At 36.9% G+C, this 109,946-nt stretch overlaps 1 protein-coding gene across 1 annotated transcript; it reads right to left on the minus strand.

Annotated features, from left to right (window-relative positions):
* Window positions 1-440: 440 nt before the first annotated feature.
* Window positions 441-109,504, minus strand: LOC132561986 (diacylglycerol kinase delta-like). Its single transcript, XM_060226713.1, has 34 exons — window positions 109,355-109,504; window positions 103,775-103,792; window positions 83,892-83,936; window positions 83,642-83,704; window positions 82,231-82,311; window positions 44,740-44,850; window positions 30,134-30,266; window positions 28,022-28,128; window positions 27,527-27,652; window positions 19,606-19,785; window positions 19,256-19,338; window positions 18,787-18,895; window positions 17,899-18,038; window positions 17,266-17,323; window positions 16,818-16,912; window positions 16,480-16,534; window positions 16,037-16,117; window positions 14,661-14,756; window positions 14,255-14,342; window positions 13,515-13,721; window positions 12,847-13,035; window positions 10,935-11,055; window positions 10,559-10,669; window positions 10,217-10,375; window positions 9,118-9,163; window positions 8,777-8,890; window positions 8,109-8,243; window positions 7,510-7,649; window positions 6,591-6,702; window positions 1,977-2,072; window positions 1,708-1,857; window positions 1,431-1,545; window positions 704-843; window positions 441-539 (listed from the first exon to the last, which is right to left on the minus strand). The coding sequence occupies exons 1-34, from the start codon at window positions 109,502-109,504 to the stop codon at window positions 441-443; spliced, it is 3,753 nt and encodes a 1,250-aa protein (XP_060082696.1).
* Between the last annotated feature and the right edge of the window lie 442 nt (window positions 109,505-109,946).

Here is a 109,946-nt window from a genome sequence, read left to right on the forward strand (position 1 = left end):
TGTTGTTTAGGTCCTTAGATGCTGCTGTCATGAGGTGTCCTTCACACAGGTAAACTGTCTGTTGTTTAGGTCCGTGGGAACTACTGTCAAGAGGTGTCTTTCACACAGGTAAACTGTCTGTTGTTAAGGTTCGAGGGAACTGCTGTCACGAGGTGTCCTTCACACAGATGAACTGTCTGTTGTTTAGGTTCGAGGGAACTGCTGTCACGAGTTGTTTTTCACACAAGTAAACTGTCTGTTGTTTAGGTTCGAGGGAACTGCTGTCACAAGTTGTCTTTCACACAGGTAAACTGTCTGTTGTTAAGGTACGAGGGAACTGCTGTCACGAGTTGTCTTTCACACAGGTAAACTGTCTGTTGTTTAGGTTCGAGGGAACTGCTGTCACGAGTTGTCTTTCACACAAGTAAACTGTCTGTTGTTTAGGTTCGAGGGAACTGCTGTCACGAGTTGTCTTTCACACAGCTAAACTGTCTGTTGTTTAGGTCCTTGATTCCTTGCTGTATTCGCTTTACATGACCAACCTTAGATACACCAAGGTCCTGCAGAACAAAACAATATACATAAAATCACACAAGGAATTAGCCATTGGCCATAAGCTCTGATTAACTCCATAAACTTTTCTATTGGAAAGTATTGGGAAAAAAAGCAATTGAAATTTTCCTTCAGTACTGGTTTATTATGAATGAAAAGACTGTTGAAATACCTGTATATCACCCTTGTCCAGAGAAAGAAGCTCTGTTCCTCGTATTTCATGGCTTATAAAAGATTCCTTGTACTCAGCCAGAGACAGGTTCTCCAACCACATGGCCACTTCCTCTAACGTCCATGATTGTACATGGAAAGCTGGAACATCATAATTTATAGTGCAAAAACATGTATAAAGGGTGGACTTATACACAAGGCATGCGTAAAAACACCAGACAATGGCACCATTCCTCGATTCAAATATTCTATTGAAACAGAGAGACTTTTTATTCAGTGCACAGTGAAAAGGTAAAGATTCCACATCATATAGTAAATAGATTATACACCATAGTGGTGTAAATCCATGTAAGTATTTCTTTTGTTTATATTTTGCTGTAGTTTCACTAAATTTGAGTTTGAATTAAGATTCTATTAACATGTTGGTATTTTCTTTCTTGCTTTTCACTTCCAGTGTAAATTACAGAATATTTCTGGTAAATCTCCAGTCAGTTCAAATAAGCAGATAGTGTAAACATGTGATTTTTTCAATAGAAACAACATTCATTGCTTGTCTTTATCATGACCTGTACAGAATATTCATATATGTACGAGAGAATGAATTCTTTACTTTCATTTTTATCATGACATTTGACCTTAAGTTTACAGTATAGATTATTTATAGCATTCACTGCTTTTTTTCCTTTGTCATGACCTTTCATCTTATATCTACCTTATGCAATACTTACGTAAGGGGAAGCCTTTGCTGTCCTTGTCCTTGTCACGACCTTTGCCCTTTAGTTTACTGTAAACCTGTTTCAGTTTTCCTGGCTTTCTTTTCGGTTCTACTGTATGCACTGGAATCTGATAGTAAGCAAACAGAACCATGAAAATCACACTGTCCCTCTAAACTCAAAGTTTATATGTGGACAGGTTATGAATGATATAGATAAATATTATAATGTTACAAAAATTGTGAACATTTCTTACCAACAAAAGGCAAGGTAGAAGAGAATGATTGGTTACCTCTAGGATGGAGGTGCTGCTAACCTCCTCCTGCGAAACTGCTCGGGATACTGATGTCATGATTCCACACATACTTGTCATCTTCTGAAGCTCCGTCTCCAGCTGGGCCAACGCCACACTTAGCCGATCCATCAACTCAGGCTGTAGTCTCTGTCAATAACCCATATCAAAGTTTCAGTGATACTTGTATAGAATTCGTCCATCAACCTGAAGAACGAATTTAAATTATTGTGAAATTCTGTCTTAAAATAGAAAGTCAGAATACTTACCATTACAGGAGCCTTATCAGTAAGGAATGTATTGGCCTCGTTGTAAAGGTTCTGAACACTTCGGACAAAATCTATCACCTGACTCCGTAACGTTGGCTACAAAATAAAAAGAAATATCAACTTCTGTGATCATTTCCTCTACATTTTCTATTCTACATTCTGTATCATTTTCCAAAATTTCATGGTTTTCCTTGGTTCATGTCTCTCTATAATTTTACATGTGATTTGTGTAAAGCTCCCTTCTTGTTAAGATGATTATTGAACTGTCATCATTGTTTTAAAAAGCAAATTGTAATATATAGGAGACAAAAATACATGACAAGAGGCCCATTGGACCTGTATCACTCATCTTGTTTTGGTTGACTGAAATTGCTTTATCAGAACTAAAGAAAAGGAATTCTAAATATCAAATTACACATCACACACTATATAAAGTATTTTCACATAGGGCACCAACCCACTGTCCCTTGGAGATCGGCCAAACCATTCATACTTCAGACTAAATTAACACAGAATCCTGCCGTTCCTACAGGATAAGGATTTCCAACAATTTATTTTATTTCACCTCCTTGGCCCTGTCCCTCCAACCTGAGACAGCCGAGACCCCCTGTTTAAACAAAACTGAATCCCATTCATCCAAATATGAGCTGAATCAAATCATTCATTTTGGAGGAGTAGGAGTTTTAAAATTTGCTCTTTATTCCCTATTCAAGGATCTACTATTTATATGAAACTGATTCCCTTTCATTCAAGAATGTTTCCTATCTAATTTGGCAAAAATCCAAAAAATTTTAAGGTTTTCAAGAACTTGCAAAATTTTCCTTTTGGGCCCCATACCTCAGGCCCCTTTGGTCAGTGACCCACCACTGAAACTTTTCCCACAATAATGTTTCTGATAAATTTTGATCAAGAGCTACTCTGATATTCATGAAAAGTAGCAATTTGTACAAAAATTTTGACGCACAAAAGTTGGATGCCACTGTATGCTGTAAGCTCACTTGGCTTTTTGGGTCAAATGAGCTAAAAATTAATTCAACCATGCTAAAAAAGACTGCGATAAAAACTCTAAAAATTAAAATGAAAATAAAAATAAAAATACCAAAACAAAACAAACATGAAATATCTATACATGTATATACTAGGGATGTCAATGGATATCATCAACGAATATTCCTTTGGTACGGAGATGTTCAAATTGGAAATGATATTTGAATATTCATATTAGAAATTTTCATATATAACAAAGAGAACTACTGTACCAGATGTGGATTTGATGTTCACGTTACTTTCGTATATATGCTAATTGTGAAACAATGTATGTTATGAAGTATGTCAACAATTATTCTTTTGAAAATGTGATGTTTATACTTTACTAACAAAGCCTTTTTCTGAGTGTTAAAACATGTGTGGATATATCTGTGTGTTCTTATCTTATCATTTGCTATGACATCGTTTCATACAATTTTCACGTTTGTTATTTTACCATTTTTAAATCTGAGTTCAAAAGACAAATAAGTCCAGAAATTGATCTTATTTCTTACAACAATTTCAGTTACACTATTTACACACTTTGTTCATCATATTGAAAACTCCAGTGATTTCAGATACTGTTCTATACAATAATGGTAAAATGATACCATTACAGTGATGTATAGTCACTGCCCTGTAAATGTTTTGTACCGTGTAGAATCTACATGAAAATAAATATTCAAATATTTGAAAACTGAATCAGATCAATAACCAAATAGCAAATTGACATCCTTAGTATGATACTAAAAATAACCATGCTTCATCTGACGCACAAATCTTCACAATATAAACTTTAATCATTTATGTATACTAAATAATGATTGTTTCAATACATTGCTGGAAGTGTCTATAAATGTAAGCATTTCAGTTTTTTTAACTGTTTCAGTGTCTGATGGATGGGTAGAATACATGCTGGACACCATCTTGAGTTTGTCTCAATGTAATATTGTATATGGGATAAGGGCTATATCAAAACACGCCACATTGTGTGGGGTAGGAGCTGTATCAAAATACACCTTACAGGATAGGAACTCAAACACAACTCATAAGATAAGGCTGTGTCAAAAACACTATGTGGGGTTGGGTTTGTATCAAAACACTGCATGTGGAGCGCCGCCTGTTTCATAATACTCATTGTGGGGTAGAGGCTGTATCAAAAGTGTGAATTAGTAAGATAGTGGCTGTGTCAACCAGAAACACAGTGTGTGGGATAGAGGCTGCATCAGGTCATCAAAACACATCTCATGGGAGGAGGATGTATCTAATCAGTGTGTGGGATAGAGGCTGCATCAGACCATCAAAACACGTCTCATGGGAGGAGGATGTATCTAATCAGTGTGTGGGATAGAGGCTGCATCAGACCATCAAAACACATCTCATGGGAGGAGGATGTATCTAATCAGTGTGTGGGATAGAGGCTGCATCAGGTCATCAAAACATGTCTCATGGGAGGAGGATGTATCTAATCAGTGTGTGGGATAGAGGCTGCATCAGACCATCAAAACATGTCTCATGGGAAGAGGATGTATCTAATCGGTGCGTGGGATAGAGGCTGCATCAGACCATCAAAACATGTCTCATGGGGGGAGGATGTATCTAATCAGTGTGTGTGATAGAGGCTGCATCAGACCATCAAAACACATCTCATGGGAGGAGGATGTATCTAATCAGTGTGTGGGATAGAGGCTGCATCAGGTCATCAAAACATGTCTCATGGGAGGAGGATGTATCTAATCAGTGTGTGGGATAGAGGCTGCATCAGACCATCAAAACATGTCTCATGGGAAGAGGATGTATCTAATCGGTGCGTGGGATAGAGGCTGCATCAGACCATCAAAACATGTCTCATGGGGGGAGGATGTATCTAATCAGTGTGTGTGATAGAGGCTGCATCAGACCATCAAAACACATCTCATGGGAGGAGGATGTATCTAATCAGTGTGTGGGATAGAGGCTGCATCAGATCATCAAAACACATCTCATGGGAAGAGGATGTATCTAATCAATGTGTGGGATACAGGCTGCATCAGACCATCAAAACACATCTCATGGGAGGAGGATGTATCTAATCAGTGTGTGGGATAGAGGCTGCATCAGATCATCAAAACACATCTCATGGGAAGAGGATGTATCTAATCAATGTGTGGGATACAGGCTGCATCAGACCATCAAAACACATCTCATGGGAGGAGGATGTATCTAATCAGTGTGTGGGATAGAGGCTGCATCCAAACACACCTCGAGGGGCGGGGACTGTATTCAAACAATCTATACATGTGACATGTGCTGTAGTGAAGTCTCTATCAAAGCATACTAATCAACTCCAATCTGTGATGTCAGCCATGGATTCTGATATTTTTGTAATGACCTTCAGTAATTTGACCTTGATGTAGGACCTCATCTTATGGAATATTAAATTGTGTGACTTTGACATATAACATAAACTTCTGTGACAGTGGCATGTGAATCATCAATATATTTCATGTGAAAAAAAAGATATATAGACATGGCTAACCATGATGGTAAAATCTCTGAATAGATGACCTTGATAATAACAGCCCTGAGTGGGTGAGCTTGTTAATAACAGCCCTGAGTGGGTGAGCTTGTTAATAACAGCCCTGAGTGGATGACCTTGATAATAACAGCCCTGGGTGAGTGAGCTTGTTAATAACAGCCCTGAGTGGATGACCTTGATAATAACAGCCCTGAGTGGGTGAGCTTGTTAATAACAGCCCTGAGTGGGTGACCTTGTTAATAACAATCCTGAATGGGTGAGCTTGTTAATAACAGCCCTGAGTGGGTGACCTTGTTAATAACAATCCTGAATGGGTGAGCTTGTTAATAACAGCCCTGAGTGGATGACCTTGATAATAACAGCCCTGAGTGGGTGACCTTGTTAATAACAATCCTGAATGGGTGTTCTTGAAATTATAAACAGCAACTACCAACAACAGCATCACAAAACCACACAAATACGCAAGCCAAGAACAATAGGATTATAAACCTGGTATGAGTCGGAATCCGTAGTGTCCAGCTAACAAATAAGAAACAGAAAAAGTGAGAAATTTTCTTCTCCATATAATGCTAATTTTCTGTCTTTAATTGTTCTTGTAAGTTTACATTTTGTAGATGGCTTAATTAAACTGACATAATATAGAAATTTGATTAACAATAAAACAGTGGCTACATCGTATGTAGCATAAGAAAACTGTTAACCTGTAAATGTTCAGGGATGAAATAACTTCTTGATGCACCTCTATTAGTGGAGGACAATATTTCAGTTCAAGTGAAGACTCCTGGTTTGGTATTTATAAAATTATTTTTTTATAATCATTTTAGCCTCAAATTTATTGCAGCTTCAAACTCTGAAAGTGGGGTTTTGTTTCGAAGCTTGTACAGAGTTTCAATCCCTGTTGGAAATCACCAGATACTTCTGATTTAGTTTAAAATGTACACAAAATCAGGGGGAAAACACAAGAAGTTTAATAAATATTTACATATATTTTTGGGAGGAGAAAAGGTGTGCGTGTGTGTTGAGATTTCCCACCAAAACCTGATGACATGAAACAAACTTGTACTACTTACCTCAGCCAATCTACCTGAGGGGTACAGCCTGTCCATGTATTCTGAGGCCTGGGTTGCCAAGGGGAATAACTCCTGCTCAATGGTACTGTAGTTTAAAGCTGCCACTTTCACACTGTCCAGGATAAGAATGCATGATGGGAAATAAATTCATTATTCTACGCCAGAAAGAAAGATTGAACAGCCAGCTTTGTTGTTTTTAATTCACAAGTGAGTCAATTTCAGATTGATAGAAACACATGATATTCATATGATCATTTTCCCTACTAATCAAATATTTTTGTCAGAACATCTTAATCTATGCTTTGCAAAACCTTTCTTAAATGGATAAATTTCATTAAAGAAACAAATACCAAATTTTCTAGTCCTTCATTACAGCAACAAACTGACCCCGAAATCTGCAGCTTCTTGCTTATGTAAAGATTATGACACGTGTATCATGTCCCTGAGTCTCTTAATCTTTTAAAGATGTATTTCACTACTGTGAATTTTGAAGTGGGTCAAGGCAATTCATCTGAACAAACTTTGTTCTCAGCTTGTTTACAGCCAAATACCCTGAGGGACATACAGGTGAAAGATCACTATTAAGCATTCTTGATGGCCTTCTTAATAATTTCTTTCCAACTTTGATCCTCAGGTTTCAAAATTAAAATTTCTTCTGAACATAATGTGAAAGTTTGCAAAGAGCAATAGTGCTGACAGAGAGTACTTAGAGAAAGGCAATTGACTATAGACAAATAGTGATTTGATAAACCCAGCAATTGATAATGGGCCAAAAACCCCTCTTTGGAACCTTGCCTTCATATAAAACATCAGCCTTATCAGGCCTCGACTTCATCAGTTTCTGTATAAATACAGAAGATTAAGTCAAACCTCCTGTAAGACCCCTGAAGTTTAGGACAAGATCAAGATAAGTCCTCACCATTTAATGAGAGCAGAGGCAACATCTACAAAGTTCTGAAGAACCACACACTCCTCTTCAGACAGTGCAACAGGCTGGACACTGGTCATTCTTTCCGTCTTCTGTTTTTCCGACCATGACTTCAGGATGCTCTCAAAGGCCTGCAAATTACAATGACCTTCATTCCAACATTTTGTAGTTGTGTTGTTTTCTATAGAGATTTAAAGTTGCATTCAAAAAATGCTGTCTGGTTCAGCCTGTTTAACACTTGTTACAGATGAAGATAGTTGAACAAACATCAAGTTACAACTGTGAAAAGTGAGCCAGAGTACATTTTGTGAAGTATTCTTATCCTGTTATGTCACTCGCCTAAAATCTTGTCAAATGACATGTACTGACAGGCTAAATGATTCCTGTCTGCCATGGTGTACTGCCTGTCTAACTGATTCATGTCTGCCATGGTGTACTGTCTGGCTAAATGATGCCTGCTATGGTATACTGTCTGGCCAACTGATTCATGTCTGCCATGGTGTACTGTCTGGCTAAATGATTCTAGTCTGCTATATTGAATTGACAGGCTAAATGATGCCTGCCATGGTGTGGTGATGAGCAATACATACCCGATCTCTTGTCAACATCTGAGCACGATTTTTATGAACAATACGAATGTAGCCTGGCGGCTGCATCCATGCCTCCCCATCCACCTGTACTGGGACTGCCTCGTCCCCCATGATTGTGATCTTCACCTTCCGACACTACACATTAAACACAAATACTTAGTAGTGATCTGCACATCTTGGTGTATAATTTTTATACTGCAAAATAGTAAATTTTCATGGAGCCCAATTTTTGTGGTTTTATGAACATTTGATTTCATGGATAAATATTATTTAATATATCTTCTTATACTAACTTTAAAAGTTATGAATTTGTGGATTAAGTGTACCCCTGGAAAATTAACGACTCTACAGTAAACCTATCATTTTCTTATACAGTGGAACCCACATATATGACATTGTATTTTCCAGATTTAGAAAAAAATAACATTGAAGACATCATAATAACCAATATCTCACGATGGACAATACCACAGTAATTTTTTTCTCTTAATGTATACGAGCAAAATTCAGTACATGGAATATCATAATATGTGCTATCATAATAAGTGGGGTTCACTGTATATATATATATCAATATCTACAGGTATCGAAAACCTAACAAATATTAATAACAAAGCAAATTACAGTATTTTGTATGTACTAGTGTGGTTTATATGTCCTCTTTTTACCTGTGCTATGCGATGTTGCTGGATGTCCAGAACCCGAGACATAGCTATCTGTACAGAACCAAACACTGCTACCACTTCTAGTATCTTATCATCAAAACTAGGGGCTTGGAATGTCTGTAACAAAATATCATAATTTCAATTAACTTCCAATTATACTAAATCTATTATCAGTGGAAGAACTATCAGTCTTGTCATTGTCTTGTATTATCTGGATATCATCTGTTAGTATCCTGTGATGTAAAAACTGAACATTATTTATTTCAAACTGAGAGCAAAGCATTCTTTTTACCAGCTTCAACTAAAAATTTTTCAGAATTTCACTCTACAGCAACCTTACTTACATCATCTTCTTTAGTGCCTCCCCAGAAATTGGATCCTCCGCCATAGCTGTCAAAACATAAATAATCAACATTACCTTTCGTTATATTTTACCAGTGTGTTTGTAAGTTGAGCTTATCACCCTTATAATATCCACGGTCATTTTGAGACAAGAGTCCCTTTGTACTACCTCATACCTAGCTCACCAACCATCACAGGGTAGGCCCATTATATGTCATTCAGAACGATTTGGGTAACACTACCATGACAGTACTGACCTGTCCCTTTCTCAGCTTCCTGAGAAATACAACCATTTACTACCAGCTCAGCCACACAGTCAATATTATCAGGATTCACCATATCTAAACTGGCTAACAATCAAATCTAGTTCTATTTTTCTTCAGGCTTAAAATATGACTTCACATTTTTTTCCCACAAACACCTTAGTTTTTGCTATTCATGAAATATCTCGACGGACACAGACTTACATCGTTTTATACAATGTACTTGTGTATCGCACAACTTTATATACACCTTGATGTTCAACCGAGGAAAGCAATATCAAATATGAATTTACAGGGTAGGTAGCTTTAAGTGTCATGAAAAAGAATTTGATGATAGTAAGACTGAAGTGATATGTTTTAAGCCCGTGAGGGTCAGCAAGTATCAATATATGCTTATCATGAAAACTGTCATCCTATATTAATAATTCTTTCCAGTGGGAAATTATGCTCAAAAATGAAATTTTCCTACAAAACTATACTAAACTTTACCTCCTTCACAGAGGGAGGGGAACCTTTAGGTCATGAAATTCACCTTTTCAGTAAAGCACTTAAGACCCTTCCATCCATGAAGACCATTTGATTCTACCAAATCTGGGTGTTAAGGAGAAGATTTTCCCACTCATCAGCCCCGGAGGTCAACCAGGACCAATATGGGGATATCATCAAATTGTCGTCCTTTTACTGATAATTCTAAATATTTCCAATGTAAATTATACAAAATATGCTAAAAAATGTACTTTTCCTATATAAAGCTTTTAGTCCCACCCCTAAGGTTCCTTGGGGGTAAAGTTTCCAGTATGTGAAATTTCTAGGTGATCAGAAAAGTAACAACTTTTACCTTGGAATGTTGAGGATGACGATGCCCTGTAATGAAGGAAGTGGAATCCGCTGACCATCACATTCTAACTGGACACGCTGGTCAAGGTTCTTAAATGTCCGATGCAGGATTTCTTTACCACCTAACACTCCGTACCACATCATGTTTTTTGTTCGACTCCTGCGTATAAAGTTAAGATTTGGTGTCAAATTTTTTTATCTTACATGTAGGATTTAAGGCCAATATCAAGATTTGATGATACATGATGCAATATCAAGACTACCGGGTACTTCAAGTTGTCTAATCTTAAATAAAATTAACAAGTGAATAAAAAAACCATAAATATAAAAACTTCTGACAAACCTGCACTTCTCTGGATGGACTTCTCGTTTGTTTTGGAAGTCAAGTGTAATCTTGGCGTCCAGGCCTATACCAAAATAGTTGTTCATGACACACCTCTCCATGTACTCTTCTCTGTAAGGTGCAATATAAGGCAGTCAAAAATAAATACAACCACAGTTTCATCAACTGTTTACTGGATAAAATTGATCTCAGTTGAATGATGACATGAAAGTTTTATCTATATACAGTAAAACTAAAATGAAACAAAAGCACTCTGTTCCAACAAATTGTTTTGAAATATTTGACCAGCAGTGTAAACATCTGAGAATGTCAGTAAGTGCTGACTACTCCTGCCTTAAAGCAAATTAATATTAAAGATACAAGAGAATATACTTACGGAGGAATATCCTCCTCCATAAGAGGGGAGGCTGCAGCACACAAGGCATCAGCATTGGCCAGCAGTACCTTACTGATGAAACTGCCACCTGCTAACTTCCCAGCAATACTACTACTTAAACCTGTAGATAGAGTGCAGTGTTAGGTTTATGTTAACTTGCTAACTTCCCAGCAATACTACTACTTAAACCTGTAGATAGAGTAAAGTGCAGTGTTAGGTTTAAGTTAACTTGCTAACTTCCCAGCAATACTACTACTTAAACCTGTAGATATACAGTGTAGTACAGTGTTAGGTTTATGTTAACTTGCTAACTTCCCAGCAATACTACTACTTAAACCTGTAGATATACAGTGTAGTACAGTGTTAGGTTTATGTTAACTTGCTAACTTCCCAGCAATACTACTACTTAAACCTGTAGATAGAGTAAAGTGCAGTGTTAGGTTTAAGTTAACTTGCTAACTTCCCAGCAATACTACTACTTAAACCTGTAGATATACAGTGTAGTACAGTGTTAGGTTTATGTTAACTTGCTAACTTCCCAGCAATACTACTACTTAAACCTGTAGATATACAGTGTAGTACAGTGTTAGGTATGTTAAGTAACTTCCCAGCAATACTACTACTTAAACCTGTAGATAGAGTAAAGTGCAGTGTTAGGTTTAACTTGCAATACTACTACTTAAACCTGTAGATATACTTGCTAACTTCCCAGCAATACTACTAGATATACTTAAACCTGTAGATACTACTTAAAGTAGATTTAGAATGTAGTGCAGTGTTAGGTTTATGATAACTTGCTAACTTCCCAGCAATACTACTACTTAAACCTGTAGATTTAGAATGTAGTGCAGTGTTAGGTTTATGATAACTTGCTAACTTCCCAGCAATACTACTACTTAAACCTGTAGATATACAGTGTAGTACAGTGTTAGGTTTATGATAACTTGCTAACTTCCCAGCAATACTACTACTTAAACCTGTAGATATACAGGTTTATGATAACTTGCTAACTTCCCAGCAATACTACTACTTAAACCTGTAGATAGAGTAAAGTGCAGTGTTAGGTTTATGATAACTTGCTAACTTCCCAGCAATACTACTACTTAAACCTGTAGATATACAGTGTAGTACAGTGTTAGGTTTAAGTTAACTTGCTAACTTCCCAGCAATACTTAAACATGTAAGTATACAGTGTAGTGCAGTGTTAGGTTTATGATAACTTGCTAACTTCCCAGCAATACTACTACTTAAACCTTAGATATACCTGCTAACTTCCCAGCAATACTACTACTTAAACATGTAAGTATACAGTGTAGTGCAGTGTTAGGTTTATGATAACTTGCTAACTTCCCAGCAATACTACTACTTAAACCTGTAGATTTAGAGTGTAGTGCAGTGTTAGGTTTATGATAACTTGCTAACTTCCCAGCAATACTACTACTTAAACCTGTAAATTTAGAGTGTAGTGCAGTGTTAGGTTTATGTTAACTTGCTAACTTCCCAGCAATACTACTACTTAAACCTGTAGATAAAGTGCAGTGTTAGGTTTATGTTAACTTGCTAACTTCCCAGCAATACTACTACTTAAACCTGTAGATAAAGTGCAGTGTTAGGTTTATGTTAACTTGCTAACTTCCCAGCAATACTTAAACATGTAAGTATACAGCGTAGTACAAACCTTAAAAGAGAGCAAAAGGTAAAAATTTCACCAAAGTGCTTGAAAAGGAAAAATGTGCAAGATTCCTTACTCATAAAAAAATTTGTTCATCAGTTAGGATTTATTGTCAATTTTAGTTTTTATTTAACAGACCTGATTTATTGTCAATTCTAGTTTTTATTTGACAGACTTACATGATTCTATTTCTCATTTGACACTACTCTGTTCCTACATACATTAAAAGATTCCACTTACTAGGGAGTACACTATAATCACAGAAGGGGAAGCCCATCAATGGGACTGGAATGCTCTCTTTGTTGGGACTTTTCTCACGGGTCTGGCCAGATAAATTAGACCCAAGACTTGATGTTCTATTAAACATACTCATGCTGCTAATTCTGCGGGACGTTGTAGGCTCCTCAATCTTTGGAGATCTCTGACCATCTGGAAAGTAATATTCTAAATGTTTAGATAAATGATAAACAATAAAACAATACTGGAAACTAAATTATTTGTTGTGGATATCATTATTTCCTATCTTAATCTCCTACACTGTTTCAAGGTAATACCCTTTCATGAATCTTAATCAATGATTATTTTTTAATGAAGTTAAGAAGTTGGCAGTGATGAGTTTTTGTGAAATATTTCCTGCCTTATTGGTTTATGGTATTAGTTTTCATAATCAAGGAGCAGTTATTGAACTTATCACATCTAAAAACTATTTTTGGAAAAATTTCTTGTAGATTCTTATACTAAAATTAATGAAAATATTTCTCATAACTTTATGTCTACTAAATTCAGCCCAATCTCTTAATTTTTCTAAAGTTAAACTGATTCTTCTTCAATGAGATATCTTGTCTACTTTTTACTTACTTTCCTTGGAAGATGATTTAAAAGGTTTTAACTTCTTCTTTAAAACTTACCATGGTTACGAGGATTGAGAAGAGGGGAGACAGGGGCGACCTCTGAGGTAAAGATGGAAAATGTTGGAGCTGAGTGTGAAGTCTCGGTATCTGTCACCAAACCTCGACCCCCAGACTCCACATTCAGATGTTCTGTGCTACCTATTGACCGTGACTCATGGATCAAACCAAGTTGTTGTTCTGTCTGTGCATTTTGCTCATCTACAGCTGAAAACATAAAAAGAGAGATCCATTCAGTACTTCTTAAGAAAAAGGGATAGCAATCTTTACTTGGCGATTCCAAGATGGCTGACTGTCAGCCATTTTGTTTTTCTAATCAATCCACAAACTGGAAAAGGCACAAGTAAGGATCAAGGGGAACAAACACATGAAATTTGAGAAACATCACTGCTGTAGTCCTCAAGAAGTATCTATAACAAACTTTCTAAATCAAAATCCAAGATGGCCACCTGACCAAAAATCAAATGGAAGCAACAAGGGACCAAGGGGCCCCTATACTTGAGAAAAATTTAGTTATTAATTCTCTAGAAATAGTGAAAAAATCATAGATTGCCGCCTGTCAGACATTTTTTCCCCGATCTGTCCCAAAAATCAAATGGTCACGACTAGGGACACAGGCAAATCTGATGATGGTGAACTAAAAAAGGCAGCAATAACAAGTACCTTTAATATCAACACCCATTTTGTCTTCTCACACAATGTTAACTGAATACAAACCTCCCAGTAAGTATTGCTCTCACCTCTCTCTGTGTGTTCTATTATCTGTCGTATTGCCTTTTTTAGGCTATTTGCCCGGGACATCAAGGCATCTCTGGGTTTGAAAATTGCCTGAAAAAATAAATCAATGTTCATGAAGATAATGGCATGAAAAGTAGAACTGAATTCATACCAGTAAACAAAACATGGTGAAAATGAAGCAGAAGTTTGGAAAATTTCCTTAGTAATTAATCAGTAAACTTAACAAATACAGGAAAATTTTACTCTGACTTCTTAAAGACACAAAACAGCTCTCAAAAGTTTGTCTAGCATTAAATGGGAACTACCTTAACATACTGATGTGAAAGTCCATGAAATTAACTCTATCCTATTAACACAATATATCGAAAATGAGGGACACATCTCCCAAACAAGTCCTCATCTACTTACAGTTTTTGTTTTAGGAGGCACGCTAATTTCTCCAGGAACTACATCGTTATCCGGAGTTACCATCACTGGATCTGACTCCTCGTGGTGACTCTGTACCTAAAACAGGCAAATCACACCTCTGTAAATCATCAGTCCTGTGGGGAAACTATTAAATCATAGGGAAGTTCTATAAGGAAAATTAGTGAATCTCAAATGTGGTATGTTGGGATACAGGCAAATACTAAGTCCTGTTGGGAAAGTGGTATATCATAGTGAAGTTCTAGGTATATCATAGGCAAGTTCTTTTGGAAAATAGGCAAATCACAATTCACATGGCAGATCACAAATCCCATTGTAATAAAGTACTTTTTGGTATCCATTAAATGACAAATACATTGTACCGAGAAAACATTACAAGACAAAAAATATGTTTCATGGGTTATCATAATGTTATATGTGATTGAGTTCCCCTAGATGTTTGTGGGAGTGCAAGACATCTTACCCAATATGCTGATATAAATGTAAGTTGACTTACCTGAGATTCTGTTAAGAGGGTTAGACAACTTAACTGAGATGTTGCTGAGAGGATTAATCAACTCACCTGAGATGTTCCTGAGAGGGTAAGACAACTCACCTGAGATGTTGCTGAGAGGGTAAGACAACTCACCTGAGATGTTGCTGAGAGGTTAAGACAACTCACCTGAGATGTTGCTGAGAGGTTAAGACAACATCACCTGAGATGTTGCTGAGAGGGTAAGACAACTCAACTGAGATATTGCTGAGAGGGTAAGACAACTCACCTGAGATATTGCTGAGAGGGTAAGACAACTCATCTGAGATGTTGCTGAGAGGTTAAGACAACATCACCTGAGATGTTGCTGAGAGGGTAAGACAACTCAACTGAGATGTTGCTGAGAGGGTAAGACAACTCACCTGAGATATTGCTGAGAGGGTAAGACAACTCACCTGAGATGTTGTTGAGAGGGTAAGACAACTCACCTGAGATGTTGCTGAGAGGTTAAGACAACTCATCTGAGATGTTGCTGAGAGGTTAAGACAACATCACCTGAGATGTTGCTGAGAGGGTAAGACAACTCAACTGAGATGTTGCTGAGAGGGTAAGACAACTCACCTGAGATATTGCTGAGAGGGTAAGACAACTCACCTGAGATGTTGTTGAGAGGGTAAGACAACTCACCTGAGATGTTGCTGAGAGGTTAAGACAACATCACCTGAGATGTTGCTGAGAGGGTAAGACAACTCACCTGAGATGTTGCTGAGAGGGTAAGACAACTCACCTGAGATGTTGCTGAGAGGGTAAGACAACTCACCTGAGATGTTGTTGAGAGGGTAAGACAACTCACCTGAGATGTTGCTGAGAGGTTAAGACAACTCACCTGAGATGTTGCAGTGGATGCTTGAGCTTCCTCTTTTAGAGTGACGAGCAGACTATCTAATTTCTCATTCAGTACATTACACTGAAAAAATATTAACAAAACATATTCTGTAATTTCGACCAGTTACATTTTTGTATCATATATAATAATAATAATTAGTTTTTCATCAATGTCTTCTTTCCCAAAATGTTAATTTAGTACACATGGTATGTGTTCATACTGTATCATCAACAGTCAATCCAACATATTCTGTCCTTTAGTCATAACAAGGACAAAAAAATTGTAGAATATTTCACATAGATTTCTCATGAATCCTTCTTTATTATGGTTAAGATTTCATCCAGGTTGAGATATAAAATTATTTTTTGCAAAGTCTAACTGTACAGAGTGGAATAAATCCTATTTGTCTAAGTAGAACCCAAATTTCGACACAAACAACATACCTCATAGGACTCTCCAACTTTGGCAACAAAATCTTTAACAGTTTCACATAACACTCTAAAATATAAACAAAATTCATGAAAATAACATGAGACAACTTTTGTTAGTATTTCTCTCATATTAATTATATTAACACTCAATATGTATTTTAAAACATCTCATTTCCATTACAAAAAAATAATTGTATTATGTATTTTTATCTTTATGCATTTTAATTTCCTTAGCAAACATGAATAAGATATTATGATTTCTCACTGCAAATGTTAAATGCTGAACTTCTGAAATGAAATAGAAAACAAACAAATTTTCTTTCCACAGAATTTTATAAAGGACATCTTACTTTGCTGAAGAAATAACAATAGAATGATCTTCGGAATGTAGAATCTTGGAAAGATGATTGGCGACAGAGTCTTCATATACTGATATAGGGTCAAACTGCAACCAGAAAAGGGAGGTAAGTATGAATGTGATGTAAAATGGAACAGGTGCATTACCTTAGGTTTTAAAGATTAAATAACATTCTGTATTTTTGAGAGAAAGAAACCCCCCCCAAAAAAAACAAAACAAAAAAACCCCAAAATGCAAAAAACCATTGTTTTGCAAATTAGTTCTCTTTTGAATGTTAATATCTTGCACACTTCCTTACAACAAATAACATTACTGCATGTATTTTTCACAATGACAAGACTTGAAAAAGTTAAACTACAAAAAAAAATTATATTGCTGATTAAATTTGAATCAACAAACAAAGGATATTTTTTGGGTGCTATTTCTACATTAATTCATACCTGTTGAGACAGTTTTCTAGGGGGAGGCATTGTACCCTCGTAGGTCCATATACTCCACCTGTAAATGTCAGAAATCTTAAACTTTTGTTTTCCATTAAATTATTTACTGATTTATCTGCAGGTAAATGTCAACACAAAGTTATTACAATTCTGAAGAAGAAATCCACTTGTGATCTACCATTCAAAATGGAAATTGTCTTTACAATAACTGCAGTAAGAGAACTGATGATTTTTATCAAATGACTACATTCATTATATATCACTGTGAAAATGAATATTCAAGTATCATTTTCCGATTCTAATACAGCCCTACTGAATGAATATTAAATATAAAGTACATATGAATGAACTACAACACTAGACGGGCTAGGCAGATGGTGGGCTAAAAATGACAGACTTAAGTACTTGTGTGATGAAACCACATCATTATAGTTTTAAGTAATTAGATAAACTGCAGAAAGACATCACAATTACCATTAGTACTTGTATACAGTAAGCTGAAGCAATTCAGGATTGACTGCAAATTAAAACTCCAGGGCAATGACCCTCTATACAGAAAGTGGCTATCACTTTTCTTGTAAGCCAGGTTCAATACAAATTAACAAATTCCAGTTCACACATTCAATAACTTACCTATCCAGCATCTTAATTTGAGAATGTTCCAGTTTTTCCAATATCACAGTCAGTTGTGTATCTGCTTCAAATGTTGCTCCCCACCCGAGGACACGTGCTAAGTCATTTCCTGTACCAAACGGTAGCACCCCAACTTGACACTACAACACAGAATTACACCAGTACTTGTTTAATAAACAGCACACAGGGTGACAGTGAAAATGAAATTTAAGTTCTGTCAATATATTTAAGACACATAACAGAAAAAACATTTGTAAAGATCTGCGACGTGTGAGGATTGACGCTTCCTCGCCGTGGTGATTTGTGTTTCTCAGGAGGCTGACAAACGGACGTCCCTTCGCTGTGGTGGTTGTGTCATTTGGCATGACCTTTAACCCTAATTGCTCTAGAGGGCCTGTAACGGCCTCCTGTATATTGTTCAATGAGTTAGCTTGTAGCCACTACGAGAAACCCTATCTCAATATGACATGGCTATTCATGGAGTGATGTACCCAGCAAACCAAACAATTCTGATCTTAAACAAGAGGCCCATGGGCCTTAACGGTCATCTGACATTAGATACAAGATATTTGACCCATGTGACCTTTAAAGTGGGTAAAGGTCATTCATTTGAACAAACTTGATAGAGCTCCATGCCAGTATACTCTGTGCCAAGTATTAGCCCCCTAGACCTTCTAGTATTTGAGAAGAAGTTGTTTGAATGAAAAGTTTACGCACGGCGGACGACGACGGACGAAGCACGATGGCTATAGGTCATCTTGACCCTTTGGGTCAGATGACCTAAAAACTCATCCCGACACACATGCCCCTAAATGGATATCTGTTTTACAATGGTTCCTTTTTCCTGGCTTGTTATGTTGCTATGTTAACAATGACATTAAAACTTACCTGTCTATGTAGATCTAATTTATCTATCTCAGACAGTACCCAGCCCACACTTCCATCACCTCCACACACCAAGATTCGGAACTGGTCAAATTTTTGGAATAGTCTTAACCTAGAATTAAACGAGGATCAAGAAGAAATGATGGAGAGTCACAATAAAACAAACCTATTGTATAATGTATGGAGGCCATGAAGGAACGTGCTTGAAATAAAATGATTTCTCTATATTTATCATAAATTTACCAAGTGGATACATTCCATATTTACAGTGTGCTCAACGTAAACTTTGAACTGAACACTGATATGATACTGGTATTGATTAAGCTTAGTCAAAACCTGTTTCCATTGTTGGAAAATATATATATAAATAAAAGTTTATGTGGTTCAGACATAGATACATGTAAATCAATAATCTTTGTCACAATCCTTATGTGGTGAAAGTCCTCAAATTAGAGATAAAAAAAGTAGTTACCCTGGGTGAGGTCCTCCATTCATGAGATCAAACACCTGAGCAGGATTTAATAGCTGCTTAAACCGTCGTAAAAATTTAACTCCCTGAAACATAGATTATAAAGGAATCACTATTGTACTATAAAATTTTTAACTTTTATCCGTGTGTTATACAAACAATTTACAGCAGTGTTAACTGTAATTCTTACCATTTTTTCAATAGTTTACTACCTTATCAAAGGGAGATAAAATCAGCACAAAATATCTGGTAGCATATAGCCTTAACCAATCTCCTTCGAGAAATCATTCCTGATAACAGGTTTCAATCAATTTTATCAACAAGAATTTTAGGTCAATTGAAAAGTACTATACCTGATTGTCGCCTGATTTCGTGTTGACAAAGACGAGGAGAGGTGAAGTTCCCGCAGGACGTGTTGCCTCCCAGTAACCATCAGAATCTATGTTATTGATGGCAATTGGAGGTAGAATAGACACTTTACATTGACCTAAAGGACACTGGGACTGGAAGTACTCCTTACAGCCTGTATGAACCTGTAATATGATGACATATATATAATAGACACTAAGACAGGAAGTACTCCTTACAGCCTGTATGAACCTGTAATATGTTGACATATATATAACAGACACTGAGACAGGAAGTACTCCTTACAGCCTGTATGAACCTGTAATATGATGATATATATATAATAGACACTAAGACAGGAAGTACTCCTTACAGCCTGTATGAACCTGTAATATGATGATATATATATAATAGACACTAAGACAGGAAGTACTCCTTACAGCCTGTATGAACCTGTAATATGTTGACATATATATAACAGACACTGAGACAGGAAGTACTCCTTACAGCCTGTATGAACCTGTAATATGATGATATATATATAACAGACACTGAGACAGGAAATAGTTCTTAAAGCCTACACCTGTAACATTATCTTGTTTAAATCTCTTGCGGAAGGGAAAAATATTCTCTCAACTACATTCTTGACATCATCTATAGTTATCATATTGTTGAAAATAAAATGAAAATCAAATAGAAAAAGTGAAACAGATAAATTCTCCCTGAAAACTTCTTTATTGGGTACAAAATTTTAACAAAGGGCAAAATTATGGCGTTGCAGGCCCCCAATTTAGTATACTGTACATTCTCTCACTATTAACAATGTATACACTAAGTTTCATTATCCTAGTTTAAATGCAAGCAACGTTTCGCTCATGTCACAAAATTTTAACAAAGGTCAATAACTCTGTCACTGAGGAGTTCCGGGCTCTTAATTTGATACACTTTCATACAACCAATGTTAACACAAAGTTTCATGGTCCTTGTTTAACTTTGGGCAAAGTCGTACTCTGGATATGAAAGGATGGATGGAAGGATGGACAAACAAGGCAGCAACTATATGCTTCCTTGAAAATTATCGGAGAGCATAAAAATGTATACAGATAAGATTTCTAATGAAATTGTTACATTTTTTTGTGAAATGTTGTCATTTCAGTCTTGGATATCATTTATCAAAGTTTGAATACATGTAAAGAACAACTATAGGAACTCAATCTTAAACATCACAATCAAGATTTTATTCCATTATCATTCAAGTTTCCTTCTCTTCTCTAGAAAGCACTTGACTAATCTCAATGACTGTTTCTAAGATCAGGTTTTAATGTCAGAACTTTGGCAACTAATGCTAACAACATTTAAATTGTACAATCCTGTAATCACCATGGAATCAGAATTATAAGTAAACCAGCTCTATACATCTGACATAGATTTTTCCTATTAACATCATATAGTGTTTGACAGATTATATCAGGAAGATAAAAGACTGTTTTGTGTAATACAATGTGATTCCCAGACCTTTCTCTGATGGCTAAAATAATCATATGGTTTTTTGTTTTTTATTTAACCTTTCCCTGCTTTGTCAAAATAACAGACAGATTAAGTTTTTCGTGACTTATTAAACAAACTTTCATAAAGCAGTCTTTGGATTATGCATATGTTTTTTCTTTAACTGATGTATTAATAGTTTAACCATCATCTCTTCCCTTTGATAATATCTGACATAAACAGCTTAACAGACATTTTTTCCTAGTGGCTGTTTTGTTTTGTGGTTGAGTGGCATTTGAAATGCCAGTTTATATCAAGAGATAGGTTTGTCTGATAAATTAATTTCACATCTGTTATATTTAAATATGAAAAAAATAAAACAAAAGTTTACATAAAATGTCAATCATACATATTTTATTACATGTCGTGAGCTCTTTATTGTTACAACATAGTGAACTAAAAAACCCTGTGTAAAACTGAGTAGACATAGAACTAATATGGATGTCCACTGTGTGTGCTCTTTATTGTTATAACATAGTGAACTAAAAAACCCTGTGTAAAACTGAGTAGACATTGAACTAATATGGATGTCCTCTGTGTGTGCTCTTTATTGTTATAACATAGTGAACTAAAAAACCCTGTGTAAAACTGAGTAGACATAGAACTAATATGGATGTCCTCTGTGTGTGCTCTTTATTGTTATAACATAGTGAACTAAAAAACCCTGTGTAAAACTGAGTAGACATAGAACTAATATGGACGTCCACTGTGCGTGCTCTTTATTGTTATAACATAGTGAACTAAAAAACCCTGTGTAAAAATGAGTAGACATTGAACTATGTGTGTGATACACTATAGAATATCACAATCTGTATTGTCTGTTATGTCAGAGAGCTATGTGTGTGATACATGGTTAAATATAACAATCTGTATTGTATGTTATGTCAGAGAGCTATGTGTGTGATACATAGTTAAATATAACAATCTGTATTGTATGTTATGTCAGAGAGCTATGTGTGTGATACATGGTTAAATATAACAATCTGTATTGTATGTTATGTCAGAGAGCTATGTGTGTGATACATGGTTAAATATAACAATATAAATAATCTGTATTGTATGTTATGACAATCTGTATTGTATGTTATGTCAGAGTGCTATGTGTGTGATACATGGTTAAATATAACAATCTGTATTGTATGTTATGTCAGAGTGCTATGTGTGTGATACATGATAAAATATAACAATCTGTATTGTATGTTATGTCAGAGTGCTATGTGTGTGATACATGGTTAAATATAATGTCAGAGAGCTATGTGTGTGATATGTTAAATATATGTGTTATGTCAGAGAGCTATGTGTGTGATACATGGTTAAATATAATCTGTATTGTATGTTATGTCAGAGAGCTATGTGTGTGTTACATAGTTAAATATAACAATCTGTATTGTATGTTATGTCAGAGAGCTATGTGTGTGATACATGGTTAAATATAACAATCTGTATTGTATGTTATGTCAGAGAGCTATGTGTGTGATACATGGTTAAATATAACAATCTGTATTGTATGTTATGTCAGAGTGCTATGTGTGTGATACATGATAAAATATAACAATCTGTACTGTATGTTATGTCAGAGAGCTGTGTGTGTGATACATGGTTAAATATAACAATCTGTATTGTGTGTTATGTCAGAGAGCTATGTGTGTGATACATAGTTAAATATAACAATCTGTATTGTATGTTATGTCAGAGAGCTATGTGTGTGATACATGGTTAAATATAATGCTCTTTGTATTGTCTGTTATGTCAGAGAGCTATGTGTGTGATACATAGTTAAATATAACAATCTGTATTGTCTGTTATGTCAGAGAGCTATGTGTGTGATACATGATAAAATATAACAATCTGTATTGTATGTTATGTCAGAGTGCTATGTGTGTGATACATGGTTAAATATAATGCTCTATGTAATATGTGTTATGTCAGAGAGCTATGTGTGTAATACATGGTTAAATATAACAATCTGTATTGTATGTTATGTCCGAGTGCTATGTGTGTGATACATGGTTAAATATCACAATCTGTATTGTATGTTATGTCAGAGAGCTATGTGTGTGATACATGGTTAAATATAATGCTCTATGTAATATGTGTTATGTCAGAGAGCTATGTGTGTGATACACTAGAGAATACCACAATCTGTATTGTATGTTATGTCAGAGAGCTATGTGTGTGATACATGATAAAATATAACAATCTGTATTGTATGTTATGTCCGAGTGCTATGTGTGTGATACATGGTTAAATATAATGCTCTATGTAATATGTGTTATGTCAGAGAGCTATGTGTGTGATACACTAGAGAATATCACAATCTGTATTGTATGTTATGTCAGAGAGCTATGTGTGTGATACATGGTTAAATATAATGCTCTATGTAATATGTGTTATGTCTGAGAGCTATGTATGTGATACACTATAGAATATCACAATCTGTATATGAATTATGGTACTTTTAGCATATCAGTATTTTCATTCTTGATTTTTTAAAAGGCACTAATCTCAAGTTGATTTTGAAAATTATCGTAACCATTCTAATACAGTTCAATATCATCATCAGACCATTTATTGGGAATTCTTTCTATTGTGACCACTAATCTAAGCCCAAAATTGTTCATAAACAATACTCCATTGAGAAATCATTTCTGTTTAGAGACCAAATATCCAAAAACATCATAACGTGAAAATTCAAAAGCTGATCAATAGTCTTTTCATCATTCTTCATTTTTCTGTTGAAACCTAACTGTAGAAAGTTCTTTGTATATTTCCTAACTTAGCAGATGTTTCCTTATTTATTGATTTTCAGCCTTAGAAATAACTTGTAATTGATATGTATTTTCAGCATGTCTTCATTCCGAGACAAGGGATCCCAGAGTCTTATTGATCACTTACAAAATGTTTCTTTGTAATTACACTTAATCAAGTTATATTCAAATTCTTGAATTCAATTCAATTTATTGTGCTGTTGCATTCACTTCAAATAGAATTTTATCCAATTAAGCATTTTATCAATCAATACAAACCACATAAACAAATGCTTTGAAAATCTGAAATCCATTCCATATTTTCCAGATAAATTCCATCTTTGCATGTGGTTTTATAATGTATTTGCAGTAGTGAACTTGTGTTCGTTATAAAACACTGTTTTCAAATGAAAAGTAATATCTCAAATATAACAATTATAAAGATAAGGTACAGACTGGGAGTTTCTGTATAATCATTAATTTTGGTAGAGGTTTTATTTTCACAGATTTCACTGGTACTCTGAATCCATTCATCCATAAAGTGCTAAAATTAGTATAAGTAGATTTATTGAACTTTACTTAGTGTTTTTCTTCATTATCAACGGAGAAAACTGAGGAGGGACAAGTTTGGCAGGTATGGTGTATCCATACAGGAATTGTTACAAGGAGGTTTGAGTGATTGGGATAGACTTACCATGACTTTACATGGTTACTAGTAAGTTTGAGTGATTGGGACAGACTTACCATGACTTTACATGGTTACCAGGAGGTTTGAGTGAATTACCATGACTTTACATGGTTACCAGGAGGTTTGAGTGAATTACCATGACTTTACATGGTTACCAGTAAGTTTGGGCGATTGGGATAGACCTACCATGACTTTACATGGTTACTAGTAAGTTTGGGCGATTGGGATAGACTTACCATGACTTTACATGGTTACCAGTAAGTTTAAGTGATTGGGATAGACCTACCATGACTTTACATGGTTACTAGTAAGTTTGGGCGATTGGGATAGACTTACCATGACTTTACATGGTTACCAGTAAGTTTGGGCGATTGGGATAGACTTACCATGACATTACATGGTTACCAGGAGGTTTGAGTGATTGGGATAGACTTACCATGGCTTTACATGGTTACTAGTAAGTTTGAGTGATTGGGATAGACTTACCATGACTTTACATGGTTACTAATAAGTTTGAGTGATTGGGATAGACTTATCATGACTTTACATGGTTACTAGTAAGTTTGAGTGATTGGGATAGACTTACCATGACTTTACATGGTTACTAATAAGTTTGAGTGATTGGGATAGACTTACCATGACATTACATGGTTACCAGGAGGTTTGAGTGAATTAAAATGACTTTACATGGTTACTAATAAGTTTGAGTGATTGGGATAGACTTACCATGACTTTACATGGTTACTAATAAGTTTGAGTGATTGGGATAGACTTACCATGACTTTACATGGTTACTAATAAGTTTGAGTGATTGGGATAGACTTATCATGACTTTACATGGTTACTAGTAAGTTTGAGTGATTGGGATGGACTTACCATGACTTTACATGGTTACTAATAAGTTTGAGTGATTGGGATAGACTTACCATGACTTTACATGGTTACTAGTAAGTTTGAGTGATTGGGATAGACTTACCATGACTTTACATGGTTACTAATAAGTTTGAGTGATTGGGATAGACTTACCATGACTTTACATGGTTACTAATAAGTTTGAGTGATTGGGATAGACTTACCATGACTTTACATGGTTACCAGGAGGTTTGAGTGATTGGGATAGACTTACCATGACTTTACATGGTTACTAGTAAGTTTGAGTGATTGGGATAGACTTACCATGACTTTACATGGTTACCAGGAGGTTTGAGTGAATTACCATGACTTTACATGGTTACCAGGAGGTTTGAGTGAATTACCATGACTTTACATGGTTACTAATAAGTTTGAGTGATTGGGATAGACTTACCATGACTTTACATGGTTACTAGTAAGTTTGAGTGATTGGGATAGACTTACCATGACTTTACATGGTTACCAGGAGGTTTGAGTGATTGGGATAGACTTACCATGACTTTACATGGTTACTAGTAAGTTTGAGTGATTGGGACAGACTTACCATGACTTTACATGGTTACTAGTAAGTTTGAGTGACTGGGATAGACTTACCATGGCTTTACATGGTTACCAGGAGGTTTGAGTGAATTACCATGACTTTACATGGTTACCAGGAGGTTTGAGTGAATTACCATGACTTTACATGGTTACCAGGAGGTTTGAGTGATTGGGATAGACTTACCATGACTTTACATGGTTACCAGGAGGTTTGAGTGATTGGGATAGACTTACCATGACTTTACATGGTTACCAGGAGGTTTGAGTGAATTACCATGACTTTACATGGTTACCAGGAGGTTTGAGTGAATTACCATGACTTTACATGGTTACTAGTAAGTTTGGGTGATTGGGATAGACTTACCATGGCTTTACATGGTTACTAGTAAGTTTGAGTGACTGGGATAGACTTACCATGGCTTTACATGGTTACTAGTAAGTTTGAGTGACTGGGATAGACTTACCATGGCTTTACATGGTTACTAGTAAGTTTGAGTGACTGGGATAGACTTACCATGGCTTTACATGGTTACTAGTAAGTTTGAGTGACTGGGATAGACTTACCATGGCTTTACATGGTTACCAGGAGGTTTGAGTGAATTACCATGACTTTACATGGTTTCTAGTAAGTTTGAGTGATTGGGATAGACCTACCATGACTTTACATGGTTACCAGGAGGTTTGAGTGAATTACCATGACTTTACATGGTTACTAGTAAGTTTGAGTGATTGGGATGGACTTACCATGACTTTACATGGTTACCAGGAGGTTTGAGTGAATTACCATGACTTTACATGGTTACCAGGAGGTTTGAGTGATTGGGATAGACTTACCATGACTTTACATGGTTACCAGGAGGTTTGAGTGAATTACCATGACTTTACATGGTTACCAGGAGGTTTGAGTGAATTACCATGACTTTACATGGTTTCTAGTAAGTTTGAGTGATTGGGATAGACCTACCATGACTTTACATAGTTACCAGGAGGTTTGAGTGATTGGGATAGACTTACCATGACTTTACATGGTTACTAGTAAGTTTGAGTGATTGGGATAGACTTACCATGACTTTACATGGTTACTAGTAAGTTTGGGTGATTGGGATAGACTTACCATGACTTTACATGGTTACCAGGAGGTTTGAGTGATCGGGATAGACTTACCATGACTTTACATGGTTACTAGTAAGTTTAAGTGATTGGGATAGACCTACCATGACTTTACATGGTTACCAGGAGGTTTGAGTGATTGGGATAGACTTACCATGGCTTTACATGGTTACTAGTAAGTTTGAGTGATTGGGATGGACTTACCGTGGCTTTACATGGTTACCAGGAGGTTTGAGTGAATTACCATGACTTTACATGGTTACCAGGAGGTTTGAGTGAATTACCATGACTTTACATGGTTACTAGTAAGTTTGAGTGATTGGGATAGACTTACCATGACATTACATGGTTACTAAGAGGTTTGAGTGATTGGGACAAACTTACCATGGCTTTACACCAAAGACATCGCCAGTCTTGAACCTTGAGCACACTTCCACATGTTTTATCACATACATTACATTTAGCACTAACAGGCAGGTTTCCTTCTAACCATTGATGTGGCATAGCAATCTGTAATCATAAGTATAAACTCATTAATCAAAACACATTTCACTTACAAAGTCAGTATTGTGAAGTCATTGTTAGCTTAAGTGTCCCCTGATTTTGGTCTTTCTATAAGATTATAAAATTAAAATTGGGAATATTTTAGTATTGTATAAAATCAACCACCAACTGTTACATAGCTGTATTTTATGATAGTCATGAAACAAAATATCCAGTAAATAGTTTTTCAAGACGTCATCTTTTTAAAGAAAATAGCTGTGAATGACAGAGAGTTAAATGCTTAACAATCTATGGTGTTACACATAAGAATAAGTCTTTGACCCTTGACCCTTATTTGGCATGACATGGAATTTGCCTTTGACCTCTGACCCTTACCCCATCCTCATCCTCAATGATGTCCTTCCCAATAGCTGCCAAGGTTGCCCACTTGCAGTTGGCTGCAGCCTTCACGGCACAGCGCTTATGAGCTTTGAACTTACACACTGTAACAAAGAAAACAAACATCATCTTTCATTGAAGTCACTTCTTGTCAGTTACAGCATTCTTCTGTGTCATATATGTTACTTACAGATGCTTTTATTCTGAATTATGATAGGTTAACTTTTTTTTTGGTTTAGAAAAATATTTATTTCCTCAGCAATTAATTTAAAGGAGGCTGCCAGGGTTGAGGAGCTCTGGGATCAGTCCCCAAACAGCTGAACACCATCACGCAGAGGCCTCTCTTTCAACATACTGACACGTTTAGCTATATTATAATAAAATAAATATTCTGGTAAACCGAGTATAAATAGACAGATAAACAAATAAAACTTCTTAAAGAACAAAGCAGGGTAAACAAACAGGACAAAAATACAAACAGGACAGACAAATGGACAGACAAACGGACAGACAAATGGACAGACAAATGGATATGTTAACTTTTAGCCGGCATACAGTATTTTCTGTTGATCATGGTCTTTTTACAAAGAGCACGAAGAGGTATAGCCACTAAGTAAATTGATCAAGGCTTATACTGCTTTTTAATCTTTTTTTACCTTCATACTAACCAAGCTACAGTGTTACACCTAATATTTATTTACAAATCAAGCAAACATGAATTTCAGTACAGTGTAAATTGTTTTCACTTTTGTTTATTTCTGTAAAAAGATAAAAATAAATATAATAACTCTATTTGTAGATATTATGTTCACTCCCTACCTACTTATTTTTATTTTTACATTTAAGTGTTCGTCTGTTAATGTTGTCACGCTTACAAAACTTTACCAAAGCTGTCTCTTGCTCATCTTTGAAAATAATTTTTTTATATTTGAACAGTTAAATCAGCAAGGTTGTAGCTGTTGACATGAATTACTCTCCCATTGACTACAAACAGTAAATTTGATGCTTACTCAGTAACTAGCATCAGTTCAACCTCCACATACACACCAAACTTAGGGACTATTTGATGTGAAGGGATCATGTCACATGGTGATGTTGCTTACGTAATTTATATAAAGCTGCCCTAGAATACATGGCAACCTTCCATTTTTGTAACATGTTTCTTTAAAGACAGAGTTGTGTCCTGAAGATATGACGTCAACATTACATCACTACAACCTAAATGATTAATTTATCAGGATTGTCAACTGTTCATATACATCAACTTGACATTTCTTTAAATCATGCAATATTGAAATATCAAATATATTGAATTCTAGGCCTAGTGCACCTCCCCATCTAGATCTTAATATTTCTCTTTAATCAATTTTGATTTCCCTTTCAGGTTTCAAAATTAAGGCCCTCAGCATCACTGACAAGTCGTAGAGAGACAAAATGAACAGCTGTGTGATGTAGTTAAATTCTAAACTCTATCTAACTCTTAAGTCGGTATTGAAATAAGCCATTCACGTCTTTCATGTAATCCTCTTAAAGTTTAACAGATATATCATAAACATCTGATAATAATGGAGAAAATCTATCATATAAAATGGAAACAGATAGAAGATACTACAATTGAACTTTAACACATTCAAGAAAACAGCATTTTATCAGGACCAATATGAAATCTAACTAGGTTAAATTCTCTGCCTATATCTTGTTTTCATCAAGTCACAAATTTTATGATGCCACGAGTTATATATTACAATTGAAACATTGGGAACCTTTAGTCGTTATGTGTTACTATACATATGATTATAACATGCTATATGTAATTGGTATTAAAACATAACAAGCCTTACTGATATTTCATTTTTATGAAAATGAGGACTTGATGAAGGCTTATGACAAGACCACATTTATTTTCTTTATGTCTTTCACAATTTTATTTTAATAACAAAAAGTTTTTCTGCAGCACAAATATAAAGTATCATGTATCTAACGTAATCTTTGTTGATCTTAAATTTATTCAAAACATGTATTTTTCTCAGTTAAAAATTCTGTTTCAAATATCATTTTCCAAATTTTTTTACCTGTGAAAAAGGAAATAAATAAATTTCAATGACACACCTTCGCATGAAAGCCCATGGGAGGTAACTCCAGACAGTGCCTCACGGCAAACATTACAGTAAGTTGGTCTAGCATGTGAACAGGCATACCAGTTGTGCTGGCCAGACATCATCTCTCGTTGGCTGGCATTGCCCTGAAACAATGAACATATAAAGGCTTTTCAATAAAAGGTGTTTTCTAAAATTATCTGTAAAAAAATAATATTTAGTATGATACCAAACATCATAACCAGCTACCTCCAAACAGCCAGTACTGACCAGCTACCTCAAACAGTCAGTACTGACCAGCTACATCCAAACACTCTGTACTGACAAACTACCATCTAACTGTTAGTACTGACAAACTAACTCCCAACAGTCAGTACTGACCAGCTACCTCCAAACAGCCAGTACTGACCAGCTACATCCAAACACTCTGTACTGACAAACTACCATCTAACTGTTAGTACTGACAAACTAACGCCCAACAGTCAGTACTGACCAGCTACCTCAAACAGTCAGTACTGACCAGCTACATCCAAACACTCTGTACTGACAAACTACCATCTAACTGTTAGTACTGACAAACTAACGCCAAACAGTCAGTACTGACCAGCTACCTCCAAACAGCCAGTACTGACCAGCTACCTCCAAACAGCCAGTACTGACCAGCTAGCTACCTCCAAACAGCCAGTTCTGACAAACTAACACCCAACAGTCAGCACTGACAAACTAACACCCAACAACCAGTACTGACAAACTACCACCCAACAGTCAGTACTGACAAACTACCACCCAACAGTCAGTACCGACAAACTACCACCCAACAACCAGTACCGACAAACTACCACCCAACAGTCAGTACTGACAAGCTACCACCCAACAACCAGTACCGACAAACTACCACCCAACAACCAGAACTGACAAACTACCACCCAACAGTCAGTACCGACAAACTACCACCCAACAACCAGTACCGACAAACTACCACCCAACAACCAGTACCGACAAACTACCACCCAACAACCAGTACTGACAAACTACAACCCAACAGTCAGTACCGACAAACTACCACCCAACAGTCAGTACCGACAAACTACCACCCAACAACCAGTACCGACAAACTACCACCCAACAACCAGTACCGACAAACTACCACCCAACAGTCAGTACCGACAAACTACCACCCAACAACCAGAACTGACAAACTACCACCCAACAGTCAGTACCGACAAACTACCACCCAACAACCAGTACTGACAAACTACAACCCAACAGTCAGTACCGACAAACTACCACCCAACAACCAGAACTGACAAACTACCACCCAACAGTCAGTACCGACAAACTACCACCCAACAACCAGTACTGACAAACTACAACCCAACAGTCAGTACCGACAAACTACCACCCAACAGTCAGTACCGACAAACTACCACCCAACAACCAGTACCGACAAACTACCACCCAACAACCAGTACCGACAAACTACCACCCAACAGTCAGTACCGACAAACTACCACCCAACAACCAGTACCGACAAACTACCACCCAACAGTCAGTACCGACAAACTACCACCCAACAGTCAGTACTGACAAGCTACCACCCAACAGTCAGTACTGACAAACTACCACCCAACAGTCAGTACCGACAAGCTACCACCCAACAGTCAGTACCGACAAACTACCTCCAAACAGTCAGTACTGACTAGCTACCTCAAACAGCCAGAATTGACCAGCTACCTCAAACAGCCAGCACTGACCAGCTACCTCTAAACAGTCAGCACTGACCAGCTACCTCAAACTGTCAGTACTGACCAGCTACCTCAAACAGTCAGCACTGACCAGCTACCTCCAAACAGTCAGTACTGACAAGCTACCTCCAGACAGTCAGCACTGACCAACTACCTCCAAACAGTCAGTACTGACCAGCTACCTCCAAACAGCCAGAACTGACCAGCTACCTCAAACAGCCAGCACTGACCAGCTACCTCAAACTGTCAGTACTGACCAGCTACCTCAAACAGTCAGCACTGACCAGCTACCTCCAGACAGTCAGCACTGACCAGCTACCTCCAAACAGCCAGCACTGACCAGCTACCTCAAACAGTCAGCACTGACCAGCTACCTCCAAATAGCCAGCACTGACCAGCTACCTCTAAACAGTCAGTACTGACCAGCTACCTCCAAACAGCCAGCACTGACCAGCTACCTCTAAACAGTCAGCACTGACCAGCTACCTCAAACTGTCAGTACTGACCAGCTACCTCCAAACAGCCAGCACTGACCAGCTACCTCTAAACAGTCAGCACTGACCAGCTACCTCAAACTGTCAGTACTGACCAGCTACCTCAAACTGTCAGAACTGACCAGTTACTTCCATGCTGTTTTATGATGGTGACATAGTATTAGTAAAGAGGATGTGATCGATAAGCAACAAAGAGTATAGAGTTACATTGTCATTATACACAAGTGACTATAATATATCTTTACAGTAGCAACATAACATACCAAATATTGTCCATAATCCATGTACTGTCCAGTTTTGATGAAACATTGAAATTCTTTTTGAGGTCACATTTTACATATATTCCTGATAAAGCTTGTCAGCTTGGCTGCCATTACATCAGAACAAGTACGGAATGGCTGCACATGCCTTGTTTCCTACCTGAGTAATACACTTAAGGGGCAATACTCTTTGTGTTTACACAGGTAACATAATTACCTGTCACTCCATATCCATCATACGTCACTTACCTGAGACAATTACACTTGTGATTGATGTACTGACCTATGGCCTACACCTATGGCCTTAACAGGCCACTCCAAACTATACGAAGTCGTATCATCAAATCTTTAATGATTATGAGTAAAAACATGGTATAATTCATAACAGAATTAATGATTGGATTCACCAGATACATTTAGTAAACAACTTATGTGAATGAATTACATACTTAGTGAGGTTAATAAACCCAAGTTGGTTTTCTTTATCACCATTTCTGTATTGGTGACTTCGACCTCGGGGCTAATGATGACCTTACATACGAGTCATGTTTACAATCTTTTTATCTATCCAGATATATGATCGCCACAGTCATCATATGGTGCATGAAGGACAGAAGAGGAAGAAATCTTAATGTATTCATAAGCCTACCCAACATATCCTGCTCCACTTTGCAGTACTTAAGCCTCTTCCCTTTACTAAGGTAGCTTCAACAAAAAAGAAAACCCTTGCAAGTATAAACTTCAGTCTCCTAAGTTTCGCCTTCAAATCACTTGGAATCAGAAACAAGAGATCCCAGAGGGATCTTGGCACTCACCATTGTTTGATCTTTATATGCTCTTTGAAAGTTGGATCTTTTACCTTCTTTTCTCTTCTCGGTTTTTGCTCTTAATGATAAGACATCTGAACATTCCTTTGCAAAAATAAATAATAATCTTTACCTGCCAAATCCAAAATGGCCACCTGGAAGCCATTTTGTTTCTTCAGATCACTCCCAAAAGCAAACGAGCACAAGGAGAGATCAAAGGGAGCATACATATGTAATTTGAGAGATATCCATTCAGTACTTCTTCAGAAATAGCAGTAACAATCTTTACAAGGCAAAATCCGAGATGGCTGCCTGTCAACAAATTTATTTTTCAGACCAGTTCCAAACTCACACAGGCACATCTAGGGACCTAAAGGAATCTATATATGAAATCTGAGAAAGATCTATACAGAAGTTCGCAAGAAATAGCGATAACAAACTTCACTGGAAAAATCCAAGATGGCCGCCTGTTGGATATCTTGTATTTTTATCAGTCCCAAAATCAAACAGGCACAACTAGGGACCAAGGGGAACCTTCATATGCAATTTGAGAAAGATCCCCAAAAGTATCTGCTGCAGTACCCCAAAGCAAATTTACTTAGACATTTGATATATAATTATACACACAGATTGATGTTAACAATTCTATCAATACCATTCTGAGAAACTGGCTCTTGCCAGACCATCAAATGTACCTGGGACATTAGTTCAGTGTAGTTTATATGCTTGCGATGTAAAAAAATTAATATTTATGAAGTTGTCAACGTATATCAATTGCATACCTTGAGAATGATTCTACTTCTCTGTTATTAAGTAGGGGCCTTAACTAATTGTGTTCATTTCTTTATCATTATGTATATACATACAAGTATGTTAAAACAATATCCACAGAAATGATATACCACAATGCCAATATAGAGTACGAACACAGAATGGAAAATAAACAAGAGGTTTATGGGCTTTAATGGTCATCTGACTATAAAGACCTTTATATGAAAAGGGGCGGAAATAAGAATAAATTGATCAACTTCTCTACAGCTTACAAAGAAGACATCGATGGTTCATCAATACATTTTCTCCGAACTTGAAATCATATTGTTTTTTTGTTATAATAAAAAAGTCATTTGAAGACTTTAACACATCCCTGTGACCTTTCAAAAGTGAAAAGGACAATCACATGAACAAAGTTGGTAACCCTTCATTGCAGCATACTACAGGCCAAATATCAACACCCTAAACCTTTTGTGACCTTGAATAATGGCCAAGGTCAGTAATATGAACAAAATTGGTAGCCCATCATTCTGGCATCATTCAGGCCCATTATCAGCACAACTGGAAGATACTGAAGTGGTCACAGGCATGTGGTCTCTTAACACATATTCAATAACCATAACTGAAAGGTATCAAGGTTGTCCAAGGCTGGTGGCCTCTCAATACAGGTTCATTATATAGGTTATAAAGCGATTACAGGGAGGTGGTTCCTATTCAGAAAAGTTTCATTTCAGGTTTGTTCATTTTCGAATTCAAAATGAATTGTTTTCTTCAAGTGAATTATGTAAATGGAAACCAATATCTTACAATATTCTATTGCAAATTCCACAAAATATATTTTAATTCTGGAATCATTTCAGAAAAATAAACAACAAGAAAAAAGATATGTGTGAACATGATCAAATCCAAACTCAATTTAAACAAGACAGGGCTCTCAATCTGCCAGATTTGGGGCCGAAATAGGCCCCATTCCCAATGCAAAATATCTTTTTTTTCCCTATTTAGACCTGATGTTTTCCCAATTCTAAGGAAAACTCCATTATTTTTCCCAATGCTAAGGGCCCCGGGCCCCAGTCCCAAAATGGGGTGTGAGAGCCCTGCAAGAGCCGTCAGAATGGGTTATGCTTCCTAAATTGGACAAAATTTTAGTATGAAGACCTAAATTATGCAGAAGAGAGTTATGGTTCTTGTGCCCTGCCCTTCATCTCACTGAGATCTATCTACCTATAAAGTTTCATGTTGATACCTCTTGTAATTTCAGAGTAATGCTTCGGAAAAATTTAAATATGAAGAATGACAAAGGACAATAACGCCTAGATTATACAAAAGAGAGTGATGGTTCTTGTGCACTGCACTTCACCTTGGTGTGATCTATCTACCTATGACATTTTTGTTGATACCTCTTATAATGTATGTTTTACACTCTACACAAAATCATGAAAGACAGACAAGGAGGGCAACTAGGAGTTCATAATAAAACTTTGGCAAAATATGAACAAACGAAAGACTTATATGGCAACTTCTAAAAAAGTACAAGGGTAATAAGGCCAGGTGTTTCGGAACACTAAGTGTCTGCTTCATCGCCGCCATCCGCAATATATAACTTGGTCAACCAACAGGTAAACAGACATCAAACACATCAAGCTTCATATTGCACAATAACATTGAATATTTCTCACCATTTCTCCATATTATTAAGAAGTTCCTTTATATCATTAAATCATTCAGAGTCTGGAAATCTGTGTTTACAAGAAATACCTACGGCAAAATATTCATATGTTAATTGTTTGGATACATTATTATGGTTTATGTGCTTTCTGCGTTAAAATACACTGTCCAACGTTTGGTGGACATAATGTCAGGCAGATTAGACCTATCTTGTGTTGTTGTGACAATGGCTGCAATTTTGATTGTTTGTACATCCGTTCTTTACATGCATCCTATATAAATGTAAATACTGATGTCAGCAGAGCATGATAAGACAATAACTCTCATCATGTAAACCATGTAAACCAATGTGCTATCTACAAACACATTAGCTCTTCCAGACATCCTGCATTATACCATCCATTTCCATTCTGACATATGCCATCATGAAATCTGTAAATACGATTTATCTTAATCTGAAAAGATATATATGCAGGACAGTTTATCTTGATACTGTCAACTTCACAGTCAGTTGTGAATAAGGAAAAAATCATTGACTGTCTCATCAAAATGATAGTAAAGAAGGAAAGCAAAACCATTGGGAGCTCACACAGACCAAGCCCTATAGTATGATAGTGGTAAATTTGAGGTTTTTCTTGTAAAACCAATTTTCAAGATGTAGTACTTACCATAACTTTAGTATGCATATAATCCACTAATTCCCATTCATTTGTATATAATATAAACGAAAAAAGAGAGATCCCAATATCCCCCTGTAGGGAGCCCCTCTACCTACCCGTAATACCTGCTCACGACCTGAGACACGTCCTTCTTTATCACTTACGCTACAGATGAAAGCGCAGGATAGAGAGGATGGGGAGGCAAGATAATTTGTTATCAACAAAAAGAGGGTGGGACTCAATAAAGTTATGGTAAGTATTACATCATGGAAATTGATTTTACAAGAAAAACCTCAATTTCATTTCAGTAATAATTACCATAACTTTAGTATGCGAATTCGTCTTACAGTAGAGGAGACTCTCACATCCCAGCGCCAATTCAATACAGGGCAGTAAGAAGGGCAGATAATACCCAAGGGGGGAAATTCCAAAAAAAAATAATTAAAAACCACCCGTAGACAGACCACGTGGGACGAGACGCATACTATATGGAAACAGGAGGCGGAACAGCCACAAACTGTGCCACAACCAAGGGCCCCAAGGATAACAGATCGTCAGAAACTGACGTTAGCGACCGTAAATAAAAGTCTGTGAAGGTGGTCAGAATGCGGCTGACATAACCTCCTGAAAGGAAGAGCCTGAAAGGAGGGCCCACGACATAGCGAGAGCCCTGACCTCATGAGCCCTTACTTTGAAAACCCCACGGATCCCCTCATCAGAGTGGTCATAAGCAAAATGAATTACCTCACAGATCCATCTAGAAATGAACTGCGAAGTTATATCCTGCTTACCCCTTTTGATGGGAAGAAACAACGGAGACCGTGAACCTCGCCCCCCTCCCCCTGGTTTTATCTAGATAAAACCGCAATTCCCGACAAGGAAAAAGAGAAATGTCCGTGTCGGAAAGTCCCGCAACCGAAGTCAGGGAAGGATTCCTGATGGGATCCGGGGAAAACCCAGGTACCTGATTCTTGGCCAAGAAGGCAGGATCAGTAACCAGGGTGACTGCAGAGTACCCTCTAGACCATCACAGACAAGCAGGAAGGCATGATAAGGCATGAACTTCACTGCGTCTGTGCCCAGAAGCCAAGGCAATGAGAAAAACCGTCTTTAAAGTGAGAAACTTTAGAGGCCTTCTCAAGGGGCTCATAAGGGACTCTAGTCAAGGAATCTAACATGAATGCTAGATTCCATTGAGAGGCCAACTGCCTAACCCTAGGTCTTGCTATTCCAAAGCTCCTTAATAAGGCTGACAAGGAAGTAGATGTGCTGACTTTCTGCCTGCCATGGAAAGCAAAGACACTAGCTAGAGGAGATTGATAGCCAGCTACAGTTCCAGGAGCAAGATTGTGGTCCCTGAATAAGTACTGGAGAAAATCCGCAATCACTGGAACAGTAGCCGAGTGGATCAATCTGCCTCTCACCACACCAATCACAGAAGATTCTCCATCTGGATTGGTAGATGGCAGAAGAGGAAGACCTGATTGATCTTGTGATGCTCTCTGACACCTCCTCAGAAAAGCCTGCCTGAGTGAGGCCTCCTGTGATATCCTCCAGGCATGAAGCTGGAGGATCTGAGGCTGAGAGTGCATCACGTTGGACCGAGGCTGCCGAAGGAGGTCTCGACTGAGTAGCAGCCGCAATGGCTGGTCCACCAGCAGAGACAGTAACTCCGGAAACCAGGGCTGCCTCGGCCAAAGGGGGGCAACCAGAAGAAGAGAACAATGATGTTCTCGAAACTTCTGGAGCACCCTGCCCACCAGATTGAACGGGGGGAACGCATACGTGTTCAACCTGTTCCAATCCAGAGAGAGAGCATCTACTGCCCAAGCCTGTGGATCGGGGACCAGAGAGACATAGGTCGGCAACTGAGAATTCAGCACTGTGGCAAACAGATCTATGTGAGGTCTGTCCCAAGTCTGACAAACCGCTCGGAACACTGAGGGTTTCAGCCGCCATTCTGTCAACACCAGCTGACGACGCCTGGAAAGAGTGTCGGCAAGGACGTTCAAGCAACCCGGAAGATGCTTGACCTGAATGGTCAAGTCCATCTCCCGGCAAAGCAGAAGCACCTTGATAACCAGGGCACACAGTACATATGATCTGGTGCCCCACTGCTTCTCCAGGTAAGCGACAACTGTGGAGTTGTCTGTCGCCAGACAAATGACCTGTGACTTCAGCACCTCCCAAAGGGACTCTAGAGCCAGCAGGACTGTTCTCATCTCTAACACATTGATGTGTTCGGAGAGCTGTTCCCCAGACCACTCCCCTGATCTGATATGACCGGCCAGGTAGGCGTCCCACCCTGTCATGGAGGCATCCGTGTACAGAGTCATAGAGGGACTCAGCCTGCGGAGGGGAACCCCCACTAGGACGTTGTCTCGAAGAGTCCACCAAGATGCAAAGTCCTTCACCGACTGGGTTATGGTAAGCATCGCTTCCAAATCCCTGGAAGCAGGGACCCAGTTGGAAAGAAGGAACATTTGCAAGGGCCTGATGTGAAGACGCCCCAATGGGACTACATCTGCCAGGGAGTTGAGATACCCCAGAAACCTGAGGAACCAAGGCATCTGAACCCGGGACATGTCCATGAAGGCTAGAGCCATGTCTTGGGCCTTCAAAAACTTGTCCTCCGGTCGAAGGACAATGTCCAGAATTATATTGAAACGGTAACCCAGGAACACAAAGTCCTAAGAAGGGGACACCTCCAACTTCTCTCTGGAGGGAATGAAGCCTATCTTCAGCAAGAGCTTCAGGACCAAGCGGGTATCCCGCATCAACGAATCCCTAACCATGTGTAACATGTAGATGTGAACATGTATACTCCGAGAATGCAGGAAACTCACCACCACCTGTAAGAGTTTGGTAAAAACCAGGGGGGCAGTGGTGAGCCCAAAAGGCATGGCCCGGAACTGGAAAACCCTTCCGTCGCAAGTAAAACGGAGGTACTTCCTTGCCGACTTCTTGATGGGGATATGGAAGTAAGCATCCTTCAGATCGACTGAGGTTGCCCACATATCCTTCCCCACTGAAGCAATGATGCTGTGTGGGGTCTCCATCTGGAAGTGAGGAGAATCTACGTGCTTGTTGAAAGCACTCAAATCGATGATCGGACGCCAAGCACCAGACTTCTTCCAGACCAGAAACATTCTGGAGTAGAAGAAAAGTTCGCTCACCTGAATGTCCCCTAGAACAGAACAACGGCGAGCAAGCATCATGTCAGCAAGCAGAGAAGACTGCAACGCTGCCACCAAAGGTAATGCCGAATTCAGGGCAGACGTGAAACTGTCTGGCATATCTTGTCTCTCCTCGTCAGAAAGCCGATCCTCAGGCAGATCAGACTATCTGTACAAGGATACCGTGAAGAAATCGATATCAGACAAGATATGCAGTGAGAGGCGCAACATCCTCTCGACCTTGTGATGCTCCTTGGCTAGGAACACCACCTGGTCTACTGCTTTACCGGGCCAGGAAGAAAGGTCCCTCGATTCCAGCTTAGCTGGATGGGGAGACAACTTCCCGTCATGAATGGCATAATCGGATGGTCTAACCTCCGATAAATCTGTCACCCAGAGTTGCAATCCTGGAAACCCAGGAGCCTGTGTAGAAGAAGAATTCTTCTCTACAATGCGCGCCTGTGCAGTAGCCAGAGCTGAGGACACAATAGTGCCCTCTGGCAGGGTCCTGTCACTGCGAGGAGCATGTTTAGGAGGTACCACAGAACTCAGTAATGTGGTGGCCTCCGGGATCGATGACACAGAACAAGGTGGGCAATCCTTCATGCCGAGGATACGGGCAACATCCGTGCGCAATGCACGCATGCCCGAAACGAGGTGGGAAGCCTCAGCTACCACCTCATCCTCAGCCTCATCTGATGACTGGGGCTCGCCATCAGAAGGGGCACCATCTGAAGATGGGGCTTCTGATAGGTCATCAACCTCAGAGCACCCAGGTGACAGATCCAAAACGTCACACTCTGCCGTGCCCGATCCCTCATAATCCATTGGCTCTAAGGTATCCTGGGGAAGGGATACCTTCGGTGCCACAGAGGAAGCCATTGGAGCTACCTCCAGCCTGGGCTGAGTGGACTCTGGGTGAGAACGCTTGGCAGAGCGTTCACCCAAATTGGCCTTAGGGCATGCAGCGAACATGGACGCCCCAAGTCCCTTGGACGAAGCAAAGGGGACCGCCCGAGAAGAGGTAGCACTACTAGCCCCGTGTCGCTTAGTGCCGGCTGAGTGAGCCCCCGAACGGGAGGATTGTTCGGAAGGAGGGGGGACCAACAATCCACCATACCTCTGTTGGTTTGGGGAAACCAAATCCCAAGGGTTCCAATGAGGGAACGGAAAGGGACCACATCCAAACCCTTGAGGGTAGGAAGATGGACCTCAAGGTTGGGAGTGACCCCAGCGTTGACCAAACTGTCCTGCCTGAGACTAGGGCTGGAAACCCTGACCAGTGACCAAAGAAAATCTGCCACTCCCGCCGGAAACAGACCCATGCATGTACGGGTTGGAACCGCCACTGCTGGGATACTGTGTCCCCAAACCACTAAAAGAATGGTTTGGTTGTCCCGGGAAACCATGTGAAAACCCATGATTAAATCCGGAACTAGGGGAAGGCATTGGGCGGAAACTGCCTGACTGGTCCGCCAACCCAAAACCCGGTGTAGAACCCGAGTTCCCAGATGCCGATAAACCTGTACCAGTCACAGAGTGACCAGAACCGGGAAACGAAAGACCGGGTGGTCCCGTCGGGAAGCCAGACTCGCTAACAAGAGGCACCACCTGTAAACCCAAAGGATTACAGGGTGGTGTCTCAAAACCTGGGGGCGGGGCCAACCCAGGAACCGGACAAGGACCCTCCCCAGGACCAGAAGTGATTGGGACACACCCCTACCCAAAGGCAAGCTCTGAAAAGGCTTACAGGGGGTCCCAACCAATTCAGCATCAGAACGATCCCATTCTGAGCTGGGCTGCTCCCCCAAGAACAAGACCGAGGCTGGGAGGAAGGGGCCACCCCCTGGACACCAACCAACTCTGCAGAAACAGAGATGGTGGGTCCAGGCACAACGTCACCGTGGGCAACATCCTCAGATAACCCAACAGCAGACTTGCGCTTGTCCCTACCCCGGTCGGAAGATTTACTCTTCCGGCCAGAGTAAGGATGCTTGACGGTAGCCGCCGCACTGACACAGGGAGAACCAAGCTAACAGGAGTCACAGGGTGTCTCCTCTGAGCAGGTGTGGCACTGGGGACACGCTGAATGGGGGTCGGATTCACTATAAAAGTGACCGCACCCATTCACGGTACCATGGCAAAGTCCGTTGCTGGCCATGACGCTCGGCTACGCAAACAAAGGCAACAACAAAAGAAATGGATTCAAAAACTTAATTCAATTGCCGTAAAGCAACAACAGGGTAATAAAAAAACGTGAATAAACTGAAAATAATTAACAGAAAAAGCACATAACAAAAGCCAACCCAAATCGAAAATAAAATACGAAACTTTCACCGACGCGTGTCTGAGCACGGGCAGAGAAAAAACGAAAGCCGAAATAAAAAAGGCAAACGAAACAAACAAATGGGAAATAAGCAAAATTCCAAACACAATGGGGAATACCGCCCTGTAATGTTGAGAATCGGTACACTGTGGAGCACGTCTGATCTGCTCAACGCCATGGATAAAGAAGGACGTGTCTCAGGTCGTGAGCAGGTATTACGGGCAGGTAGAGGGGCTCCCTACAGGGGGTTATTGGGATCTCTCTTTTTTCGTTTATATTATATACAAATAAATGGGAATTAGTGGATTATATGCATACTAAAGTTATGGTTATTATTACTGAAATGAAATACCTGCTATGTCTCCTTCAAAGTTTGAAAGAGGTCAAGTATGAGTGACCTTCCAATTATTAAACTTGATCAATAACCAAAAGATCGAGCTAATGAAGTGTAAACCTTAATATCAACATATGTTTGTGTGATTACATGATAAATCTTTGGGGTTTCACATGTTAAACAGTGTTTTTTTTACCCCTTGACATTGAACAATAATGAACAAAATCTACATCTGGTGTAGAATGTGTCAGGTGTAGAACTAGGTGTTAAGGTATTGGTCTGAATATGAACTATTGAAAACTTCTACACAAGATTTTTATTTCAAAATGAAGTCAATCATGACCTTTACCTCATAAAATTTGAACAAATGTGATTGTGTTAATATCAAATCTGTAAAGGACATCACAAGGTCACACACAAACACAACTTCTACCATAGACTGGCATGGATGCTAATACTCTCCATCTTCAACACGAAACAAATAAAGAATTTTGCACCGTTTCCCGTTTACAGTTTTTTTAACCATCCATTGACAAAAGAAAGGGCTGGAAAAAGCACGCCTTTTTTCAGCATGGTGCCAACTTGAATCTGATAACAGATATCTTAGTGGAGGCAGTAGGCATGTACACTAACAATTCTGTGCCTTCGCAAGACATGTGAGGGCGTATGGAACATTTCATACATATCTTCATATGATAAAAACCACTAGAAGAATTCCCATTCTACAGCAGACATACATTGTGATCAAGATTTTCATACATTTCAATATAAGTTCAGAATTATATCATTCTGAAAATGTGTACCCATCTTAATCAAAGATATCAAAGTTGACAGAATTCATAATCAAAGTTTCATATTTGGGAAAAAATTATACAAATATACTGATTAAGTACCTTTTAACTAATTCTAAAAACAGTTGATGAGGATTGTGAAATGTCTTGTAAGGTCTCTAGTCCTTAAGGAGGAAAGTTATGGTATGTAACTATAATGGCTGTCCTGAAGAAGATATGCCGACAACCTATTGGAAGTGTATATATATATATATGTACTTCTAACAATATTAAACTGAAACTGTAAGCCAATGGTAAACTTAGAACCCCGCCTTTATATCTACCTCTCATACCCGATATACACCACACATTTGATTCCTTTGAAGTTCATAAGTTTAGTAGGAATAGTACAAGAATCGTCAAATCATAGGCCTTCTTTTGGTTACCATGCCAACCAAATCACTCCTGATATTTTGGAAATTGGTACCACTGTATTTACAACCCTATAACACTTTTACTAATAAACTTATAGTGATAATATACAAAGTTTTCAGTTTATTGGACAATGTTACTATGTTTCCATACTAGAAGTTCAGGAAACATCTGATTTATCAAATTATAGGCCTCGACTTGTCACCATTAGACCAAGTATGAATAAAATTGATCTAAGGGCTACAAGCACATCTTCATGCAGTCCTTGATATTTCTGTGTGTTTTTTACAGACAGAATAACCCAACCTCCTACCCTTCTGCCTGTTTTTGTTTTGTTGATAAAAAATGGTGTCCAAGAACACTCATACTTGATATACCATGTATAAAGTTTGAACTCAATCCATGAATGAATGAAGTTGTGGAGTGTTTTAAATTAAATGAGTTGATGATTTTCTATATATATCAAGGGTGACCTTGAGCCCCTGAAACAACGGTTCTTGTATAAAATTTGACCAAAATCCACGAAAGAATGAAGTTGCTAAGTGTTTAAACTGGACTGGTTAATTTTTACTATAAATTAAGTACCAATGACCTTGACTATACTTATAATTGATCTTTGACCAAAATATGTCAAAGAATGAAATTGCTAGGTGTTTTTATTGAATCAGTATGTCACATCACAGGGTGGGACAGGTATGTGTGACACCCCCCCCCCCTAGATAACTATAAATCACCATTACCTCTCCTTGTGATTACTGGAATGCACTATAAATATCATTCCTGTTGGTTATGCAATGCTACAAATTCACTAATACTCTACACAAGATGAAGAAAGCATTCCATATGGTGTTTAATGCTAGTAACAACAATGGTGGGGCTCAATGGTGTATCGCTTCACTTCTACCAAATACAATGATGATCTGTCTGCTCCAAAGTATCATCCCCATTCCAGTTAATTAATTGGAGATAATTAGGCATTTGTGAATACTACCAGAATACCCACACAGACAGTTGACAAAGCATTGCAGCATCGTCTTTTCCCCTTATCCCAGCCTAGATTGGAAAATTGCCCTTATAATAGTACAATGAATGGGTCAAGTCGAGTACAAAGTAATAACTTTGTGCGGTAAATGTTGCGTGGGTATGATTTAAGGCCTCAAGAGTTTCTTGACACTTACACTGACATCGTAGAACTCCTTGTTGGCGGCAGTTTTCAGTGCAGAGATCCAGTCTTCCATTTCACGTCGGCTCTCTGTACACAGCACTAGTGACCTGAAGGGTGTTATCACCTGCAATGACAAAAAATCAGTATTTAGTAATTTATTAGTTGTAGAATGCTGACAGTGTTACCAAGGGAATAAAGGGTTGATTCACACTGAACAAGATCAGAAGAATTGTAAAAGTAATTTTGCGATCTTTGTTACCTAACATGGTTACCAGGGTGTGATAAAAGTTGCTGCAGCTAACAGCAAATAAGATTATAAACACAATGTCACAAATTATTTTAAAAGCATTGAAACAAATCAGTTCTTAATTCAAAGTAAACCTCTGAAAGACTTGGATATTCGCACACCATCTTCTGGATCCTATAGCAACAATTTGTTTTTTAAGACCTACTGACTATGTTTTCATATTATGACAATGAGGTAGTATCATTAAACAGCTGTATATATAGATTTATATATAAAATGCCACTCTACCCTATCTCTGCTACAGTAAATAGGTCTCTAACGGAACCTGACTACCTACCCAAACAGGTCTCTAGGGCCCAACTTCATACCCAAACAGGTCTATAAGGCCTGACTACATACCCAAACAGGTCTCTAGGGCCTGACTACATACCCAAACAGGTCTTTCGGGCCTGACTACACACCCAAACAGGTCTCTAGGGCCTGACTACATACCCAAACAGGTCTCTAGGGCCTGACTACACACCCAAACAGGTCTCTAGGGCCCAACTTCATACCCAAACAGGTCTATAAGGCCTGACTACACACCCAAACAGGTCTCTAGGGCCGGACTACACACCCAAACAGGTCTCTAGGGCCTGACTATATACCCAAACAAGTTTTTCGGGCCTGACTACACACCCAAACAAGTCTCTAGGGCCTAACTACATAACCAAACAGGTTTTTCGGGCCTGACTACACACCCAAACAGGTCTATAGCGCCTGACTTCCCACCCAAACAGGTCTCTAGGGGCTGACTACACACCCAAACAGGTCTCTAGGGCCTGACTACACACCCAAACAAGTCTCTAGGGCCTGACTACATACCCAAACAGGTTTTTCGGGCCTGACTACACACCCAAACAAGTCTCTAGGGCCTAACTACATAACCAAACAGGTTTTTCGGGCCTGACTACACACCCAAACAGGTCTATAGCGCCTGACTTCCCACCCAAACAGGTCTCTAGGGGCTGACTACACACCCAAACAGGTCTCTAGGGCCTGACTACACACCCAAACAGGTCTCTAGGGCGTAACTACACACCCAAACAGGTCTATAGCGCCCGACTATATACCCAAACAGGACTCTAGGGCCTGACTACACACTGGAACAGGTCTCTAGGGCCTGACTACACACCTGAACAGGTCTCTAGGGCCTGACTACACACCCAAACAGGTCTCTAGGGGCTGACTACACACCGGAACAGGTCTCTAGGGCCTGACTACACACCCAAACAGGTCTCTAGGGCCTGACTACACACTGGAACAGGTCTCTAGGGCCTGACTACACACCCAAACAGGTCTCTAGGGCCTGACTACACACCCAAACAGGTCTCTAGGGGCTGACTACACACCCAAACAGGTCTCTAGGGCCTGACTACACCCCCAAACAGGTTTTTCGGGCCTGACTACACACAAATAGGTCTCTAGGGCTTGACTACACACCCAAACAGGTCTCTAGGGCCTGACTACACACCCAAACAGGTCTCTAGGGCCTGACTACACACCCAAACAGGTTTTTCGGGCCTGACTACACACCCAAATAGGTCTCTAGGGCCTGACTACACACCCAAACAAGTCTATAGGGCCTGATTACATACCCGAACAGGTCTATAGGGCCTGACTTCATACCCAAACAGGTCTATAGGGCCTGACTACACACCCAAACAAGTCTCTAGGGCCTAACTTCATACAAAAAAAGTAATCATTGTAGTTACTATGGGAAAACAGCATTATTGCAGGACAAAACATGATACTTGACGAGTGAGAATTTTCCTTCAGTTGACCTGAACAGTAAGTGATTCCTAGTTTGAGTCACAGAAAAGGAAAAGTAATTTTCAATACCCCTCACTATAATAGATATGGTGAGACTTACTCCTTTCTATCTTCAATTAAGTATAACAAGATGACCCTATATATAGTTGGGAAATCTTCATATGTAATTTATCTTTCTGTCTGAGTATAATTTTCTATAACAAAATGAATGATTTGAATATCCAGTCATTAGTGCCAAATTGGCAATCAGTTCATAAAGCTTCTAATAATGACAGTGAATTGGACATATAGATCTGTTAGAAAAGAAAAAGCACAACTTTTTTCACAGAAAATGTTTCAGGAAGAAGTGTATAAATAGCAACAGTTTTGAGACATGAACTGTAGGTGTGGGTGTTTTTTTTAGCTTGGGAACTTCCATTTTACATAGACAAGATTGTTTAACCAACTGTTGGGAATCACCACACTAAGTTATATTACAGAACAGATACATACAACACAGTGAGGAAACACACCTAAACAAAACAGTCTTTGAATCTGATGTAACTCCTTCAATGTCAACATCTCTTATGCTTACGTCAAAACCCTGCCAATTACATATTTCAAGGCTGGGAACTCCGGACACAACGAAAAATGATTGAACATTACTTTTTTCTTTTTATTTCAAAATTTGGTAATTTTATGAGACACAATTTTAAACTTTGAATTAGGAGGAGATTTTGGACAGTGAGACTTAAACACTGTTTTTGGAAATTGTAAATTAACATGATATTAGAATAACAAAATCATCATTGTATGTCTATGCCTGGGACTTTATCAGAGCCAGTAATTGACATGAAAATCTTTACTAATTAATAGGTTCCTTTGGATTCTTGTCATGCTATAACATTTGATATGGAGAAATAGTTTCTGAGATCCCCTGTTGTTCTTTACAAATTTCAAAATTAAGAATCAATTTATCGGGTGTCTACACTTGTGGGATATATAGACAAGAATTTTCAGGGTGCCAGAAAGTAAAATCTGGAAAACACTTAGTAAATGATGGATGTGTTGAGATGTCCACTACCTAAGCTATCTACATACCAAGATTAGTTAAATTTGGACACACACTTTCTCAGTAACATATCTAAATGCAGTGATATGTGTACAACAATGACAGAAAAGTAAAACATGACAGTATCACTTCTACAACTTGTCATTACAGGCGATACAAAATTTGATAAATGTAATATCTAACAGGAGAATTTGAACTTCTGGACAGCAAAATTGCTGCTTCACAAACCTATGGTGTTTACATGTTGTTATTGATTCAATATCCAACAGCTTGTCCTCAATATCAGGATTTCAGTAGAAGATTTCCACTACTGACAGATCAACCCACAATTGTAGGTTTCACGAAATGCAGGTTGGAAAGGTTGTATATTTATCATGAACTCATTAGGAAACATATCCCTGTGCCATATGAAGTTGGATGCTTGTTGGTATCCCTGGGTACTGTTGTTGTTACCAGGTTCCCATCAGGGACCATGACCTTATATATTTGAATTAAGATTTACATGGTGGGTGTCAATGAAGCAGAACATCCTCACTGTTCCAGAACACCTAGCATTACTCTCCTTGTCCTTTTCCAAGGGTTTCCATGTAAATCTTACTGTTGTTCATATTTCCCTGTGATTTGAATTTGAATTAAGATTCAGTTGTCATTCTGGTATTTTTTCTTTATGTTTTTTTGTCCATTCCTTTGATTTGATAAGTTTCATAGTTAACCATTGAACAGACATCATATTGCATTTATAGCCAATATGAATGCAATCAGAGTGACAGATGAAGTCATACATTATCAATAGGTTTATGTTCATTTCAATTTACATTTTACCAAATCATAAAGTTGTCTCCCCTGTACGGAATGGTTTACATAAAGCTGTAATATGTTTCATATCTGCTGCAATATGCAAAGCATTGATGTAACATAGGTCATCATTTCATTGAAATGATGTATTCACACACTTTGAATACAATCCAGGTTAACCCAGCAGATCATATATAAAATGTAAATACGTATTAAGGAGCTTTCACAACATATCATCATCAAATTCAATATTTTGTGCTGAAGGGGAGGGGAGGGGATGTTCAATAGATTCACAAATATTTTTTTTACTTCAAATATCTTGGTCGTGATGGATAAATTTGGGAAAATAAAAAAGCAATCCACTGCACGTAAATAATAAATCCTCAATATACCAATTTATCAATGGCAGGATAGTAAATGATGCTTACACACATAGGAGCCTGGTGACCTTTAGGAAAGTAATTTCCTGGAATCACAATCAATGGTTTCCAACAATCTGGTGCGGTTAGGTAGCCAGGGGTTATAAAAACACACTCAAACAATGTCTATATCATGACTTATTCATGATTTTGAATCTGTAATAATTTCCATCTATCTTCGACAGTATTAGGGTATCCAAGATTATTGACCTGCGGAGTATCATCCAATACTGTGATAGGATCCAACTAAATATAGTTATACCAATGGATGTGCTTCTGTAACTACCTGTCACCTGGGGTGTTACACACAGGAATTGTATCAGCAATGAAAAACACATCATTCTGCCTCAAATCTTGACTACAACTCAATAATTACAACACTGTCACATCATAAACAAGAGTTTTATGCTGTTATTAATTCTCTTCACACATGGTTACTAAGTATACAGGGTCTGACTAGTAAAGGTAAAAATATTGCTTTCCAGTATTTTACTGTTGAAAATACATCATCTTTTATTCCATACCTTAATTTCATCATGTCCTACCAGGTGCAGGCCTCATAGACACTAATATAGTTGACACATACTGCACCAGACATCATAATTATGTTGTGGGTTCATATGCATTTATTGTTAAGTCAAGTGAAAGGAATTTAGAGAAGCCTTAATGACATCAAATCAACGACATCAAATTTCACGAAGTGCAATCTCTACATGACATTTATGTGATACCAAATTTACATGGTTAGAAAAAGCATTGTCTAAACCATTCAAAACGTACAATCCATCTTAACAGTTTTCATGATCTGATTTTTAAAGGACAATTAGATCAAGTATAAGGGCAGGGTACAGTAATATTTGCATGAATAATATAGATTTTTGATGATTTATCGTTGAAATTACTCAGGTGGACACTAGAATTCAGATTGTTGGATTTATTCTGTCTACTAATGACATGAAAGTTTCTCTTTCCATATGGACTACAAGGTTGTACCTTTTCAAAAATCAGCATCAATGTTAATGTCACTCAATAGGAATGGAACTCTTTTGTGTTCCTTGTATATGCATCCATGACAACGGCCATAGTAACAAGTTAAAAGATGTATTCAATTATAGAAATCTTATGAAATTTGCTTAAGAAAGGCCTGGAATGCTGTATGGATACTAGAAATATGCTACAAATTCAACTTTACATCAATAAAACTGCAGTAAAGATAAATAAAATTACTTTCGGGATACTCACTACCATAAACAGAACGTGACTGCATCGACAGGGGCGAGTCGCTGAGCTCTCACATAGGAAATGACAATACTTGAGATACGATTATGCGCCTCTCCTTAACACGTTAATCAACATTGCCGCGTCATAAATATTGTGACATCACTGATTTAGTAATTTTTTACCACATGTACTTTGTATTAATATGTTAATGAGTGAAGTTTTTCAGAGAGCAACATTTACATACATGTGCTTAAAGATATAGAATCTAGTTAAGATTGGTCACAAGTCTGGATTAAACATTATGAAAAATCATATACGAGGGTTCTGGATTTAGAAAAGTTACGTATGACCCGAGATTGAATAAAGACAATGACAAAAGTAGGCTCTGGATCAAAGAGAGCTTGAGAAGGAAGGTTTACACAAGGAATAGTTGGCCCTATTACATGATATTGTTTTATTATATTGACACAAACTGAGGTTTACAAACATCCTGATTTAATTTCCTTGATCTTACAGTTGTAATCAGAACAAGACATCCCCTAAATCCATGGTCATTAACTGTACACAACTGAAAACTGCCCACTTGATTCTCAGAACATCTGCTCCAACAGATGGACACACTGTACTAATCCAACACTTAACAGACGTGTAGATTATCCAGTGTTTATGAATGAAAACTATTTAGTTTATGAAAGTAAACAATTCAATGAACCTACGGAAACTAGGGATGTCAATTGGATAGAAATTGTAGTTGGAATATTTCTTTGATTCAGATATTTCATTTTCACGTCAATTCCATATGGTACAAAACTTTAAGACGGTAGTTACCACTCTACTGTAAAGTTTTATCAATATGGACGAGAATGGTACATATTACAACAGCTCCATTTTTTTCAGTAAAATGAATGCAGCACATATCTACTTCACTAAAAAGTTGTAATAAATAACAAGGCCAATTTGCCTTGCTTATGAACTCAGTTTAAAAGATACGAAAATAGTATGCAAATATGTCACAGGAAATGATATGATGCTAAGACGGAAAAATATCCTCTCATATTTCAAACCTTGGAAAATAGAATTGTTATTAAAACATATAAATCACTTTTCAAAATCATGGTACTTCATAACAAATGAAAAGCTATATCCACATCCAGTAAAATGGTGGGTTGTACCACATGTCCTGGACCCACAACATTAAAGAGAACTAAACGTGACCAATATTGCATTAATTGATCATACAATTCTTTCTGCTGAAAATGGCAAAGATTTCCTGACATTATGTGTCAACATGACTATTATTCACAAACAACCCATTTCTAATGTCTATAGGAAAATGCTATTGGTTATCTATATTACCTGTATTTCATACTGCTTGTCCAGAAACATCCAACAGTAACAACCCAGTTAAATGTTGATTTAAGTGACAGACAATGCTTTAAGACTGAAATTCACGACAATACTACAGGTAATTTATACTGCCTGTCCAGAAACATCCCAAAGTAACAACCCAGTTAAATGCTGATTTAAGTGACAGACAATGCTTTAAGAAATCCACGACATTACTACAGGTAAAACTTTGATCTTTGTTGTTTCATGCACATGAGGTGTGAAACTTACCTAGATTGGAGTGACCTCTGACACTACGGCAACAGGATAATTAATATCATGATAAATTGTACAGGTGTAAAACTTTCAACACTTATAATACCTTTGATACTTTTAGCTCACAAAGTCTTATTCAGAATGAAAATTGGGCCATATGAAATTTAGCAATCTTCCAAATACTAATATCTAATGATGAATATTTGAAAACAATTTTTCCTAATCTAATAATGCCCTACAAAACAAAAATTTGAACAATCTTTGACATCTAGGTAAACTATTCTATGTATCTATGGAAACCATTCAGTAATGGACATCTCCTTGTAAAACAAGGTCGACTGTGTACATTTTTCACCTGCTCCACTCCTACAGAAACAACATAAATAGTTTGCCCAAGGCAAGTGCTTATTGTGGATTGAGTAAGTCTCATTAACACTGGTCAGATGAGTGGTCAATGTATGGGTCATTGATGCCTACAGACAGATTGCTGTGATATCATCGTTGTCCATCAGACTATTATGTGTGTGTCTTATTCAGCTGGAAATCATGCCACATTAGGTCATCAAGCAGACTCCATTACAAAACACTTCACAAATTTAACTTTTTCAACGTTAGACTATTTTTTATCTCAAGTTTTCGTCTTTGGTTAATTACCAGGTTCTGAAATATCTCTTTTTCCTATTAGTAAATTCTTCTATTCTGTCTGGTTTCTAAAATCTAAGTTTCCTGTCCTGGTCATTAATATCTTTCAAAAAGAATACATTTCTGGTCATATTTATTGACAATCTGAAGCAATCTGTATCTTTTTCGAATAATTTATTCTGTTGCGTCCTACTATGGTCAAATGACAAAACTATAAATACAGCAATACTTCACTATCCATCATCATCAGCAGTCATGATTTTGATAAAACGAACTGAGGTTTTTATTATCTAATTTAATTTTAAATCACGCATATGCTAGAAATAGAATATTCAATCCCATACAATATTACTTATTTAGATAATGCATTAGGAACTCTGATAAGTTAGAGTATTTTAGTAAAATAATTATGGTAGGATCATTCCTCATACCCATCAAGTTAAAATGAATCACCAAACCCGAGAAAATCATTTACTTTATTTTTGTAATTACGTGACTGAATCAGATTGTTTATAATGCATAATTACACAGCTATAGATCTCGTCGCTAATCAACCTACTCCAGGTTTTTTTTTTTTATTTTTAATACAAGATCAGTGCAAACGTTCTATACTGTAGTATACTAATAGGCATCTAATGAACAAGCACCAAAGTTGTAAATCTCTCAAGTTTTTGTCATTAGATAAGTGTTCCATATATTGAAGCCAGATTTCAAGCCATCCTTCCCCCATTTTTTCTAGGCATCATATCCTTTTTTGATGTATATTTAATTTTCTCCAATTTTTATCAGAGCAGGAAAAATATTTCTGGAAGATGAGTGCCTCATAGGAAAACAAGATATAAAGGATGTTCCTTATGAACCAACATTGTAAGATTTCATGTATCAGCATTTACAATCCTGTTTTTACAGTATCAAACTCTAGAACACTGTGAACACATAGGTATATCAGAGAAACATCTAGAGGACTCTAGATACCTAGCTCTACCAGTTTTATACCAAAATATCACAGTATATTAGAACAGGTCTGGAAAACAAGAATAGATCTTCAAGATTTAACTTTCACAAAAAAATAAACAACTTATGATAAAAGTATTTTAGTAACAAATCATTCATCAAATACCAGAGAAAGAATAAGACAAATGTATATCTAATGGTATTCCATTTATCATAATTGATTACCCAAGCAATCTTAACCCTGATCTTGAACTTTGACTTCACATTCTTCATTGCTGTCTTCACCCCAAACCAGTGTCATCCTCTACAAGCTCCCAGAGTCAGCCCAGCCTGACTGTTCCAGTCTGACATTCACCCCTATATCGGTGAGATGATACCCGGACAGGGGAGCACACATCGAGATGGAAAATCTGTCAATCAATCAATTAGACCTGCCACGTTTTCAGACTTGACTGTACATGACCAACTAAAGACTCCCAGATTCAGTTTAGTCTTGCTGTTCCAGTCCGACCTTCACCTCATACCTGTAGGGTAACACTACTGCCCCTGTCTCAGACCTGACTATCAGTATCAGTGCCAGTCCGACCTCCACCTCATACCTGTAGGGTAACACTACTACTGCCCCTGTCTCAGACCTGACTATCTGTATCAGTGCCAGTCTGACCTTCACCTCATACCTGTAGGGTAACACTACTGCCCCTGTCTCAGACCTGACTATCTGTATCAGAGCCAGTTCGACCTTCACCTCATACCTGTAGGGTAACACTACTGCCCCTGCCTCAGACCTGACTATCTGTATCAGTGCCAGTCCAACCTTCACCTCATACCTGTAGGGTAACACTACTGTCCCTGTCTCAGACCTGACTATCTGTATCAGTGCCAGTCCGACCTTCACCTCATACCTGTAGGGTAACACTACTGCCCCTGTCTCAGACCTGACTATCTGTATCAGTGCTAGTCCAACCCTCACCTCATACCTGTAGGGTAACAATGCTGCCCCTGTCTCAGACCTGACTATCAGTATCAGTGCCAGTCCGACCTTCACCTCATACCTGTAGGGTAACACTACTGCCCCTGTCTCAGACCTGACTATCTGTATCAGTGCCAGTCCGACCTTCACCTCATACCTGTAGGGTAACACTACTGCCCCTGTCTCAGACCTGACTATCTGTATCAGTGCCAGTCCGACCTTCACCTCATACCTGTAGGGTAACACTACTGCCCCTGTCTCAGATCTAACTATCTGTATCAGTGCCAGTCCGACCTTCACCTCATACCTGTAGGGTAACACTACTGCCCCTGTCTCAGACCTGACTATCTGTATCAGTGCCAGTCTGACCCTCACCTCATACCTGTAGGGTAACACTACTGCCCCTGTCTCAGACCTGACTATCTGTATCAGTGCCAGTCTGACCCTCACCTTATACATATAATAGAAACATAACTGCCCACTTCTCAGACTTGACCTGGTGTTAGCTCCTACAGACTCCCAAATTCAGTTTAGTCTATGGTAAAGGAATTGCGCCCTTTTCAGACATGCGTATCTGTATCAATGCCAGTCTGACTATTCCAGTCTTACCTTTAGCTACAACCAAAACAGTAACATAACTGCCCACTTCTCAGACTTGGCCTGGTGTTATCCACTACAGATTCCCAGATTCAGTCCAGTCTGACTGTTCCAGTCCGACATTTGCCATATAGCTGTTTAGTAACAGTACTACATCCTTTCCATACACCCCCTAACAGACTCCCTGATTCAGCCTCACTTTGACTGTTTCAGTCCAACCTTATCCACACTTCTTCTGATAATCCTGCCCTAATCCCTCACATCCTGGTTAGATCTCCCTCCATCCTCTTTTACACCTCATTTCACACATCCTCACCACCACCACCACCACCACTGTCTCATCTCCCCTCTCCCAAGTCTAGCCATTATCACTGTTCTATTTTTACACTGCACGCCTTTCTGACATACAGTAAATATCCATAATATTTGCTAGAGTATACAGTGACTTCTTTTCAGTATACTTATCACTGAACTTTATGATTTTCCAGAAAAGATACTGAAATGATTTCTAGTTTTAAATTCAACAATTATACTTTAACTTAGGCTATTTCTTACTTGGCCTAAGAAAAAAAAATTACTGTTTCTGGTAACTCCACCTACCCAAACATTTTGTGTATAAATTTTCAACAAAGGGCAATAATTCTTTAATTTAGGGGTTGCAGACATTGAATTTGGTATACTGCACATTCTCTTAGCATGACCAATGTATACGCCAAGTTTCATTATCCTAGTTAAAATGCAGGCAAAGTTAAGCTCTGGAGAGGAATTTTTAAACAAATGACAATAACTCTGTAATTGAGGGGTCAAGGGCTATGAATTTGGTACACTGCTCATTGTTTTAGTATGATCAACAGATCTATCAATTTTAATTATGCTAATTTAAATGCAAGCAATTCAAATTTGTGCTCTGGACATGAAATTTAAAAAAAGGGTGATAACTTAGTAATTGAGGGGTTGCATTTGTCTGATTTATTTTTCTAAAAAATAAACTTTTCTGCTATATCTTTCACTAAACAAGAGGCCCGTAGGGCAATGGAACACTTTCCCTATATGGAGAGTATTTCAAATATTCCAAATTAAAGTTAGTCGCTTAACCACTCAGAAGGAAACCCTAATGCGTAAATTCCTTTGTCTTACATCATGACTGTTTTTCACTTTTGATGCCCAGTAAGACTTTATATGGTGATTGGGTTGGTTTCTCAGCTATGTCAAAAATATGACTCAGAAATAATGTCCTTTGAGTCAATTCTTAAATAACAAACCTGTTTATCTCTTGATTCCAAGAAATTTTAAATATATATAGTTATGGGATGGGGATTTCAACTGTTTCAAAGATATCACCTAGAAATTAAGTCCAGAGGGGTAGGGCCACACTCAAGGGCCAGTTCTTTTATCATGCATGTGTTTATCTTTTGATGCCTAGCATGATATTTATGGTTATGGGGAGGGGATCTCAACTGCTTCAATAATATAATCAAGAAACAATGTCTGAAGGGGTGGAGCCAGACCTAAGGGACAATTCTTACATCATGATTGTGTTTATCTCTTGATGCCCATCATCGCTATACATAATTATTGGGTGGGGATCTCAATTGTTTCAAAGATATAACACATTTCCCCAATGGAGTCCCTGCCCGAGGGGGACAAGACCAATCCTTCATACAAAATTGACTTTTCATTACCAAAACATCCTTCTCAATACACTTGGAAAATTTGATCATTCCTACAGGAGGAGTAGGATTTTAAAGAATTTGCTATTGGACCTCACCCCTTCCACTCCAGGGGACCAAGACCGACTGTTTATACAAACTTGATTTCCCTTCACCCAAAAATGCTTCAGACCAATTTTAGGCAAAATCCAATCATTCCTACAAGAGGAATGGGATTTGAAAGAAGCTGCTGTGTTTCCCTTATTGGACCCCCAATCCCTCCTACCCCAGGAGGCCACAACCCACTGTTTATAGAAAATTGATTTCCTTTTACCTAAACATCCTTCACACCAAATTTGGACACAATCAAATTATTTCTATTGGAGGAGTAGGATTTTAAAGAATTTGCTCTATTTTCCCTGCCCCTCCTACCCAAATGCTTCTTCAGACCAAATTTGGGCACATTCCAATCATTCCTACAGGAGGAGTAGGATTTTGAAGACTTGCCTTTCAGGCCAGGTGAGCTAACAAAAATGAACAGATTTGTATTCTTAATGTCTATCAATGTTTCTGAACATTTACATTAAAATGGAAGATATCCCTGGGCCCTCTGGATATTTATCTTTGGGGAATTAATTGGATTGTATCTCTCTAGCCCCTACTCCAATATAGACTAGCAGTATGTACAGATCTCAGAGGGAGCACAAAGTGCTTCCAAATCTGACATACTAATGACCCAGCCATTGAGCACCTTTTCATCAGCTGTGAAAGATAAAATGCTCAATTTAGAATATCCAAATTTGTTTCAACCATTACCAAAATGGGTCAAGGTCACACAATAATCACATCCAAAAGATATTGAATTAAAAACAAAGAAGGTTAAAGGAATAAAATGATAATGATTTTCTTTTTTTGGCTGGTGTGCATTTCACCCAGCAAGTGTATACTAGTAACTACATTGACTTGGTCCAAGCTCAATCAATTTCAAAACACTTGTAACCACAGTATTGGTATCTGTAATCTCAATGACATATAACCCATGACAAACTATTTATAACAGACAATTTGACATCCACTTACTGGTATTTACAATGTATTCACAGCAGATTTTGTTGACTTTCAACCATTGAATGATTAACTTTACTGGTTCATCATCAAATGAAAACAGAAAAATTTCATTATGAAATAACATTATCTGATATGAAGATAAATGTATTCTAGTTCCATCAGAGCGACATCATAGATCTCATCCTCATTTAGTAAAAAAAATCTTGTAAAAATATAATGCGAGATAAAATTGAGTTGTGAACAGAATCACAACTTATGATCTGCAAGGTCAAGGTCACAGCAGGGTCATGACTTAAGATGAGTCAAGGTCATGTGTATGCATGTCCCAGCCAAGAACAGGAACATAATCAAAAGAAAATTGCAACCAACACCACAACAACACTTGCACCAGAATCTGGCAAAGATCTAGGTCATGACTGTAACACCATTTGCAGTAATGCTCAGTTAACTCTATAAAGATTCAATTCCACTGATAACTGGAACATGAAATAGAACAGTTGTCAGCTAGAGAATTGGGTTCCTATGTTCCTCCATAGTTTGGTGAGGTTTTTTCAGGTCATACTGATGAGAAGGAACTCAGGGGTATGTACTAGAAACAAACTTGCCTTACAGGAATGTTTGAAGTAGAAAGATCTGCAAAGCAAAATTATGTTAATACTGCAAATTCAACGACAACAAAAATACTGGCACACAGAAACTATGTGTGTTCTTAAGGTAGTTTTTAACATCAATAAATTTCCTTTGAATATAAAAACTTAATCAGCAGCAAACGATAACAGAAAAACATGACTGTTTCAGAATACAAAGAAATTCAACAGATCCATGCTATGTTAAACAAATGTTGAAAGAAACAATTACAAAAATAATATATTTCATAGTTGTTAATCATGACAATAAACACTGAAATAATAGACAAAATGACAAAACATTGAAATATCAGAATAAATTTTAAATTCACTGCCTTCATTTTGTTGGATAGAAATGTTGAATAATCATACAATTATTTTGAAACCAATTGAAATAATATTGAAAAGTTATATAATTAAATCACCACACAAAAGTTGAAACAACATGCAAATAAATAATAAAAAACGTTCATGCAAAAAAGGTACAAAATATAGAACTGGGGCGGGTTATGAATGTAAAATAAACAAACCAAAATATCAAACGTATGATTATATATTTAAATGTATTTAACCAAAACAACTCAGGAACTGAAGAAAAGGATTTTATACTTCATGGTAATACATACATTTTTTCGTGTTCAAAAACATGTTTTTATTTTGTCATCAATATCAAAATCTGATAAAGTATATTTTATGGAAATACTTCAGAAGTGATTATATAAGAGTATGCAGAATACACTAACTAATTAGGATTTCATCAGCACAAGGAAATTATCCACTAGACGACACTATAGTTTTGTCTTTAATCAATTGAAATGAGTACTCAGTTATTTTTCTTTCCAATCAAACAATCAGTTTTATGAATTTGTTATCTGTTGATTTTTTAGTAACAGTAATTGAAATGACTGATTCCAGTTTTGAATAACGCATCGCCTCGCATTCATGTTCTTTTCATTATATACACCATAGGAGTAAAAGATACCAGATTTATTATCAAAATTTTTCTGGGAAAGTCAATTAACTTTTATCTAAACAAGATTTATCATGCAAGTTACCCTCTTGAATTATCAGCAAAAAAAAACACTAATCACTGACACAATCAAACCTGCCTTCAATCCTAACAAAAATAACTGATCTATGAAAAAGGTGATGGAAACAATAAAAATAATCAAACCACTAAGAACTGTGATAAAACAATGGTCTTGAAATTAAATCTACTGACTAATAATAGTGTATATCATAAACATACGATCGCTACAACTACCTAACATTCATATGTCACACTGCAATCTATAGTCGATTCTGATACCTCCAATTCCGAACTATTAATATTCCATCAACTTTAATTACTGGAATCAAACATTACAACTTTTCCAAAGGAATGTTTATCAGGTAATTACTATTGCCAATTTCCTTTTTTTAAAGCTTTCAATAAGTCTAAGCTGCCATTCCTTATCAATAAGAATGCCACATGGAAATGGCCAATTCTATGTAACATATCAGCTGACAGTCTAATAATAAAATGTAATTATTTCATTAGTAGGGAAAACTTATAAACAATAAATAAGGTGGTGTTAAACAGAATGATTAAGGAATTATGTTGATGGAATATTAATGTTTACAGAACTACTTAACACATGGTAGCTTAGCAACACAACAAATCAAATAAAACAGCAGTCAAAGCAGGTACACAGTGCCAGTTATCTCCCTTACAGTAGTTATTTCCCCTATATATGGCAAACATATTTAAATCAGCTGTGATATTAAATTTTTTATTTTTGAAACTGATTCCTTTCCAAACAATTTTCTAATTTTAATTTCAAGAAAAAAAACTAAAATAAAATGAAGAAGAAAAAAAAATTTCAAACAAATCTGGTTACAAAACATCTACATGTCATATAGATTTTTAAGAACTCAACATGTTTGTTTTACAGGAAGAAAGAAAATGACTGGCTCATAAGATGGGATTTGATGAAGAACTAAATCCTAATTTATTCCCTTATTTACAATTGTACGAACATGTTTAGATTTTACATATGTCCAGTGGTAATTCACTAATCCCTAAAACAGATCACATCTCTTAGATCATGCAAACTGCAGTCAAACAGTCTCTTAAATTGACCCCACATCATAATCATATAAGATATATATGATCTTCACATTACTTAAATGGACTTCAGCTATAGATCACCTGAACAGAACCCTTCACAACACTGACTTCCCAAGTCACCTCAGTGAGCCCAAGCTCATCTTTTTAAAACCTAGGTGACGTGAATGTCCACTAGGTCTCTTTACTTACCTCTCAGTCACATCAGTAACCTTAATAAAACCCTTGGTTACTCCAGCAGTCACTAGTGCAGTTAATTAATTCACAAGTGACCAGAATCAAAATTCAACTTGTGACCCCAGAGATTCGAAAGTTAAACTGAACAAATTACAAGACAAACTCATGACCCCTTTAACTTATGTACTATTACAACTAATTAACTAAGACTACTACAGATTGAACTGTCCATTAACTGTGTAAAAGGCAATGAAAATAATGAAATTAAACAAAGGGTGATGTTTAATTTACCTAGCTATTTCAACCTTGGTGGATTTCTTTTTTAGGACTTTGTTGATGCTCTTTCTCTATAAATATACTGAGCTATATTCATCGATGAAATCAAAAGTCAATGAAATTATGTTTTCTTGGAAAAAAAAGAGAGAAAAAAAAACAAAAACAGGAAATAGAGCTCCAAGAAAATATATGATTTGCCAGTGTCTACCAATCATAATTAATTTAAAAATTCAAATTTTTCCAGTGAAGCATCAGTAATGGTGAAAGTTTATAACTCTACTTCTGATTATTTTACCCATACTAGGAAAAGTGAGGTTAAATAGCCAAGTAAATATACCATAATATGATTATTTAAAATTTGTGTGTGGAGTATATGGCACAATAAAAATATCTATCTAGTATAAATCCAATGTGTATATTGTTATCTGGGGAGATCAAACCACTGGACATTGGTCATGGTCAGGTGTGTGACATAAAATGCAGCATTACCCAATACTTACCATAAAGGAACAGTTCCCCTGTGAATACCCAAGACAAAGATTTACATTAAGAGAAAAAGCAGTGATATGTCTTTGAACAGTCATTGCTATGATTCTGGAATAACTCCATGGTATTTGCTGTAAAAAACAATCAGTAATTTTCAAACTCATAAACACAGATGATGTTTTTAAAATCTTTCATTTAGTTTCAATTCCTAACCTGAGTTACTCAACATCAAATGATTTTAGCTGAAAATATAAAACAGTTGAAATAAATATATATCTCTTGTAATGTCGTAATTTCCTGAACAAATTTAAATAAAAACTAAGTGTTCAGTTTTACTTTTTACAAAAGACCAACTCTACCATATTTTTCGTAATTTATATATCTCTGTAAAAAGAGAAATATACTGATACCTGCTGATAGTTTTCTACACCAGATGGACATGCAAACTTGTCATCCATGTTTGGATAGTACACACAAGCCAATGCAGCTCAACAGTTAAATACAATTTTGTTATCGCACTCTGAGGATCTCCAAATTCCTATCCTATGTAAGCCATAATTTTTGTACTTTTCTAAGCCCAGATACAACATCACACTTCCTTGAGCGTGTGATGTTGGAGCTCGGAACATCAGTAAAGAACCAATTTAATCATGTTTACTAGTTTCCTTATCCTCTTTCCTGCCCTCTACAGCTCAAAATGTCACAAAACTACTGTAGTAAACATTCCATGTTCTGCTCACTATAATCCTTTCTTAACAGTAATACATCTTTATGACAGCCATCTTTTCATTTGTCAATTTCAAACCAGCTAACCAATAACTAATTTTACTGTTTAAAGCTAAAATTACACACACTAAAAAATGATTTACCGGTAAATAGAATTTAATACCAGATAATTATTATGTTTCTGAAAATAAACATTTCTGGAGGAGAGCTGTGGTGATGTTTAATGTCACTTTGTGATGTGTAATGATCCTATCAATTCTGATGTAAACTATCAGAGTGTCGAAGTCCTGTATACAGTGTAACAGTAAGACAAGTAAAATCTTGTGTAACTACCAGGAGATATTGTGTTTCTGATTTTCAGCAGATTGAAACATCTCAAAATTTCCCCTTAAACACATTTCAAACTAAAACAGGGCTCACCAGAGCAAACTATTTCTAATCTTGGTTTTAATTACTGACTGGTTATCTGTAGCAAAATAATCATAAAAATGGGATTCAAATTGTGAAATTTCAATAACAAAAACTGATTTATACTACAATGAAAACTTTAGGCCACAGACATAAATCTCATTTCTCAAACATTGGAAAATCAGAAAAGAGTATCAGTAATCACTCAAATACCTCAAGGTACATTAAATGCTTATGTACACTACTGGAAACTATACAGTTAACAATTCTATCTATTGTAAACATAGGAAAACATTGAAGCTGGGCTCGGGAACAATTCCAATTAAATTCAGAGTGATCTAAAGTTCAATGTAAGCTATGCCCTGCAGTTATCATAAAAACATAGGCAGTCATCTCCCAGAAAAAACAGCCTGTCACTTTGCAGCAATGAACATCAGAAAAACAGACATGCTCAAGTGTAGCATAGTTCGTAACAAGCACCAAAGTAACCAATGAAAATTTGCGATGTGAGCCGTTTGTACTGTTATCAGCATATAAGTGCATGTAACAGTGTCAATATGTAAATGTGTGACATAGATTTATGAATCCAATGAACTGTACATCTAAACTACATTTCTTGGATTTTCAAACAAATTGCTCTTTAATCTTTGATGAAGCTACAAAGACAAGCAGGTAGGGACATCTGGTAGACTTCCGCTGTACAATCCACTTTGGGTCTTGTTTTACTAATTGCTCTTCAGAGTTCAGATGTTTGTGGTTTTTTTTATACGTTTTCAAATTCTAATGGAATGTATGTTTTGTTGAAATTGAATGTAAAATTTATATTTTTTCTTTCTTCCTAAGTTTACAAAAGCAATACTCAGACTGGTATCTAGCTGAGTATACATAATTGCTGGCATTATCAACCAAATACCCAAATACCAATCAAACACATTAAATGAATACTAAAATACCAAAATCATCTATTTATTTAAGCTTTAGTCTCTCTGAGAATAAAGAAATATAACTTCCTATGTATTCCTATGTTCATGTAATTACTCAATTGTTTCAGTATCAACAAAATGATATCAGCTAGTATTACGATGCTACCTAACTCTTTTCATACTCAATTTTCATTCTGATGTCACTATCGGAAACGGTTTCCAGGTTGGACATCAAGCACATGGCTGTTAGCGCCTGCTTCAATAAAAGGATGATTCATTACTGTTTAATGATCACAATATCAGTACATTTACATATATTTGCTGAAATCTATTACATGAAATGAGTTGTGAAGTTTTTAATGCTCCTTGTGTCATTCCTGTTGAAGTCATCACTTATTTTTAAGCTTGCTTTTTTGTTACCAGCAGAAGTTATACATATTCTTGTCTAGTTTGACAGTTTACTTTACTCATGTACACAAACATTTAATAGTTTTATACCGTTTTCCTCGTCATCAATGTCTCAGAAATCTAAACTAGTATCAGTTTGCCATTTATTATCTATGTAAACAACCCAGCCGATTACCGAGTATCATTTCATCTCAATTAATGAATATGCTTGAAACACATCAAAATCATTCTTTGCTGGATACTTAGTAGCTGTTAGACAAACACTCTGTCAGCCAATTCCTACATAAGACCATACCTAACTGGAGAGTGACACTAACTGGAGTGTAACACTAACTGGAGCTAACTGAAGAGTAACACTAACTAGAGAGTAACACTAACTGGAGCTAACTGAAGAGTAACACTAACTAGAGAGTGACACTAACTGGAGAGTAACACTAACTGGAGCTAACTGAAGAGTAAGACTAACTGGAGAGTAAGACTAACTGGAGAGTAACACTAACTGGAGAGTAACACTAACTAGAGTGTAACACTAACTGGAGCTAACTGAACAGTAACACTAAGTGGAGAGTAACACTAACTGGAGAGTAATACTAACTGGAGCTAACTGAAGAGTAACACTAACTGGAGAGTAACACTAACTGGAGAGTAACACTAACTGGAGAGTAACACTAACTGGAGTGTAACACTAACTGGAGCTAACTGAAGATTAACACTAAGTGGAGAGTAGCACTAACTGGAGAGTAATACTAACTGGAGCTAACTGAACAGTAACACTAAGTGGAGAGTAATACTAACTGGAGAGTAACACTAACTGGAGAGTAACACTAACTGGAGCTAACTGAACAGTAACACTAAGTGGAGAGTAATACTAACTGGAGAGTAACACTAACTAGAGAGTAACACTAACTGGAGAGTAACACTAACTAGAGAGTAACACTAACTAGAGAGTAACACTAACTGGAGTTAACTTGAGAGTAACACTAACTGGAGAGTAACTCAAATGTCACAAAGATATCACAAAAGAAAGGAGTCATGTTTCTCTCGATATCATGAAGGATACAGGAGCGCTTTTTTGTGACGTCTCAAAACTTCATGAATATGGAAAGACGTTCCAACTCCTCTGTTTTTACAACTTCAGGATACTGTATGTGAAATGGTCAGCCAATCAGAACAAAGCATTTATCCTCTTTAAGACTTTCCTTTCAATGGCTCTTGTACTTACAGTTTCGGTTCATTCTTAATTAAAGGTGATATAATGCCCAAATTGAAAACACATCACATCTGTAATAGCATATGATGTTGTTCTTTTTAGTTATGAGTTATGAGTTCCATTCTGGGATCAAACCATTGGCTCTTGGGTCTGAATATGTCTCTATATTTACTTAATATGTTACAATTTATGTGTGCTAAATCTATATGTGACCATAAATAGCAGAAACTGATTTGTCCACATGGTTTATTCTGATTAACTGAGTAGGTTTTTTATCAAAACATGTCCTGCTAACACCAATAGAAACTATCTTCTTACCTCTAGTTGGACAATGTCTAAAATGGATGGTGTTAGCGTTTAAAGTCCTTGTACCAGTTTTACAGCATAATTGGTAACATTCACCTCAGATTTAATTTCTATGTACTCTCAACTCCTAACAAATATTTTTATAGTAAATCCAAATCTCAGAATATGATAATCATATGAATGAATACCTAGATATCACTGTAAAGACATACCCTTTAGCTGGTAAACAGACAAGAGTAGAACACAATTATCTGTATTCATACAAAACTGATTGAGACAAAGGTCCACAACTCTGTTTTTATGACAACAGGTGATCCAATATGAGTATATCACTGACCCTCACTGTCCCTTCGGTACAATAGCTCAGATACATAATTGGCAGTTGTTGGAGAGATAGTATTTGAGATGAGATGCGTTCAAGAAGGTGCACACACCATAAACCAAGGTTCATAACTCTCTATAAAGCCAAGTACAAGATATGACTTTAGGTTAGTCATAAGTAATATAAAACAAACTAGATGAGTTTATGTAAATTTGTCCAAAACCAGCTAACAAACTAACTATAGCCAAATACACTTGTACAGTGGATGTTACCGTAACATCAGGTGAAGTCTTAACCAATGTCACAAAGCAAAAGTTATCACCCAGGAGAAATTGACGAGAAATCAATGTTTGTACCTCTGACCTTTCTTTACCAGTCTTTCTCCATCACCATCAGTAGCCTGCTTACAACCACACCACAAATGCTCTACTCCACAACTGCCTGCCTGCAGCTAAAACCAACATATCATGCTGGTGGGACATCATTTACAGAATCCCAGTTGATTTTTCTCAGTGAAGAGACATATTTCACCCCATAAATGGAAGGGAACTGAATCTTGCTTATCATTATCATATTGTGATTAAGCAATGAATCTTACAAGTATTGATATTCAACTATAGTTTCAACAAAACAATTACACAATTTTCAAGCATCAACCTGCAACTAGATGCAGATAATAGGAGAAGTTAATGCCAATTGCAGAAATAAAACAAAGAGCTTCCACATTAAGCTGTTTGTATTCGTATCACAACATGAAATGTATTTGATTTACATGACATTTCAATGCCTGTATAAATGTAACAGATTATCATATATTGCAACGTGCCTGAACTATCAAGATAGGTCCAAATATAATATGCACCACCAATAATTGTCAATTTATATTCCAAAGTAACGTTATCACTAAACATACCACTAATCTTTGTTCTGCAACAACTGTAAAATTCACATTTAACAATCATCACTGCTAACATTTTAAGTACAAACTGTCAACATAGTGATAATCATTTCAGAAATGCTTTATGTATTGACAGGCTGTTGAGTAGCTATTTATAGTAACATTCTCAGCAGTAACTGTCCCAATCTGTATAATATTAATGCCAACTGTTCCTAGCTAGGGAAGCTACCTTGGTATGCAGCTATTACAGTTTCCAGATATTACTCTAAAATAGGAGGAATTCAGTATTAAAACTGTCATATTATAAAATCTCTATAAACAAAGAAAAAACCAGTACAACTTCAGCAGTAAGGATAAAAAACCTTTATTTGAAATGTCCATGGACAAGCTTCACTCCCTATTACATGAGAAGGGGGAGGTGATTGAATATTGTTGGGCCTTATGGTTGTTCATTAAAGGAAATATTGGAATGTGCTGTTCCTTCATTATAAATGACTCAACCAATCCAGGTACTTCACAACTTCTTAATGATTCCCATGTCCTATTCTTGATTATCTTTATAATGATGTGGTGGAAATGCTGGTTTCGTCTGCCTTCATACCCATTATTGTCACCTAATATACACATGTACTTGGTAATAAATACAGGTGATGTTCATCCTTCATACCCATTATTGTCACCTAATATACACATGGACTTGGTAATAAATACAGGTGATGTTCATCCTTCATACCCATTATTGTCACCTAATATACACATGGACTTGGTAATAAATACAGGTGATGCTCAGCCTGAATGAATTTTCCTTCACCTTTCACACTGACAACTGTATCCACACTCCACCTTCAGTTTCCCATATCAAACATCTTCATTTTGATTTTTACATGGAACAATATCCACATCCATCCTATATATAGTTTTCACATTGACAAATACCAGCATTTCTCCTATACAGTTTTCAAATTGACAAACATCCAGTCCTCCATTACAGTTGGAAAATACATTGATAAAAACCTACAGTCCTTTTTCGAATTATTTGCATTGATAAATATGTATGCACCTACAAAGACTGGTTGTTTTCCTAATACATCAAGAAGGAAAACACTATAAATCAAGCTAAGTTTGAGATTTTGCAACTTGAGTTCATAACTTGTAACTGGGGTTAATAAATATTCATATGGTCTGCATATCAGGTCATTAGTTGTACAATATTGTATGATGTCAGAGGAAGCATTTACCTTAGTTAACTTCAAGTTGGGAGCAATCACCTCTAGATGTCACAGAATATAGCAGGTGTAGAGGGTATTTTTAGAACGAACAACACACAATCCAGGGTCCATTAACATGCCTGACTCACTATACAAGTCAGTAGTTGTAAGAGCCCCTACAAATCAAATCTTCACATCTTCTGTTCCAGTATAACTAAGTGATGCCGGGTAAGTCAGTAAGGCTTCCACAGAAAAGTGCAATGACCTGTACGGATATTTTTTTTGTTCCATATAACAGATAAACCATATTCACCTATAAAATCATATATTTTTGTATGACAACAAGTACATTAAGAAACTTTTGTAAACATTTTTCTGACCTCTACACTTAGAATGTAACTAAACAATAGGTTCATTGTAAAGAATTTAATACAAGCCATACACAAGCACTACTCAATAAGATGCATATAGCCCTATAGCTTTTATACCAATGAACTTCTTACAATATATCAGGTAATTAACCTCAGTAAAAAAGCCAATAATTTCAGTATAAAAATATGTGCTTTATATTGCCTTCCAAGATATCGTTTAGTCATTCAATAGGAAGCAGCCTATGTTACTAATTGCTTCTGTATGAAGTACTCCATTGTACTCCATCATGTTTTATTGGCTTGGTTTGGATGCTGCAGAACCTTTGCTGTAACATACCACCCTTAAGTCCATTGTAGTTATCACATGACCTACACAGTTCCTAGGTATAGCTCTGGACCTCCTCATTAACGGCCAATTATATTATTATACAAAAAAAGTACATTTGTTTCATGGTATATATAATCTCTTTGTGAATTGATTATGAAAAAATCACAAAGTTCATAAGCAGACCTCCCACTAAATTATTATCTATTATACAACCCTCTGTTGATTGCTTACAATTAAAGGGAACATAACTTTACACCTTCAAATGAGCCAATTATAGCACAATACAATAGTAAAGAAAGTTAATCACTCAAGTGTTGGCTACATGTTTCTTTCACAAACTACATACCTTTACATTCTACCGTATAAGCCTTTCACATTCTACAATATATACTGTTATGTTCCACAAATTTACTTTTACATTCTACTGTATAAACCTTTACATTATACAATATATACTGTTATGTTCCACAAAATATACTTTTACATTCTACCGTATAAACCTTTACATTATACAATATATACTGTTATGTTCCACAAAATATACTTTTACATTCTACCGTATAAACCTTTACATTCTACAATATATACTGTTATGTTCCACTAAATATACTTTTACATTCTACTGTATAAACCTTTACATTCTACAATATATACTGTTATGTTCCACTAAATATACTTTTACATTCTACCGTATAAACCTTTACATTCTACAATATATACTGTTATGTTCCACTAAATATACTTTTACATTCTACTGTATAAACCTTTACATTCTACAATATATACTGTTATGTTCCACTAAATATACTTTTACATTCTACTGTATAAACCTTTACATTCTACAATATATACTGTTATGTTCCACTAAATATTCTTTTACATTCTACTGTATAAACCTTTACATTCTACAATATATACTGTTATGTTCCACTAAATATACTTTTACATTCTACTGTATAAACCTTTACATTCTACAATATATACTGTTATGTTCCACTAAATATACTTTTACATTCTACTGTATAAACCTTTACATTCTATTATGTATACCTGTACATTTTACAATATATATTTTTCCAATTCAAGAATGCCTGAAATCATAACTTGAAGGATGTTGTATATTTCAAGAAACATCGTAGTTATTAAAGATGTTCAGTAAAAGAGAACTACAAACGATAAGAGATGAAGACTGAGATAAAGAAAGAAACAGAGAGAAATGGAGAGAAACAGACAGTAAGATAAAGACAGAGTGAGAGAGAGAGAAATAAAAAGAGAGCATACAGAGGAAAATATATGAAAACGTAGAGAGAAATAGAATGACAGAGACAGATGGATACAGATATGTGTAAAAGGATTTGATGAAGAATAGGAAAAAGCTACCTATTCTACAATTAACATAGCCTGTACATCTTTCAAACTTGCATTCGGTTATACCAGGACCAATGCTCTGTGTAAATCACCTCTACATCACAGCTTCATGAAGCAAGTAAAGAAATGTGTTGCTTTTTCAAGTTCTGAGTCTAAGGATTTCATATCTGCATTATGAATTTATGATTCAAATTCAAACAAGAAACCATTTGGTAGTCATTTGGCACAGAGGTACACACTTGTCATTAACCTAGATGTCTTGGGTTCAATTCCCCAAACAGATGTGGAAAGGTATATAGGGTCATGTGGGTTTTCTCCAGGTACTCTAGTTTCCTGCCACAGTTAGACCCCTCGCATGCTTACATCCGGGCCAACAAGAGTGATTAATCTAAAGCTTGTTTTGCAGTTGTTGTAAAATAAATCAAGTTAAGTTTAAGAAAGCAAATTAATTAATATGACAGGAGAAGGCTTCTAGGGTAAAACAGCAACTATATATGGTAAACGTTAGGTCAGTTTGAACAAAAATAATCAAATATTGTTAAACCTATTCAAATTATCGAACTTATGCTTGTGAAAATAAATTAGAGTTCAAACTATCAGGGTCAACATTGTCCATGTCTAAAAGCATGCTATCAGGGCAGGAAACTACTGGTCAGTAGGAGAATCAATTGTAAAATCATTACCTTTGAAACACTTACTGTACTACAGTACATGTTAATCAGGTGTTAGGAAATCACAGCTTTCTTTTTGATTTTCATACCTTTGGATACTGTGATGAAGAACCGGTTTGTTAAAGTCACATTTCTGCTTGTGTATTGGCTGAAGATAGCATTGACATATCAGTATGCAGAGTGTGGATTGAGACTTAAAACGACTATAGATTAATGTTTGTTAAAATCTTGATGAATCTTACAATTATTGGGACAGTCTTGATGCGATTACCTTATCAAAATAAGAAGTGAAAGAATGTTGTTCTTTGACGAAACACAGGTCAACATCCCTTGATGTGTAAATTTTGACCAATCGCTTAGCTTGTTATACAGAATTGGGGCCTAGAGTTGTATCAACTGGCATTTACAGGACGAGCAGGACGTTAGGGCAAGATGTGAAATAAATCACACTACACATCAATGCTAATTAAGTGACATCGATCTGTATAATCTGATGCTACTTATGATGGTCATCTGCTGCCTGCTACCATCAGAGTTTTAACACTGATGTGAATAGAGTGACCACATGGGGCGATTATTGTGATGATGATGATGCCTTTGTAATATGTGCAGTCTCACAATATGTTCAAACAATTCGAAATGTAAGTGAAACAAACTAGAAAGGGTTCGAATTATCAATAGACAGAAAATTATTGTTTTAATTGAAAAAAACAATCATGTGTTTGAATTACCCGCCTATTAGAACTGACTGGAGGTTTACATTATGTAAACATCCATAGTAGATTAGCAGGAACAAAGTATCAAAAAGCTAAGCTGATGCTTATGTTTTCTACTGTACATGACATTGAAATATGGTTTTCTTGTTGAATTCATTCTTATTTCTTGATATTCATTGACACAATGATCAGCTGAAAGCTTTCCAGGACAACTTCAGGTATCAAAAACTCGTCTAATTGGCCATATCATGACCTGCTGAAATTGTGAAAAATACTGGAATCATCAGACACTTCTTTGCTTTTGATCAGGTTTTAAGTCTCAAATTCAGATTTTGGATCTAAAAAGGTAAAATGATATTCAAACATAACACAGAATATCATCTAAATACATATAGGTTTTTTCTTAATGATGTATTAAAAACACCCTTTCATCATTGATATTAAAGGTCTATGACCAAATATCTGATGACTAGAGGTTGGTGATATCTGATGACTAGAGGTTGGTGATATCTGATGACTAGAGGTTGGTGATATCTGATGACTAGAGGTTGGTGATATCTGATGACTAGAGGTTGGTGATATCTGATGACTAGAGGTTGGTGATATCTGATGACTAGAGGTTGGTGATATCTGATGACTAGAGGTTGGTGATAACTGATGACTAGAGGTTGGTGATAACTGATGACTAGAGGTTGGTGATATCTGATGACTAGAGGTTGGTGATATCTGATGACTAGAGGTTGGTGATATCTGATGACTAGAGGTTGGTGATATCTGATGACTAGAGGTTGGTGACACTTCACTTAGAAGATATAGGAGTAATAGCATGTTAGGTTTATCTTACTGAATTCCTAGAGTACCAACACAAAATCCCAGTCTCAAGAGAGTGGTAGGCTTATCATTACAGGATCATGAAACAGGACATTTAGGCAGTTTAACTGAACAGCAATACATATAAATGGGTTTATTGACTACACATGGGCGTATTTCTGGTTAAATCTGGTAATTGACATTGAAACTATCTGTGTTGTGGATCAGCATGATGTGTATAGTAAAGAGGTATGGGACTCATATAATCCTTATTTACAAGGAAGCTTCTGTGAAAAAGAAATTTTAAATCACCATAAATATAATTTATCCACGAGGAAACATTTGGTCCGGTTTTTTGCCCTTGGATAAAAAATGATCGTTTTGATCCATGTAATCCTAAACATCAAAATATATTCAAAATACACTTAAACTGACATTTCCACATATTTTCATCCTTATGGCAAAAGCGTGAAACAGGAGAATGTTCAACTAGTTTCCTGGTATGAAATATGTAATTTTTTACTAACATAGATGGACAAAACAAGCTCATGAGAAAAAATACCATGATACTCCTCTTTCATCTTCCATAGAGATTTAATAGTGCACTAGGAAGGATAACCTACATTAAAGGGAAAAACAGGAAGAAACAGGAGATGTTTGTGATCTCAATGACAGACACCTGGTAGAATTATAATGTGCCCGACAGAGGCCTGTATTCTAACTCATAGACAACTCCTTCCCAAAGCTACAGGGGGCTTTTTTCCCTGAAGCATTTGTAATATTTTAAATAATTGATAACATCTTACCTCTGATGACCGGTCTCCACTGCTCACCAACTTAAGGATGATTTACTAATATCCATATTGTAATTGTCACATAAAATACCAAATGTTTCAGCTGAAAGATATTAAAGATGTCAGTGCATATGGGTGTGAAGTGAACTACCCAAATGAGAAGATCCAAAACACCATCATCTTATCTATACCGGAGTCTACCTTCAATTTACAAAGCATGGGCACCACAGCGACCACAGAATTCAATCAGACACCAGGCATTTCCAAAACACACACGATAATATACTGGTACCAGGTTAAATGTCTAGCCAGGCAGGCAGTACATATTATAGATTCAACAAAATGATATAAATTCAAAATATATCATTCCAAACAGGTCCACATCACACTTACACCATGAAACATGTGCACTGACACTTAGGTACAGGGCACTATAAATTCATGATTTCTGGAAGCGGTCACACTTCCTGTAGATAATGGTAGAAGATAATCCTGAGGTAACTAAACCAGTATAGGTCTGATATGGTCTTAGGGTTGTCTGACTATTGGCTATAATCCCAACACTGGGAAGGCAGGAAAACACACCAGTATGTACTGCTATCTCAGCTGGTCCTTACTGCCACCCTGAGAAAGATTGCTCCACTAACCCACACTGTTTCGGTTTTTGTGATGCTACAACAGTCAGGATCCCCTCTTTATATATACACTATACACAACTAGCAGGGCTAGTACACTGAGGTTTGCTCTGGCTGGCAGTAACCTTTATCAGGTACTGACCACCTCTCAATAACAGTCTGACCTCTATGATCATTAAGTACTTATTGGTAATTCTCTATACTGACCAACCTTCAATACTGATGTCTTTATTTACAGAGAAAAACAAGTTGAAAGCCTGGCTGTGGTCACCTACTTAATTCACTATACTGACTTCCCCTCAAAACTGACCTCTTTATCTGGCTGTGGTCACCTACTTAATTCACTATAGTGACCACTGCTCATTACTGACCTGGATATTTACAGAGAATAAAAAATCCAAAGCTTGGCTATGGTCACGTACTTAATTCTCTATACTGACTGCCCCTCAATCCTGACCTCTATATCTGGCTATGGTCACCTACTTAATTCTCTATACTGACTGCCCCTCAGTACTGACCTCTTTATCTGGCTGTGGTCACCTACTTAATTCACTATACTGACTGCCCCTCAATACTGAACTCTATACCTTGCTGTGGTCACCTACTTAATTCACTATACTGACTGCCCCTCAGTACTGACCTCTATATCTGGCTATGGTCACCTACTTAATTCACTATACTGACTGCCCCTCAGTACTGACCTCTTTATCTGGCTGTGGTCACCTACTTAATTCACTATACTGACTGCCCCTCAGTACTGACCTCTTTATCTGGCTATGGTCACCTACTTAATTCACTATACTGACTGCCCCTCAATACTGACCTCTTTATCTGGCTGTGGTCACCTACTTAATTCACTATACTGACTGCCCCTCAGTACTGACCTCTTTATCTGGCTGTGGTCACCTACTTAATTCACTATACTGACTGCCCCTCAGTACTGACCTCTTTACAGAGAATTAAATAAGCCTATAGTTTAGGGGTGAAGGTAGGTCAGTACAGGACCTAACTTATTTATGGGTTTCTCCTCAAGTGAAATAATTGCTGTATACATATATGTATCTATTATTACATCTAAGTTTCTTTCTGTAGTTAGTAACTTCAACATGTGCAATACACATGAAGTATCGCATATACAAATTAGCATCAGCGTCTTCACTCACAAACCAAATCCTCCCTTTAACATGAGGTCCCTGAGCCTTAATGATCATCTGATAATCAAATCATTCAATTAAAAAATTATTGCCATTTGAAATGAAATTTGGTTGAAATCAACTTTAGCTTTAAAGAATACTAGCACTGGAAGGCAAAATATCAGCTAAAGTCCCCATTCCCTTCAGACCAAATGTGGTTGAAATATATTAAGGTGTTAGGGAAGAGGAAGGTTTTAGAGCAAAATATTAACTAAATTCCCCATCTCCCCCAACCTCCAACCCTCAACCCAACTCTCATCCCAAGCCCAAAGGAGTCAATTTAAGAAATGATTGCAAACCCAAAATGATGTTTCAGACCAAAGATTGAAATCCACCCAGGCATTAACGAGAAGTAGCTAGTGTTTTCAAGGAAAAGTTTAAACAATGAACAACAATGAAATATCATTATCATGATTATCAATATCAATATGATATGGCTATAGGTCATCCTGACCCTTTGCTTCAGATGACTGAAAACCTAGTCTAATGTATGATAGGTTTGGAGATGTTATACTTCAGACCTTAACAAGAAGATATAGCTGTATCTTCATAAACTTGTATTTACTTAAAACTTTACAGTTTTCTTATCAAAAGAAGAGTGAAATCTTTAAACACATAACTTTGACCTCTTTAATCAAAGATTTGATGTCTTAAGTATTAACTCAATTCAAACCTTCTGTAAGCAGAGGCTAGAAACATCTTGTTGGTATCGACATGCTGTTATAACAGGCCAGCACGTACCAGCATCAACACTCCGCTAGCGTTTACTTCCTCAGTATCTAAAGCATATCTGCCAAACATGTGATCTCTCTTATCGCTACATATTTCCTTTGAAATTAAAAATGCACTTATTCACAACAATTAAGAAGCTGTAATAGTCACTCTATCACAGACAAGGTACAATTGACTTCCATACCCACAAAATAACAGCCATATGTTGCTGAATGGGGATCGAGAGGAAAAAATGCATAGGGTTTAGTCTAATGTAATAGCTCTTGTTTAATTTTCCATTTCAACCACAGCTAACATATATTAATATCAGCTCATATTTTGTTTTTAAAATTCCTATATTAGAGTTTTTTTTAATGGCTATACTAAAACAGTGACTGGTCAACAAAGGTCCCATTGTTGGCCAATGAGTAATCACCTAGAAGAAACCTTAGTGATGTGGTGGACCATCTGTCTATCTGGAAAACTGAAAAGGCCCATAACTCCCATAATTCTAATGGTCAAACAGTGATTTTCAACTCTTGATAACTCTTGAATTTTAACATAATGGTAATACAGAATATTTTTGAGAAAATTAAAAGGTATTTAAAAGGAAAAAAAAACATGTCCGTAAGACATAAATAAACCCTCTGCCAAGTGAAATTAGTTTCGGTGTTGAATTAGTTGATGATTTTCTATATATAGCAAGGGTGACCTTGGCTTTGACCTTGAACCCTGAGACATATCAATGTGTGAAGTATACTTATAATTGATGTTTGAATAAAGTTTAACTAAAATTCCATGAAAGAATGAAGTCTCTCAGAGTTTAAATTGAACTAGTTAATACTTTCTATATATACAGCACCACTGACCTTGGCTCTGAACCCCCTCAGACACAGCAATGTCAAAGATATACTCATACCTGATCGTACAGTTTGACCAAATTCCACGAAACAATAAAGTTGCAATTTTAAAATTAAATCTGTTGATTGTTTCAATATATAGCAAGGGTGCCCTTGGCTTTGAATTTAGGCTCCTGAAACACAACAACATCCAAAGTATACTTGTAATTAATCTTTGTAAAAAGTTTGACAAAAATCTGTCAGTGAATAATGTTGCTAGTGACATTGAATCAGGAAGGAACAGGACATAACGGGATGGGCAGACATGTTCAACACATTTATGTCTCCTTATTTCATGGCAAAACAATAAAATTTTTAGTTCTGTAGAAATGAAATCTAAACAGACTACAGGGCAGATCACTGAATACTACTAATAAAACTCATCCAACCCTTTTTATACCATATATACCCTGAAAAATCTGTGCCTGGTAAATAAACTTGTCTATAATTAATACGATTTGACAGAATTAATGACAAGCACCATTTCATTGTCCTATAATAACTTCATTTGTTGACTTTGAGATAAACATAAACATCAAGTTAATAAAAATATCCTTGATATGATCAGTAAATATAGACATGTTAATTTAAGCATTACTCTCTAGTGTCTTCACTTCAATATATATATAAAGTGGTTTTATTTCAGTAACAATATATTATGGCAGTTTTACATCAGAATATTTGAAGGTTATATAAAAAGTGTAGTTTCTCTCTCTGTAAGATTGTGGTAATTTACATGTAGCCTACTTTTCATCACATGGTGAAGAGAAATAGTGATACCTAACCATCATTAATGACTTGGAATTCCCAGCCCTGCCTTAAACCATTAAGTTTATGTTGCAAGATTTGTGTGATCGACACAAGTACAGCAAATTGGACCAATTAAAGAAATTCACTGTGCACCCATTCATCACGCTGCACAGGCATCACACAGCCAATGTAACCGTGCGGTTTGATAAACATGACCTTCCAATAGAGCTGCCAATACACTTGAAAAGATTTACTCGAAAATCTGCCAAGCTACTCAGCTTACGTTAAATTGTTTATCATACACGTTACAACCAGTCTGGTGTAATAGCTGACTTCCTTAGTTTTTATAAACACTTGGAGAGGACAGAGCTGTGGTAACAGTTCTTTATGACAACTTTTAACAACTATAAGTAAGCATCATTTAACATTAGTCTCCATATGTTATAGTAAGTGTTACATTTGGTGTTTCTGTCACCTACCAAACACTATAGTAAGTGTTACATTTGGTGTTTCTGTCACCTACCATACACTATAGTAAGTGTTACATTTGGTGTTTCTGTCACCTACCATACACTATAGTAAGTGTCACATTTGGTGTTTCTGTCACCTACCATACACTATAGTAAGTGTTACATTTGGTGTTTCTGTCACCTACCAAACACTATAGTAAGTGTTACATTTGGTGTTTCTGTCACCTACCAAACACTATAGTAAGTGTTACATCTGGTGTTTCTGTCACCTACCACACACTATAGTAAGTGTTACATTTGGTGTTTCTGTCACCTACCATACACTATAGAAAGTATTACATTTGGTGTTGTGTTTCTGTCACTTACCATACACTATAGTAAGTGTTACATTTGGTGTTTCTGTCACCTACCATACACTATAGTAAGTGTGACATTTGGTGTTTCTGTCACCTACCATACACTATAGTAAGTGTTACATTTGGTGTTTCTGTCACCTACCATACACTATAGTAAGTGTTACATTTGGTGTTTCTGTCACCTACCATACACTATAGTGTTACATTTGGTGTTTCTGTCACCTACCATACACTATAGTAAGTGTTACATTTGGTGTTTCTATCACCTACTTTTCTGTTTCTTGTGACCTAAATCCATCCACTCATCTTTTCGTTCAGATTGAAATCTACTGAATGGTTTATCTACTTATGGATCACATGACTTTCACACAAGCTTTTTATTTCAGAAGCAGTCAAGGCTAACCTTTGACTTTTAACCCCGACAACCAATATCTATTACTGAATCAGATGTAGGTCTTGATGGGGAGAAGCTGTGGTACAAATATGAACTAAATGTGTAGATCGGTTTATGAGATATTTACTACAACAGGTTATCACAGATACACCCACGCATTTACAAAGTGATAACCATATAACCCCGTTACTTAAGTGGGGGTATACTAAAAAGACGTTTCTCAGATTTCAGGAATAAATACTAATCGGTCTTTGTTTAAAAGATCCACAGGCTTCTCCATCAAAGAAAAGCTCAACAGAAAGGGGAGTGAACTCTGGTTACAAGTCTGTGCAGGTGGATCTTATCATCACTGACAGGGATAAAGAGCTATCACCAATGCTATCTCATAACTCAACACCAGACTAACTACTAACCAATACAAAGTGTGACCTAAACATCCCAGCCAGTTCCTGATTACAACCCTCACATGGGTACTACGTCTTCAAGGTGCTTATACACAGAAAGCTGATTTCTGCTGACAAAGTTGATTGTTAAAACATGATTGACGTGCTGTCCAGTCCAGTTATCATCCTATACCTGTACATGTATACATCTCTACTAGACAAGCTTATCCTGACCTTAAGACAACTGGGTCTAAATATTTCCTGATCTGCACAGTCTGGACCAGTTACTTCCTGATATTTAGACAGTCTGGACCAGTTATTTCCTAATACTTAGATAGTCTGGACCAGTTATTTCCTGATATTTAGAGAGTCTGGACCAGTTATTTCCTGATACTTAGAGACAGTCTGGACCAGTTACTTCCTGATACTTAGACAGTCTGGACCAGTTATTTCCTGATATTTAGAGACAGTCTGGACCAGTTATTTCCTGATACTTAGAGACAGTCTGGACCAGTTATTTCCTGATATTTAGAGACAGTCTGGACCAGTTATTTCCTGATACTTAGATAGTCTGGACCAGTTATTTCCTGATACTTAGATAGTCTGGACCAGTTATTTCCTGATACTTAGAGACAGTCTGGACCAGTTATTTCCTGATACTTAGATAGTCTGGACCAGTTATTTCCTGATACTTAGACAGTCTGGACCAGTTATTTCCTGATACTTAGAGACAGTCTGGACCAGTTATTTCCTGATACTTAGATAGTCTGGACCAGTTATTTCCTGATACTTAGATAGTCTGGACCAGTTATTTCCTGATACTTAGATAGTCTGGACCAGTTATTTCCTGATACTTAGATAGTCTGGACCAGTTATTTCCTGATACTTAGATAGTCTGGACCAGTTATTTCCTGATACTTAGAGACAGTCTGGACCAGTTATTTCCTGATACTTAGATAGTCTGTACCAATTATTTCCTGATACTTAGATAGTCTGGACCAGTTATTTTCTGATACTTAGACAGTCTGAACCAGTTATTTCCTGATACTTAGAGACAGTCTGGACCAGTTGTTTCCTGATACTTCGATAGTCTGGACCAGTTATTTCCTGATACTTGGAGACAGTCTGTACCAGTTATTTCCTGATACTTAGACAGTCTGGACCAGTTATTTCCTGATACTTAGAGACAGTCTGGACCAGTTATTTCCTGATACTTAGATAGTCTGGACCAGTTATTTCCTGATACTTAGAGACAGTCTGGACCAGTTATTTCCTGATACTTAGAGACAGTCTGGACCAGTTATTTCCTGATACTTAGACAGTCTGGACCAGTTATTTCCTAATACTTAGATAGTCTGGACCAGTTATTTCCTGATATTTAGAGACAGTCTGGACCAGTTATTTCCTGATACTTAGAGACAGTCTGGACCAGTTATTTCCTGATACTTAGAGACAGTCTGGACCAGTTATTTCCTGATATTTAGACAGTCTGGACTAGTTATTTCCTGATATTTAGAGACAGTCTGGACCATATATTAACTGACTCACAGACAGTGTGGTTCAGCTATCAACTGACCCTTAGGCAGTCAGGACCAGATATTAATTGACCTTTGACCTGCCTCATACATCTACCTAAAGATCTGTTGAGGGAAGACCAAGTCAAACTGTTCAGACCCAAAAAGCTGCCTTGACCAGCATCTATTAACTAGGACTCTTTACCAGCCATTAGGTCCAATTATCAAATGACCCTGAGCAGCTCAGTGCATTCCAATTCTGTAAAGCCATACATATTTCTGCCAGTCTGGCCCATCATTCAAACCCCATATATATCACTCCTACACACCCTGTTCACACATCGCCGGCCCAAGTATTGAACAAGCACAGCTATTGGTGTTAGAGACATCAATAACACTCCAACATAGCACTAAACTACAGTTTTCAATTGGGTATTCCTTGTAATCAAAGGAGGCTTTTATAGTTTTGGATGTTTCTAAATGGAGATAAATTCCTGTCCCACCATCTAACATCTAATATGAAATACAAGTTTTGCTAGATTATGCTACACTTTATTTCTCCAGAGAGACAATATTGATCACATAGAGGAAAGTCGGCTGTCATAACTTGGCTGGATAAAGGTCAGTAAAATGTGGGTCAACATTTTTACTATCTCAATATAAACAAGAATAAACGATGCTGTGTTATGTAACATAGATGGCTTTACAATACGAATTAATACTTTTTATTCTTAAGCCACAACAAATCCAGGTTTCCTTGTTAAGACAAGTGTACTTCAAAGTCAACCGTAAATTTTACAGCAAACACAGCCTTGAATGGTAGAAAACTTGACGTTTCCAAATATTTTAGTAAATACAGCCTAGAATGGTACAAAACTTGATGTGTTTCCAAATATTACAGCAAACACAGAATAGAATGTTGCAAAGCTTGATGTTTCCAAATTTTGTGCAAATACAGTCTTGAATGGTGCAAAGCTTGATGCGTTTCAAAATATTACAGCAAAAACAGCCTAGAATGGTAGAAAACTTGACGTTTCCAAATATTTTAGTAAATACAGCCTAGAATGGTACAAAACTTGATGTTTTTCCAAACACTTAAGCAAAAACAGCCTTGAATGGTACAAAACTTGATGTTTCCAAATATTTTAGTAAATACAGCCTGGAATGGTGCAAAACTTGATGTGTTTCCAAATATTACAGCAAACACAGAATAGAATGTTGCAAAGCTTGATGTTTCCAAATATTACAGCAAAAACAGCCTAGAATGGTAGAAAACTTGACGTTTCCAAACACTTAAGCAAAAACAGCCTTGAATGGTACAAAACTTGATGTTTCCAAATATTTTAGTAAATACAGCCTAGAATGGTGCAAAGCTTGATGTGTTTGCAAATATTACAGCAAACACAGCCTGGAATGGTGCAAAACTTGATGTTTCCAAATATTTTAGTAAATACAGTCTAGAATGGTGCAAAGCTTGATATGTTTCCAAATATTACAGCAAACACAGTCTTGAATGGTATAAAACTTGATGTGTTTCCAAATTTGATTATCACAATAAAAGGTTGAAATATTTCACCTTTTTATCGTATATTTATATCAAAATATACCGAAAATCATGCATTTTATAAAACTGACCAATGTGTTACCAGTATTCAACCTTACATGATATGTATTTTATGTTATATGATCCTTAGCAATTTGTTACATCTTACCTACCACATCACTACTAACAACAACACAATATGTACAGTTTACACCATGTATAGTTTAGAAGTATCATCTGTGTTTCACTTTTCCAAATACAAGCTGAAAAAAATTCTTGGCCCATACATTGTCTTATTAAGTATGATGTTAAACAACTTTTCAATCTAGTCAACACCAGTTCATACTCCAATCATGATCACTAACTATTCTTAAAAATTAAATATATTCGTAGATCATTTAAATGGAAGGAAATTCATAAGATTTTGCCTGAACTGAAGATTTTTAGGTTTTCTTCACAGACACCAAATATTTTGATAGATCATAAATACCTGAAAGCTGTGGTTGATGTTTTTGGTACTGCATTCTGCTACACTAAGATCTGTCAGTTCTATTTCATCGAAGATCACAGACTGCAAAATAAATGCTATGAGTGTTACATGCTATTTTTTGAAGTCTGACAACTTTACGGAGAAGGCTCTCATAAACAATGATTGTTGCCTAACTCCTGTACTAAGTTATAAAGTTTGACTCCTTTACAGAGAGAGCTCTCACAGCCCAAGGTTGTCGCCTAACTCCTGTACTAGGTTATAAAGTTTGACTCCTTTACAGAGAGAGCTCTCACAGCCCAAGGTTGTCGCCTAACTCCTGTACTAGGTTATAAAGTTTGACTCCTTTACAGAGAGAGCTCTCACAGCCCAAGGTTGTCGCCTAACTCCTGTACTAGGTTATAAAGTTTGACTCCTTTACAGAGAGAGCTCTCACAGCCCAAGGTTGTCGCCTAACTCCTGTACTAGGTTATAAAGTTTGACTCCTTTACAGAGAGAGCTCTCACAGCCCAAAGTTGTCACCTAACTCCTGTACTAGGTTATGAAGTTTGACTCCTTTACAGAGAGAGCTCTTACAGCCCAAGGTTGTCGCCTAACTCCTGTACTTGAATATGAAGTTTTAATCATTTACAGAGAGAGCTCTCATAGACCATGAATGTTGCCTAACTAACTTCTATCTTATGTATTTCCTTTACAATGAAATACTGGAAAGGCTGATTTTGTGTCTTTCTATGGATGTTCTTTTTTCAATTCAAAATTGAATTTAAATTTAAAATCAAATTTTTTTTTCAGATGTAATAAATGTAAACAGATATCTTGAACTAAAATTTTAGGAAGCAAACCATCAGCCACTGTATGATTTTTACAAAAATATACATCCAATTGCATGGCCAATATTTCAGTTTTTTCAACTGTGGCCAATTCAAATTTACAAAAAGAGAATTTCAAGCTACTTTCTATTGAGCTGTAAAATGTAAAGCATGATTTTTCATATGTATAAATGTGTACAGACACAGAGTACACATTTTCTGCTTTTATCATTTAATGTAGAAATAAATTTGCTGAGTATCTACTGTAAGTAAAACAAAATTCAATATACCTGCAATACTATCAACTCCATAGTACTTTTCAGCTTACCCTTACTAACAGAATTTCTCTTCAATAAACATTGAAATCTTTTTTGGGATAGAAATATGATAATAAGAATTGAAGTATTTGCCCAAATCAATCACAGAATTATAAGGAGATCTGCAAAAATACAACACTCTAGTATCATTGATAAAATAATAAAGCTGACAATTTTAACTTTGGCTTGATATCATATACTTACAAATATGAATGCGTTCTTTTCCTAGTATAATTTACATAGAGTTGCCTCCCTTTATATAACAGATCTGTAAACTAGTTTCATTACCTTGGTATCTTTTGCATAGTAGAGTCGCCTCCCCTTCAACTTGAAATATCGTCTCTTCCATCTCTGTTAAGGCAGAAATGATAAATTAAAAATTTCACTTAGATCAAGAATTAACGGCCATTTCAACTATATATAAAATTTTTAAATTGTTCAATGTTCTTTAAATTCATTTATATCAGAACTTCAAACAAACTTAAAAATATAAAGCATCCATCATGTTGGATTAGTAGGAAATGTTACTAAATCTCACCTGAAAATTTGTTTGTTTCATGAGGTAGCCTTCTTTGGTCGATGCCTAAAATAGAAATAAAGCATGAAAATGTAATTAACATTTTGAATTTTGTAAAATTATCAAATGAAAAAAATAAACAAGATATTTCACCACTCATTAAATGAAAAGCATTCACTTAATGATTTTGATCTATTTATAGTTCCACATCTCTACCTTGAATAAGCTCATCAGTTCATTTTTTTCTGTGTTTGAAAAGGTGACTAAAAACAGATTCTAGAATTATGAACACAAATCAGTATAAAGATCTAATTAAACGTGGAGAGAGCTAGAATGGACTTTTCCAAGGACAAAGATGTATTTCCTTCTGTCAGTGTCTACACTAATTATAACCTATACATAAATACCCAATAACAAGCTGGTTACTTTCAATGCTGATGTTACTGGAGTGGCTGTTTAAAATCAAGTCACTGCTTTTAAAGATTCTATTCATAAGATAATGTTTATAAGATATGTGTTTAAGTAAAACAGAATTCTTTCCTGGTCCATGTTAAATTATGTGTATGGTCCTTGTAAACCAGACACCTTGGCTATATACATGGTCTGTGTTACCAGACACCTAGGCTATGTACATGGTCTGTGTTACAAGACACCTAGGCTATGTACATGGTCTGTGTTACCAGACACCTAGGCTATGTACATGGTCTGTGTTACCAGACACCTAGGCTTTGTACATGGTCTGTGTACATGGTCTGTGTTATCAGACACCTAGGCTATGTACATGGTCTGTGTTACAAGACACCTAGGATTTGTACATGGTCTGTGTTATCAGACACCTCGGCTATGTACATGGTCTGTGTTACCAGACACCTAGGCTATGTACATGGTCTGTGTTATCAGACACCTAGTCTCTGAACATGGTCTGTGTTACCAGACACCTCAGCTATGTACATGGTCTGTGTTATCAGACACCTAGTCTATGTACATGGTCTGTGTTACCAGACACCTAGTCTCTGTACATGGTCTGTGTTATCAGACACCTCGGCTATGTACATGGTCTGTGTTATCAGACACCTAGTCTCTGAACATGGTCTGTGTCTCTGTACATGGTCTGTGTTATCAGACACCTAGGCTTTGTACATGGTCTGTGTTACCAGACACCTCGGCTTTGTACATGGTCTGTGTTACCAGACACCTAGGCTTTGTACATGGTCTGTGTTATCAGACACCTAGGCTTTGTACATGGTCTGTGTTACCAGACACCTAGGCTATGTACATGGTCTGTGTTACCAGACACCTAGTCTATGTACATGGTCTGTGTTACCAGACACCTAGTCTCTGTACATGGTCTGTGTTACCAGACACCTCGGCTATGTACATGGTCTGTGTTACCAGACACCTAGTCTATGTACATGGTCTGTGTTATCAGACACCTAGTCTCTGTACATGGTCTGTGTTACCAGACACCTCGGCTATGTACATGGTCTGTGTTACCAGACACCTAGTCTCTGTACATGGTCTGTGTTATCAGACACCTCGGCTATGTACATGGTCTGTGTACATGGTCTGTGTGCATGGTCTGTGTTAGCAGACACCTCGGCTATGTACATGGTCTGTGTTACCAGACACCTAGTTTCTGTACATGGTCTGTGTTACCAGACACCTAGGCTATGTACATGGTCTGTGTTACCAGACACCTAGTTTCTGTACATGGTCTGTGTTACCAGACACCTAGGCTATGTACATGGTCTGTGTTACCAGACACCTAGGCTATGTACATGGTCTGTCCTATGTTAAGCTACCATGACTTAACATGCCCCTTTTTTTATTTGATGACTGTGAACTTTATACACAATAGGTGGACATATGAGTACAATGAAACAATTTCATATGATGAAGCAAGCCTGATAAAACTGTCATTTGCCTGTAAAGAACACAAAAGCTACAATTTACCAGGTGCCCTCAACAGCTGGCTACATAACCTATAAAATCATGTTGACCATTTCCTGATACAGTTAATGTATTCAGTCCAATTTTCTAAAGCCTAACACAAGCTATTTCCAACTTGATTATAGCTTAATTTCATAATTTACACATATTTGTGGAGTACAGGAAATTGTTGCAATTGCCCTAAATGTCAGTCCTATTTTTTTTTACCAAACCATATCGTCTAGATACCTGGCAGTGCCCTCAGACAGTGTTGTATCAAATTCATATATATGCATTAATATTTCTATTCTGCCTCAGTTCAGAAATGGTATTGGACCTACATGATATGTCAATTACACTCTTGGGACTTGGTTGGTGTATTGTTTTGATGAACATTCAGTAATACAAACCTGCTAAGTGAATAGATCTAGAGTCATCTAGAAGTATCCACTGTCTCCTGATACCCTTTCCTATATGTACAGAGGATATGACAGTACAGCAGATCTATCATGTTATCAATGAAATAGGGCTTTAACACAACAAGGTGAAAGTCCTTGGGAAATATGCATTGTTCAAACTAACAGATTTGTTTTAGGACCAACTCTGTCTATACATATGATAAGGATATCAAAACATTAGCAATCAAATCCATCTGGTGACCATGACAACTGGCAAATGTTAAAATATCATGAGGCAAATATCATATGACCATATATTACAGTGGACAACACAAAATCCATCAATAAAACAGAAAAAAATTTGAAAACAAGAGGCCCATGGGCCTTAACGGTCATCTGACAAAAAGCAAGCCAAACCTAGAAAGTGGGTTGAGGTCATTCATTTGAACAAACTTGGTAGCCTCTCCTCCAAGCATCTTACAGGCCCAATATCAGCACTCATGGACTTTTGCTTGTTGAGAAGAAGTCGTTTGTATATTTTAACATATTTGACCCCTGTGACCTTGAAAGTGGGCTGAGGTCATTCATTTGAATAAACTTGGTAGCCTTTCCTCCCAGCATGCTACAGACCCAATATCGGCACTCATAGACTTTTGCTTATTGAGATGAAGTCCTTTGTATATTTTAACATATTTGACCCCTGTGACCTTGAAAGTGGGCCAAGGTCATTCATTTGGACAAACTTTGTAGGGCTCCATGCCAGCATGCTATGAGCCAAGTATTAGCCCCCTAGGCCTTCTAGTATTTGAGAAGAAGTTATTTAAAGATTTTGACATATTTGACCCCTGCGACCTTGAAAGTTGTTCAAGGTCATTCATTTAAATAACTTGGTAGCCTTTCCTCCCAGCATGCTACAGACCCAATATCGGCACTCATAGACTTTTGCTTATTGAGATGAAGTCCTTTGTATATTTTAACATATTTGACCCCTGTGACCTTGAAAATGGGCCAAGGTCATTCATTTGAACAAACTTTGTAGGGCTCCATGCCAGCATGCTATGGGCCAAGTATTAGCCCCCTAGGCCTTCTAGTATTTGAGAAGAAGTTATTTAAAGATTTTGACATATTTGACCCCTGCGACCTTGAAAGTTGTTCAAGGTCATTCATTTAAATAAACTTGGTAGCCTTTCGTCCCAGCATGCTACAGACCCAATATCGGCACTCATAGACTTTTGCTTATTGAGATGAAGTCCTTTGTATATTTTAACATATTTGACCCCTGTGACCTTGAAAGTGGGCCAAGGTCATTCATTTGAACAAACTTTGTAGGGCTCCATGCCAGCATGCTATGGGCCAAGTATTAGCCCCCTAGGCCTTCTAGTATTTGAGAAGAAGTTATTTAAAGATTTTGACATATTTGACCCCTGCGACCTTGAAAGTTGTTCAAGGTCATTCATTTAAATAAACTTGGTAGCCTTTCCTCCCAGCATGCTACAGACCCAATATCGGCACTCATAGACTTTTGCTTATTGAGATGAAGTCCTTTGTATATTTTAACATATTTGACCCCTGTGACCTTGAAAGTGGGCCAAGGTCATTCATTTGAACAAACTTTGTAGGGCTCCATGCCAGCATGCTATGGGCCAAGTATTAGCCCCCTAGGCCTTCTAGTATTTGAGAAGAAGTTATTTAAAGATTTTGACATATTTGACCCCTGTGACCTTGAAAGTTGTTCAAGGTCATTCATTTAAACAAACTTGATAGCCCTTCATCCCAGCATGCCACAGGCACAATATCAGCAATCTGAGCCTTTTGGTTATTGAGAAGAAGTTGTTTAAAGATTTTAACATATTTGACCCCTGTGACCTTTAAAGTGGGTCAAGGTCATTCATTTGAACAAACTTGGTAGTCCTTCATCCCAGCATGTCACAGGCCCAATATCTACACTCTGAGCCTTTTGGTTAATGAGAAGAAGTTGTTTAAAGATTTTAACATATTTGACCCCTGTGACCTTGAAAGTGGGTTGAGGTCATTCATTTGAATAAACTTGGTAGCCTTTCCTCCCAGCATGCTACAGACCCAATATCGGCACTCATAGACTTTTGCTTATTGAGATGAAGTCCTTTGTATATTTTAACATATTTGACCCCTGTGACCTTGAAAGTGGGCCAAGGTCATTCATTTGAACAAACTTTGTAGGGCTCCATGCCAGCATGCTATGGGCCAAGTATTAGCCCCCTAGGCCTTCTAGTATTTGAGAAGAAGTTATTTAAAGATTTTGACATATTTGACCCCTGCGACCTTGAAAGTTGTTCAAGGTCATTCATTTAAATAAACTTGGTAGCCCTTCATCCCAGCATGCCACAGGCACAATATCAGCAATCTGAGCCTTTTGGTTATTGAGAAGAAGTTGTTTAAAGATTTTAACATATTTGACCCCTGTGACCTTTAAAGTGGGTCAAGGTCATTCATTTGAACAAACTTGGTAGTCCTTCATCCCAGCATGTCACAGGCCCAATATCTACACTCTGAGCCTTTTGGTTAATGAGAAGAAGTTGTTTAAAGATTTTAAAATATTTGACCCCTGTGACCTTTGAAGTGGGTCAAGGTCATTCATTTGAACAAACTTGGTAGAGCTCCATGCCAGTATCCTCTGTGCCAAGTATTAGCCCCCTAGACCTTCTAGTATTTGAGAAGAAGTCGTTTGAATGAAAAGTTTACGGACGGCGCACGACGCACGGCGCACGGCGGACGACGACGGACGAAGCATGATGACTATAGGTCATCGGACCCTTCGGGTCAGATGACCTAATAAGGGCAAAAGTCATCATGTGACCATGACAACATTGCCACCATGTAACTGTGACAACATACTAGCCACCATGTAACCATGACAACACATTAACCACTCTGAAATCAGTACAACAGACAAGTTGCCATTCAACCAAGACAAAAATTTTGAGGTTTTTCATGTAAAACCAATTTTTATGATGCAATACTTACCATAACGTTATGGAGAATACTAAAGTTATGGTAAGTATTACTGTAATGGAAAGCCACATGTAACAAGTCACCACACTAAGCACTATGGTACCATACAAGGCATTATATTAACAGGAAAACACACTAGCTATCATGTACCAAATAGGACACACCATCCATCATGTAACCTGGACTACGCACTTAACACCATGCAACCAGTATAAACCACTAAACATCCTGTATACAAGAAAACATGATACAATGTACAATACACCAGCTACTAGATACAATGTAATCAAGAAAACAAACTTAACACCATGAAAACAGGACAATACACCAGCCACAATGTAATTAGGACAATACACCAGCCACATTGTAATTAGGACAATACACCAGCCACATTGTAATTAGGACAATACACCAGCCACATTGTAATTAGGACAATACAACAGCCACATTGTAATTAGGACAATACACCAGCCACATTGTAATTAGGACAATACAACAGCCACATTGTAATTAGGACAATACACCAGCCACATTGTAATTAGGACAATACACCAGCCACATTGTAATTAGGACAACACAGTAGCCACATTGTAATTAGGACAATACACCAGCCACATTGTAATTAGGACAATACACCAGCCACATTGTAATTAGGACAATACACCAGCCACATTGTAATTAGGACAATACAAGCCACTGTGTAATTAGGACAATACACCAGCCACATTGTAATTAGGACAACACACCAGCCACATTGTAATTAGGACAATACACATACCACTGTGTAATTAGGACAATACACCAGCCACTGTGTAATTAGGACAACACAGTAGCCACATTGTAATTAGGACAATACACCAGCCACTGTGTAATTAGGACAATACACCAGTCACATTGTAATTAGGACAACACAGTAGCCACATTGTAACCAGGAAAACAAACTTAACACCATGAAACAAGGACAATACACCAGCCACTGTGTAATTAGGACAACACAGTAGCCACATTGTAACCAGGAGAACAAACTTAACACCATGAAACTAGGACAATACACCAGCCACTGTGTAATTAGGACAACACAGTAGCCACATTGTAACCAGGAGAACAAACTTAACACCATGAAACTAGGACAATACACCAGCCACTGTGTAATTAGGACAACACAGTAGCCACATTGTAACCAGGAGAACAAACTTAACACCATGAAACTAGGACAATACACCAGCCACTGTGTAATTAGGACAACACAGTAGCCACATTGTAACCAGGAGAACAAACTTAACACCATGAAACTAGGACAATACACCAGCCACTGTGTAATTAGGACAACACAGTAGCCACATTGTAACCAGGAGAACAAACTTAACACCATGAAACTAGGACAATACACCAGCCACTGTGTAATTAGGACAACACAGTAGCCACATTGTAACCAGGAGAACAAACTTAACACCATGAAACTAGGACAATACACCAGCCACTGTGTAATTAGGACAACACAGTAGCCACATTGTAACCAGGAGAACAAACTTAACACCATGAAACTAGGACAATACACCAGCCACTGTGTAATTAGGACAACACAGTAGCCACATTGTAACCAGGAGAACAAACTTAACACCATGAAACTAGGACAATACACCAGCCACACATGAACCATCATGTGACCATGGCAAAACACTAGCCACCATGTGATCGTGACAACACACAATCCACCTTGTAACCATGGCAAAGCATGGACTACCATGTGACCAGCCCAACAATTTAATTACATTCACCATGCATGTGCCTATAAAGAATGTCTGGTTACAGTGACTAGGTATGGACTGATGAGAGGGCTTGATCACATCCTAATTATCTGTCAACAGGGCATTGACAGTCGCAGGATGGCTGTGAGCTATTTGTATCATCTGTCCATGTGAGAAGATGACCACCCATACACAGACATGGTTTGTGTACATTTGTACAAGTCCCTTGTGATGTATAGATAAAACACTGAAAGGTCAATATGGCCTGATGTTGTCATTTTAATTAAATCCCAGGTTCATTATCTGGTCAGCCCAAGAGACAAACATTTCATTGATTTCTTTGCTACAAGTCTTCATCTTGTATGTAACCTCCTGCTGAACTGGCCACATCACTATCTTTATATCAAATTTAACTCCCCGGACAGTGGCTATGTGTAGACAGAATGTACTGACCTAAACATTGGATTATGTGATTCTCACCAAATTTTAGTATTCCATGTTAAAATCATTTTCCTTCTTCATTCCAATTTAGCATAATCAAGATACACCAATATCTTCAAATTGACCGTCACCAACACATGACAGTCATACAGAGGGGCTTGGCATCTGTCCTTATATAATCTTCTTTGTTCTTTACTAATTGTATCTAATTTCCCCATTGAATGATATTTGAGAATACCTTTTTAGAAAAAGTGATAATTTCTAACAGTCACATCTAAGATCATGTCTCTTTCAGTAAGCTACCCGACTGGCTGTGGCCCTTCATTCCTGAGATGAAAGAAATGACTCGGTCTTTAATCAATTCAACATTTTTTTAATCAATTTGACCAATCCTGTTTTCATGTTGACTTCTAGCTTTTATTAATTAGATGCCCTATAACCTTTGTTTTTTTCTGATCTCCATATAATAACAATATTTATGTATAGTATGAATCACTGTTTCACCTTGTTGAGTCGGAACTCCTGCATGTTGTTAAGTACCAGTTTCTGAAAGGAATCCCAGTGCTTAAAATGAACCTGGCTGTTGTTGGAGTAAACCAATATATTCTTCTCATCTCAATTTTTTTTATTTGAGATTGTTCATTTCATAATATTCAGACTTAGATTCTATATATAGCCAGACTCAATAATATTTGCAAAAACTTGATCATATATTTTAGTTCTATACAAACACAAGCCCCTTTGTTTCATCATTTCATTACATTTCTCTTACCTTTAATCTAAATGTGATTTTTTTTATTGAATATCAACACAATGAACAACAGCAATGTTTTTCATATCTTAATTCTATAGTGAGGAAAAAACTGTCAACCTGCTGTTGACAATTTATAAAGATATATGACAAACACTAACTGCTCCTGTGTGTACAACAAGTATATGGGGAATTTTTATAGCCTTAGCCATGATTTCATTTGGTTCTTTGTATGATCTGAAGTTAGGCCAGCTGGATTCTCCTTGGTATGCTTCGAGGTTCTTTGTTATTTTTTGTTAATTACCTTGTTCTCATTTTTTTAAACCTGACCCTTACTCATTTTGATTGCCCAAGATTTACAAGGTAGGTGAGTTTAATGAATTAGAAACCCCTGACAAATCTGAAGGACGTGGTCCTGTTCTTGTACTTCTTGTGACGCTGACTCATCTATAACACCAGGTCCTTTCTTGTACTTCTTCAGGTCCTGACCCATCTATAACACCAGGTCCTTTCTTGTACTTCTTCAGGTCTTGACCCATCTATAACACCAGGTCCTATTCTTGTACTCCTTCAGGCCCTGACCCATCTATAACACCAGGTCCTATTCTTGTACTTCTTCAGGCCCTGACCCATCTATAACACCAGGTCCTATTCTTGTACTTCTTCAGGTCCTAACTCATCTATAACACCAGGTCCTGTTCTTGTACTTCTGCAGGCCCTGACCCATCTATAACACCAGGTCCTATTCTTGTACTTCTGCAGGCCCTGACCCATCTATAACACCAGGTCCTATTCTTGTACTTCTGCAGGCCCTGACCTATCTATAACACCAGGTCCTATTCTTGTACTTCTTCAGGCCCTGACCTATCTATAACACCAGGTCCTGTTCTTGTACTTCTTCAGGTCCTTACCCATCTATAACACCAGGTCCTGTTCTTGTACTTCTTGTGACGCTGACCCATCTATAACATCAGGTCCTATTCTTGTACTCCTTCAGGCCCAGACCTATCTATAACACCAGGTCCTATTCTTGTACTTCTGCAGGCCCTGACCCATCAATAACACCAGGTCCTATTCTTGTACTTCTGCAGGCCCTGACCTATCTATAACACCAGGTCCTATTCTTGTACTTCTGCAGGCCCTGACCTATCTATAACACCAGGTCCTATTCTTGTACTTCTTCAGACCCTTACCCATCTGAAACAACTGGTCCTGTTCTTCAGACATTTTCCTGTAAATTTTTCTTTGGATCCTATTTTGCCATCAGTTCTGATTTTGAATTATGATTCTGTACGAGTCATTATTCTTTATTAATACACACAGCATCTGCACAATCAAAAAAGTGTTAACAACCCTCGGAATTCATGAGCGTTCCATTAGCACTTCATCAATAACAGACAAAAAAGCATTCCCTTAAGTAAAAAATATATCATACATATATATATATATAGTTTCTACATCACATGCATCATATTATTCAGCATAATTGTCCAAAACAGGTTTTAGAGTTGTAAGTTATTAACCAAATTCCAACGAATCCAGTTAAAGAAAACACATATATGTAATGATGAGTTTAGATATTTAAAAAAAGTTGTAGGTATCTTTAAACATGTCATCTGAGTGTAAAGAGGCAAAATAGGCCTATAATAAATTGCTAATCTACTTTACAGCTTACAAAGTAGACACTGTTGCTTTTTCAAGACATTATCTGCAAACCTGAAATCATATTCTTTATACATGCACTACATGCCATTACTCCAGATGTAATTGCTTGTTGAAAAAGCAAGCTACAGGCCCATTATCAAGACCCTAGAAATTTTGGTGATTGAGAAGAAGTTGCTTAAGCATTTCAACACATTTGACCCCTGTGACCTTGAAAGTTGGTCCTGGGCCTTTTAGTTATTCAGAAGTCATTTTAAAGCATTTGGTACCTGTGACCTTGAAAATGGGCCAATGTCATTCATATCAACAAAATTGATAGCACTTCATCCTAGCATGCTACAGCATACTAATATCATCATCCTGGGCTTTTCCGTTATTGAGAAGAAGTCATTTAAAGATTGTAACATATTTGATACCTGTGACCTTTCAAGTAGATCAAGGTCATTCGTATTAACTAGGGGTCAAATCAACTTTCTGAAGATCAGAAATGATTCTTTACAATCAATGATATTTCAGACCAAATATGGTTAAATCCATATAATCATAAATAAAGAGTACCATTCTGAAGAAAAACATTGACTAATTTTCCCTTTTGGGGCCCGCTCTCCAGTCCCTAGAGGTTGTATCAAATTTCTGAATTTGAGAAATAATTGCCTGAAATGATAACCCTCACCAAATGATGCATCAGACCAAATCTGGTCAAAATCCATCCAGGTATGAAAGAGAAAGAGGGTTTTAAAGAAAAAGTTTAAGCATGACGCACAATGTACTATGCACAATAATGAAAGAGTCACATTGTCTATAGGTCATCTTGACCCTTCGGGTCAGGTGACCTAAAAAATAAATCTCTTATTAGCCTATGCTTATCTTTTTAATTTGAAAATTAACATATGAAAATATCAATGAAATATGAAAGCTTTTGTTATTTCATTTAATTTAACTAGGTACATCACATAATACTAATCTTGATTAGCAATGGAATCAGTGTTATATGTAATAGCAATAGTAAATTCTATTGTTAAGTCTACAGGTAATTGGTGTTGTTGACATGATAAGTGTGTAAAGATACAATACCATTGAGAAGATACATTCCTCGTTAGTAGGGTAATGGACACAGGAACAGAAAACCAACAGCTAAGCACATTATAGAGTGTGTGGTATATGCTACATTCATAGATGTATATTATAGTGTCAACAGCACTGATGTAAATGTCAACAAAGTCGAGATGGTCAAAATTCAGAGAAATTAATTTCTGCATACCGCCTCTTCAGGATCAAGCTAAACAATTTAATAATTGCCAGAACTGTTGTAGGTCATATGGAGGACCTTTTGTAATATTTTATTTTAATTCAAAAATATCTTAAATATTTAAAATTATCAACAACATTTGCTTATTTGATCAATTTTAAGTACTTTATGATATTATATCCCACCTTCACTTTGATATTCGAAAATAATTCTAAATAAGATGAAATAAAAAAATCTGGTTAGTTGTTACTTGTTTGGTAATTTCATATGAAGGAGATAATAAGTTGAATAATTCATATCAACTCCAGACATTGTATGAATTCAAATGAATAAAGTTGGTGGTAAATTCACATTAAAATGTAACCTTGTTAATGGATTGTTCTAATTTTCAGTAAAAAAATCATTTGCAATTTACTTTATATTTTTTTCCTTTTATCAACTTCAAAATTTAAGAACAGTAACAGAAAGTGTTATATATCTGTAACTTGCAGGTTTTTACACAATTAAGTGCTCATATTTCCGATGACTATTTCACGTCCTACTTTAATGTTAGTAACACAAATATGATAATAATGTATTGTACACTTTACTTCAGTACCTCACATTTAAATGAGATGTTTATATTTACACTTTAGAAATTAAATTTGTCATTCTAATTAAACACAGAACCTAAACAAGCTGCTTTCTGTTTGATGTGAAATTTATAATTGAGTCTCAACTATTTTGGCTTTCAAGAAAGAATAAAAAATTAAACAGTGAAATATGAGATATTAAAACAGTTATTCCACAGGAATTTTACCGAATCTTTTTTTTTCTCTAAAATATGCAGTGTGAAATGCTTGTGGATGCATACTATGAATTAAGGAAAAATTGTTCAGAGAATGAAATTTTTCATCCAGACTTTTCTCTCTTTTTTTGAGTCACTACAGCATCATTAGCGAACTGGGAAATCATAAACATGGTCAATTGATGGCAGCATGCATGAATCAGTACTGAAAAAGAGATAGAATGCTGCCATTCCTACCGAAGATTAGGATTCTAAAGAATTTGTTCTATAATCCCTACTGGGTCCTATCTCTTCCATCCCACCAGGCCAACACCCATTGTTTATACAAGTGATTCTCCTTATACCAATAATGCTTTCTACCAAATTTGGTTTAAATAGCCCAGTCTTTCATGACTGGTAGCGATTTAAAGGAAAAGTTGACAGATGCAAACACAGCAGTATCCTATAGCTCACTAGGCCTTGTGGGCCAGGTAAGCAAAATGCTTGGGATCTTTCAACTGCTGTTCCTAAACTTGCTGCTGCTTCACAGAACCAGAACATTCTAACATTCAGACTGGCAATTGCAACCCAAGAAATACTCATGGGTTAAGTTTCATAACTGAAGCCTGAGTAGTGTGTAGACAAGAATCAATCAAACTAGGTACAACATGACAGTAAGTTATGCAAATTTTGTTGAAAATGTCAACTTAAGCTATTGCTATTTTTATATATATCACTGATAGCCCATTTCAAATCAGCTAGGAAGCATTTATCGACCCCAGTCCCAATTAAAAATTGCAATTAAAAAGGTGATCGCATGATTTTTACATGGGGCAGAGGATTATAAACAATACATTGAATGAATAGGGGCTCTAGCATAATTTGGACTGTCATGAACCGATTTCAAAAAGGTCCCGCATTAGCAGTTCTGATGCAATCTGTACATTCCTTTCTGGTTTAAGACATTCCTATTTTGATCTACCATGGTTGCTTTCAAAGTCTCAACAATTCAGGTCCTAATTAGAATCCCTGGCTAAGTACTGGATGGATATAACAGTTGTATGATGCAATTCAATTCATCGCTTGGTTGTATCCCAAGTCTAAATTTGTATTGAAATGTGCTATTTACGTGTTTCTCTTGTAAGTCTTTGCAGAAGAACAATCAAAGCCATGCAATACACAAAACCAATACCCACACCTTTTGTTATATTACAATGGTATAGGTAGCTAGATTGTTGATCATTTCTCAACTTTTCTTGTCAAAGCATTGCAAAACAATGTAAAATCAAATTAATGCTTAAAATGCATGTTTGTTAGAAATCACTTGAAAATGTAATTAATTACAAGAAAACAATTTCATGAAAACTGTGAAATAATTCTCTAAAGCTTTAACATGGGATAAAATGGAGGTGAAAATGAAAATTGAGATCACATGATATATTCACCAATCAACTGATTGGCAGCTAAGAGGGCTAACAGGATTCCTGTAACACATTAGCTGCTTATATTGGCAGCCTCATAGATAAAGGTTCTAGCTTTTTGTGAATATTAAGACATGATAAATACAGGTGATTTTAAACCTTCAATTTCCTACTTAAGCCTATTGATTTGAAGCAAAAATTAAATGATAAACAAAAAATGAAATAAAGAAAGAGGACAATTATACATAAAAGAATTCAGTAATACCAATCCAAGCAGTTGCTTTACTCCTTGTGTCCAAAGCTGATAGCACAAGATGACATCCACAGAAGAAAAGAAGCTTACAAAGCAATCAGTTGAAGGAAAAGTAATTTGTGATTGTAAACAATAACAACAGTCACGTTTGGCTAATGGCAGTGTGATCCAATTGAACATGAATCCTAGTGTTGGCTGTATGGTGGGAATCCATCAACAGAATTGGGTTCTGGATACATATGTGGTAGGGTTACATCATCAGATTATGTGAGGTATATGCATGGCAGGGGGTATGTTGTGGTATGGTTATATGTGTGGTAGTGGTGGGTACATGGGGGTACATGTGACGTAAGGGTACATGTATAGAAGGCGTATGGTTATATGTGTGGTAGTGGTGGGTACATGGGTGTACATGTGACGTAAGGGTACATGTATAGAAGGGGTATGCTGTGGTATGGTTATATGTGTGGTAGTGGTGGGTACATGGGGGTACATGTGACGTAAGGGTACATGTATAGAAGGGGTATGCTGTGGTATGGGTATATGTGTGGTAGTGGTGGGTACATGGGGGTACATGTGACGTAAGGGTATATGCATGGCAGGGCGTATGTTGTGGTATGGTTATATGTGTGGTAGTGGTGGGTACATGGGTAAGGGTACATGTATAGGGGTACTGTGGTATGGGTATATATGTGGTAGTGGTGGGTACATGGGGTACATGTGAGGTAAGGTTTAGAAGGGGTATGCTGTGGTATGGGTATATGTGTGGTAGGGGTGGGTACATGGGTGTTAGGGGTACATGGGTGTTAGGGGTACATGTGAGGTAAGGGTACATGTATGGCAGGGGGTATGCTGTGGTATGGGTATATATGTGGTAGTGGTGGGTACATGGGTGTTAGGGGTACATGTGAGGTAAGGTTTAGAAGGGGTATGCTGTGGTATGGGTATATGTGTGGTAGGGGTGGGTACATGGGTGTTAGGGGTACATGCAAGTTAGGGGTATAAGTGGTGGGGTACATGTGTGGTTGGGTACATATGTGGTAGGGGTACACATGGTAGGTGTACATGTCAGGTAGGGGTACATGTGTGATAGGTGTACATGTGCAGAAGGTGTACATGTGTGGTGGGATACATGTGCGGTAGGGTACATAGGTGTACATGCGAGGAAGGGGTGCATGTGTGGTAGGTGTTCATGTGAGATAGGGGTACATGTGTGGTGGGATACATGTGTGTTAGATAACAACTTAATAAAGGATGGAGCATCAACACCAAGAATTCCGTGATCGGTAGTTTTATTTCGTTGACATGTTTGTCCTCAGAACAATGGTACAAGTATTGGCATAGCTAAGGTTAAAATGACGGTTCTAGCAGAGCTCCATAGACGATAGGTAATAGCAACTTAATAAAGGATGGAGCATCAACACCCAAGGATTCCATGATCGGTAGTCCCAATGACGGCTTGCCTAGCGGGTCTCAATACATCGATGATACCTTCAAAAAATTTACAACTAACATATGAACATTGTAACTGAACACTTCAATTTATAAACAGCATCGCTGTACAATTTTTGTATGTATATAATCTATAGTTATCTTTGTTCCTTTTACTTTGTATAGCGTAACAATCTGTATTGTTATCATCACGTGATCAAGACAATGCGTTATTACGTCACGACTGAACCGTCATTTTAACCTTAGCTATGCCAATACTTGTACCATTGTTCTGATTACGGCTAGCCTAGCTAATCGAAACATGTCAACCAAATAAAACTACCGATCACGGAATCCTTGGTGTTGATGCTCCATCCTTTATTTAGTGGTTAGTACCTATTGTCTATGGAGCTCTGCTAGAATCCTCCGAATCCGTCTAGGATTCCTCTACCGTTACATCTACCAACTAGTACCACTCACAGGACATTGGTTCTACCGATACATCTACCAACTAGTACCACTCATAGGACGTTGGTTCTACCGATACATCTACCAACTAGTACCACTCACAGGACGTTGGTTCTACCGATACATCTACCAACTAGCACCATTCACAGGACGTTGGTTCTACTAATACATCTACCAACTAGTACCACTCACAGGACGTTGGTTCTACCGATACATCTACCAACTAGTACCACTCACAGGAACATTGGTTCTACCGATACATCTACCAACTAGTACCACTCACAGGACGTTGGTTCTACTGTTACATCTACCAACTAGTACCACTCACAGGACGTTGGTTCTGTCGATACATCTACTAACTAGTACCACTCACAGGACGTTGGTTCTTTCGATACATCTACCAACTAGTACCACTCACAGGACGTTGGTTCTACCGTTACATCTACCAACTAGTACCACTCACAGGACGTTGGTTCTACCGATACATCTACCAACTAGCACCATTCACAGGACGTTGGTTCTACTAATACATCTACCAACTAGTACCACTCACAGGACGTTGGTTCTACCGATACATCTACCAACTAGTACCACTCACAGGAACATTGGTTCTACCGATACATCTACCAACTAGTACCACTCACAGGACGTTGGTTCTACTGTTACATCTACCAACTAGTACCACTCACAGGACGTTGGTTCTGTCAATACATCTACTAACTAGTACCACTCACAGGACGTTGGTTCTTTCGATACATCTACCAACTAGTACCACTCATAGGACGTTGGTTCTACCGTTACATCTACCAACTAGTACCCCTCACAGGACGTTGATCCTACCGATACATCTACCAACTAGTGCCACTCACAGGACATTGGACTCCTCCACCTCTTTTTATTTTTCCCATGTGTGTTTAGATGTACATGCAAGGTTGGGGTATATGTGGTGGGATACAAGTGCAGTAGGGGTACACATGTGGTAGGTGTAGATATGTGATTGGGGTACATGTGTGGTAAGGGGTACATGTGTGGTAGGGGTATATCATTAGAGTTGTGTTTAAAAATACCTCTACGTGCATTGAAACTAATACAAGAATCTTTTAAACAGATATCATATATTTAACTCACATCTGAATGTACATATATATAATTGTATATGATTACAGTAAAATTCGCTGGTATCATCAACTTGAGTTAATATATATTCCGCAAACCATGCTCCCTTCCCAAGTGACAAAATATTGACCATAAGTGGGCGGATTGATTGCAAGTATTTCCATTTACCTTAGTGTCCACCATATTGATGATTGTTATACTTAACTTTAACCATAGATTCCCAGTATTACTGATGATTTTAAAATGTATATTATCCCTATTTCAATAATATTGATGATGTTACGAAACAAAAACCTGAAACTAAAAATTATGGTCAAGTCCTTTAACCATTTGACTGCTATTCATGAAAAATTATGACAAGATAATGTTGGTCCCAACCTGCCAAAAGTGAAATCTTCTTCCTGCACTTGCATAACTTGATCAGTTGCCAACAAGTGAAAAATCTTCATAATAATGGCAGCATGCTTGTTCAGTGTCATCAGTGATTCTGACAGTAAGAAAGAATTGGAATTGTTCTGGATGAAGTACTTACGTTCAATGTAATAAACAATGGCTATTGAGAGCAGACTAGAATTGTCAGGCAAGACTTTGGGCATGTAACATGATTAAATTAGCTTTCACAAGTAGGTCAAAACCTGGATCATTTGACGAATTTTTGAGAAGATATTTCTTCAAACTGATATGGATAATTGATCATAGTCTGATCATGACCAAGAAATATCATTATTTTCCATAATTGCAGTAAATGATGATTTTTTATTCAATAAATGACTGAAGAAACAGCAGCTCGAAATGATGATTTCATCGACACATTAGGTAAGATGATAATGATCTCTTTCAAGAATTATTATTTGCAGTATTGTTTTACTCAAATAATGTTTAAAACATGTCACAAATACAATTTTTGCTTTGTGATTTTCTTTCTCTAGTGTCTCTTAATCAGGAAGAACTAGCTTTAATTTGACCTAGTTTCTTCTGTTCCTGGAATATATCCAAAAGCAGTAAAGGGGCTTATTTGTTGGAAAGGGCTCTTTTACAGTATAATACAGCATGGTGATAAACAATTTTGATACTGTCCACCCATGATCATATCAGTTGCCATATCACCATCGATCAAAAACTTGAGCCCAATATGTAGTTAGCAATGCTTTGGGATGTCATAACAAAAATATTAACAGTCCAGTTTATAGATTTCATTGACCTCCTCAGAAAGTTGGTTAATTGGTAAATACACATAATGACAAACATCAGTACACTGACTGTCCTGATGCAGACACAAATTGACCTACTCTGCCAGGCAAGTGCTAATCACATGACCTAATACTGACCTCGCCACATCCTTAGAACACCACATAAATTTACTAGGCCCTGGTACGTGCACTAGAACAAGAGTTATATAAATATATGGCCATACTGTTGGACCATGATTAGTGATTGTTTAGGTTCAGAAACATTCTCTCAGCCACATTAATTAATTATTAGACCACACCATATTAGCCAAATCTGCCATAGTTATACAAAGCCACTTTCTCTTAGCAACATAAAATTGATCTTGGCACATATATCAGGTAACAATCTCCTAGCTACATCAAAATACCTTGTATCCGACCACATGCGGAATTCTCTTAGCCACATCATTGATACTTGTACCAGACCATGTTCTCTAACCACATCATTGATACTTGTACCAGACCATGTTCTCTTGTACTTGTACCAGACCATGTTCTCCAGCCACATCATTGATACTTGTACCAGACCATGTTCTCTTAGCCACACCATTGATACTTGTACCAGACCATGTTCTCTTAGCCACATCATTGATACTTGTACCAGAAAATGTTCTCTTAGCCACATCATTGATACTTGTACCAGACCATGTTCTCTTAGCCACATCATTGATACTTGTACCAGAAAATGTTCTCTTAGCCACATCATTGATACTTGTACCAGACCATGTTCTCTAACCACATCATTGATACTTGTACCAGACCATGTTCTCTTAGCCACATCATTGATACTTGTACCAGACCATGTTCTCTTAGCCACACCATTGATACTTGTAAAATGTTCTCTTAGCCACATCATTGATACTTGTACCAGACCATGTTCTCTAACCACATCATTGATACTTGTACCAGACCATGTTCTCTTAGCCACATCAGTGATACTTGTACCAGACCATGTTCTCCAGCCACATCATTGATACTTGTACCAGACCATGTTCTCTTAGCCACATCATTGATACTTGTACCAGACCATGTTCTCTTAGCCACATCATTGATACTTGTACCAGACCATGTTCTCTTAGCCACATCATTTTTTTTAACTAAATCATACCCAAATCATGAAGAAATATCATGGAAACTGGATTATATTTGGTTAAAATTATTTCAGGAAGCCAGATATCTAAAGGAAAGAGTCAAGCACAGGCTATATTTGTTAGTGCATGCTATATTGGTAGGTTAGTGTATCAAACAGATCTTAACTTAGTCATCATTTGATGTGTAATTTAATTTTATCAAGCCTTTGGCAAGTTAAAATGATTTTTTGTGAATGGTTTCATCAATCACACATCAAATGGAAACTAATATAAGATCCTTTTTATCACATGATTGATTATTCAGGCAAAGATTTTAGAAAACAGATATTTCTGAATTAAACTTGAAGCTATATCAACTCTATACCTACGGTCTCTTCATGTTGCAATGCAACCTGTGAATGTGTGACATCATTTCATCAACCTGATGTCACAATATGTTACATCAAACGTGTTATAATACACAAATGCTACATGACTGTATCTTCACTGAATAACAAGGCCATCATGTGTTACTGTAAAATCGTCTATTTTCATGGGGCTAAAATTTTGTGGTTTTATAAAAATTTGAATTTTTGAATGCACTGTGGATAAGACTTGCGAAATCCAGTGGTACTAAAATCATTGTCAGTTTTTATATGATTATCGTTTCAAGTACACAAAACAGTGATTTTTGGGACTCAAATATTTGAGTTCTGAACTGCTTTTCCTGTAGGACTCACTCAAATATTGAGAACCTACTTTATCTTTATGTAACTAGACTCATCAAAATTTTGGAAATGGTGTTCTGGACTCACCAGGAAAAATTCTGCAAAAATTACGGACATAAATTCATGGATAAACATGGACCACAAAATCAACGAAAATAAAGCCCCAATGAAAATGAATGGTTTTAAAGAAATAGGTATTAGTGGTATCCATGTTATAAGCTGGAAGGATGCGGTAAACAATAGAGTTACCTACCACCTTGCATGCACCAGTCTGTAAAATACCGTAATAACGGAAATAAAAAAAATGCTGCATATGAAATAAAACCATGCATAGGTTCATAATATAATCATGCATAAACACAAAATAAATAAAATGGGAAAAAAATGTGCTGATAAGCATGTATGACAATTTGTAACAAGTTGCCCATTGGTCTTAAGATTCACCTCATGTCTTCAGGTCTTTGGACAGTTTTTGAATCTGTCCATCAGTCCCAGCATTGGGGCTGACATAACAGAACTGGTATATACATACCTACAAAGGTTTTATTGTTTCTAAGTTTGAAGGCTTCATTTTCAATTAAAGGGAACTGATAACACTGTATGATGTTGTAATTTAGCATATTTGACCAGTGGCCCTGTGAATGAAGTCATGATCATTCATTTGAACCAACATGGCAGCCCTTCTCCCAGCATGCTACTGGCCTAATTTCATGGCCCTGGGCCTTTTGGTTATTGTAAAGAAGTTGTTTTAATATTTTTAATACATTTGACCCCTGTGAACTTACAAATAAGTCAAGGTCATTCATTTGAACAAACATGGTAGCCCTTCCTCCCACCATACTACTGGCCTAATACCATGAGCCTGGGGCTTTTGGTTATTGAGTAGAAGTTGAAAATGTAAATTGTTTTTACGACGCACGACAAAAGACAGCTGCAATAGGACATTTGAAACCAAAAAGGCACACATAAATAATTCAAAAGTGGCAAACACAAAAACTAAAATTCTAAAAGAAACACATATACATGAAGCATATAAAATAAGTTTATTTACATTATTCAGTATAGTTTGAGCATTTGGTACTGTCCATAAACAATTGATTTCAAAATCAAAAGACACATGTACCATTTGAGGCTAAGTTTCAAATACACCAATTTACAAGTTAGCATATTATATCATTACTACAAGTGTTAATGGATTGAACGTGGCATTTTTCATGTCCAATTTTCTGTAAAAATTGCATAAATTCAAATTACAGTAATAGTTTAGATAATGATCAATTCATTGTAATTGACTAATGACTATGGTAAGTATCCATTTAGGTAGAGTTTTAATCTATATATACTTTAAATGTTTTTTTCTAAACATTGACAAAGTATAATGTTTATGTACATTCACAAACAGTTACTTTCAGTATGCAATGTTTGCTAATCTAAATTCATCAATTACTGCTGTTGGGTTTGTGTTTTTTATATCGAAGCCATATTTGATCACACAGTGTTGAGTTGCTCCCCTTGATTACAGCAAGTAATCAACACAAACGAACATGGTCTGGTCATGAATTTGATCATTGGATTGTATTTCGTATCACGCATCAACTCCCGACTTTGTTTGTAATGTGTATGCTAATGTAAGGAGTGACTTTAGGTGCCAGATCAAACTGGGTATGTATGTTTTACCAGGGACTAAAGTTATACTTCTGAGTTACAAGTACGTACTACCTACTTTTCTCTGTGCTTCAGGAACTCTTTTTCCAATGACACAATTTTGAAAACTATCCAATTTACATAATCATTGTCAAGTAAAACTCTATCTCCATTTGATACATGGACTTCAATTTCTAAAGTTCAGTACATCAACGTTTTGCTGTATTTACAACTGCATTGAACAATTATAAATTATCATTACAATTTTTCTAGTGTCAGAAGATTGATATCAATAAAAAGTACACCTGACATTTTATCAAATGATTTTAGATTGAATGTTTGAACATATTTTCACAATGCTGTTCCTTGAGACATGTGCATTTGATTCCTATGCTGAGGAGACCTAAATCTGATATAATTTTATTCAAATGTAAAAAAGAATATTGCTAAAAGGTTGTGAAATGATGGAGAGATAATGTTACAAAATGGAATCTAGCAAATCTTCGCTGACTTATTTTGAGTTCAAAACATTGAAATGTCATCCAGATGAAGTCACATCCCTATATTGACATCCGCACAATCAAGTAAATCCATGTTACCTAACACAGAAAATTAGTTTGACGGAGGGATCTCCCTTCACCAAATATTCTGTAATAAATGTGACCAAGTTGTAGGTCTAATCCAATCAAATAAATAAAACATAATTTTGAAAAAGAGAAAAAGTATGAGGGTCTAAAAATGAAATAAATCAGCATATATACAGTAAATTTTTACCAGTATTTGGTGTTGGCACAGTTATTGAAATAATCTATAATAAAAAGAGTGGCTAGTTTCTATCAAATTGGATCGATGTTCTGAAATGTATTAAACTACAAACATTGAATTTAGGAGTAGATGTTCTATAAAACAATCAAATACTAGTAATTACATTGAAAATTTTCCCCAGAGAATGGATGATCACAACATGCTGTAGTCCCAAATACAACAGAAATCTAATTAATTGTGCATGTACCTGGTATCAGTCCTGGGCCTAAAATTAATTCCAGGAAATTATAACAGAGATCTGGTAATACCATCATGGCGATGATAAATATTATTTACTGTTATAAAGCAATTTATGTGACTGCTTTCTTTTTTTACAATGTGAAAAGATTAACCCTTTTTTTTAGTAATTTTTTTTAAACAAGTGTATTTGAATATATATATTAAACTTTTTTTAGTAATTTTTTTTAAAAAGTGTATTTGAATATATATAACATTTAAGTTGATTTCCTGCAATGTGATATCAGGGTGGTTACATAGTAAATGACAATTATTCATGCTTTGTCTATAGACAGCATGGCATATAACTACTTATTCGGAAATGAGAGAAATGTAATTTAACCAAGTGCACATCTGACATCTACATAATGTGCGACAGGTATGGATTTTTCGTCATGTGCACTACATTGAAAGTGGATTGTATGAACAAATTTCAATAGTTCTCAAACAGACGAATAAACCACTCCAGGATCAGTTAGTCTGCTTTGCAGCCAACTAGAACATGCACATGGGTGTATTAACACCCGATTATGATTCAGGTGACTTTAAGCTCCGCCTTCTTTTCCCTTTCCTAAATGATGCATTGTTGACATGACAATAAATTAAGTAGGCTAAGTATCATTTCTATATATAGGCTAGTGGAGTTTGATATGAATGCTGACTGTTCAATGTAGTATAACAGAAGGAAAAGTTTAAAGGTTTGTCACAAAGATGACATTTTGGGATTAGGCGTGCGATACAGTGACTGACTCATGCTGTAACAGTTACTTGTGGGTGCGTTCTTATCTTTTTTTTTATATATATTTTTTTAATAATTAGGTGGTAAACATTGATTTTTAATCAGCTACAGCATCTGAAAAATAAACAAGCCTTCATCAGAAGTGTGTAACTGATTGCTGGCACAACATGTACTTTATCCTGTTAGTATGCGTGGCTTAGAATGTAGCCATTACTTAAAGACTGGTCATCACTATGATGTCCTGCTGTGAACTATATTTCACATCTGATGTATAATTATAATCTGGTGTTGGGTGTTGGCTGCTTGAAACACAGTCCACACCTAATCCCTTACACCCAGGTGACCCTTTTTATGGACAGGATATTTGAGTGCCACAACACTTTATATACTGTATTCATACTGAAGGAAAAGGTAGGGGTAAGCTTGAAGACATTTCACTATGTCTCCACATTTGCTTTTTAAACCTAACCGCAAAAGAACTTCACTGGAGAGCATAAATTTGCTGAATGCTGTTCAGCTCACCTACTCAGCTACTGTAATCCCTAAAGACCTTTTTGGTAAGAATGACTGGATTAAAGGCGTTATGAGGACTGTGTGAGCAGTCTTACTGTGGCTGAAAACTGAAGTAACCAGAGAAAACCCATGAAGTCAGGTAGGTGACCCCTTACCTTTTCACATCCTTTTGGGGAATTGGAACCCAAGATGTCTCCGAATAGCCACAGGATGAGTCACCAAGACATAAGCTAACTTCAATACCCTAACACTTGTACGCAATATTTTAAATCCTGCTTACAAATTTGACCCACATATTAATGAAAGAAACAAGAGGCAAATAAGCTTTGTAACTGTGTTTAAAATGTAATAAAAGATAAGTTGAAGATGAAATCACTTTATATTGATATGTCTTGCTTACTCAGAATTGAGAATATTATAATGGCTGTATTTTTACCACTGCCCTCTGTATACAAGTCAACTGAATTGTTTGCAAGTAAAAATGTAAAATTTCAAGAAACTTTGGTAATCCTTAATTCATGTTTTGTTGAGAAGAATGTCACAACTTCATGTTTGAAATTATGTTATCTTTTCAGTAAATTGTTACTGTATCTGTGTCAACAAATTAAGTTTATCTGCGCATTGTTCATAAACCCTGGCGTATATGTAACTATATGCATCAGAATTGCTGCAGTTGTGTTCTTTAGCTTCAGGTCTGGAGTTTAGTTGAGCTGGCATAAATTATACGGTCAATTCAAACCAATATAAGCCCTTAGGGCTTCTGGAGGTGTATACTTATGGTGATAAGATGCCCATCTGGTAACAATGTAACATGTAGGTGAGAACTTAAAGGTGTATCACTCCAGTGTTTGTTTAATCACAATTTCAAGGAGTTCAGACTAATTGCAGATATCACAATTTCATCACACTGTCACATCCCTTCTCTTAAATCCATTCTTGGTGGTATTTAGCCTAAACTCTGGTTTCATTTATTTTTTTAGGGTCCTCTAGTAGATGTAACAGGTGCCATGGTGAACAATTTCTCTTTCTCCAAAACATGGAACATCACATCTAGGACTCATATATGGAATGTGTTCATATATGATATTTCAAGAAAATCTCTTCGGTACTTCTGCAGAAATAGTGCATGCAGTAATAAGTTAACTTTAAATGACAAACTTCAAAATGGTCAATGAGCACTGACAGCCATCTTGAATGTAGCAAATGCAACTAGGTGGCCATATGATTTTGTGTTTATTATACCAGGAAGAATTCAGTCTACTCACTGCCATATGCACATAACATATAAATTTAAAACTGCACACAGATTGTCCTAACCATGTCTTTGCTAAAGATCAGTGTGTTTTACCCCGACATTGAAAACATGAGATAACGTTATAATTTGAAGCAAAACAGGTATCCTGACTGGGCCGAGGCATCTCTTCAAATATGCAAGTTTGACAACTCAAGTATTTCTTGTTTCCAATTTTTTTAATTTAATAAATGAAATTATTTCTAATTTTATTCTATTATGTTTCCATGTCTTGAAGCGTTTTGAATTTGTTTTACATGACATTCTCACACAATTTAGAATGCAGATATAATGGTATCCGACAATTCAAATGGACGTCACAAATTCAGACGTGACCTGTCATTGTGCGAAATGTAAACATTGCCGGATTGATGTACCGGTAAACGTATAAGAGAAATCATTAAACATTACATTTGTCTGAAAACAATTTCATTATATGCCAAATGATCAAACGGGTTCAGCATATTGAATGAAGGTATTATCATAAATATACTGCATATTGCTTATACATGTCTTGATTACTCAGGTACGGTATAGACCCACAATATACACAACGTTTTGTCGGCGAAAACTGACCAGGTGTGCTTGCCATATTGAATACTTACGGCAGTCTTAATCTCTTTGTTCGTAGAAATGCGCCGGTGGAACACTTTCGCGGGTTCTGTTTCAACTTCACTCTCTGAAGAATCATCTTGAACGCCCGTATCTTTGAATTTCACGTTCGAATGTATGTCTGTTTTCCATCCAGTCGCCATGTTGGATCTCCCATCACAGCCACCAGAGGGCGTGGTTGTCGAGCGCACCTTGGGGAACGTTAGCTGTGCTGCTGAGCTGGATTCAAAGTGTCGTCTGCTAGCTAAGCGATGTACATCGTCTATTTTATCAAATATTGCGGGATAAAAATAGATTAATCAGATCAAAATCGATAACTCCCCTGATTGTTTCTGTAGCGTGCCATGAAGGATACAACTCTACTTAGCTCTACGACACAAATATTATTGCCCAGAAATCCGATTCTAGAGATGGCCTTACCATGGCTAAGTCAGTACTATCTACTTTTTTGTAGAAGAATGCATGGCGGTAATAATGTTTTCTGTCGACAAACTTATTTCATTATTTATTAATAAGCCCGATGTCACCGTGTGTTAGTCTATAGATAAAGATCTAGCACTGACTCAGACTATCACGTTCATTAGT

This window comes from Ylistrum balloti, unplaced genomic scaffold, assembly GCF_031769215.1.
Source record: "Ylistrum balloti isolate Yb309-2 unplaced genomic scaffold, AGI_CSIRO_Ybal_v1 Utg371318, whole genome shotgun sequence".
Lineage (NCBI taxonomy): Eukaryota > Metazoa > Mollusca > Bivalvia > Pectinida > Pectinidae > Ylistrum > Ylistrum balloti.

What these genes read in the sequence shown, in the direction of transcription:
- LOC132561986 (XM_060226713.1), bottom strand. Translation starts at nt 109,504, where the DNA reads ATGGCGACTGGATGGAAAACAGACATACATTCGAACGTGAAATTCAAA. An exon ending in AATGGAGGACCTCACCCAGG is followed by an intron (nt 18,896 to 19,255) that starts GTAACTACTTTT and finishes GTTTAATTCTAG; the next exon opens with GTTAAGACTATTCCAAAAAT. An exon ending in CCTCAGGTAGATTGGCTGAG is followed by an intron (nt 2,073 to 6,590) that starts GTAAGTAGTACA and finishes TTTATTTTGTAG; the next exon opens with CCAACGTTACGGAGTCAGGT.